Source organism: Panthera pardus, unplaced genomic scaffold (genome assembly GCF_024362965.1).
Source record: "Panthera pardus isolate Hobbes unplaced genomic scaffold, ASM2436296v1 HiC_scaffold_4, whole genome shotgun sequence".
Lineage (NCBI taxonomy): Eukaryota > Metazoa > Chordata > Mammalia > Carnivora > Felidae > Panthera > Panthera pardus.
The window spans coordinates 431,929-551,974 of record NW_026526969.1 but is presented as its reverse complement, the minus strand read 5'-3'; the positions used below and the strand labels follow the sequence as shown (position 1 = coordinate 551,974).

The 120,046-nt window shown below is 42.6% G+C and overlaps 3 protein-coding genes and 2 non-coding genes across 7 annotated transcripts; 3 read left to right on the top strand and 2 right to left on the bottom strand.

Annotated features, from left to right (window-relative positions):
• The first annotated feature begins 8,370 nt into the window (after nt 1-8,370).
• ASL (argininosuccinate lyase) lies at nt 8,371-18,392 on the top strand. 2 transcript variants are annotated; one of them, XM_019421753.2, is made up of 17 exons: nt 8,371-8,466; nt 8,678-8,732; nt 12,333-12,527; nt 12,897-12,980; nt 13,224-13,280; nt 13,424-13,521; nt 14,715-14,792; nt 14,892-14,969; nt 15,413-15,465; nt 15,811-15,873; nt 16,051-16,165; nt 16,339-16,423; nt 16,511-16,570; nt 16,842-16,925; nt 17,767-17,847; nt 17,994-18,100; nt 18,205-18,392. In XM_019421753.2, the coding sequence occupies exons 2-17, from the start codon at nt 8,721-8,723 to the stop codon at nt 18,347-18,349; spliced, it is 1,395 nt and encodes a 464-aa protein (XP_019277298.1). In that variant the 5' UTR covers nt 8,371-8,466; nt 8,678-8,720; the 3' UTR covers nt 18,350-18,392. The 2 variants fall into 2 exon arrangements, with proteins under 2 accessions (XP_019277298.1, XP_019277297.1); XM_019421752.2 differs by lacking the exon at nt 8,371-8,466 and having other exon boundaries at nt 8,476-8,732.
• An 11,676-nt stretch (nt 18,393-30,068) lies between these two features.
• LOC128774775 (U6 spliceosomal RNA) lies at nt 30,069-30,174 on the top strand. The gene has a single exon (XR_008419243.1). It is a non-coding gene; the product is annotated as a U6 spliceosomal RNA (small nuclear RNA).
• Nucleotides 30,175-39,226: 9,052 nt separating this feature from the next.
• GUSB (glucuronidase beta) lies at nt 39,227-52,904 on the top strand. Of its 2 annotated transcripts, XM_019421755.2 has the most exons (12): nt 39,227-39,490; nt 40,816-41,001; nt 41,335-41,516; nt 41,697-41,839; nt 42,292-42,479; nt 42,801-42,953; nt 43,204-43,382; nt 43,461-43,607; nt 45,968-46,052; nt 47,631-47,807; nt 50,876-51,011; nt 52,533-52,904. In XM_019421755.2, the coding sequence occupies exons 1-12, from the start codon at nt 39,281-39,283 to the stop codon at nt 52,700-52,702; spliced, it is 1,956 nt and encodes a 651-aa protein (XP_019277300.1). In that variant the 5' UTR covers nt 39,227-39,280; the 3' UTR covers nt 52,703-52,904. The 2 variants fall into 2 exon arrangements, with proteins under 2 accessions (XP_019277300.1, XP_019277302.1); XM_019421757.2 differs by lacking the exons at nt 39,227-39,490; nt 41,335-41,516; nt 41,697-41,839 and having other exon boundaries at nt 40,935-41,001.
• A 1,965-nt stretch (nt 52,905-54,869) lies between these two features.
• Nucleotides 54,870-117,802, bottom strand: VKORC1L1 (vitamin K epoxide reductase complex subunit 1 like 1). Its single transcript, XM_019421758.2, has 3 exons — nt 117,443-117,802; nt 62,405-62,514; nt 54,870-58,782 (listed from the first exon to the last, which is right to left on the bottom strand). The coding sequence occupies exons 1-3, from the start codon at nt 117,799-117,801 to the stop codon at nt 58,556-58,558; spliced, it is 696 nt and encodes a 231-aa protein (XP_019277303.2). The 5' UTR covers nt 117,802; the 3' UTR covers nt 54,870-58,555.
• TRNAK-CUU (transfer RNA lysine (anticodon CUU)) lies at nt 108,341-108,413 on the bottom strand. Its single transcript has one exon. It is a non-coding gene; the product is annotated as a tRNA-Lys (tRNA).
• Nucleotides 117,803-120,046: the final 2,244 nt, after the last annotated feature.

Below are 120,046 nucleotides of genomic sequence, written 5' to 3'. Positions count from 1 at the left end.
GAATGCCAAGGATTGGCCGGAATCACCAGAAGCTGGGAAGAGGCAAAGAAGTCTTCTTCCCTAGAGCCTTCAGAAGAAGCATGGCCATGCCGGCACCTTCATTCCAAACTCTGGACTTCAGAACTGTGAGAGAATAAACTTCTGTTATTTCAAGCCATGACAGTTTGTGGTACTTTCTTATGGCCATGCTAGGAAATGAATATACCTACATCTAACACCATACTTAGTGGTAGAAGACTGGATGCTTTCCTCTTAAGATCAGGAACAAAATGAAGATGTCCACTCTCATCACTTCTATTCAAAATTGTACTGGAGGGGGGCACCCTGGTGGCTCAGTTGGTTAAGCTTCTGACTTTGGCTCAGGTCATGAACTCATGGTTCCTGAGTTAGAGCCCCACATCCAGCTCTGTGCCGATAGCTCAGAGCCTGGAGCCTGCTTTGGATTCTGTGTCTCCCTCTCTGTCTCTGCCCCTCCCCTGCTTGTGCTCTGTCTCTCTTGTCTCTGTCTCTCTCAAAAGTAAATAAACATTTAAAAAAATTGTACTGGAGGGACTAGTCAGAGCAATTAGGCAAAAAAAAAAAAATGTATTCAGTTTGGAAAGGAAGAAGCAAAACTATTTATTAGCAGATGACATGACATTGTATGTAGAAAATCATAAGGAATCCACTAAAAAACTGCTGGATAAAAATATTCGACAGATTTTGAGATACAAGATCAATATATAGAAATCAATTGTATTTCTATATATTAACAGTGAACAGTTGGGAAATGAAATTAAGAAAAACAATTCCATTTATAATACATCAAAAAGAATAAAATAGTTGGGAATGAATTTATTAAAAGTAGTGCAAAACTTGTGCCCCGAAAATTACAAAATATTACTGAAGGAAATTAAATAAGATCTTATTAAATTAGAAACATCCTGTGTTCATGATTGGAAGACTTAATATTGTTAAAATATCAGTAGTTTCCAAATTGATCTACAGACTCAATACGTCATTATCAAAATCCCTACTGACCTTTTTTTGCAGCAATTGACAAGTTAATTATAATATTCATATGAGGATACAAGGGACCCAGAATGGCCAAAACTATCTTGAAAAGGAAGAAAAAAGTTCGAAAACTCAGTTTCCAATTTCAACACTTGCCACGGTACTACGTTAATCAAGATAGTATGGTACTGGCATAAAGTAGACATACAGGTCAATGGGGTAGAATGGAGTATCCAGAAATAAAGCCTTACATTTAGGTCAATTGATTTTTGACCAGAGCGTCGAGATAATTCAAGGGGAGAAAACAATAGTTTTTTTCAACAAATGGTACAAAAAAACCTGCATATTCACATGCAAAATAATAAAATTGGATGCCTAACTCACACCATACAGAACATTTTAACTGAAAATTAACAAAGTAACTCTTCCTGACTGAGTTAGGTAATATTTTCTAAGATATGACACCAAAAGTGCAAGCAACAAAAGAAAAAAATGGATAAATTGAACTTCATCAAGATTAAAAACATTTCTGTTACAAACAATACGAACAAGAAAGTGAAAAGACAATCTAAAGAATAGGAAGAAAATATTTGCAGATCATATATCATACATCTGATAAGGGACTTGTATCATCAAAATTAAAAACTTTTGCTCCAAGTAAAATGCTGTTAAAACAAAGAAAAAACAAGATAGTGCCTCACCAAAGAAGATAATACTTGGATGGCAAATAACCACATGAAAAGATGCTCAGCATTAGTCATTAGGGAAATGCAAATTAAAGCATTAATGAAACATACTATGCACCCATAAGAGTGACTAACGTTAAAAGACTGACCATTTGAAGTGTTGACAAGGATGTTCAGAACTGAAATTCTCATATACTGCTGGTGGGAAAAGTACACCTGTATGACACTTTTCAAAACTATTTGGTAAGTCCCTAAAAATTAAACATACACCTACCATATGGTCCAGACATCCCACTCATAGGTATTTATCCAAAGGAAATGAAAGCATATGTGCATAGAAAGACTTGCCATGAGTTTTTTAAAAGTTTTATTTATTTATTTTAAAAGAAAGAGAGACCACAAGCTGGGGAAGGGTAGAGAGAGGGAGGGAGGGGATCCCAAGTAGGTTCCTCACTGTCAGCACAGAGCCCGATGCAGAGCTGGAACTCACAAACTTGAGATCATGACCAGAGCTGAAATCAAGAGTCGCGCACTTAACCAACTGATCCACCCAGGCGCCCCTGTACGTGCATGTTTTATTTGTAATAGCTAAAAATTGGAAGCAACTTAAATGTCCACCAACAGACATCGGATAAACAAACTGGGGCATATCCATACAATGGAATAAAAAGAATTGAGCTATTGATACATGTAATAACATGGATAAATCTCAAAATAATTATGCTGAGTGAGAAAAGCCAGACAGAAACAGATTAGATAGATAGATAGATTGGGAGAATGCTAACTAATATGATTGCAAAAAGCAGATCAGTGGTTTCTCAGTTATGGATGGGGGAGAGGCAAGAGGAAGGGATTATAAAGAGGTATAAGCATCCTTTTGGGTATGATGGATACATTCACTACCTTGATTACGGTTAATTTCATGGGTGTAAGTATATGTCAAAACACATCAAATTGTACACTTTAAATATTTTTGTATTATTGTATATCAGTTACATCTCAATAAAGCTAATATATACACTATATGTATGTGTATTATATATAATATATATACATAATACACACACACACACACACACACACACATATATATATACACACATACCTTTGTGTATATCCAGGTCCATTAGGGTTTTAACGGTGGGATTGTGAGCATTTGTTTAAAACACTTTTAAACATTTTAACAAGTTTTGTTTTGTTTTGGGAGAGAGAGAGGGCACAGGTGAGTAAGGGAGAGAGAGAGAGAGAGAGAGAGAGAGAGAGAGAGAGAGAGAGCAGGGCTCACCTAAAGTGGGGCTTGTGTTTTACCTGAAACAGCCCTGGTGGTCACCCAATTCAGGGCTCAAGCTCACCTGATGTGGGACTTGAACTTATGAACCTGCGAGATCATGAGCTGAGACGAAGTCAGATGTTTAATGACTGAGCCACCCAGGTGCCCAACACTTGGAAATTTTCAAAAATTCTCACTTGAACAGCTATTGACATTTTGCAAATCTTATATCTTACCAACTTCACTACTTTTTATTGTTGGAGCATTTTATTTTTATTTTTTTTTAACGTTTTTTATTTATTTTTGGGACAGAGACAGACAGAGCATGAACGGGGGAGGGTCAGAGAGAGAGGAGACATAGAATCGGAAACAGGCTCCAGGCTCCGAGCCATCAGCCCAGAGCCTGACGCGGGGCTCGAACTCACGGATGGCGAGATCGTGACCTGGCTGAAGTCGGACGCTTAACCGACTGCGCCACCCAGGCGCCCCTGTTGGAGCATTTTAAAATAAATCCCAGATAAATCATTTCACCTGACAATTCTTCAGTATGTATCTCTAAAAGATTAGAAGTTTTTTTTTAAGTTTTTTTTTATTTATCTTGAGAGACAGAGAGAGTGCAAGTGGGGAGGGGCAGAGAGAGAGGAAGAATCCCAAGCAGGATCCACACTGTCAGCTCAGAGCCCCGTGTGGAGTTTGAACTCATGACATGTGTCCTGAGGTTATGTTTTTAAAAGTTTTTAGATTTTAGGGGTGGTGGGGTGGCTCAGTCAGTTAAGCATCGGACTCTTGATTTCAGTTCAGGTCATGATCTCACCATTGTGAGATTGAGCCTGACATCGGGCCTGCTTGGGATTCTCTCTCTCCCTCTCTCTGCCCCTCCTCCTGCTCATTCTCTCTCTCTCAAAATAAATAAATAAACATAAAAAAAAACACCACACATAACCTCATGTCATTATCTATTGTAGGTATTTTCTAAAGCGAATGTGAATGGATTTTGTAATATATTCTTATTGAAATTTTTCTTGAGATAATTTTAGATTCATATGCAGTTGTAATAAATGATCAGAAATATCCCTTTATACTCTGCTCAGTTTCCTCTAGTGGTAACATTTTGCAAAACTGTAGTATATCACAACTGGGATATTGACATTAATATAATCCAATGATCTTACTCAGATTTCCCTATTTTACTTGTACTCTTTTTATGTGTGTGCCTATATATGTATTAAGTTCTACACAATTTAATCACCTGTGTATGCTCATGTACCCATCACAAAGTTAAGATACTGAAAGTCCCAACACCATAATGATTCCTCATGTTGTCCTTATATAACCACGTCCCCACTATCCCTGACCCCTGGCAACTGCTACTCTGTCCTCCATTTCTAAAATTTCATCATTTCAATAATGTCGTATCAGTAGAATCATACAACATGTAACCTTTTGGGACTGACTTTTTTCCCCCTAAGAATAATATCCTGGCAATTCAGCAAAGTCATTGCATGTATCAATAGTTCATTTATTTTTATACCTTGAGTTATATTCCATAGTATATATTTATACTGTAATATATTTTTAAGGGTCATTTTTTGCATACAAAAATTATCATCATCATTCTGCTGCTTCCAAAGGGCACCAATGATTTATTTTGCCATTGTTGGGTGGCATGTTCTATAAACGTTAATTAGGTCATGTTACTTGATAATTTTGTTTAGATCACTGATATCTTTCCTGATTTTTCTGATACTCGTTCTGTCAATTATAGAGATAGGGATGTTAACATCTCCCATTATAATTTTGGAGTTATTTATTTATCCTTAATCTTTGCTTCATATAATTTGAAGCTGTGTTTTTAGGAACATACTCATTTAGGATTGTTAATACTTAATGATTAATTGATACTTTTATCATTATATAATGACCCTCTTTATCTCTGGTAATATTTCTTGCCTTAAAGTTTACTTTGTCTGATATGGATAGAGCTATTCCAGATTTATTATGATTAGTGCTTAAATGGTATATCTTTTCCATCCCTTTTATGTCTTTATGTCTACGTCTTTATGTTTTAAGTGATTTTTTTGGTACGTAGCAGACAGTTGGATCTTACTTTTTTAAATGCATTCTGCCTTTTATCTCTGCCTTTAATTGAAGTGTTTAACCCATTTACACTTAATGTAATTATTAATACAGTTGTGTAAGTCTATTATCTTATTTTTTTCTATCTGTATTTGTTTCCTTTATTCTTGACTTCCTTTGGATCAAGAATATTTTAATATTCCATTTTATCTCATCTTTTAGGTTTTTAGATGTATCTTTTTTTGGTGGTTGCTCTAAGGATTACATTATGAATCCTTAACTTACTCCAGTTTGCCCAGAATTGATATTAGTATATCTTTGCATGTATAACATAACCACCTTACAACAGTATAATTCCATTAGTATCCTCTTCCACTTTGCTATAAAACTAACAATACATTGTTATTATTTTTAGTTTAATAGTTATTTGTCTTTATTTTTCTAATATTTTATTTTTAAGTAATCTCTACACCCAATATGGGGATCCAACTCACACCCTGAGATCAAGAGTTGCATGCTCTACCAACTGAGCCAACCAGGCTCCCCTACTCATTTGTCTTTAAGGAAATTAAGAAGAGTGAATAAAGTCTTCAATACATAGTTGCTCTTTCTGGTGTTTGTTTGTTTGTTTGTTTTCTAAGTAGGCTTCATGCTAAGCATGGAGCCCAATGTGGGGCTTTTCTGAGATGAAGACCTGAGCTGAGATCAAGAGTCGGGCACTGAACCCACTGAGCCACCCAGATGCCCCTTCTGGTGCTTTTTATTCCTTCCTGTAGACCCAAGCTTTCATCTTAAGTCATTTCCCTTCAGCATGAAGAACTCCCTTAGCCTTTCTTTTAGTCTGGGTCTTCTGGCAGTGAATTTGTGCGGCTTCATTTATTAAGGCTTGAGAATTTGATCCAATCTCAGTTACCATTTCTGTTGCATTATAGGATTAGGCAACCCTAGCAATTCCCTTGGAATGGACTCACCCGGTTCCCAAACTCTAGCAGCCACACTCTGGAAGTCTGAAGGGAAGCTGAGTCTGCTGGTCATCAAAGAGGCCCCCAAGAATATGGCTCTTGCAACTGATTTCCACCATGACCCAAGGCCCAGTCTTCCTTCTAGTCATGCTCCTACACCAACCTTAGGGTCCCCTAAACGGCCTACTTGGGGCAGGAGTGGCTAGACTATTGTATGGACTGAATGTTGTCTCTTGAAAGTCTGAGATAGTCACTCTTCAGATCCCTTGTCTGACCTCTCTATGGACTACAGGTAGCAGATGAAGGCCTCCTGGTGGTTAGAGAGGACCTGTCCTTCCTATCCATCTTCTCTGAGCTGATTATAGACTGGCCACTGGCAGGCACATTTCTCTGAGCCTCTCTCAGGCTCCCCAAGGTTTTGTTCGGGGATCTCAGCTTTTTCTAAGAGAACTTGGCTGCTCTGCTCTCATGAGTCCTAAGTGCCAAGGACATTTCCTCCATATAAAGGGTCATGCCCACTTTAGTGTCTACTGTCAGGGTTTTAGCTGCAGACTCTTGATTCGTCTCGGTTTTTTTCTTCACAAGCCTTCATGCTACCTCTTTGTCTTCTTCCTCCTTCTCCTGAGTTCCCTTCCCCAACCCTGCAGGGACCTCCACACAGGACAAGCTTGCTATTTGCTGCAAGCAAACCTGGGGTCACAGTCTCTCTTCTGTCATGTGTGGGCAGCCAGACTGTCTCCTTCTAACTGGTTGCCATGGGGCATGTCCACTAATCCCTAACCCTTTGCAGCTTCAGCCTCTCCATCTATAAACAGGACTGTTGTGAAGGAAGATCGATCGTGTAAAGGCTTTAGCACAGTCTGGCACCAGTTGAGCCACTGTGTTAGGTGTTATAGTTACAGTACTACCTGTGTTATGCATTGTGTTTATAGCCCTGCTCCCAGATGTCTTCCCTGACTCCCTTTCCAGCCTCAGTTCATTTGCCAGAGCGTTGGTCCCTGCGTGTTGCCTGATATTCAGGGATGTGAGCTCATGTTTGCAGAGTACTGCTGGCTTTCACACTTGGCCTCCCAGGAAGCTATGTCAGGCCTCAGACCCCAGCAGGTAGATCCCAGGGACTTGCCACAATGCTGTTGCAGTTTAGAGGACCACATGGCTCAGAGCTGGTTTCACGGGCTTCCACATCTCTGTCCACCTGTGGCCTGATGCAGCCCAGTTATGGGACTTCTGTGGGAGAAGACAGGAAATGGCTGGGGGGTCACAGGGATAAAGGGGATGAGGCCTTGCTTTCAAGGAGCTCTCAGTGGGGTAGGGAAGAAGACCCAGAACTCACAACTACAGTGCTCCCAATTTAGGGAAAGACTACTAGATGCACCTATAGGATCCAGTGCAACCACAGAGCTGGATATCTGGGTCATCTGGGAATCTCCCTGACATTGATGACATTGATGATGCTTGGCTAGAATACCAATGAATAAATGGGAAATAGTGAGACAGTGGAGGAAGGGCATTCCAAGCAGAAGAAAGAGCATTTAAGAAGGCTTGAAACAGCCTGATACATTCTAGGAACTGCAAGTGATTCCAATCTGTTGGTTTCTATGATCTACAGGACCAAGACCAAATTGTCTCTCTTGACATTCAGAGCCTTTCGTAATCTTGCCCCAACCTACTTCCCACCGCTCCTGCCCACCCCACTCCTGTCCCTTTGTTATAGCCACTCTGACCGCTTCCTGTTCTCCAAGCAGGCTATTCACATTCTGGCCTCCCAGGCTTTGCCCAGGCTACTCTCCTTGCAGGGAAACTTCTAATCCTCTTCTTTGGGGAGCTAACTCTCCTCTTCCAAGACCCAACTCAGGGGACATCACCAGAAGCCATTGCAGGGCAGAAGTTGGATGCTGTGCCACCAGCGCCTAGAAGCCAGCTTGTTGTTTCTGTTGAATAGTTGATCAGATCAAGGAAATCTTCCCTGAGAACCCCAAGTAGACACCCTTTCCACGCTGCCTTAAATGCTCCCAGAACACCTGTCCAAGCTTTGTCAGGGCTTCTTGAGGCAGGTATTTCTTTTTCTTCAGGGTCTAACTCTACCTGGCCCAACGAGTTGAGGTGCCAGGCACGTGTTTGTTGAATGTATGAATGATCGGGCAGGCCTTTTCACCTTATGTATCCTGTGAGCCTGCTAGGCCTAGCCCACTGTCTCCAACGCCTGGCACAGTTTGTTGCCCTCAGCGCTGTCGCTCGGGCACCACCCTCACTGCCCCTACCCCGCCCTGGGGGCCGCTCTACCCCAAGCGACTCCGGAGAAGGCTCCGCCCACAGCCGGTGTTGGAGGGTGGAGGCAACGCCCACCTCGCCAGGCCGCCTGGGATTGGTGCGGCCGCCGCCAGGAGGCGGGCAAGGGCCGAGCAGGGGCTGACGCTCCTTGGGCCAGAAAAACCCCGCCAGGTGGCTGGCTAGAGGGTGACCGCGCGGCCAGGAGGTGGTGAGTGCCGGGCAGGCGGGACGGGAGGGACGCGCGCGGCGGGCGGAGCGGAGGACGCCGAGGACCGTGGCGCGCGCCCTAGGCACTGCCCACGTCCGCCTCCCCACGGGCTGCGTTGGGTCAAGCGCCGCGCCGGAGCCCAGAGCCCGCCCCGCCGGAGGGACTCCACCCAGGGGTCGGAGGAGGTCGTCAGTCCCGGCTTGTCTTCTAGACCCGGACGACCGAGGCTCCTGAACGACGAGGAACCGCCCAACATGGCATCGGAGGTGAGTGGGACCTCGGGGACCCAGGTCCTCCGAGTCTCCAAACGAGGGGGAGGGGCGCTCTGGGACCCAGCCAGGGCCCGTGACCTGCACACGGGATTTCCCTATGTCGGACGCGCCGCCGGCCACCCTGCCGGTAATTGTCTCCTCTGGCTCCAGGCGGTGGGTTCCTCCTGGAGCACTTGCTAGAGCCTGGGAAAGATCTTTGCGCGGACTTCTATTCTCCCCCTCCCCGCTCCCCAGGGGCCTGTGTGGCATTCACCAACCCACACTGCTAGGGAAGGTGGCCTTGGCCTGACAGCGCTTCCGGCGAGGGGGCAAGAAAGGAGCTGCCCACTGATTCAGCCTCCTCACCTCTTCATTCCTGCTTTCCGGATGTCCTTCTGTCAGTCCCCACCCTGCGCCCCTTCTCCTGTTGTAGCAATTGTCATTACCTGGCAGAGTCCACATGACTCTGGTTTGTGGAAAGAACCAGGGGGTAGGGGACCATGCCCTGTGGCCCCAGTGGCCCCAGTGCCTGGTGGCTTCCTGTCTCATTGGCCTCTCCTCTTTAGAGCCAGAGGACTCCTGGGTTCTCTTCCTGACCACTGAGTGTCAGGAGTCCTAGGTACAAGTTCTTTTCCTTGGGCCTCAGTTGATTTATCTGGCAAATGGGAATAATAATAGATTTCCCCCTCCCTCTGTAAGGTACTGGATCATGAGGTCATTGTTTTGAACCCTTCAGGTGAAAGGGGCTGTTTGCTTGATGCCAATGAAGGAACCTGGAGCCTGGGAAACCAGAGATCTAGGTTCCAGTCCTTTTTGGTCCTCATTAGCTAGCAAGTCACTTCCTCTCTCTAGGCCTCAGTTTGCCCATTTGAATAGACTGGATAAGAATGCCTGCCCTGCTAGTTTCTGGATCAGGGCTTGGACTTTGGAGGCAAACAAATTTGGTTTCTGAAGCAGTCACTTGATCTCCCAGCCCACCTCATAGGAGGGTGTAATAGCATATGTAGAATGCCTAGCACAGGGCCAAGTTTTTGGACTATAGTAGGTGCTCAATAAATGGTGGCTAAAGATACAGTAACAACAGGTTATTTCCCTCGTGCAGTCTTTTTTTTTTTAAACGTTTCATTTTATTTTTTGAGAGACAGAGTGCGAGCAGGGGAGGGGCAGAGAGAGACGGAGACACAAAATCCAAAGCAGGCTCCAGGCTCTGAACTGTCAGCACAGAGCCTGATGCGGGGCTCGAACCCATGAACATGAGATCATGACCTGAGCCGAAGCTCAACTGACTGAGCCACCCAGGGGCCCCTCCCTTGTGCATTCTACATTGGCTGTTGCTCATTCATTCCAACCTCAAGCAGTCCTGCTCCAAAGGTATCACTCTGGCCCTGATGTGTCCTAGCTTAGAGGAGTGCTCTCTCCCCGCACATTAGGCCCTCTCCCCCCCACCCCCCCCGCCACCCCCCCCACCTACCCCCCCACCCCCCCCACTCCCCCCCACCCCATCTTCAGAGCCCAAATGATGGCACCTCATTCTGACCTCCATCTGGGGTCTTTTTTTTTTTTTTTTTTTTTTTTAAATTTTTTTTTTTTTTTCAACGTTTATTTATTTTTGGGACAGAGAGAGACAGAGCATGAACGGGGGAGGGACAGAGAGAGAGGGAGACACAGAATCGGAAACAGGCTCCAGGCTCCGAGCCATCAGCCCAGAGCCTGACGCGGGGCTCGAACTCAACGGACCGTGAGATCGTGACCTGGCTGAAGTCGGACGCTTAACCGACTGCGCCACCCAGGCGCCCCCATCTGGGGTCTTTTTAAGCCTGCCAGTGGGGTGGGAGCTTGGCCCCAATACAGAGTGGGCTGCCTTCAGGAGACCAGAGCATCAGGTGACTTTTGCTGGCCCCAGGCCGTCCCGTGGGTTGGTACTAATTGGTTTGGCTGCAGCCCCACTTGTTAAGTAGTTGTTATTACTAACAACCCAGGCAGGGAGTCCAGAGGCCTGCTGGAAGAGGCAGTGCCAGGTTCCCGGCTGAGGGGGGTGGGCTGGCTCTCAGTCCTGGCTGGTTGGCCCTGGCCTGCTGGCCCCACTAGTCAGGACCAGGGACCCACGTGGTGCTTTGTGGAGATCTAGGCTTGGAGGGTAAGGGATGGATCTGGCTCAAAAGGTTGAGGGGGGTGGAGGCTGCTGCTGCAGGTCAGAGTCCTCTGGCAGCCAAGGCTGCTGGGCAGTGAGGAGGTCAGCTCACAGTCTGGGGCCAGAGCACAGTGGAGGCCCCCATGGTGCACACAAGAACCAGGAGTGGCTCTAAAGCACCGCCTGGCTCTAGCGGCCCTCAGCCCCTCCCTTACTAAGAGAGGTTACTGGGTGCCAGGCACTGTGCTATGTATGAGCTTAGTAAATTTAATCTAATGAAATACTCACAAGTCTATCAGGTAGGTACTACTCTTGACTTTATATTATAGAGCGGTAATCCCAAGGCTTAGAGAGGTTGTATAACATACCCACAATCAGGTGGCTGGAAGAGGTCCTGGACATTGCAGGGGGACAGAGGAGGACATAGGTCCCCAGAAGCCATTATAAACTCCCCCTCCACAGGAAAGTTGGCAGAGAAGTGACATGCCTACCTTCACCCAGGGAACACTCTCCTAATCCTTGGCATTTTGGGAGCTAAAGCAGCTCCCATGTGTTCTGTACCCCTCCCCCATCTGTCATATGCTGTGGCCTATGCCCTCTTTCAAAACAGAGGTGTCTCTGTCCCACCCCTCTGCCCTTGGCTCCCGGAGGGACAGAAGGTCAGCTAGTGACCTTCTAGAAAGCCAATGATAGCAAATGTGTCAGAGGTGCTCTCCAAGGGAGTGGTGGGGGTTGGGATCTTAGGCCCCACCCCAAGCTGTGGTAAAGAGATGCTGGTCGTTTGAGTCTGATGGGGCCCCTCAGGTGCTTCTTGCCTGTCCCTGCCACAAAAGTTCGGGGTATCAGGGCTATCAGAGCAGCTCTGGTGGAATGTGGGGTTTAGAGCCTGCATTCTGCTGCAGATAGCTGGGCCACAGTCCTGGCCCTACCGCCCCCAGCAAGGGCAAGCCGTGTAACTGCTCTGTGCCTTGCTTTTCCCCTTGTTTCCCCAAGGATACACTTGGTACCTGCTTCAGAGAGTTTCCGTCCGCGCATGCCAAGCAATTAAAGTTATGCCTGGAACACAGTGAGAATGCACTACATGTTAGCCAGGATTCTTATCGTTAGCGCTGGAATATCAGCTGGATTCAGACTCTGGACTCCAGAGTGACTTCTCCCCTTGGTCAGTGACAAAAGGTCCCAGAAACTCTGCTGTGGTCTCAGGGCGTCTTGTACCCTGCCATCATTTCCTTAGCGAAGTGTCACATGGTAGGAAAGAACCCTAAGTTCAGTGTCCAGCCACATTCCCACACTGACTCCCTGAGTGACTTCAGGCAAGTTCCCGATCCTCTCTGAGCCTCAGTTTCCTTGTCTGTCCAGTGAGAATAACCCTGCCTGCTGGTTCCCACTGCCATCAGGCTTCATAACTCTCCTGCAGGCCCTTTGTGAGAGGCACTGTCCTCAAGGGTGGGGAGGACACTAACTGCTCCTGCTCTCCTGGCCAGAGTGGGAAGCTATGGGGTGGCCGGTTTGTGGGAGCAGTGGACCCCATCATGGAGAAGTTCAACTCATCCATTGCCTATGACCGGCACCTGTGGGAGGTGGATGTGCAGGGCAGCAAGGCCTACAGCCGGGGCCTGGAAAAGGCGGGGCTCCTCACCAAGGCTGAGATGGACCAGATACTCCATGGACTTGACAAGGTACTCTCTCCACCCTAAGGGCCACCCTAGAGCTCCTCCCTGTGGTCCCAGGCCCCTACCAAGTCTTGAGCACAGGTTACAGTGCTCTCCATGCACGTCATTTCCTGTGATTAAATGTCGAGGTGCCCTTTAAACTGTCTCTCTTCATCCTTTAATGCCGTGGCTCATGGGGGAGGGAGGGCTGGGCCAGAGCTGCTCCCTTGGGGGCGGTGACTGCACCCCCTGTGGAGCACTCACTGTTCCTGTGGAGCACCCCCAGGACTCAGCTCCTATACAGAGACAGTCAGTGATCAGAGTGGGAGTGCAACCAGGGATGGGGCCCTTTGACTGTGGATGCCTGGCCCCTGGGATCATTGCCATCTGCTACAGGTGGCTGAGGAGTGGGCTCAGGGCACCTTCAAACTCAGCCCCAATGATGAAGATATTCACACGGCCAATGAGCGGCGTCTGAAGGTACGACCCCCTCAGGTCCCCCTGGCCTCCCCTCTTCACCTGGCCCTTGGTCACTTGGAGCATAAGCGCCATCATTCTGTTCCTTTCATCACTGGCAGAGTGCAGGCCAGACCCCAGAACAGGCGGCCTGGGCAGAGACGGCAGGGACCAGGAGTAGGGAGGGAGGAACCAGGGCGTGCCTGGGCTGACCCCACTGGGCCACGAGCAGGCAGACCCTGACCCCGTGCCTCCCTCCACCCCCAGGAGCTCATCGGTGAGACTGCAGGGAAGCTGCACACGGGACGAAGTCGGAATGACCAGGTGCTGCTAGCTCTTCTGCCCCGTGCCCCATGCCTTCCCAATCTTGGGGGACCCAGGAGGCAGATTTGGGGCTCGGCAGTGGTCTGGTGTTCCAGCGAAGCAACACATCTGTCTCCCTGAGTGCTGCCTTCTCCTCCCCACAGGTGGTCACAGACCTCAGGCTGTGGATGCGACAGAACTGCTCTAAACTTTCCGCCCTCCTCTGGGAGCTCATCAGAACTATGGTGGACCGGGCAGAGGCGTGAGTCTCCCATGGACACCCAGGTGGCAGAGAGGGGCATGAGGGCAGCCGGGGGCTCCTCTCCCCTAAGACAGGCAGATCTAGGTGGCAGAGGTGAAGAGGGTCGGAGAGCCTGGGGTTCATGGGCATCCTGGAACTCCTAGACTAAGTGAGGCAAGCAGCCAGGAATGGGGGCATTTCTTGCTCTTTGCTACTCCCATGCCAGCCAAGCTCAGCAGGCAGGGCGAGCTCACTCTTTGTGGCTTCATGAGCAGGAGGCTAAGGCACTAGGCAGGTGCCCTGAAGCCTGAGGAAGGGGGCTGGCTGTGCCTGGGGCAGCCACGGTCACTCTTTAGCCTGCCTATGCCCTATGTCCTCATTCCACCCCCCCATCCCCAAAGCTGCTTCCCAATGGCCTCATCCCAAGCTTTGGCTTCTGTGGCCTCATGTCTTTGGCGTTGGCTTTGTTCCTTGCAGACCTGGCTACTTTGCTGCCGAGAAGGCCCTACCTGGTGTCAGAGATAGGGTTAACCCTTCCTCTTTCCCAGCTCCCTGTGACCTCTTTTTCACAGACCTTACCACCTGGGGGAAAACAAGGGCATAGGAACCATCACCCTGGGGGTGCTGGGAGAAATAGGGAGTGACTGCTAATGAATACAAGGTTTCTTCTTTGGGATGATGAAAATGTTCTAAAGTTGATGTGGTTGTACACTAAGGTGTAAAGTTTAAATGGGTGAATTGTATGTGAATTATATCTCAGTAAAGCTGTTTATTAAAAACAAAAATAAGCCAGAACCGTGTGCCCCTGCCTTACCCACTTTAAAGTGCCCCTGGCTCTTCTAGAGTCCTTGGGAGCTTCTTGAGTGCCCACAAACATGACTCCCTGCCACGGGGTACCCACCATGTGTCTCCTCCTTTGCTTTCACCTCTGCTCAGCGCTGAAGACTTAGTCACCTTTGGTCCTAAGCCAAAGTCCTACTCCTGGGAGGCCCCATGGCACTGGCCTAGTCCTTGGATCGCCCCACTTCTGGCTGCTTCTTTTATGATGCGTTTGTCCCCAGGAGATCCCTTGCTTTCTTGTGCAGACAGATCCTTGGTAGGCTTGCCCTGCTTTTCCTTGTAGGGGCCAGGCCTGCAGGGTCCCAGGTGTCACAGGCAGTCCTTGCCTGAACTTCCTGTACCCCTCAGGCCCTGCCCTTATTCTTCCCCCACAGGGAACGTGACGTCCTCTTCCCAGGGTATACACACCTGCAGAGGGCTCAGCCCATTCGCTGGAGCCATTGGATCCTGAGGTGGGTGGGTGGGTGGGGGGGGGGGGGCATCATGGAGGGGCTGTGATGGAAAGGAGGGCCCAGGATGCCCTGACCCTCTTGCCCCCTGCCTTCCTACAGCCATGCCGTGGCACTGACCAGAGACTCTGAGAGGCTGTTGGAGGTACAGAAGCGAGTCAACGTCCTGCCCCTGGGGAGGTGAGTGAGGCCCCAGTGCTCTGAGGGCCTAGTTGGGGGTAGTGGTTGGTATGTCACATGGTCCCTGGGGATCCACAGAAGAGGAGGGACCAGGAAAGACAGGAGAACAGAAAGGCAAGTAACTGGCTTCCCTGTCCAGGGTTCTTCCTCTGTGGAAGGGAGGGAACCCTGCATGGAACCCCCCCCCCCCCCCCCAGCTCTCTCTAAGATGAGGACAACCAGGCTAGTGAGTATGTCAGAGCTTAACCTCCAGAGAGGTTCCAGAGAGCCGTCCAGCTGCCCACAGCCCACCATTTCCCCGCCGTGGGGACAAGTGTTCTGTCACCCGTACTGACTCGGTGGCAGCCCTGACAACCAGGGCTTGGCTCTGGGTGTGCAAGTGTGTATGTGCCAGGGCCTGCCTGCCAGGAGCCCTGGTCACCCGGAATCGCCTATTTTTGCAGTGGGGCCATTGCAGGCAACCCTCTGGGCGTGGACCGTGAGCTGCTCCAAGCAGGTGAGGTGCCTGCCCCTCCTCCCCAGGGAGATCCCCCTCAGCACCTGCCAGGTCCCACACACACTTGGAGAGGGCAGGAGTCTGGTTGAAAACTGCATTTATTACCTATGGACACTGAGGCTAGAGAGGCCAGAGAAGGCCTGTGGCCAGGGTGCATTGTGCTGGGGAGAGTCAGGGCTCTTGCTTCCTTCTTGGGACCCAACCCCCATATCCTGCCCCTCCCTACTCTCCTCCCTGAAAGGGTCTTAAGGAGGGGGTGGCTGGGCAACCTGGTTTGGGGTAGAGGAAGCCCCTTCTTTCCCTCCAGCCCAGCCCTATTGCCTTCCTCATTTCCCTGTCCTCCAGAACTGAACTTTGGGGCCATCACTCTCAACAGCATGGATGCCACCAGTGAGCGAGACTTTGTGGGTGAGTCCTGGGGGCCAGCCCGCTTGTCCCCTGGGGCCAGTCCCCTGCACTGTGCTCTAATTTGTCCTCTAGCCTCCTCCCACCCCAAGTTGGCCCCACCTGGGGATTCTCCAGACTGAGTGAGGAACAAGAGAGGCCTGGTGACCAGAAGGCCTGCTCTCCCTTTCCTCCCACAAGCTGAGTTCCTGTTCTGGGCTTCACTGTGCATGACCCACCTCAGCAGGATGGCTGAGGATCTCATCCTCTATGGCACCAAGGAATTCAGCTTTGTGCAGCTCTCAGATGCTTATAGGTAAGTCCGGGCCCTGCCCTACCCCAGCTCTGCACCTGGCACACGGCTTCCCTCCTCCCCCTGCCACCCCCTGGGCACACCTGGACTGCATGCTGCTGGACATCCCCTGATCCAGCCAGCACACCAGCCAAGAGGCAGGGGAGCCCTTTCAGCCTCAGCATCTCTGTCCCCAGCACCGGAAGCAGCCTGATGCCCCAGAAGAAAAACCCAGACAGCTTGGAGCTGATCCGGAGCAAGGCGGGGCGCGTGTTTGGGCGGGTGAGCAGGGCAGGGAGTGGGGGCAAGGCTCTGGGCTGACCCGGAGGGTCCTGAGGTCCAGCCTCCTGCTTCTCATTCTTCCTTCAGTGTGCTGGGCTCCTGATGACACTCAAGGGACTTCCAAGCACCTACAACAAGGACCTACAGGTGCGAGGCTGGGGCTGTGGATGAGGGGCCCATCCACATGCTGCACATACACCGTATCCCAGTTCTCAGGGCCCTGGCACATCCAGGCAGGGGTTCACAGAATTGCCACCTTCTGTCCTATGTACCCAGCCCTTGACTGCCCTTGAGAGCTCTCTCCTCCCTGCTGGTGTGGGTTGTACGAGGTGCTGAGTGTTCCCAGTGGAAGGCAGTGGGCATGCCTCGGTGGGGGACAAGGCTGCTGGGCTCTCACTTCCTGCCACGTGCCTCCCAGGAGGACAAGGAAGCCGTATTTGAAGTGTCAGACACCATGAGTGCCGTCCTCCAAGTGGCCACTGGCGTCATTTCTACACTGCAGGCAAGCCACCCCCCCCTCTCCCCTCGGCCCCTACACTCTGGGATGGGCATGCCAGGAGGCCATCTTGAGAGGAGATGAGAGTTGATGTGTCCAGGAGATCTGAGGCAGGGGGAGGTGGGTATGTGTTTGTTCCTGCCCTTGGGAACACTGAAGTGACAAAAGATGCTAGCTACAGTAGAATGGAACTGGGTTAGACTCCAGGGGTCCCATCAACTGGCCTGACCAGATTTCTTTTTTCATCACTTACTATGGGAAATTTCAGGATGCGCAGTTGAGAGAACATATAATGAACCCCTATGGACTAACGTGCAGCTTCAACAATAATCAACTCATGGCCTGCTTTTGCTTTGGCTATCTTTACCCACTACCCACCACCTCGTTATTTTTAAGCAAATCCCCATCGTATCATTTCATTCTTAAACAGTTCAGGATGTGTCTCAAAGCCGTGTTTCTCAAACTGTAGTCCCGGGACCAGCAGCCTCAGCAGCACCTGAGAATGTAATAGAAATGCAATCCTAGGTCCCACCCCAGACCTCCTGGGTTCGAGACTCTGGGGGTAGGGCCCAGCGATTTATACATCCCCCTGGTGGTTCTGATGTGTGCTAAAGCTAAGGACTCCAAAAAAGGGCCGGCAACCCTTAGTAGCACACTGAAACATTATCAATAGTGATGACAAAATGGCTCAAGCAGAGAGGGCAGAGTAGGCTGGATCAGAGTGGATCTGCCCAAGGCTGGGGACATCCTGGCTAATGGGGGTGGTGGTAGGCCTTGGGCCTGAGGCTGGCAGCTTCGCCACCCAGGGTCCCCAGGACTCACCACCGCCACCACTGGCGTCCCCCAGATTCACCGTGAGAACATGGCACGGGCTCTTAGTCCTGACATGCTGGCCACTGACCTCGCCTACTATCTGGTCCGCAAAGGGGTAAGTGTGGAGTGGCAGGGGTGGGGGTGGGGCCAGGAGATGGGGGTGTTGCCCAGGCTGGGGCTGGGGGTCGTAGGGGAGGACATGGACAGAACAGGGAGCAGAGGAAGGCCGAGTCAGTGCCGCCCTCGCCCTGGCTCCCCCAGATGCCATTCCGCCAGGCCCACGAGGCCTCTGGGAAAGCTGTGTTCATGGCAGAGACCAAGGGGGTGGCCCTCAACCAGCTGTCGCTGAAGGAGCTACAGACCATCAGGTACAGCCCCCTTCCCTCTGCTGCCTCCCAGGAGGTGGGCCTGGGCCCCTGAGGCCCCCGGTGACCCAGCTGGGCCCTGGCCCATCTCCTCCTCCTTCCCCCAGCCCTCTGTTTTCAGGCGATGTGAGCCATGTGTGGGACTACGGCCACAGTGTGGAACAGTATGCTGCCCTGGGTGGCACGGCGCGTGCCAGTGTCGACTGGCAGATCGGCCAGGTGCGAGCACTGCTGCGGGCCCAGCAGGCCTAGAGCTCTCCCCACCCTGCTCCCAAATAAAGTGGGCCCAAGAGGAGACTGCTGCTCGTGTCCTGCCTAGCCTGTCTCCCTCAGCAGCAGGCTTCCAGGGGTCTGCTGAGCGAGCAGCGGGGGCCATCAAGATAGTGGAGAAAATAGGCAGGGATGACAGAGTCACGGGTGGGGACGGAGGAGAGGGGATTGTCCTCGTTAGAGCCCCTACCCTGCTTGGGCCCCACACCCTTCACCGCAGGACAACACAGTGACCTCCCGTCTAGGGTGTCTTGGGAGGCTTGGCCTCCTTGGAACCTTGGTGGCACCTGATGGGCTTGGTTAACTCAGTCCTTGTTCATTGTCCTTCCTTCCAGTGTCCCCCAGGCTCCCCTGCTCACATTCTCCCCGTGCTCACCCACCCTTTCCTGAACAATCAGGCATGATTACAGGGTGTCCTGTGTTCTCGTGGGGGGAATGATGTATTTGGTGGTAAAATCAGTCATCCAGGTAGCGTGTGATGACACGCACTAGGTGAGCTTCATACACAGGTGAAGGTGTCTCCTTCACCCTAGAGAGTAACGTACAGATAAACTCCCAGCACTGACCATGAGGTGAGGGCCACAGATAGGGGGAGCCTACCCTGTGTTGCAGTCAAAGATTTACATTTGGTCTGCAAAGGGCCGGAGGCCAGGCCTGGCACACAGTAGATGTTCAATAGCAGTGAGTCCCCAGAGCCGGCAGAGACCTCACCCAAATCCTGGTAAGAAATGTCTGAAATTTATGTTTTATTAAGAACAAAGCTAAACTCAAGGAAGAATGAATAAGCCCTCCCACGTGTTTCCAGGAGCAATGGAAACACGGTAAACTAAAGAACCAAAACTCCAGCAGTGGGGACACAACACCAAATTCCAAAAAAGGCCAAAGCCATGGGTCACAGAATGTTCTAGAATAGTGGCTCTGGAAGTGTGGTTTCTCCTCCCCAACTCATCATCTGGGGATTTGTTTAAAAATGCAGACTTTCAGGGGTGCCCGGGTGGCTCAGTCGGTTGAGTGTCTTGACTTCAGCTTAGGTCATGATCTCGTGGTTTGTGAATTCAAGCCCTGCGGTGGGCTCTGTGCTGTCAGCTCAGAGCCTGAATCCTGCTTCAGATTGTGTCTCCCTCCTCTGCCCCTCCCCTCTCTTCTCTCTCAAAAAAGAAAAAAAAAACTAAAAAAAATTTTAAATGCAGACTTTCAGGCCTTAATGAAACCTATTAAATCGGATTCTGTGTGAGGCCCAGCTGTTTTCATAAGGCCTTCAGGTGATTCTGATGTGCGTTCAACTTTGAAAATCACTGGTCTCTAGAATCTTGTTACCCAGAGTTGCTACAGACCAGCACCCCACCTGGGTCCCAGCCTGACCTGATTCAGAGTCTGCATTTTATTTTATTTTATTTATTTTTTAAATGTTAATTTATTTATTTTGAGAGAGAGAGAGAATCCCAAACAGGCTCCACACCGTCAGCACAGAGCCTGATGTGGGGCTCGATGTCACGAAGCCTGAGACGATGACCTGAGATAAAATCAAGAGTCAGCCGCTTAACCGAATGAGCTACCCAGGCGCCCCAGAACCTGCATTTTAACAAACTCACCAGATGCTTGTTGCACATGCTAGAGTCAAAGTGCTGATCCAGAGAATGCCTAAAATCTAGTCTCAGAAATGAAGGGATTTATGTCCATCAAACAGCAAATAGGATTAAAATAGTAATTATAATATATACTGTAATACCCATGATGCAAGGAACACTTCCTGCCATACCACCTCCATCAGTGGGGCACACCCCAATCTAAAGTGGGAGCTTTACATTCAGACACTCCTATTAAAAGTTTCTCCTTAACTGGAATCAGCCTTCCACATGTGAGCCTAGACACATGCGGTCCAACTTGACCAGAAAGAAGGAGTCTCTCCTGTCCCAGGGAGAGCAAGAATTTGTGTAACTTTTCTCCAGACTGTCCATACGTGGTTGAGTTACGCCCTGTGTCCGCCTCTTTCTATTCTGGCACCAACTGGCTATTTACACCAAAGCTCAGTGTGACCTTGTATTGGGTTCCTATTGCTGCTGTAACAGATTACCCCATACGGTGGCATAAAACAACATAAACACTTATCTTACACTTTGTGAGGTCAGAGTCTGAAATGGGTTTTACTGAGACAAAATCAAGGGTCAGCAGGGCTATGCTTTTTTTTTTTTCCAGAGGTTCTAAAGAAGAATCTGTTTTCTTGTAGTTTTCAGTTTCTAAAAACCATCTGTGTTCCTTGGCTTTGCGGCCCTTTCCTTCCACCTTCAAGGCCAGCAGCATAACTGCCATCTCTAACTCTGACCCTCTGCTTCCTTTGTCGCATCTTCTGACTGACCTCTCTGCCTCCCTTTTATAAAGACCCTTGTGATTTTACTGGATCCATCTGGATAAACCAAGATCATTGCTTCATCTCAAGATCCTTAATCACATCTGCAGAGTCCCTTTTACCATGTTAGGTGACATATTTTGGGGATTATGGCATTGGGGAATCATTCAGTCTACTACATTTTGTTGTCTGGCTCTCAAGGATTAATGTCCATCCCACATGCAAAACATTCATTCACTCCATTCTATGTTCCCCCAAAGTCTCAACCCCTTATAGCCTCAACGCAAGTTCTAAATCTTATCAGCTCAGAAGTCTCATATCTCATTACCTAAGTCATCTAAATTAGATACGGTGAGACTCTGGGTCTGATCCATCCTGGGGCAAAATTCCTCTCTATCCATGAATCTGTGAATCTCTTACGATTGTGGTTTGGATTAGAGTTCACACATACAAACTCAAGAAACAAATAATCTAATCCCAGAATATAACGCTTGTTTAAGCACAAGATAATACTTAGAGGCATTTCAATTTGAAAAGGAAGAAAATGGAAGGGAAAAAGGAATCACTAGTTCCAAGCAATTTTGCAATCCAACCCAGAACACTCCATTAGGTTTCACGGCCTGCGAATATACGTTTTCCCTGGTCTCTGAAAGTACAGTGTTCCTATGAAACTTTTCATAAGCCAAAATGCTACAAAGTGATAAAGCAATTACCATTAATTTATATGTAAAACTTTTGATCATTCTCAGGGCCCCCAAAATAACCTCTCCTAGGCTATTCTGATACCTTACCACATATCTTGCTAATGGATGCCCAAAATAAATCAAGGCAAAGCACAGATGCTCATAGACACAGTTCAACGCTATGGTGGCTTGATGCTGAGATGCTGAGTGTAGTTCTTGGGGAAGGAGCTTGGTGATGCCACTCTCACTGCTCTGGGTACGTGCTACCTCTATAATGGCTCACAGCAAAACAAAATGCTAATTTTGCTTTTTTTTTTTTTTTTTGCCTTCTTGAAAGCAAAAATCTTTGGATTTCTTTTGGTTAGTGAAAACAGGTACTAATGTAGGTCTTCCATAAAAGCGAAGTTGGATACAGGGGTACCCGGGTGACTCGGTTAAGCTTCTGACTCTTGATCTCAGCTCAGGTCACGATCTCTCAGTTCTTGAGTTTGAGCCCCGAGTCAGGCTCTGTGCCGACAGCGAGGAGCCTGCGTGGGATTCTCTGTCTCCTGCCCTTCCTTCCCCCACTCGCTCTCTCCCTCAAAAGAAATAAACTTAAAAGTGAAGTGGCATAAGGCAAACTTCTGAAAAGCAGGGGATCCCTGTAATCCTCTCTGCCCTTAAGCTCTGCGCCCTGGGCCTGTACCACCACCTGCAGAATGACCGTTCCTTTTTCTTGAAGGGTAGCACATCTTTACCGTTGAGTAACTTGTAAATATATCACCCTGTTTCCTGTTTGAGTAAAATCAGAAAGCCTTCCTTAATTTCCTTTTCTCTCTTTTCCTTTTAGGCCTTGCTAGCAGCGTTTTTGCTGATGTAACATTCTCAAGAGCTTTGTACATGTCAGGGGAGTTCACTTTATGAGACAAGGGATTTCTCTACAGATCTTTCCTAGATAATCACATCTCTATTCCTGGCTTCTGCTGAGACATCTGAGGGGATCTGGGAATCATGTGCCAGATCTCTTCAAAGAGCACTCTTCACACCAGAGTGCTCTGGTCTTTTGATCTCCAGGCACTAGCAAAATGTTGTTCAGCCACACCGTAGGTTTTCTCCCTAAAGCATGCTTGCCTGACAGTGAATCTTCTAATTTCAGAATCTTTTGCAATCTAGATAGACTGAGAATTTCCCAAATTATCAAGTTCCTTTTTGCTTAACAGTTCTTTTTTTTTTTTTTTTTTTTAAGTTTACTTATTTTGAGAAATTGCCTGTGAGCAGGGGAGGGGCAGAGAGAGAGGGAGAGAAAGAATCCCAAATAGACTTTACACTGTCAGTGCAGAGCCCGATGCAGGCCTTGAACTCACAGACCATGAGATCATGATCTGAGCTGAAGTCGGCTGCTTAACCCACTGAGCCACCCAGGTGCCCCTGCTTAACAGTTCTTACCTCAATTTATCTCTCTTGGATTCTATACTCTTAGCTTCAAGGAATGCTGAGAAAGCAAGTTCCTTGCAAAAGGGAAAGAGATTGTCTTACTGGCTCTTACGCTAAACTTTAATCATCCCTTGTGGATTGGGGCAGGCCCCACATCCCTGAGCCTGTTGTCCTCTGAACAAAATCCAGGTCTACAAGGAAGGAAAGAGGGGAGCAATGGCTGTGGGTTTAGCAGCCACTGACATCCAGAACATATGAGTACTGTTCTTTTGAACCAAGATTGCATTCACATCTACCACAAAGCAGGTAGACTCAAAGTCAAAACTCCAGAGTTATGTTCTACATGAGCACTGTGGAACTATGTCTCCTCCTGTATTCTGTAATTATTTGAAAAAGTACAAACTAAAATTTTCCCTTGTAGAATCCATCCAAAGTTGGCTTGGTTCTCTGACTCCTGCAAGTTTGATCAGGATTTTATCTATTTTTCTCCTCTGAAATTACCAATAAAAATGATGAAGAAAGTAATGCAGATGACTGAAGCCCTATGGCATATAATCTGAGAACTTTTTCCAGCTTACTTTTTTTAAATGTTTATTTGTTTTTGAGAGAGAGAGAGAGAGAGAGAGTTCAAGCAGTAGCAGTAGAGACAGAGGGAGATAGAGAGAATCCCAAGCAGGTTCTATGCTGTCAGCACAAATCCCAACACGGGCCTCTATCCCACAAACTATGAGATCAGTAATGCTGTCATCTGTTCTAGATTTTTCAAATATCTTACTGAAATCCAGATAGCCTTTGTTAGAGCATTCCCTCACCCAGGTCTAAAAGGGATTAAGAACGTTATCAAAAATTCTGATAAAAAACTTTATCAAAAAGGGAGATGAAGTTATTTTTATGGGATTTGTATTTAGGTGAAACTATATTGGGTCCCAGTATCTATCAATTCTTTTTTTTATTTAAAAAATTATTTAATGTTTATTTTTGAGAGAGAGACAGAGCGCAAGTGGGGGAGGGACAGAGAGAGAGGGAGAGACAGAATCTGAAGCAGGCTCCAGGCTCTGGGCTGTCAGCACAAAGCCCAATGCAGGGCTCGAACTCAAGCTGTGAGATCATGACCTGAGCTGTGTGCTTAACCGACTGAGCCATCCAGGTTCCCCATCAATTCTTTTTCTTTAATTTTTTTTTTTTTAACGTTTATTTATTTTTGAGACAGAGAGAGACAGAGCATGAACAGGGGAGGAGCAGAGAGAGAGGGAGACACAGAATCTGAAACAGGCTCCAGGCTCTGAGCTGTCAGCACAGAGCCCGACGCGGGGCTCGAACTCACGGACCATGAGATCATGACCTGAGCCGAAGTCAGACGCTTAACCGACGAGCCACCCAGGCGCCCCATCAATTCTTTTTCTAAATGCACATTCTCCACTCCTTTTACTCATTCATTCCTTTATTTTTTTAAATAATAGCACTATTGAGATATAATTCACATGCCATAAGACACACTTTTAAAGTGTTCGGTTTAATGGCTTTTAGTATGTTGGTAGAGTTGTGCAATAATCACCATAATCAATTTTAGAACATTTCATCACCTCAAAAGGAAGCCCACAAGAAACTTTTGTGCTTCAAAGGAAATGAAAAGACATTCATAAGTGGGAGAAAATATTTGTAAATCATATACCTGACAAGGGTCTAGTATCCAGAATATAAAATGAACTTTTACAATTCAACAATAAGTTGAATTTTATTTTAATTTTATCTATTTGAATTAAAAATGGGCAAAGTATCTGAAGAGATATTTCTCCAAAGGAGATACAAAAATGGCCAATAAGCACACTAAGCAATATTGAACATCATTAATCATTAGGGAAATACAAATCAAAACCAAAATGAAAGATCACTTCATGTGCACTAGAACGTGAGTTACTTTTTGTATTTAGTATTAAGGAAAAGGTCCAACTTCATTCTTTCCCATATGGAAATCTATGTGTCTGAGCACCATTTGTTGAAAAGACAATTCATACCCAATTGAATTATCTTGGTACGCTGGTCAAAAAATAGTTGACCAAGGGTAGCTGGGTGGCTCAGTCAAACATCTGATGGAGGCTATGATCTCACAGTTTGTGGGACTGAACCCCTTGTCGGGCTCTGTGCTGACAGCGTGGAGCCTGCTTGGGATTCTCTCTGCCCTTCCCCCACTCGCGTGCACTCTCCCTCTCTACATCAAAAATAAATAAATAAAAACTTAAAGACAGTTGACCAATACAGGGGATGAATTGTATGATATGTGAATTATACCTCAAAAAAACTGACACCCCTCCAAAATAATCAACTATTATTTCTAACAAGTAAGTATTGTATGGAAACCAATTTGACAATAAATTCATATTAAAAAAAAAAAAAAGTATTTTCTATGTGGACCAGATATTGCACTCAATGCTTTCAGTTTATTTAGAGTTTGTGGAACTCATCTTCTTCCCTTTCTCGAAAATTTTTTGTTTCTTCCAGTCTCACCAGTAGGCTCACCAGCATCCTGCTATCAGCCACCACATCACCCACAGAAATTCTACAAACTCACCTTGTTCTCAGTAACACCAATCTCTTACCAACTCCTGTGGCATCTGAATGTGCAAGATTGGGCCTAAAAGCTTAGCCAAATGTTCAATTTTTCACTTATTTTTGCTCAACTTTCCCTCCCCTCCCCATGGCACCTAGACCAAAGCTTTCACACCTTCTTCAACCTCCTAACCTGATCTGAACATCTCCCCCAAGCCCCTGGAAACCATTAATCTACTTTCTGTCTTTATTGGCTTGTCTACTGAATATTTCATATCCATGGAATCATATCATATGTGGCTTTTTGCACCTGTCTTTTTTCACTTAGCATAATGTTTTCAAGGTTCATCCACATTGTAGCATCTATCAGAATTTCATTCCTTTTGATGGCTGAATAATACTCAATTTTATGATATACAACATTTTGTTTAACCATTAATGATAAACATAAGGGTTGTTTCCACCCTTTGGCCATTATGAATAGTGCCACTAAGAACATTCATGTACAGGGGTATCTGGGTGGCTCAGCCAGTTAAGCATCCAACTTCAGCTCAGGTCATGATCACATGGTTTGTGGGTTCGAGCCCCACATTGGACTCTGTGTTAACAGCTCAGAGCCTGCTTCAGATTCTGTGTCTTCCTCTCTCCCTCCCCCACCCCTGCTTAAGTTCTGTCTGTCTCTCAAAAATAAATAAACATTAAAAAAAAATTTTTTAAAGAACATTCATGCACAAGTTTAACAAAAACCTCTTAATAACTAAATCCCTCAGTCCTTATCCTACTTGACCTCTCTGAGATTCTAGACAGTGTTGACCATTCCTTCAAGAAATCCCCCCTTTTTAAATTAAATACAATATGCCACAGTTCTGAAAGTAATATTAACATATTAAAAGGATTATATACCATGACCAAGAGAGATTTCTCCTAGAAGGCAAGGATGGTTCAACATACAAAAATTAATCAGTGTGATATACCACATTAACTGAATGAAGGAAAGAAACCTCATATGATTATTTCAATAGATTCAGAGAAAGCACTTGAAAAAACTCAACAAACTAGAAATAGAAGGAAACTAACTCAACATAATACAAGCCATATATGAAAAACCTACAGCAAACATCATATGCAGAGGTAAAAGGATGGAAAGCTTTCCCTCTAAGATCAGGAGCAAGAAAAGGATGCCCACTTCTTCAACATAATCCTAGAAGTCCTAACTAGAGTCATCAGGCAGGAAAAAGAAATAAAGAGCTTCCAAATTGGAAAATAAGACATAAAATTATTTCTATTCACAGACAATATTGCCATATATGCAGAATATCCTAAAGATTTCATTAAAAAACTATTAGAACTTGGGGCGCCTGGGTGGCTTAGTTAAGCGTCCGACTTTGGCTCAGGTCATGGTCTCACGGTCCATGAATTCGAGCCCCGTGTTGGGCTCTGTGCTGACAGCTCAGAGCCTGGAGCCTGCTTCAGATTCTGTGTCTCCCTCTCTCTCTGACCCTCCCCCGTTCATGCTGTGTCTCTCTCTGTCTCAAAAATAAATAAACATTTTAAAAAATTTAAAAAAAAACTATTAGAACTAATAAATGCAGGAAATTAGCAAGATACGAGGTAACACACAAATACCAACTGCAGTCCTACACACTAACACTGAACCATCCAAAAAAGAAATTAAGAAAATTTTATTTACAACAGCATCAAAAAGAATAAAATACATATGAATTAACTTAACCAAAGAGGTGAAAGATTTGTACAATTATAACTACAAAACACTGCTGAAAGAAATTGAAGAAGACATAAAAAAATGGAATGACATCCCAAGTTCATGGACACTTAGTGATCTACATGTTTAATACAATTTTTAAGTCAAAATCCAAATCGTGTTTTTAGAAAAATAGAAAAACTCATCCTAAAATGCGTATGGAATCATAAGAGACCCCAAATAACCAAGACAATTGTGGGGGGAAAAAGTTGGGGTGTCATATTTCCTGATTTCAAAACCTACAGCAAAGCTATAGTAGTCAAACCAGTGTGAGGACGCCTGGGTGGCTCAGTCAGTTAAGCATCCAACTTCAGCTCATGATCTCACCATTGTGGGTTCGAGACCCATATTGGGCTCTGTGCTGACAGCTCAAAGCCTGGATCCTGCTTCAGATTCTATGTCTCCCTGTCTCTCTGCTCCTCCCCTGCTCGTACTCTGTCTCTCTCAAAAATAAAAAAACATTAAAAAAATTAAAAAAAAAACCCGGTGTGATACTGGCATAAAGACAGACATATAGAGTAACAGAACAGAGTTCAGAAACAAACTCTCACATATATGGCCCAACGATTTTCAAAAAGGTGCCAAAACCATTCAGTGGGGAAAGATAGTCTTCACTAAATGGTGCTGAGAAAACTGAATATCCATGTGCAAAAGAATGAAATTGGACCCTTACTGAATACCATGTACAGAATGAACTAAAATGGATCTATGACCTAAATATAAGACCCAGAACCCTTGGAAGAAAACACAGGGTAAAAGCTACAGGACATTGGATTTGGCAATGATTTCTTGGATATGATGCCAAAGGGAAAAAAATAGATTGACTTAATAAAAATTTAAGAATTTTGTGCACCAAAAGACACTAGCAACAGAGTAAAAAGCAACCCACAGAATGGGAGAAAATATTTGCAAATCATGTATCTGTTAAGAAAATAATATCCAGAGGCTATAGTTAACTCCAATTCAACCACAAGAAAACAAACAGCCTGATTCAAAAATGGGCAAAGTCCTTGAACAGACATTTATCCAAATAAGGTATACAAATGGCCAATAAGCACATAAAAACATGTTTAGTATCACTAATCAATAGGGAAATGCAAATCAAAACTACAATGAGGTGGGGGGCACTTGGGTGGCTTAGTCTATTAAGCATCCGACTCTGGATTTCAACTCAAGTCATGGTCTTACAGTTTGTGAGATCAAGCCCATGTTGGGCTCTGGGCTGAACTTTCTTGGGATTCTCTCTCTCCCTCTCTTTCTGCCCCTCCCCAACTCGTGTGCATGTGCATGAGCATGTGCTCTTCCTCTCTATCTCTCAAAAATAAATAAATAATCATTAAAAAAACCTTACAATTGGATACCATCTCACACCCAGTAGGATGGCTACTATCAAAACCTATAAAAGAGCTAGTGTTGGGGCGCCTGGGTGGCTCAGTCGGTTAAGCGTCCGACTTCAGCTCAGGTCACGATCTCACAGTCCGTGAGTTCGAGCCCCGCGTCGGGCTCTGGGCCGATGGCTCAGAGCCTGGAGCCTGCTTCCGATTCTGTGTCTCCCTCTCTCTCTGCCCCTCCCCCGTTCATGCTCTGTCTCTCTCTGTCTCAAAAATAAATAAACGTTAAAAAAAAAAAATTTAAAAGAGCTAGTGTTGACAATAATGTGGAAAAGTTGAAGGCACTTCGGTACTGTTGGTGGGAATGTAGAAGGACATTAGTCACTGGATTTAGGGCCCATCCTAATCCAATATGACCTCATCTTAACTAATTATATCTGCAAAGACCCTGTGTCCAAATAGAGCCATTCCTATGGGTTAAATTGTGTCACCCCCAAAAAAATTGAGGAGAAAAATCATTGAAGCAGAAAGTTGATTCTTTGAAAAGATCGACAATATTGATACACTTTCAGCAAGACTATCCTAGTCTGGTCAGGTTGTTAGAACAAAACACCTCAGAGTGGATAGCTTATATAAAACAAGTCTGTTTCTCATAGCTCTGAAGATTGGATGTTCAAGATCAGGGTGCCAGCATGGTCAGATGAGGGCCCTCTTCTGGGTCACAGGTTTTTCATTGTATCCTTGCATGGTAGAAGGGGTGAGGTTGCTTTCTGAAGCCTCTTATATAAGGGCTCTAATCTCATGAAAAAGACTCTGCCCTCATGACCTAATCACCCCCAAAGGCCCCACCTCCTAATACCATCACATTGAGCATTAGGATTTACCATATGAATTTTGAGGGAACACAAATCTTTAGACCATGGCATAGACTTACACAGAAAAACAAGATATAAGTAACTAAGATCGGAAGTGAAAATGGGAACATTATTACTAAGCTTATAGAGATAAAAAGGATTATAAGAGAATACTATAAACAGTTGTGCACCAACAAATTAAATAACCTAGAAGACACGGACAAATTCCTTGAAACATGCAAATGACCTGAAGTAACTCAAGAAGAAAGGGGAAATCTGAACACACCTATAGCAAAAGATTGAATCAGTAACCAAAAAGCTCCCAACAATGAAAAGTCCAGCACCAGATGGCTTCACAGGTGAATTCTACCAAATATTTAAAGAATTAACACCAATCTTTCTCAAATTCTTCCAAAAAATTGAAGAGGAAAAGACAGTTCCTAACTCACCCCATGAGGTCAGCATTACCCCGATGAAGACATCACAAGAAAAGAAGATTACAGATCAATGTCCCTTATGAATATAGATGCAAAGATTCTTGACAAGATATTAGCAAATTGAATCCAACAACACATTAAGAGAATTATTCACCACGACCAAGTAAGCTTTAGCCCAGAAATGCAAGGGTGTGATTCATCGTAAGAAAATCAATCAATGTGATACATCACATTAATAGAATGAAGACAAAAGCATATGATCATCTTAATTGGAGCAGAAAAGGCATTTGACAATATCCAACATTGTTTTATGATAAAAACTCTCAGAAAAATTATGTTTGCTTTGACAAGTAAAATTGGAGTGATATAGGGAAGCTAAACATGGCCCCTGTGCAAGGATGGCATGCAAATTTGTGAAGCGTTCCATATTTTTGTCAACTATACTTTGATTTAAAAAAAAAAAAAACAAAAACTCTCGGGACACCTGGGTGGCTCAGTCGGTTAAGTGTCCAACTTCAGCTCAGGTCATGATCTCATGGTTTGTGGGTTCAAGCCCCACATTGGTCTGTGTGCTGACAGCTCAGAGCCTGGAGCCTGCTTCAGATTGTGTTTTTCTCTCTCTCTCTGCCCTCCCCTGTTTGCACTCTGTCTTTCTCTCTCTCAAAAATAAATAAACATTAAAAAAAAACACCTCTCAGGTGGGGCGCCTGGGTGGCTCAGTCAGTTGAGTGTTCAACTCTTGATTTCATCTCTGGTCATGATCCCAGGTTCTGGGATTGAGCCCGGCATCAGGCTCTGTGCTGAGTGTGGAGCCTGCTTGAGATTCTCTCTCTCTCTCTCTCTCTCTCTCTCTCTCTCTCTGTCTCTCTCTCTCTCTCTCTCTCCCTTTGTCTCTATCTCTTCCCCTTGGCTCCTCCCCTGCTCATGTGTGCACACGTGCACACTCCCTCTCTCTCAAATCAAATTATAAATAAATAAATAAATAACTCAAAAGTAGGAATAAAGGGAAATTTCCTAAACATAATAAAGGGCATGTATTTATTTATACAATTATGATAATCTTTTTTATTGGTATCATAATACATTGGCTTATTAATAATTAGGGCGTTCTGCATATACAATATCTCATTATGGACAAGAAAATTTTAATGTTGATTATTTGCTAGATAAAGGGCATTTATGAAAAACCCACAGTAAACATCATATTCACAGACTGAAAGCCTTTCCCTTAAGATAAGGAACAAGACAAGGATGCCTGCTTTTACTGCTGCTATTCAATATTGTAGCCAGTGAATTAGACAAGAGAAAGAAATAAAAGACCTCCAAACTGGAAAGAGATAAACCTATGTTCATGAATGGCAGGATTCTGTATTTAGAAAATCCCAAAGAATCCACGAGAAATTTGCTAGAGTGATAGTGTGTTACACCAACCCTAGAAAACTAATACAGTCACATTCTGAAGTTCTGGGTGAATATGAATTTGAAGTGGGGAGAGGCACATTCAACCCACTACACTGGGCTTTCAGATTCCTTTACTGACATTTATTCTTCTATTCCTTTTTTTTTTTTAAGTTTGTTTGTTTATTTATTTAAAGAGAGTGAGCGGGGGAGGGGCAGAGAGAGAGAGAGAGAGAGAGAGAGAGAGAGAGAATACCAAGCAGGCTCCTCACTGTCAGTGCAGAGCCCAATGTGGGGCTCCATCAAAACAATGAATGAGATTATGATCTGAGCCAAGACCAGAAATCTGATGCTTAATTGACTGAGCCACCCAGGTGCCCCTATTCTTCCATTTCTAATCTGAAGATCACTTTCCCAGACAGCTGAGGTGGAAATAAGACAAGCTGCAGGCAGCCAGTCACTACGTTCTAAACACAACTTCAAAGCCTCTTATGGTCACGTTAGCCTGTTTTTGTGTTTCCACCTCTTGTCTTCTTGTTGTAAACCAGGTCTCCACACGGCACTGGACCTGTTTGCCTTGTTTTCTGTTTCCCATCTGCTCCAGTTCAGCCAGAACGACTCCCCCTCCCCCACTCATTTGACATTACCCAGTAGAATTTGGATTTTGAGGTTTCCAGAGCCACCCTCCTCCTTAGAGCATCTACTGAACTCCGTGAGTTCAGCCGCATACTTCTGGATCATGTCTTAGAGCTGTATGCTTCCTGCCCAATATTTGAGACTAGGGATTGTCATTTTTGCTAAGGAAAGGGACTGTTGTGGGAGCAGGGACCTGGTTGATCTTCCCTAAAGGTGAAATCAGAAGGAGTGGATCAGTTTGACAAGCTCCCTCCTCAGGGTCAGGACCCAAGCAGAACTTTCATTCGCTGCCTTAGCTGATGCCTGTCCTGTGGCTGACCTTGAAGAATGCCCCCTGCACCCTGAAGTACCCAATGGCTCCCCGAGCCAGGCTTGAGAGCTGGCCTGGGCTGTTGGCAACTGCTTCATCTTCAGTCCTTGCTCTGATAAATCCTCCCTCCTCCAGACAACGGGACATTCATTTCTTTTCTCTACTCTTACCCCTTTGAAAGTCCATCTCTGGGATGTCCTCAAGCATCCTTCCTATCGGCAGAGCAGCTCTGCAGTCTGGAAATGGGAGAGGAGGCAGCCCTGACCCATCTCCCAGACGTTTGCTCCTCAAAGGTGAACTCAGACCCCACAGCAGGCAGAGCCTGGAGATCAAGGACCTGGATAGCGAGAACTTCAATACAAGTTCAAAACCTCCTGACTCCCTGGGTTGTTATTTTTTCCTCCTCTTCCTTTTGTTTCCCCTGGAGTGAACTCTTAAAGAAAAAAAAAACAAAAAACAAAAAACGCCTCTGGGCATTTTTTTTAGGGAAGGGAGGAGAAAATGTGATTCCATATTTTCTGTAATGTTCTGCTAATCTTGAAAAAAATGTATAAAGTGACAGACCTAAAAACACTGATTTCGTATTCTCAATTCACAAAGCAGGATTATAATATAGACACATTTATTTTCAAACATTAAGAGGCAAAGCCCAGGGGTGCCTGGGTGGCTCAGTTGGTTAAGCATCTGACTTTGGCTCAGGTCATGATCTCACAGTTCATGAGTTCAAGCCCCACACTGGGCTCTCTGTTGTCTGGGTATACCTGCTTCAGATCCTCTGTCTTTCTCTCTCTGCCCCTCACCCACTGTCTCTCTCTAAAAAATAAATAAGCATTTTTTTAAAAAGATGCAAAAGACCACATATTATATAATTCAACTTACATAAAACATCTGGAATAGACAAATCTATACAAAATCTAGACAAAAAATAGATTAGCAGTTGCTTAGGACTGGATGGGAGGGATAGAAGGATAGAAAGCAAAGAGCAGAGTTTCCTTTTGAGGTGATGAAAATGTTCCAAACTTGATTGCAATGATGGTCACACACATCTGTGAATATACCAAAAATTATTGCATTGTATACTGTAAATGAATGAATTATGTGGTGTTTGAATTCTATTTCAATAAAGCTGTTAAAAAAAATAAACATCAGGGGGTGCATGGGTGGTTCAGTTAAGCATCCGACTCCTGATTTCAGCTCAGGTCATGATCTCACGGTTCATGAGATCAAGCTCCACGCTGGGCTCTGTGCTGATAGCTCTCTTTGCTGAATCCACTGCAAGAATGGGGACCATTTATCACTAGCCAGACTGTCCACATTCCAGAAATGTTATCACTCTGAAAGACCAGGTATTGTGAAAGCCCAGAGGAATCCTGTGGAGGGACCTCATCACTTTAGAAATCAGCCTCCTTGGAAAGAAAAGCAGGAGATTCTGGGTTGACAAAGAGAAACTGGTGACAGTTCACACAGTCTGTAGTCAAATATAGCACATGATCAAGGGTGTTCCACTGGGTTTCCATTAGGAGGAGGTCTGTGTGTGCTCACTTCCCCCATTTATATCTGTGTTCAGGAGGTTGGGTCTCTTGTCGAAATCTGATTTTTCGTGAATGAAAAAAATCAATCTGCTGGGTAAGTGAGGCCCAGTGTTACTTGTTCAGCATCTTAAGCCCAGAAAGTTACTGGCATTGAACTTGTACCAAACTCAGCTTCTTTGATTCAGCAAGCTACAGCAGTTAATCAATCACAGGCTATCAGAAAAATTTTAGATGTTATCTGTCTCTTAGAAAGGAAATGATTGGTGGGCTGATGAAAAGATCTGAGGTCGTTCAGCTACAGAAACAAGAAGTTGCCAAATGAGTCCCAGGACCTATTTGAGATAATGTTTAAATGCAATAAAATTTATCTATTGGGAGCAAAATAGGAAGTCTCAGACTTGTGCTCTGATCAGCTGAGTATCCTGTGACTTGCTTATTAAATTCAAAGCTGTGACCATACAATCTTTGCAGGGACATTTTGTGTTGCTGCACTCGACCACGAAGGGAAAGCATTAGTATTTTCCGTCTTAGACATCAGAAAGTCCTTTGGATGTAGGGTAATTTGGGAAAAGGAGTGAATGTGCCATCAACAATGGTAAATGTAGTTTTGGGTGTATTACCTTGAGTAAGTCATTTTACCTCTCTGAGCCTTAATTTCCTCATCTGTGATAGAGACAGAATAGTCATTTTATAGTCTTCCAGAGCCATAAGGATCCCTTAGCAGAATGCCTGCTCACAGGATTTCTATTGTTATTGTCATCAAGTGATAGGAATCCAGTGGGCACCCACACACACCTCACCTTTGCCCCAGTGACGCTCTGTAGGCTCTCACTTGGGGGTCAGGGACCATGTGATGGTAGTCATGGGACAAGGAAGAGAGTCAGCTGCCAGAAAGTCACAGTCTGGCTAAAGCCAGACAGCAAGGACTCTAGTACTGTCCCCTGAGTACAAATGTGCTGACAGCTGCCATCCCAGGAAGAAGGAAAAGGGAGAGGAAATGAAAGACTTGGCATCTGAACCACGCTTAGAAAGATGACCCGGAGATCAGCCCAGACAGTGCTACAGCCTCCAAGACAAGCCTGGGAAAGTATTTCTGGGCCCAAGAGGCGGGTACATAAGCAGAAGTGTGCTGAGGGATGGGAGAAATGCCCAGAAAAGTAGCTTAAGACAGACCTACAGTCAAATAGCAAAATGACTCCATGTTTCAGATACAAAATACCGGTGAATAAAGCACAAAAAGAAACAGACCCGGAAAGATCTAGTCAAGATTAAAGTAAGCGAGGCCTCTTTGTGAACCAGACACAAGCAGAAGTGGTGAATAGGGAGCCACAGGGACCTGCCCTGGGTCAAGGGCAGAGCTGGTGGCCGAGCACTTCCCTTCTGTGGGGCAGCAGGAAATGAAAGCACCCATGTGTACCAGCCCCATGGAGGGCCCTCAGGATGCCCAGTAAAGGGGAAGATGAGCAGACCCACCAGGCCGCCAGGCCACATCTCTATTCCTAGAACGCAGCTGGGCAGTCTTGCATGTGAGCGCAGGATCAAGAACCACCTGAGGAATGGACGGCGTGGAGTTGGTTGTGAAAGTGCAAAATGGAAACAGCCTAATTGCTGCATAGGAAAAGGGCAGGGGCACCTGGGTGGCTCAGTGGGTTAAATGTCTGACTCTTGGTTTCTGCTCAGGTCATGATCTTGAGGTTCGTGGGACCGAACCCCTGGATGGACTCTGCACTGACAATGCAGGGTCCTGCTTAGGAGCCTGCTCTCCTCACTCTGCCCCTCCCCAGCTCATGGTCTCTGTCTCTCTCAAAATAAACAAACCTTGAAAAAAAAAAAAAAAAAAAGGAAAAGGGCAAAATCAGTGGTGGTGTATTCACACAGTGGAATCTTCTCCAGCAATTAAAATGGGTGAACTAGAGCTATGTGTATCAGTGTGGACAGTTTGGGCCAAAGCACATGATGTGGCTATGCGTGGTCCTGGGGGTGGGAAAGTAAACCCATCCCCCCAGGGAAGGATGCTGCTGTCAATGAATGGTTATTCAGTCTACCACAGGTATTCAGAGAAAGAGAGGAGCAAGGTCACTTCAGACTACGACCAGTGTCAGGGATAAATCAGGGAGATGTGAGAAGGCGACTGGAGAGGGTGCTAATTTATATTAGGTGTGTCAGAGAAGAACCTGCCCCTTATTTCTCTTGTTTAAAATTATCTTCTGGGGGTGACTAACTGGCTCAGTCATTTAAATGTCTGACTTTTGATTTTGGCTCAGGTCGTGATCTCACGGTTCATCGGTTCAAGCCCCTAGTCAGGCTTTGCACTGGCAGTGCAGAGCCTGCTTGGGATTCTCTCTCTCCCTCCCTCTTTCTCTGCCCCCTCTTCTCTCTCCACCCCCAAAATAAATAAATAAACATTAACTTCAGATTTCCAAACTGTTCACTGGCGGTTGAGGGGCTACATCATCTGGTGACCAATTCAGACAAGTTCTCTGACAAATATTTGGAGGAAAGCCTCAGAAATAAGAGCAGGAACTAGAAACCAGTGCCCAAGAGAGCTGAAACTCAGTAACTTGCCTACATTTGTTAGTTAGGCTAACGTTCTCTTTCTGGCAGATGAGTCCTTAGAGTAGAAAGAGTTTGTGCACCTGTATTTGGAAACATCAAAGAGGGAGCTGGTCTCATTCCCAGATCAGGTTTAGGGGCTGGGGAGAAGAAGATTTCGAGGGTGAGGTGGGTGGGGGCAGCAAGTGAGGAAGACAAATGGGAAGGCCAGGTAGAGATGCTCCAAAAGAACAGCTATGGAGTGGCAGGTGACCCCAGGGAGAGGCAGAGCATTGGTGGAAGAATGGCTTCCAGAAAGAATGAGATGAGGACTGCTAGATCCAGAAAAATGGGATGGGCAGAAGAGATGGCTCTTCAGTGTGGTAAAGGAGCAAGTTTATAGTGAATGGGGATGGTGAAGGTAAGAGGAGATTGTGTTCTGGATGGAACCTCAGAGGCAGTGGGGTTTCAGAAATAAAGAGTCTAGAGTGTGGTCCAGTATATGAGCAACGATGGGAAAAGAAAGGACTAAAGTCAAGTAGATCACAGAACTGAGCCCCAGGATGGGGAGGCTACTCACAGGGACAAGAAGTAGGACGGAGAAGGGGCTGAGCCACGGGCCGAACTGCACAGTGAGTTTGTGTGAGCAGGGAGAGTCTTGGAGACCAAAGGGGTGTGAGGATAAAGCTGTCTGAATGGGGTATTAAAGAGTGAGAGGGGTGCCTGGGTGGCTCAGTCGGTTAAGTGTCCAACTTCAGCTTAGGTCATGATCTCAAGGTTCATGGGTTTGAGTCCCACATTGCGCTCTCTGCTGACAGCTCAGAGCCTGGAGCCTGCTTCAGATTTTCTCTCTCTCTCTCTCTCTCTGCCCCTCCCCTGCTCACACTCTGTCTTGCTCTCTCTTTCAAAAATAAATTTAAAAAACCCCACAAAGACAAAAAACAAACAAAAAGAGAATGAAGGCAGAGGGAAGGGCATGAGCGAAGGCACAGAGTCATGCAGCAACATGGTGTGTGCAGGAATCGAGGGCCAGGAACGGGTGTGATGGTTGACAAACCAAGCTTTGGGGTTTGGATTTATCCTCAAAGAGATAGGGACCTGCTCATTTCTCCTACTCCTATACTCATAATTTTGGGATGTCTCTAGATACATCTTTGGATCTGCTCTCTACCTGCCTTCACTTCTTTGGTGACCACATAAATCCTCAAAGCTGACAACTTCCAAGTTTACATCTCCAGGCTCATATATTTATACAAGACCAAAAACTTAGGGGTGGAGGTGGGGTAGGAGAGGAAATTGGGCCAATGGGCTTTACCCACCAGGGTCTGTTTTTCAGGTTCACCTTTCATTAGTTCTCTGTCCTCTTCCCCATTAGACGGTAGAAAATCAATTTGTATTAAAGCTGAAGGGTAAATGAAAAATCAATTTATTAATTTTAGGAGACAATAGACCTTTAATTATTTATTTTTTGCCTGTTTTTTCAAAAATATATTTTTGAAAATTTGTTTTTTTAATTTTAAATGTTTATCTATTGATTTGTTTTATAATTGATTTATTTATTTTGAGAGAGAGAGAGAGAGAGAGCTGGGGAGGGACAGAGAATGAGAGAGAATCCTAAGCAGGCTCCGCACTGTCAGCGCAGAGCCTGATGTGGGGCTTGAACCCACTAACTATGAGATCATGACCTGAGCCCAGATGAGGAGTCAACCAATTAACTGACTGAGCCACCCAGGTAGCCCTATTTATTGATGTTTGAGAGAGAGCGAGCACAAACAAGGGAGGGGCAGAGACAGAGAGATACAGAATCTGAAGCAGGCTCCAGGCTCTGAGTGGACAACACAGAGCTGGATGTGGGGCTGGAATGTATGAACCACAAGATCATGACCTGAGCCAAAGTCCCACACTTAACCCACTGAGCCCCCCAGGTGCCCCTATTTATTTATTTTGAGAAAGAGAACATGGAGGAGGGGCAGAGAGAGAGAGGGAGAGAGAGAATCGCAAGCAGTCTCCGCACTGGCACTGACATCGCTGAGTCTGATGCAGGGCTCAAATTCACCAAATTAGATTATGACCTAAGCTGAAGTCTGATGCTTAATTGAGCCACCCGGGCGCCTCTGCCTGTTTGATTTTAAAAAAGCATTTATTGGTTTGATTAAAAGAATAATGTTATGTTCATTGCAGGAAATTTCAAAAAAATCAAAAAAGTATGAGAAACAAAATGGAAATTATCTATAACACCAGTAATGCTTCACATCTATCTGTATTTCTGCGGATACAATATTTTGATCATACTGTATGTACTTTTGCATCCTACTTTTCTTGTTTTTATATTGTGAGAAAAAAAAAAAAACCTTTAAATCTTGTCAGCTCCTAAAATATATTTTATTTTTACTACTCTGGGGACACTGTTGGCAGTATGAAGGCCCATTATTAGGTTGCTTTGTTAAGTATAAAATCAGCAAAAAGTAAAAAAAATAGTATTTTGAAGAATCAGGTAACTGTACAAACAATTTTATCTAGACCAGGTTACTGGGGCCATAAGCCCCCTCTCCTTGCATCTTTATGATCCCACAACACCAACTGGGAGCCCTGAGCCCCTGGTTAGAGGTTTGGGGCTCAGGTGACGGTAGGTGGAGGCCCACGGTCAAGGCTACGGCCGCGGGGTGCACGCCACCAGGCACCGCAGAGACTTCGCCTGGGCTCACGGGCTGTCCGGCTGTTTCCCTGGGTCCCGCTCTGGCCGCAGCCCCGGACCGACCGCCCCGGGCGGGGGAGCAGTCGGACCGGGGAGGACAAGGCGGCGGGGCGGGCGCAGAGCCGGGGACCTCTGCCTTTCAGGACGGGGGCCGGAGGCTCGGGGTCCCGCTCCCCTGAGGGCCTAACCTCGGGCTCCCCGCCGGCCCACCCCCATCCCCGCCGCGGCCCTGTGGCCAGCCGACAGTGGCGTCCCTGCGGCCCCAGAGCTCCTCCGGACCGGGAACTCGCCCTCAACCAAAATGGCGTGGGAGGACTCAGGTGGGGCACGTGACTTCGCGCGCCGCCCCGTCCGCCTCCAGCGCCGCCCCGTCCGCCTCCAGCGCCGCTCCGAGCCCGGCGGTAAGCGGCTGGCTGTGAGCTGCCACGGGCGAAGCATGCTCCGGGGGCCGGCGGCGGTCTGGGCGGCGCTCGGCCCGCTGCTTTGGGCCTGCGGGCTGGCGCTGCGGGGCGGGATGCTCTACCCCCGGGAGAGCCCGTCGCGGGAGCTCAAGGAGCTGAACGGCCTCTGGAGCTTCCGCGCCGACTTCTCCGAGAACCGGCGCCAGGGCTTCGAGCAGCAGTGGTACCGGACGCCGCTGCGCGAGGTGCGGGCCCAGCGGGGTAGGTGGGCAGGGAGCCTTCCTCTGAGGTCTCGGAGCTGTCGGCCAGGAGGAGGTTAAAGCTGGACGGCTTTGGAGGCGTGGGATCAGACGACGGGGAGAGGGACTGCGAGGGAGGAAACGGGTGGAGGGCCGGCCCGGACGTCCGGGGGGCGGCGGGGCAGGCCTCTGCTCCAGCCCGGTTCGGTAAGACTGGCTGAGCCGGACAGGCTCGCGGCGCTGGCACCGAGCTCGGGGGCGGGAGGACAGGAGGTGTAGGCGTCTTGGCACCAGCCCTGCCCCGGCGCGAAGGACTTGGCACCCACCTGGCCAAGGACTCCTCCCGGCTCTCCCCTCTGACTTGGGTGGTGTCGGCGGGAAGTGGTGCTGGGCCTGTGTGCCCACTGGCCCTCTCTTCTCCCCTAGATCCTCTTTTCTCAGTCTTTGCCATCCGTTCCCCAGGGGAGGAAGAACTGGGTGCCGGGCTTGTGCCCCACTCACAGTTTCCTCAGCAGAGCAGCCCCTGCCCCCACCAGCTTCCTCCCCGGGGGCAGTCGGTTGTCTTCCTCTTAGGGTCTGGTCTGAACAGATCCTCTTGCCTCTGCCTGGGTTATGGGCTGGGCTCGCCCCTGTCCACAGACTGCCCTGAGAAGGAGCTGGCTGCCCCCTAGCCCCAGACACAAACCATGCTAGCAGGAGGATCTCTTACCAAGTTATGGATCCATTCAGCCAACGTTTTTTGAGTCCCTTACCTGCAGGGCTGTGCCAGACCCTGGGATACAGCTGTGAGGGACAGAGGAAATCCCACAGACAGGATGTCAGGAAGGTCTTCCCCAGGCTGCTTCCAGGCTCACTGAGCTGTCCTGCTGGTGCCTAGAGGACATCTACTGGAGATGTTCAGGGGATGCCCTGTCAGGCTCAGGCTCACCCAGTTCTGCCAGGTTGTCAGAAGGCAGTATCCCATGGGCCCCCAAAGGCCTTCCCTGACCATCCCTGCCACCCTCCACACTCTCTTCATAGAGCCGATCACCTTGCTCAGCATTGTAGGTATTCACTGTACACCGTTGATCGAGTGACTGAGTGACCGCTGTCTGCTTCGTGGAGCTGTGCGAATTAAATGAGCCCCATAAACGGCATCAGTCAGTTGCTGGCAAAGAATAAGAATGGTGGGGTGGCCTGGAATCCCGGGGCCCAGGAGAAGTCATCTTGCCCAGCCTTCTTCCTGCAGGCCGGGTGGCTGGGGGACGTGGCCCCTGGGGAAGGGGGTTGCCTGGGTCCTGGTCTTCGATTCCTAGGTGGTCTGGACCTGATCCCAGCCCTTCTTTCCTCAGTCGGGCCCCACCCTGGACATGCCGGTTCCCTCCAGCTTCAATGACGTGGGCCAGGATAGGCAGCTGCGCAGCTTTGTCGGCTGGGTGTGGTACGAGCGGGAGGCGACCCTGCCCCAGCGATGGACTCAGGACCTGGGCACCAGAGTGGTGCTGAGGATTGGCAGCGCCCACTACTATGCCATTGTGGTGAGTACAACAAGCATCGGGCAGGGCGAGTGGTCAGGTGCAGTTGCTGAGCAGCCTGGGGCTGCCTTGAGGTGTGTGGTTCCCAGGGGTCACCTGACAGCCTGCCTCCTGGGGTGGACTGGGGGGGGGTACACCCATGTCCCACACTGGGGTTGGTGCCCTGGGTCGGGGGAAGGTTGCCTGATGTGTTTAGCTAGAGCTTCATTCCTCCATTCCTGAGGCGGGGGTGGCTGGCGGGGCCCTGAGCCCCCACATACGACACTTGTGTGTGAGGGAGTGCCTGCGATGGCCGCCCTGACTTGCTGTTCCCTCCCCGTATCTCTCTGTCTGCAGTGGGTGAATGGGGTCCACGTGGCAGAGCATGAGGGGGGCCATCTCCCCTTCGAGGCTGACATCAGCAAGCTGGTACAGAGTGGGCCCCTGGCCTCTTGCCGCATTACCGTTGCCATCAACAACACGCTCACCCCCCACACTCTGCCGCCAGGGACCATCCTCCACCAGACGGATACCTCCAAGTGAGCGGCACCCTGCTCCCCCCTCCACCCCACTCCCCACCCTGCCGACTGGTCTTCCCACTAGGGGCAGGGTGGCCCTAGCAGAGGTGAGGCCCTGGCTCTGGGAGGCCAGGGAGACATGTGAGCTGAGGTCAGAGGATCAGAGCAAGGTCCAAGTTGGCCATTGTTCTCCCATCCTAGGTACCCCAAGGGTTACTTTGTCCAGAACATAAACTTTGACTTCTTCAACTACGCGGGGCTGCATCGGCCCGTGCTCCTCTACACCACACCTGCCACCTACATCGATGACATCACCGTCAGCACCAGCGTGGACCAAGACACTGGTAAGGGCTCCCTGCAGGAACTTCCCTCATTCAGGCCCCAAGTGGCTCTGCTCCCTGTTTGGAAAGATGCTCCAGGAGAAAGCCTCTGCCGGCATCTCTTCCCCCTCGGGCTTCCCATCTGCCCAAAAAGAGCTGAAATCCAGCCTGTCTGAACTGGCACGGGCAGCAGAAATCATTCATCTGGTCTGACCTCATTTTGTGAGGGAACGAAGCCCAAGGAGAAGTGGGGCTTGTGTAAAATCATAGCTCAGGGTGAATCGCTTAGGATTCATGAGAATCTGTGTCCCTTTCCACTGTGCTGCCCTCGCCTCATCTCCCCTCACTGCAGGTTGGGCTCCAGAAATAAACAGTTGTTGGCTGAGGACTCCTCAGAGTGGTGGCTGCAGGAGGCTCTCTGTGTGACCCAGATCGTGTCCCTCCCTTTTTGGTCTGATCTTCCTTGTCTCTTGCAGGGCTGGTGGATTACCAGATTTTTGTTGAAGGCGGTGAACACTTTCAACTGGAAGTGCGTCTTCTGGACGAGGAAGGCAAAGCCGTGGCCCGGGGGACAGGGGGTCGGGGCCAGCTGCAGGTGCCCAATGCCCACCTCTGGTGGCCATACCTGATGCATGAGCACCCTGCCTACCTGTACTCATTGGAGGTAACGAGGTCTTTTGCCCCCACCCAGCAGCCTTGGCTTCCAAGGGGGTGCGGGACAGGTAGTCGGGTACACGTGGTCCTCTGAGCTTCCGGTCTGATTTTCTCACCGCTTGGTAGGGAGGCCCAGTTTTGAAGAGCAGGCACCAGGGGCAGGGTGAATGTTCCTCCTTGTTAATGGCAGAAGCTGGGAATTTCTGCATCTCTCTGCGTGCAGTCCCAGACGTTGGCCGTTGTGGTTCACGAGGGGCCTTCCCGCTGGAGGGTGGGCTGTGTGGGGCTCAGGCCAGCACGGATGCCTCACACCGGTGCTCGGCTTTCACAGGTGAGGTTGACCGCGCAGACGGCAGCTGGGTCTGTGTCTGACTTCTACACTCTCCCCGTGGGGATTCGCACGGTGGCTGTCACAGAGCACCAGTTCCTCATCAATGGGAAACCTTTCTATTTCCACGGGGTCAACAAGCACGAGGATGCAGATGTGAGTCGTGGCTTCTGGGTTCCTGTGACAGTTGTTGCTCACCACTGTCTTCCGCGTGACCCCTGAAGCAATTGAGGGTGACTCAGAGCAGTGAAGCAAACTGCTTGAAACAGTTGCCAGATGGGGCCTGATGGGGCCTGTCCTTGTGCCAGATTGAGGGCTAATGGGGTGACCCTTCCGGGGCCTGGCTCCAGACGGAAGTGCGTCTGGGACAGGGGAGGGAGGATCACTCGACTGTGCTCTCCCCTAGATCCGAGGGAAGGGCTTTGACTGGCCACTGCTGGTGAAGGACTTCAATTTGCTTCGCTGGCTCGGGGCCAACGCCTTCCGCACCAGCCACTACCCCTACGCGGAGGAGGTGATGCAGCTCTGTGACCGCTATGGGATCGTGGTCATCGACGAGAGTCCCGGTGTGGGCATCGTGCTGGTGTGAGTGCCCGCCGCCCTCCCTGCTCAGCCTGCCGGGGGCGCAGGAGCTGACGGCTCCTTTTCCTCCCTCTGCCACAGCGAGAGCTACAGCAACGTGTCTCTGCAGCACCACCTGGAGGTGATGGAGGAGCTGGTGCGCAGGGACAAGAATCACCCGGCTGTTGTGATGTGGTCTGTGGCCAATGAGCCCGCTTCCTTCCTGAAACCTGCCGGTTACTACTTCAAGTGAGTGCTCCCTCTGCCCTGGGTGGGGTCAGGGGTGAGACCTCAGCCCTTTGGTCTGGGTCAGCCTTGGGTGGCAGCGCTGAGGTTGGCCCTGGGGCAGGCATGTGCCATGAGAGGCAGCGCCCACTCCCAGCCCAGGTGGGGGTGCCTCCGTACATGGTCACTGCAGGGCACCAAGTACACACCCACCACTTGTGATTTCAACCCACTGAGCCCCAGTGTCCCTTTTTCACATCTGAAATGAGATCTAGGGTTAACTTTTCTTTTTTAGGTTTATTTATTTTAAGAGAGCGCGTGCAAGTGGGGGAGGGACGGAGAGAGGGAGAGAGAGAGAATCCCAAGCAAGCTCTGCACTGTCACCACGGAGCCTGACAGGGGGCTTGAACTCACAAACCGTGAGATCATGACCTGAGCTGACACCAAGAGTCACATGCTTAACCGACTGAGCCACCCTGGGCACCCCTGGAGTTAACTTCTGCACAGAGTGACTTAGACACATAACTTCAGGTTATGAAAAGAACAGTGGCCTGGCACAACTATGATATAGAGGACGGTCGTTTATATAATTACACGTGAGTGCATGAGCCAACTCCCCAGAAGAGCCAGTGAAGGGGTCAGACGCTTGCACTTAGATGTGGAACCGCCTGAGAACGCAGCTACAGATGCTGACAGTGGGGGCATCGTTTTGGTGACGGATGCCACCGGCGGTGTTTCCTTCACTGCTGTGCATTTACGAAGTGGTGACTCACTCTAGGTAAAGTTCCAAGCCAAACCAAATATAGTCTTCTCTCAATTTTTATGTTATCTCCATTCCTGGGAAATTTAGTGCATGTTACACCTGCAAAAACCACTTGGTGATGCTTTGGGTTCATCTCTGTAAAGTGGCTTTATGAAACTGGATTATGTAGGCACATAATTATACACAGGTTTTTCAATGACATGCACGTTCTGACTGTTTTAAGTTACATTATTAGACAGGATCAGCCCATCTAAAAGTTCACGGTCCCATTCACTAAATGCCAGTAGGCTCTCCCGACCCTGGCATTGCAGTGGACAGAAACCACACCTACGGGTGGCTTCCAGCAGTGGGAGGGTTTACTACCTCAGGGTGGGGGTGGTCCTCGGTTCCTTGTCTTTCTTACGATCATGCAGTTGTAACTTGGCCCACAGAGGGGAATCACTTCGCTTGGCTATAGAGGCAGCAGAGGCCATTCAGTGTCGTGGAGTGCTGTGAGCTGAGCCGTAGGTACAAGATGTGGGGCTCTGAGCAGCAGGCCCACTGGGCAAAGCTCTGAACGTGCAGCCTGGTGCCTTGAGGCACAGGCCTGTGTGAGCCAGGGCTGGGAGACAGAAGTTTGTTGTGGGGCAGAAAGCGCAGGTGTCCGAGAATGGGTGTCTGCAAGCTTTTCTGGGAGGTGGGGAGAAGGTGATGCATGATCGTTGGTGCAGTAGGGAGGTGGCCAGGGAATGGCTGGAGCTGCCTGGGCATCAGGAGCTCAGCGAGGCTTCAAAGCTTCCTGGAGGCACACAGGTTGTTTCAGAGTGTGGCTCTGGGACTCGAGGTGAAGGGTGCCGTTCTGGCTTGAGGAACCGCAGCCTTCGTATGAGGAGAGCAGGGTGGGAAGAGTGTCATGGAGAAGGAAGCCAGCTGTGGGGACGGGGAGCAGAGGAGCAAGCTTGACCAGTGAACGGAGTGACCTGTGCTGAGGTGGCCTGTGACGGGTCCCCAGGCTGAGCCCCGACCGCAGGCTGGGCCCTCTGTTGGGAGCCTCTTTCCGCAGCTCCTCCTTGGTGAATGAGACGAAATGCTGTTTCTTCTGAGTATGGGGGTGACTCTCCAGTGTCAGTTAAGTGCCCTGCTATTGTCTCCCAGAGCCCTGTACCGCCCACTTGTAATGGCAGCATAGCGTTTCCCCGTGCAAATGTCTGGTCCCACTGCTCCTGTTCCAGTCTCCAGTGAGTGCCCAGTGCACACACAGCCCGCCTCCTCGCACACATCCTCTACTCGTTAAATTAACGTCCACGTTGGTCCACGCCCCACCCGTTCCCTGTTTTCAAGAGGTTTTTCCGAGATTCTGGCAGCACCCAGCCCAGCCCAGCCCAAGGACCCCAGCTGTGAGGGTGGACTTCCCTCTGTGGGGGTGGGATTTGGGGAGCGAGAAGGAAAGAGGCCAAGGAACATGATCTAAGGCTAGAAGACCGTGTTTGCCTACCGAAAGGAGTCTTCAAGGTCGGGAGGGAGGAAGGGTTTTGTCTTTAGTTTTTGGCTGTGAGACAGGGTGGAGAGAGAGAGAGAAAGATGGCTGTATGAGGGCCCTTCCCAGACTGATGAGCCTGTGTCTTCTGCCCTCTGTGGACAGGACGCTGATTGCTCACACCAAAGCCTTGGATCCCTCCCGGCCCGTGACCTTTGTGACCAACTCCAACTATGAAGCAGACCTGGGGGTGAGCCTGGGGGTCTCCGTGCCACTTCTCTTCCCTGCCTGTCCTCTCGCCTTGCTCTGATGCTTGCTAACACAGGCTGCTGGGAGGAGCCCTGAGCAGCCGGTCCAGACGCGTCCCTGGATGGTCTTCAGGTTAAAGATAACTAGCTGCTTGTTTGCCCAGCAGTATGGCTTCTCAGTCCAAGGAGGCTGGGCACAGGGAGGTTTCGTGTGTTCTCAGGTCAGAGTCAGGGTTTGATGCTCCGCGGTTTAGTATGCTTTTAAAGTGGCACAGGTGTAAGGGAGCTTAAAGTTGTCACTGTCCAGTGTTTTTCAAACCCAGCTGGTTGTCAGAACCACTCAGAGAAGCTCTTTGAAAGTACAGATGCCTAGATGCTGATCTAATAAGTCCAGGCTGGCAATCTCGACTGGACTGGAATCGAAGGGTCAGACAGGCTCACTTGGCTGGCTGGACCACACGCATCCCTCCCCACCCCCTGGCGCAGCAGCCCCCCGGAAACTATGTGCAGGGTTACACTGAGGCTGTAGATAGAACATGGCAGCAAGAGAATGTGTCTTCACCAGAGAACTGAAGGCCAGTCCTTAAGAGGAAAGCACTACAGAAAGAGAAAACATCTGCAGAAGGAATGGAGGAGAGAACGCAATGTACAAAATGAACTGGCAACACTCCTTTTAACATGAGCGACCAAAGGCTCGTAGCCCTGGTGTTTCCCTTGCCATCTTTTGAGAACAGCCCCTTCAAAGAAGCATAAAGACTGTGGCCAAACACCAGCATGGCACGGGCAGGCACGGATGTCCTCAGAGCCCAAGTGGCATATCCTCGTTCTCGTCTTCTGTGTGGATGGGGCAGCCAGTGCCTGGGCCACAGAGGGTTGCCGGGCTCACCTAGTGGGATGTGTGGTCCGTGTGCAAGTGTCCACCCGTGGCCACTTCCCCAGCTCCCTCTTTCTGCCCGCTGCTTTCAGCCACAGTTTGGAAAGAGGCTCGGTCGCTTGGGAAGGTCGGACCACATCAGTCCCAGTACAGGCTTTCGAGACTGGCTTGTGTTCTGGTGATAGGAGAGGCCGGACAGTTGGCTGGCCTAGCCCTCGCCACTCAGTCCTGAGCACCGCACTTGTAGACATGAGGGGTCCCGCCCATCATTGCCGCTGCCCTCCTAGGAGGGAAGTTTTCGGCCGCTCTGTGGCCCCAGCACCAGCTCACGAATGACATGGTTCGCCAAGACCTTTGTGGGGAAAAAAAACCGCCTCTGTCCTTCAGTTGGGAACATTTCCCAGGTAAGGGAAACCCAGTGACAGGAGCGCCACCGCCCCGGGCTGGCGCCGCGGCCGGCTCACGGGGCGTCTGCTCTACCGCTCAGTCTCTCCAGAGCCCAGCTACAGCCAGGTCAAGAGCGTCAGCCCAGGATTATAGACTTGCCTTATTCAGGTCACTTCTAGGTCTGCTACACGTGGGAGCACCTAGATCATTTTCTGCAGCCCCCTGTTGCCTCCTGTGCCGGAAGAGCCCCCTGAGTTTGTGAGCCCTAATGCTCTTACAGTCTTTTGGTTCGTGAACAAGTTTAATGCTCTCACCCTAGGCGCCGTATGTGGACGTCATCTGTGTGAATAGTTACTACTCTTGGTATCATGACTATGGTCACATGGAGGTGATTCAGCTGCAGCTGACAACCCAGTTTGAGAACTGGTACAGGACCTATCAGAAACCAATAATCCAGAGCGAGTACGGAGCAGACACCATTGCAGGGTTTCACCAGGTAAGTGGTGTAGAACATCGTTTATTTTTTCACTCTCGGACATTTCCCCAAGCTGGAAGTGTGCTCCTCTCCCACCCCTCACGTGTCCTGATGATCTCCATGCAGTGCTGGCTCACACCAGCCTGTCCTCCACACTCGCGGCTGCCGGACTCGGGCCTCCGCCTCGCTTGCTTGGTCCTCCTTACTGGCCTTGTTTCCAAAGAGGCTCCCCTGGCTGCCCGAGTGGTCTCCTGAGCGAATCCGAGTCTTGGGAGCCTTGTCATTGGCTTCCCCCACGCTAAAGCCCCAGCCCTGGCCGGGGCAGTCAACGTCCTTTGCTCTTTGCCCTCTCCCAGGTCGTCCTCCCCTGCTTTCATTCCTGGGCTGTTTCCACCGTGCTTGTTGGCTCCTGCTCTGGTGTGGGCTGTTCCTTCTGCCTGGAATGCCCACGTAGCACCACATTCACCGACTACGGGATTCTTACTCTGTTCGCATCTCAGCTCAGACGTCCCCTCTTTGGTGAGGTTTACCCGCCTGCCCTAGGCAGAGGAAACTGCTCCTTCTGACTGGTCTTTGTCAGCGTTTCTCACTGGGTGCCATCATTATCTCTTTGGCCGCCTCCCTGACCAGACTGGGCTCCAAGAGAGAGACTGAATCCTGTGTATCAGTGCTTCCCAAGCCCTCAGCAGTGCCCGGCCCTCAGTGGGTGCTAAATAATAATTGTTAAGGAAATGAATGAAATCTTGGAGCCAGGTTTTGGTTTTTTTTTTTTCTGTTTATTTTTTATTTTTGAGAGAGAGAGAGAGAGAGACAAAGGATCTGAAGTAGGCTCTGCACTGACAGCAGAGAGCCTGATGCGGGACTTGAACTCACGAACTATGAGATCATGACCTGAGCTGAAGTCAGACGCTCGGCCGACTGAGCCACCCAGGTGTCCCGGAGGAAGATTTAATCACTAGCTTCTCCCTCTCTCTCTCTCTCTCTCTCTCTCTCTCTCTCTCTCTTTTTTATTCATTTCCTTCCCAAAGATATGATGCTTTATCTTGGGGATTTTTTTCGTGTGGGTTCTTGAAGCACAGCCAGCCTCTCATCCCTACCCAGCTTCCTTACACTCTACTGTCACAAGTACCACATTCCTTGTTGACACATTTAAAAAAAATTTTTTTTGTAATGTTTATTTATTTTTTAAGCAATTTCCCTTTGTGTCTTTTTTTTTTTTAATTTTTTTTTTAACGTTTTATTTATTTTTGAGACAGAGAGAGACAGAGCATGAATGGGGAAGGGGCAGAGAGAGAGGGAGACACAGAATCTGAAGCAGGCTCCAGGCTCTAAGCCATCAGCCCAGAGCCCGACGCGGGGCCTGAACTCACAGACCGTGAGATCGTGACCTGAGCTGAAGTCGGATGCTTAACTGACTGAGCCACCCAGGCGCCCCCGTAATGTTTATTTTTGAGAGAGAGACAGAGACAGAGTGTGGGTCGGGGAGGGACAGAGAGAGAGAGAGAGAGAGAGAGAGAGGAAGACACAGACTCTGAAGCAGGCTCCAGGCTCTGAGCTGTTAGCACAGAGCCCAACACAGGGCTCGAACCCATAAACCGTGAGATCATGACCTGAGCTGAAGTTGGACGCTTAACTGAGCCACCCAGGTGCCTGACACACCTTTCTTAATATGCTTATCCTTGGTATGTTGAACAGCTACCTCTATGTGCTATATTATTCTGTTCATACCCTTAAATTCATCTTGCTTACACAGAATGCCACTTTACAAACTGGTAAAGTAAGGGAAGATAGCTTATGAAGATAACGTATATGTACATCAGTTCTCCGTTTTTGAAAAGGTAACCAACTCTGAATGTTTAAGAAACTCAGTCTAGATCTAGTGCTGATAGGACCCTTTGCAGTGATGGAATGTTTCTGCATTGTCCAAGAGGGTAGCCACCAGCCACATGTGACTCTTGAGGACTTGAAATATGACTAGTTATGACTGAGTTGACTTAGTTTAATTCGGTTTTAAGAATTAGACAATGCGGTTGTCTAATGGGTTGTTTCCATTAAAACAAAGTAAGAACATATACATATACAACTTTGGAACTGGAACAAAACCTGGCTCAGTTGTACTGTTACATTACCAGTGTGTCCTCGATAGCATTTCTGTCCTTTTCTTTGGAAAAGAAAGCCAAGGCCTATAGGGCTTTGTTCTCTTGTAAAGTGACTGAAAAGCTCTATCCTTGAACGTTTAAGATTTGAGTGCCCCTCAAATTGCCATGGGATGAAAACAGACCGTCCCAAGAACCTCTAAAAGGTCATTATATCTTAGTACACAGCACACAGGCGCTCTTCACCAGGTACTGAACGAGTCCACAGATGTGGCCTCTGCCTTTGTTCGTCAGGACCCTTCTCACCTGTCAGGTCCTTGACGTCTCCTCAAGGGAGCTTTGCGTGGCCCTTCTCAGCCCCACCGCTAACCACCCCCTGGCTCTGGCTCTGCACTCTGCCAGTCACCCCCGTTTACCCTCATTACGCTAACACCTTGAGTCTTTCTTGTCAGAGTATAAAGCCTGCAGGGGCAGGGACACTCGCCTTTCTTGCTTGTCACTTCATCACCAGAGCCTCCATCCATACTAAGTGATTATTTGTCGAATGGATGGATGTGCTAAGTAGCAGCTGCTCACCCAGACCAGATACAGAGGAATGTGAGTCGAGTTCAAGTGAGTCACACTATTTCTCAAATCGTCAGCTGGCAGCTACTTAAAATGTGAGTTTTAAATTTATTATCTGAAGAGTCATTTTTACTTCCAGTGTAGCTCAGCTTTCAGGCTGCACCGGTGAATAGAGATGGAAGATAAAATATCAAACTCTGCTTAGAAATAAAGCAGTTCCTAATTAAGGTTCCTTAAACAATCCCTTCTCTTTACTCTGGGCTACGCCACAGCCTGGCTGTGTCTCCACCCGCGCCCGAGTCCTGCAGTCACTGCAGCCCACCGTGGAGACGGGTATTTTGGTCACGTCACACGGATCTTTATTTTTACCTACCATTTACAATTCTGCCAGTCCTGCCTCTTAACTTCACTCTTTGCCTTGAATTCCAGGACCCACCTCTGATGTTCAGCGAGGAATACCAGAAAGGTCTGCTGGAGCAGTATCATTTGGTTCTGGATCAAAAACGCAAAGAATACGTGGTCGGAGAGCTCATCTGGAACTTTGCCGATTTTATGACTAACCAGTGTAAGTGGCGGTTGGGTTTGTGGAGTGTACTGTTCCTCATGTTTTCAGGTTGGCCTTTTAGTTCAGGACATTTGTTTGTAAGAGCAGTGGAAACAAGAGGGGGAAAGCTCTAGTCAGTGTAAGCTACGTGAGGATTTCCTAGTTTAGCAAGCAGCAATCACTTGCCTGCTTCCCAGATCATTTCATGGTAAAAAAGCAAACGGAGGAGGTATTATCTTGAGGCAAAAACGACCAACTTGCCTCTGTCTGTTTCACAACAGTGTGGAAAAAGTGGACCTAGCGTTGGATTCACGTGGGATACACTTATTATTCCAGAGTACGGTACAAAGCCCGGGAAACTTAGTATATTTTGGTGTGTTTTACATCGTTCGCTTGTAGAAGGCAGGTTTACCAAATGCAAGTGTCAGAGTGTTTGGAATGTGGGAGGGCCTGAAAGTCTTCGGAGAGAATACCGTCTGCATTCTTTCTCAGGCGGGGAGATGTGAGGGCCACTTCAGTGCCATTCATCGTGGATCCCATTTCTTTCTATACCTGTAGATGTTACTGGTTTCTTGATATCCCATAAACTTAGCATAGCGATTTGGGGAGGTAAGGAAGGATTTGGTAGTAGTGGGATTTATAACCTATTATTCACAGGGAAGGACAAGTCTTTGGAAGGCGAGAGTTTAATGAAAAATTAGAATGGAAAGAGGAAGGTAGAGTAAAAGGAACAAGAACTCAAGCCTCTCTCTGGCAAGTGAGATCGACGGCTCCTGAAGTCTGGTTTCGTGAATGGATGCGCTGGCTCTGTGTAGTAAGAAATTAGCTGTGTGACTGTGGACAGATGATCTGACCCTGTCACAAGCCTGTAAGTGGGGATGAGCCCCCTGCGGGTCGACGTAGGAATTCATGTGATAAAGTGCTTGGCGCAGTGCCTGGCATTTGCTTCTCGTGGAAAGACCTTCCCGTTCAACGGAAGCTGTGGTTTCACCTGAGGTGGAGAGAAGGTGTGCTGGGAGCCTGTGGCCCGCTTCGCCTCCTTCCCAGCTTCAGCTGCTGCAGAGCAGCCGACCAGCCACGGGCAGTTGGAACCCCGCCGGAAGTCTGCCTGAGAGAGCTTTGAAATCTGGTAGATCCCACCGAGGCACCCTTGCCTGGTCAGGACCCCGGCTCCCACTAGGAGAGCCGTCTCTTTAGAAAAGCCCAGGCCTTTCTCAGGGTAACTCCGGCTCAGTCCCCACTCTCATTACCGGGCAGCTGGGTGCTCATGTTTCAAACCTTATTTTGCAGATAAAAGAAAAATAATTTTAGATTTTCCTCTAAGAGACAACAACAACAACAACAAAAATATACCAGGGAGCTAAGCTGTTTGGGGGAGCAGCAGGTTAAATCTTTAGCCTTACGTTAAGTGGCCACATCAGACCAGGCAATCCTAAGTTTTATAGAAAAGGACATTTCTGTTTCATGCCCAGCTTGTCTCTAGGTTGGTTCCTGTTTGGCCCATCAGAAGTCATCTGAAATACCTTTTTGCCTTGTTTTTAGCACCGCAGAGAGTAATGGGGAATAAAAAGGGGATCTTCACGCGCCAGAGACAACCAAAAGGGGCAGCGTTCCTTCTGCGAGAGAGATACTGGAAACTTGCCAATGAAACCAGGTATCCCTGGTCAGCTGTGAAGTCACAGTGTTTGGAAAACAGCCCATTTACTCTTTAAAGCAAGAGCTACCTCTGCTGACAAGAGCAGATAGCAGCCCCTCCTCCGCAAGTAAGGGGCGACTTCCACAGCAGTCCTGGACTGTGCATGGCCGACTGGGAAGTTTCTGGCCCGGATTTTGTACTAATTTCCCAGAAGGGAATGTCAGAGGTGCAGATAAAAGCTTTCGTAGTGTGGGAATAAAGAGTTGTCTTAAAAGTGACCATCCATAAATGCGATGATCTGTATTGCTGGAAAGCATCTGAAATTCTCATGTGTTAGGCTGTTTTCACAAACGTAACTGTGTACAGACTCTTGCGAAACTTGCTTCCACACTCACACCACGGCCGGAGTTGCTGGGTGCAGACGGCACTTCCGTAGGACTAGCCTGGCAGCCCTCAGGCCCCAGGGCCTGTGCAGCCAACCAGGCGCGTGAGGAAGAGACGACTGCTTCTTCAGCTTCACAGATGAGCTCACGTCCCAGTGAATTTACAGAAAGCGATGTTACTGGAATAATCAACAAAGTCTGTGTACCAATTTCCACCAAGTTAAGCTGACAAATAAGCATAAGAAAGGTAAGAGATGAAGAATGTCTGGATCAGAAGGGAGCTCAGAGCTTACCAGTTCTTCCAGGACATTATTCCAACCCCAGCCATAGTCTAGTCTTGACAGAAATGGACAGAGGAGCATAAAGGCCCATTAGTCCCTTCATATCCGACTCCACTGAATGTGACGAGACCCTCTTAAAGAGGTCAGGCCTACAGACAAGTAGTCTAGGGCTTTGTCCTTTTGGATGATGCCACCTGTCTTGCTCCTAGAGGATGGTCTTATTCCTTATGGAATCACTCCTCCTCCTCTTCCAGAGGCTCCGTTAAGGCAAGTAAGGTACATTATTCCAAGATGGCAGTATCGGTCCTGGTTTAAAGCTCAATGCTGTGGGGGCGCCTGGGTGGCTCAGTCAGTCAAGTGTCTGACTTTGGCTCAGGTCATGATCTCATGATTTGGGAGTTTGAACTCCACATTGGGCTCTCTGCCGTCAGCACGGGGCCTGCTTCAGTTCCTCTGTTCCCCACCTCTCTTTGTCCCTCTCCTGCTCTCTCCCTCTCTGAAATATAAATAAACATTTAAAAAAAGGGGCATCTGGGTGGCTCATGTCCAGTTGAGTGTCCGACTTCAGCTCAGGTCATGATCTCACAGTTCGTGGGTTTGAGCCCCGCATTGGGCTCTGTGACGTCAGCATGGTCTCCCTCTCTCTCTGACCCTCCCCTGGTCATGCTCTGTCTCTCTCAAAAATAAATAAACGTTAAAAAATAAATAAAGCTCAATGGTTTGGAAAAAGGCTCCCTTTGGTGTCCAGTCAAATGGAGGACCATGAACCAAAGCAGTTCTTAATACAGAACTTGATTCACTTCACTTGTGGTTGATTCACATGTCTCAACACATACCCATTTGTATCCTTTCTTTCCAAACTCCAGGAAAGACAGTGAAGATAACTGAACCTTCTTTTAGTGGCCCTCTTTAGACCACTTTTAAGAAATGCAGGTGTTGTTGGTTCAGATATGAAGTTAGGGGTTCTGGGGGTTACATGCTTGTTTTGTTACCACTGAACTTAAGTTCCTTGAAGGAAATCAAGTTTTGCGTTCCATTTAATGTCAAGGAATAACACAGAACTCTTCACTTAACATTAAAAAAAAATTAAACACTTAAATGGTTTACAAGTTAGTGGTAAGGTCCATTTCCTAAATCCTGAGGTTCTAGAGAACGCGTTTGTTGTATTCAATAAAATATGGCTGAACTATATTTTAAATGGATTCATCTTCCTTGCAGATGTTACCTTTTTAGGGGACTGAGTGGAGCATTCAGGGGGAGCTGAAGTAAAGCCGTGGGCAAGATCTGATCAGCACGTGCATGTGCTTATAGAACTCTAAGCACTAATTCCTTTCTCATGAATTCTTGACAGCCGTATATATCGTGAGCCCACACGCATTCCAGTACTGGAATCTCTTAAGATTTCTGCCTGTGTCTTCTATAAATTACATCTAATTTAAGGGAAAAAGAATCAACTCAGGACACCTGTAGAAATGAAGTTACAGTATCAGCTTCAAGAATAGTTTGTAGGAAGACTGGATTCATTGCAGCTTTTTGTTTGAAATGTAATACTGCAGTGTAAGAAGGATGGCCGTACAGCTTCCACAGGTAACGTCTACATTTATTTTATACCAAAAAAGTTATGTGCAACAAATAAACATTCTTACATATTTACATTTGTTTTTACCAGTTAGCAAAACTGTGTCCTAAATCTCTGGTAAAGAATATTTCTATCTATATTAAAGGGGAAGTCTGCCCAGTGAACTCCACTTTAAATGAATGTTTACTCCAGAGCTGAAAGCACTAGTAATAAATATTTTCGATGGAACATACTATACAGGTCATACACCTAATACTTAGGCCATGCTTAATACAGTTTTATAACAAAACATTTCACCTTTTCTGGGCTAATTATTTGTAAAAAACAAACAAACAAAAAAACCAAGTAGCCTGGATTCCCACCCCTGCCCCTTTTGTTTGATTGAAGGGTAGTTCTCACAGATTAGGAATCATTAGTGCTGCCTAAAATGTCTGAATAGAAATGTTCCACCAATGCTTATATCTCGGGGGAAAACCCATGAGGACAAAGGTTGCAGGTTAGGTATTCCTTCCCAATAGGTTGCCAATAATGATAGTGAATTTCTTGTTGGCATTTGTCCAATAGAGATTTTCAAGACAAGGTCTGTCAGCATTCACTCACGTTAAGCAGTGGTTCTAATCTCAGTTACAAAGCAATTGCTGAAGATTACTTTGCACTTTTGCTGATAATCTTAAAGATATAAATGAAATACAAACAAATAAAAGCCAACAATTTAGGTTTAATTAGGTTTAATTTCACTGTAGTCTTGGTCCTATGTCCTACTTAGTAGGGTCCAAAGATCTCTTGTACCAAATGGCAGATCTCTGTATGAAACAGTCAATGCTTTCAACATCTTTAAAAGTAATAGATTTAAAGAGAGGTGACATACATAAAGGAAAAGTAATTCCTGGCACACAGCTAGTTAAACCTGAGTTATTTCACCAGTTTACCTTCCTGGAAAGCACCTAGCTGAAATGCAAAACTGAATGAAATCCTCCAAATCACCTAGATTGCCTAGAATTTATCATTTAACCACAGCTCCTCTCATTTCTTCAAATGATATGACTACACAGTAAATAAGAGGCTTCATTTGTTACATACAACTTATTCCCAAAACCAAGAAGCATGGAATAACTGCGAAAAACAGAAATCCAATTCTCCCTCCCCCCCGCAGTTTGTTCTTCAATGTCGGTGGCTGGTAATGTCGCAGTGTTTTAAATAGTCTCAAAAAGTCGTAACGATCCTCAAATTTTATAGCATGGTGTTTTCTCCTTCTTGGAGTGGAAGAGAGGATGTAGAGGGGAGCCTAAATTCTTCCAGGGCAAAAATATCCCAGCACCCACTGGGGTCCTGTTACTTACTGACATACTGGCATTACCCTGCTGTTACTTCAGGCGGCACACCTTCATCACTCAGTGAGAAAACAAAGAGATTAATTCTACTGGGCTCATAGGAATGTGGCAAAAAATTTTTGTACAACTGAAACAGTGGTGTTTCCCCCAAGGCTTAGGAAAGCAAAGGAAAATCTTGAAGGGTCTGGCTGAACGTTTTTACATTTTATCACATGAGAGTTGACATTTGCAAGAACACAACATCAAGACAAGCTTTAACTATACTCTGCTGATTGATACCAAATATGATGAAAATCCATTTGAAATTGGGACATGAGGAACTTATTTAGCACAACCAGTGTTATATATACCACAGAAGTCTTCACTGTTAACCTTTTCCATTCTAGCCTAGAAGAAAGAAGCAGCAAACTGCCTGGCAGACCGGGAAGCACTGCGATAAGGTGACCTCATTGTACAAGTTCTCCAACATTACGACTTGTTTCTCCACAAACACCAGACATCCGATCAATGCTTTCTAGAGTTCTTTAACTAGAAACAAGAACAATACACACATAATAAAACAGGCATTGAAATATTCACATTCATGGGAAAACAGCCTTGAAATCTGAATTCAACTTTCACAAAACCTGTTAAAACCCGTTGGAAGTTCATTACAATTCAGATTTTATACCTGCCTTGGGCCAGAAAAATACAATGCATCAATTAGGACAGTTAGTTGGAAACTGCTGAACAGTTGCTGACTCTACACAGTACGGTTTACAGAGCAGAGCCTGTCCCCTCCCTTCAAAAAGAAGGCTTATTAAAGAAAAGTCACTGGTCTATTTTTAACATAATGATTAATCTAACTGGAAGCAAAAACATTGCTACTACTTCTCAATCTAAGGAACAAAATGATTGTACAGAACCTTTTTATAGACTGATGCAGGCTTTCTACTTCATGGTAAGAGGAAGGAAGGACACTTCTGCCCAAGTTCAACACACAAAATATTTGGTTTGAGATTTAAGACAGAAGGCACTTTTAACATTCTGATATAAGGTGTTAACCATAGAAACATACTGTCACACTTTCATTTGGGTTTATTCAAATCACTCTTAAAACCTATGCATTGCGTAGTTACTAGAAGGAGTAGTGACACCATTAGTGTATTTTACCTTCAGATATTTCTACCCGTACTACTCCCGGTTATGCAAACTGAGCAGCGTGTCAGCCCTAAAATTTACAAATCTAGTATGGACTCTAAAACAATTAGAAACTAGACATCCAATTAGTGCAGAATTAAACAGGAAATACTACAGAGCTACCCAAGAGCAATCCTACTCTGGAGCAACTGGGCTTATACTGGTTATTTCAAGGTCCTAATACTGTTTGGTCGACTGGCACCGATGTTAAGGAAGAATATCTGCATGAAAATTCAACTGCTGTAAGAGACTTTTCCTAAAAATGCCATGTTAATATTTCCAGCTTTTCTCCAAAGAAATCTACCCATTTCCCCATTTTTAGTGTCCTGAAGGCCTTGGATGTGAAGGTCTGGTCACATGACTCATTTTGGTAAGGTTATAATCAATCCAGTTTTATGACTAGACACAGGCTTGACTTGAATGTCCAAATTTAGTTTCTTCCTTTCTGAGGAAGGAGATGAAAGGGAACCAACTACCCTATTATTTTTGCTGTCAGTGCTGGACCCACAGCTGTCAGTACTTTTCACAAGATGCTCTGTATGGACTTACTATTTTCACTATTTCTTCGGTCAACGTTGAGCTGACAATTCTTCATCGCTACACTTCAACTAAACTGTACAGTAAGTTCTGCAGGGATGGATCCAATATTTCTACCTTTATTTACAAATATCACATAAATGGATTCTAGTTGAATCTACATGTTTAAATCCATCGGCTAAAAACATATTACATATTGTAAACATGGCAATATTTAATACAGTATCTATTCTAAAATATTTTCATGTCATGATCACATTTGTTATACCTGAAATTGAATTTATACACATTAGAGAATTACTAGCAATGGTTGCTCACTTTACAATCAAGGGCAGGGGGCTAGGGCTACATTTTATTATTTCAGAAACATTTTCAAAGTAAAGTTAAAGCTTGTCTTTGATTGGCTCGGCATATCCTTTTTTTTTTTTTGTATCCATATTTAAAATGAAGATTGACACAAAATAGCTAGGGCCCCTTCTAATTTATAGGTTTTATAAAATCAGTTTAAGATTCTCAGGGAAAGTGTCTGTTGTGAAGAATTAAAAAACAAAAAACAAACAAACAAACAAAAAAAACGCTGCAAAATAAACTTAATGGAAAAGGGAACTTCAGGCCGTCAGTCCGGAGCTGGTCAGGCTGTCAGTCTTGCTTAGGCTGCAGCTGCCGTTTCCAGGCCTCATTCAAATAAACTAGTCGTTTGTAGTTGATGATAAGAAGAATGAAGTTCAGCACATATGTGATGACACAGATGATGCAAAACTCCTTCAGCACAAAGTACAGAATGTAGGCCAGGTACAATGACCCCACCACAGACACGATGGAGGACGTCATGAGGATTAAAGCTGCGACTGCACTTGCTGTCATGCCTGCAAGAGAAAGAGACGTGTGGCTCCATCAGTCCTTGACAATGGCGAGAAAGTTTCTGAGTTAAAAGCTAGCACTCCATGATTTGCTGCAGCGTTGCAATACTGATTTTACTGCAAAATGCTATGGAATTTGAGAACGAAAGTTACTCATCTATTTTATTAAGATTATGCAGGGTGACTTTTGCACACAGAATACCAGTTTTATAGCTGCAGTGTTTTTGATTTGTCAGTATTCTAGGTGAAGTATCACTTCTATCATAAACTAGCTTTAGTTAAGTCATGCAAAGAAAATATGCAGTCTTGTAATCACATTATGCAATGAGCCAGTCTGTAAAATTGACAGTCTCACCCCCTCCTAATGGATAAAGGAATGTGAGGACCACAACCTTCTCTCCCAAGCAGGACACGCTTCCCCTGGCCTTTGCACTGGAGGCTCCCCATGTGTGGGAAGTAAAATTTGCTTTCCATGTGTAGATCAAATTTATCAAAAATCCGAAATGGGAGAGGATTATACCAATATGCTGCTGAAGAAGGGAAAAAAAAATTGTAGTAAACATTTCAGAAAGGGCTCACCCTGGAAGATAACGGAAACCACGTTTGGCCAGTCGGCCACATGTGGGTCAAAGCAGATCAAGAAAAAAGGCGGTTATGTGCACTAAACCAGGGCTCTCTCGGTGCTGACATCCTCACGTGTATTGTTTTGTAATTTCCCACAGCTAACAGAAATGAGAACGTGTGTGCTTATTCTCAAGGACAGAGGAGTTAGAGCATTTTACACTACCCTCCTACCCAACAACTAACGGACAAGGGAAACACAAAGAGGAAAAAATAATTGGTGGTAGGAGGTTTGAAGAAGTTAATTAAGGAGCTGAAATCCCCACCTCCTGTTGAATGAGAAGCTGCCTGGAGGCTATAGTCTCACCATAAAGGCCTGACTTGCCCACAGGACTGGTCAGTACTAAAGTATGACCTCTCATAAGACTCTTCAAGACTAAGATACTATTGGATTACTTACAGTGAGGGACTGGCCAACCTGGCCACCTGCTTTTGTAAATAAAGACTGACTGGAACCCAGTCACACGCACTCATTTAGGTAACATCTGTGGTAGAGCTGAGTAGCTGCGACAGCCAGCAAAGCCTAGATGGTTTTCTGTCTGGCCCTTTACTTAAACAGTTTGCTAACGTCATCGATGCTAAATGTCTAAAACTTCAAAAATTAATGCTGCCACATTAATTTTAAAAAGAAAGTGAGTTTCAGAATGATATGAACTGTTATTTACTTCCTCCATCACTCTTTTCCTTGAGATAATAATCGTTTTTACCTCCTAATACTGATGTGTGGATTAAAAGAGCTGATAGGTGGGGCGCCTGGCTGGTAGAGAGTGCAACTCTTGATCTCAGGGTTGTGAGTTCAAGCCCCACGTTGAGCTTAGAGCTTAGTTAAAAAAAAAAAAAAGATAAATAAAGGAGCTAATAGGTACAAAGCACTTCGAATGCTCCATAAATACTGGCTGTTGGTTAAGTACCATTGTACCAAACCTGTCCTAACATAACGTAATGTAGGCTGGTGGCTTGGGACACAATTCCCAGTGGAATTTACAATGTGCTGTAACTCTAAGTAAATGACAGTACTATCAAACAATGGAATATTTTGCAGCTGTAAGGAAGGATGAAGACACTTAGTGGACTGCTATGGATATCAATGTATTAGTCAAGCAAAAAAGAAAGCAGAGTATATAGAACGGTGTGTATAGCATCTGCCTTTTATATTTTAAAAGCAGGAAAATTAAGATGATATATTTGTATTTTCTTGGATATGCCTTGCGAAACTCTACAGCAACAACAAGCAGATACCAGTTGGGCATGAAAGGCAGTAGGAAGTGGGCAGAGGGGGATGAGGGGTGAGGTAGGCGTTTCGCTGGACAGCATTTTAATTTTTTTTTTTTTACTTTTGAACTCATGAATGTATTACCTATGGAAAAATTAAAAATGCTGTCTCTCAAACACCTTAGAAGGGAGTGAAGATGATGTGCTCTGGAAAACTGTTAAATGAGCTCACATATGCCTTCAATGTGCCTCCAGACATTAAAAATGCATGTGAATGCACAAAATTGTGAACAGAAAAGATACATAGGATACATATGATTTAAAAATATATATATAAGGAAATTCACAAATCAAATATTATAAATAGAAATTTGTTCCATCTCTATCTCCAAAAATTAACATAGTCAAAAGCATGTTTTGGGCTATTTTAATTTTGGCTTATATGTTTGGATTTATAGATTCTTCTTTAGAAATCCAAACAGAAAAAATAAATGGAATAAAAAATAAAAATCTCACTCCTGGCCTCCAACCACCAGACCCTTTCCTATGCATTCACATGCATATATATAACATAAACTTGTATCTATTATACTATAATTTACTTTTTTCACTAACCTATGTCTTGATCCTTCCAGAATATACATGTAGACCTACTTTTTCCTTAAATGGCTACATAGTATTTTCTAGTATGGAGGTAACCTAATTTATTCAGCCATTACGTTTGAACGCTTCCAATTTTTTTGCTATCTTAAACTGTACTGCTGTGCATATCCTTGTGTATATTTTTGTATTTCTATAGGATATAGAACAGGGCAAACTTGATAAGGAATATTTAGAAAACTGAGATTCACAATTTGCCTCATAACAAATCAACTTCAGCTAGACAGAAGAGCAGAAAAGAGCTGGCAGATAATAGGGCAGAATATTAACAATTGAAGCCCAAAGATAAAAATGGATAGATTTAACTCTAAAAACATAAAAAATTTTCGTATGATCAAAATTCACCAAACTAACATAAAAAAGGAAAAAGAATGAGTAAAATGTTTCTAACAAATAGGGAAATGGACTATTATCAGGATCCCATCAACAAAAGTGACAATGTAAGGAAATTAAAATGTAATAGTGGCTGTACTTTGTAACTACTGAATTAGAAATTTAAACATTAAAAAAAAAATCTATGTGTTTTGACTCATCCATCTCATGTTTGGAAATTTATTTTGCAGAACTAATTCAAGGAGGGAGGTGTGTGTGAAGGGGTCTTTAAACGATGTTGATCACCACAGGGTTAATGAGCACAAAAAAATTGAAACCTTGTTATCAACAACAACAAAAAACTGAAAAGGAGAAACAACATAAGGATTCACATAAAATTAAGTAAAAAGAACAGAAAGCAATGGGAATAGTGGAGGTGTAAAGGTGATGAAATTATGCACATGGTTCACTGTTAATGTTTTCTCAGTGCGTAATAGTTTTAAGTAACCACACAGTATATAAAGTAATAAGAAAAAAAGTTTCCAGGGAAGACTGGAGTAATAAGTTCTCTGATTGGGACTGGTTTTTCTGGACACTATGGGATGTTGCCATCCTTGATTAAACACCAACAGATACCAAGTTCAGCATCAGCATCATCAAAATCTTAGGGAGCCAAATTTTCACAACAGAAAAATGTACTGCAAACTAGTGGTTCTATCATTAACATGCTTTTATTTAATGTAAAGACATTTCAGGGAAAAGACACAAAGTACTAAATGGAATACAACAAAACAAACTTATTTTTGTATTGCTGTATACTTACCAAGTAATAATTGTAGTATATAAAATATAAGTCCAAAGACACTGTTTGGCTGGTTTAATACACCATCCTTTCCAAAAATGGAACCCAAAAGACCAAATCCTCGACCCCATCTGTAAAATAAGGAAAACCAATAACCCTATTTTGAGTCCTCCTATTTTTAAAAATATAAAATTACTTGAGAATGCCATGCCAATACACCCATCTGAATCTCTAAGTTGCCTATTTCTATATATTCTCTTATGCAAAAGGTAGGATAAAGTACTCTTTTTAAATGTTTACTTATCTTGAGAGAGAGCGCACACACGCACGAGCAGGGAAGGACAGAGAGAGAGGGAATCCCAAGCAGGCTCCGCGCTGTCAGCACAGAGCCCAACGAGGGGCTCAAACTCACAAACTGCAAGATCATGACCTGAGCCAAAGTTGGACGCTTAACTGACTGAGCCACCTAGGCACCCTCAAAGGACTCTTTCTCTGATGACATTAGTATCTGCAGAGGAAGGGCTCTCTCAATTTAAGCCAGAGCCTCCTAGCAGCAGCACCACTCACATTTTGGGCTAAAGAATTCTTTACAGTTGGGGGCGGTTCAGTGCATGACAGGGAGTTCAGCAGTATCCCTGGGCGCTGCCCACTAGATGCTAGTAGTACAACCCGCCAGTTGCGACAACCAAAAATGTCTTAAGCCATTGCCAAATGTTCCTGGAAGGGGACAAAACCACCCCCGTTGAAAGCCACTGACTTAAGCTGCCCTATTTCTTCATTCAAAGTCTGTAGACTGCAGTGTTGCTTCCTGACAAATTTCACCAGGATATGCAATAGGAAATGTATCTTGGGAACACATCTTTAAATGTAGAACAAGAGCAGAAACTATAGGCCCTTCCTAGAATCATACATATACCTCAAGAGTAAAAAATTGACACACTATTTGTTCCATTGTTTTTATTTGCAGTTTAACCTCAAGTTTTGCATTTCACTTCACATTTTCAGAATATTTTCCTATTTTTTAAAAAGATTACTTCTGATCTAATAAAATTTGATTCAAATATCAAACTAACATTTACTTCGGATGAAAACTTTTGAAGATAACTTTAACTACGAGCATGCTTTTTAAAATACCAGAAAGAAAACACTAATGGTTTTAAGTCCATAGCAAAGCACTCAATAAAACCTAAACTTTGGTTTGGAAAACAAACTACCTGAAGACAAGGATAAATAAGTGATTCTTTATTTGTCACACTATTTTAAAAATTTTTTAATGTTTATTTTTGAGAGAAAGAGAGAAAGAGCGTGAGTGGGGAAGGGCAGAAAGAGAGGGAGACACAGAATCTGAAGCAGCCTCCAGGCATTGAGCTGTCAGCACATGACATGAACTCATGAACCGCAAAATCATGATCTGAGCCGAAGTCGGACGCTTAACCGACTGAGCCACCCAGGAGCCCCCATCACCCTACTTTAAAAATATATATATTTTTTACAAGCAAGCGAGAGCCCTGAAGATTTTTACTGTACAGAGTTACACACTTTGAGGAACACAAAATAATCTCCACGTTTCTGTATTCTTTCACACATCAAATACTCATTGCGCATGTTCTAGGTGCAGATAATGGGTCAGGCATTGGAATCCAGGAGAGAACCAGTCAGAAGAGGTGGTGCCCTTGTGGAACTCTTATTCCATTTAGGGAGGAGAAGTAGTGAACAGGTGAACAAATGACAAAGTTATCTTCAGAAACGGATGAAACCATTAACAGATATGTGGGAAAAGTGAGGCGGGAGATTATTCGAGACCAGAGCTTCTGAAAATTTAAAAGTGCATATGATCACTTTGGGGTCTCATTAACATGCAGGTTTTCCTTTAGCAGGTCTGTGTTAGGGCCTAGGACTCTGTGTTTCCAAACAAAACAAAACAACTCCCAGCTCAAGCTTCTAGTCTGGGGACCACACTCAGTACCACTCAGCTCTAGACGGAGAAGGGGTCGAGGGAGCTATTCTAGCTAGATGGTCAGAGATGGCCTTTTCCAGGAACTAAAATCCTGAATGAATTAAATCCTGAATGATGAAAAGCAGCCAATCTCAAGAGGAACAGCAAGTACAAAGGCCTTGAGGCAGGAATGAGCGATGAGTGTCCTAAGGCCATCAAGGCTGACACAGGATGAGGGAAGAATGGCAAGAGAATGAGGCACCCAGTCATTTACATCATTTATGGCCTTGTTTATAGGCCATGATGAAGAGTTTGAATTTTATTCTAATTGCAATGGGAGGGCATTCAGTGGCTTTAAATAGGAGAGTAATATAAGCTTATTTATGATCGCTCTTGACTATTGTGGAAAAAACAAACTGCAGGAGAGCAAGAGCAGACGGAAGAAACCATATGCAATCAACTTCTTAGCCCCACTCATCTGAAGTAGGAATTCAAATGTAAATCACCACCTTTGGCAATGGAAATAATTGGGCACACTGCCAAAATTATAACCGGCAAACAGAATTTTTACATATTCCAAACACTAATCTCTAATTATTCACATAGGATCATGTCAATCTTTTTCCTGAAAACAATGCAGAAATCCATAGAATGAATATATTGGCTTATCACAGTAATACGTATATAAGGTTTAAAAATCAAATAACACTGAAAGTCTTACAAAATAGACACCCCATACTCCAGCCCTCTCCACACACAGTTCTGACCCCCAGAGGCAACCATTTTGATATCTTTTAACCTTTTTTCCCTATATAATTCCACATTTCTAAATAATATGCTTACATGGCTATTTCTTGACTTCTGGATTCTAAATATCTTCTGATTTTCTAATATGGTAGACTAGAATGTTGCTTTAAAGAAACATTTTATTGTGGAAAGCGTTAAATGTACAGACGCAAAGTTAACAGAACAATCCATGTAATCTCATCACCCAGCTTCAAAATTAAACCTCTTTTGTTTCATTTCCACCTCTACCCACACACCACTCATGATGATTTTTAGTTATTTTTTAAATTTTAATGCACAAATCTTAACTTTTCTGTAATTTAAAAAAAATTTTTTTTAACGTTTATTTATTTTTGAGACAGAGAGAGACAGAGCATGAACAGGGGAGGGTCAGAGAGAGGGAGACACAGAATCCGAAACAGGCTCCAGGCTCTGAGCTGTCAGCACAGAGCCCGACGCGGGGCTTGAACTCACAGACCACGAAATCATGACCTGAGCCGAAGTTGGCCGCTTAACCGACTGAGCCACGCAGGCGCCCCAACTTTTCTGTAATTTTGATGAATGGAACACCTGACTACTCCTGGATACATCTGAGTAGTCCTGGTATACTAATTCTGGTATACTCACTAATAGTGTGAAAGGTGAATTTAAGTATCTTTCCTAAACAAACAAACGAACAAACAAAACCCAAACATTCCAACACCAGAGAGTCTTCCCATCTCCCCAATTAAGTTCTGTTAGTTCCTTCCTGTCGATCCACACTCCTCTTTACCACAAGCAGTAAGTACCTGGCTATCTAGGTAGGAATCCAACCTCAAAACCAAAATTAGATCTCTGGTCTTCCTGATCACAGTGCTACGGCGTTTCCTTACGTCACATTAAGTTATAAAGTACAATTACCATTCTAGCATTTTCAACCAAACAGAACGATCACTTAATTACTTGATGAATATAATAAAGTTTAATAAACTTTGATGAACGATGGAATAAGTGTTAGCAAGTCAACTCACAAAGTAGACTGACATTATGTAAGATTATTTTCCTTGGAAAGGTCAATGAGAACAGATTTTCATAAATGACCCTTAAAACTGCTAAGGGTGGTTGTAATTTAAAAACTTCTTGGTGAATTTTTTTCAAGTTGGGACATTTGAAAATACTGAGTTTTCCCCCACTTCTAAAAGCTATATGGAACTATATGAGATACATTTTATGTGCTAACTTTATTCCTGGCTTTATCTTAGTTTCTAACCATTTTCTCCTTGTCCCATCTATAATCACAATTCTATTATTTTACTTATCCCAGACCTGCCCCAAGTAATTTATGGAAGAAGTTGGGACATTAACCAATTGAGAAAAAAAAAATGTTCTCATTTTTTTAAAATGATGATTTTTTTGGTCATTAAAAAAAATTATTTTAATATTTATTTATTTATTTATTTAAAAAAAATTTTTTTAACGTTTATTTTTGAGACAGAGAGAGACAGAGCATGAACAGGGGAGGGGCAGAGAGAGAGGGAGACACAGAATCTGAAACAGGCTCCAGGCTCTGAGCAGTCAGCACAGAGCCCGACGCGGGGCTCGAACTCACGAACTGTGAGATCATGACCTAAGCCGAAGTCAGACGCTTAACTGACCAAGACACCCAGGCGCCCCAATGTTTATTTATTTTTGAGAGAGAGAGAGAGAGACCAGAGCACAAGCAGGGGAGGGGCAGAGACAGAGGAAGACAGAAGAATCCGAAGCAGGCTCTAGGTTCTGAGTGGTCAGCACAGAGCCTGACGTGGGGCTCGAACTCACAGACTGCGAGATCATGACCTGAGCTGAAGTTGAATGCTTATCCGACTGAGCCACCCAGGCACCCGTTGTTGGTCATTTTTTATTAAGTTTTTAATTTTAATTCCAGTGTAGTTAACATACAGTGTTATAGTAGTTTCAAGTGTACGATATAGTGATACAACACTTCCAAACATCACCCAGTGCTCATCACAACTGTACTCTTTAATCCCTATCACCTATTTTGCCCAATCCCCCCCACCCCCTGCCTTCCCTCTGACAATCAGTTTGTTCCCTATAGTTAAGAGTCTGTTTCTTGGTTTGTCTTTTTCCCTTTGCTCATTTTTTTTGTTTCTTAAATTCTACATGCGTGAAATCATATAGTATTTGTCTTTCTCTGGTCTATTTTGCTTAGCATTATACTCTCTAGCCCCATTCATGTTGTTGCAAATGGCAAGATTTCATTCCTTTTTTATGGCTGAGTAATATTCCATTTTACACACACACACACACACACACACACACACACACACCCCACATCTTCCTTATCCACTCATCTGTCGATAGACACTTGGGCTGCTTCCATATCTTGGCTATTGTAAGTAATGCTGCTATAAACATAGGGGTACGTGTATCCCTTTGAATTATTATTTTTGTATTCTTTGGGTAAATACCCAGTAGGGCAGTTGCTGGATCTTAGGGCAGTTCTATTTTTAACTTTTTGAGGAACCTCCATACTGTTTTCCACAGTGGCTGCACCAGTTTGCATTCCTACCAACTGTGCAAGAGGGTTCCTTTTTCCCCACATCCTGGCCAAAAGCTGGTTCTTGTGTTTTTTATTTTAGCCATTCTGACAGTGATATCTCACTGTAGTTTTGATTTGCACTTCCCTGATGAGTGATGTTAAGCATCTTTTCATGTGTCTTGTTGGCCATATGTACTCCTTCTTTGGAGAAATGTCTGTTCATGTCTTCTGCTCATTTTTTAAATTGGATTATTTATTTCTTGGGTGTTGAGTTGTATAAATCCTTTATTTATTTTGGATACTAACCTTTTATTGATGTCATTTGCAGACATTTTCTCCCATTCATTAGGTTGCCTTTTAGTTTTGTTGGCTGTTTCCTTTGCTGCGCAGAAGATTTTTTTTTTTTTTAGAAGATTTTTATTTTGATGAAGTTTATTTTTGCTTTTATTTACCTTGCCTCAGAAGACCTATCTAGAAAAATGTTGCCACAGCTGATGTCAGGGACATCACTGCCTGTGCTCTCTTCTACAATTTTATAGTTTCAGGTCTCACATGTAGCTCTTTGATCCATTTTGAGTTGACTTTTGTGTATGGTGTAAGAAAGTGGTCCAGTTTCATTCTTTTGCATGTAGCTATCCAGTTTTCCCAACACCATTTGTTGAAGAACCTGTCTTTTCCCCATTGTATATTTTTTCCTCCTTTGTCAAAAACTGACCATGTAATTTGTGGGTTTATTTCTGGGTCTTCTGTTCTATGGATCTATGTGTCTATCTTAATCCAGTACCATACTGTTTTGATCACTACAGCTTTGTAATGTACCTTAAAGTCTTGAATTGTGATACCTTCAGTTTTGTTTTTCTTTTTCAAGGTTCCTTTGGCTATTTGGGGTCTTTATTTTAAATTATTTTTTTAATGTTTATTTATTTTGGGGGACAGAGAGAGGAGACAGAGGATCTGAAGTGGGCTCAGTGCTGACAGCAGAGAGCCCAATGTGGGGCTCAAACTCATGAACAGCAAGATCATGACCTGAGCGGAACTCAAGTGCTTAACCAACTGAGCCACCTGGGTGCCCTGGGGTCTTCTATGGTCCCATACAAATTTTAGGATTACATTCACAAGTTTTAAACTTCTGATGACTTTTATTTATTTGCTTATTTATATATTGGAAATCATTTGCTTTTTTCTTTGGTATTTAAATTTTGTAATGTGTGATGATTTTGGTTTTACCATTATATTTTAACAATACAATTTAATAATAGCAATTGAAAAATTCTCTTTATACAACAAATACATAGATATTTGAGTTCTAAGTATGTGTACTAAATTTAATCACCAAATTTCCACATGGAGAGACCTCCATTTCAGCAATACTTCCTGCCTCTTGACCCATTCCCTCACTTATCTCTTGCTAGGCTGGTAGCAAAAACTTGTTTGATTGATCAGTTTACAAGAAGGAACTGGGCATCTGTAGATCAGACCCTTCTGGATTCCTTCTTTGGGATCTATCTGAACAAAGCTGCATCTAAGACTAAACTTTTTTTTTTTTTTTAATGTTTATTTATTTTTGAGAGAGAGAGAGAACAGGAGCAGGGGAGGGGCAGAGAGAGAGGGAGACACAGAATCTGAAGCAGGCTCCAGGCTCTGAGCTGTCAGCACAGAGCCTGATGTGGGACTTGAACCCATGGACTGCGAGATCATGACCCAAGCCGAAGTTGGATGTTTAACCAACTGAGCCACCCAGGCGCTCCTATTTTTTTTAATTGTGGTAAAACACACACACACACACACACACACACACACACACACACACACACACACACATTAAATTGACCACCTTAACCATCTTTAAGTGCACAGTTCAGCAATGTTAAATATGCTTGCATTGTTGTGAAACATCTCCAGAACCTTTTTATCTTGCAAAACTGAAGGAACTCTGCTTTTCTCTCTCCTCCCAGTCCCTGGCAACCACCTTTTCATTTTGTTTCTATGAATTTGACTACCTTACTTTAGATACCTCATATAAGTGAAATCCCACAGTACCTGGCTTTATGTGACTGCTTATTTAGTACAGTTCCTTCAAGGTTCATACATGTAGCATGTGACACGATTTCTTTGCTTTTTAAATAAAAGGCTGACTAATATGCCATTTTCTGTGTATACCATACTTTGTTTATCCATTCGTCCATTCAGGGACACTGGGTTGTTTCCACCTCTTGCCATATAAAGCTTGTTTGCTATTTTTTTTTTTCTGGTACCCCAAACAATTACAACTGCTCTGGTAATTTTTCACCCATTCCTCTGACAGAAACAAGCCCCCTTGATAGTAAAGTTTCAGGTAAAGCCCAATGTCCAAGCAAATCAAAGATGAGGCCCTTCAACAAGAGCTAGGACATCCTCTCCTACCATTTTGTTGTGAGAGTTAACAGCATGGTTCATGGGAGGAAGATGGCCCTGGGTGAAGATTAAAAAAAAAAAAAAAAAAAAAGATATTTCTCTCATTCTAAAATCATGGGTTATGATACATCATCAATTTAGTAACAATTTTTCAGAGGAAAAGGTACCATATAAATATCTACATTCATCCAGATGTTAAAGCTAAATAACAATGGAACACAAAAATCAGAGAAACAAAGAAGTTAATGTCTGGGTTTAGAAAATCTTTGTCAAAGTTTCTTTTGAGGAAATGACCAGCTTGTACCAGGAAAGGGCCTCATTCCCAAGCCACTGTGGACACGAGGTGTGGAACAAAACTTAAAATTTTTTCAGGATGAAAGGTCTGTTTTTTCACATTATCTCAAGAACCCAAAAGGGTCAAAAACCACTAAAAAGGAAAAATGGACCCTGGAAAATGCACAACAGCGGGATAATCCTTGTATTGGCCTAGCATAATATCTGGTAATACCGTATGTGAAAAAAATACTTGTGATTACTACTATAAAAATTTCTGAGGAACTTGATGGAAGACTTGGGTTCTCATTTGGTAAGATTTTTTAAATTTGTTTTCATGATATTAGTTCTCTGATCTTGGAGTCACCCTTCTCAGAGGCAAGCACTTTCAACTCATTTTAGTGGTTTCTTTGGTATTTACCCAGAAATTTCTTTGTATACACATTCAAATGATCTTTTCAGATAATCTATTCAATGATGCAGCAAGCCACAGAGAAATACAGTCCATACCACGGTCTGGCCTTTGGCTTTCATGACATTGCTTAGTGTGTGGTTCTCCACAATCTTTGTTTTACTGTTGTCTCCGTAATTCAGCCGCTGTGGCGCTTCCTTATATTCTCAGCCAGCAAGCTTCCTTCACATTTCTTCCCTCCACCCCCAAGGTGAAGTCTTACAGTGACCATATTATTTATTTATGTAAAATTTAACAACTCTTTGAACTCTGTCAGTATTTTAATTAGGATTATTGTTGTTTTCTCTTCATCATCTGGTTACATTTACACAGGTTTTGAATGGTCCACCCCATCCCTTGTTTTCCCATAAGCCCTGGGAAATGTACTTTTTAAATGTACTTTTGATCAAAGTATCATTTACATATAGAAAACTACCCACAAGTGTATTAAACTTAATTTCCAGGAGTCTCCACTCCCATTTTCTTTTATTTGATGTTAAGTCACTTTTAAGCAATAAATTCCTAGTCCTGGTATTTTTAAGGTTCAATTCCATAGGAAATGCATTTTTTTCAGTAACATATTATATCAGAAATTCTATTAAAACTATAATTACATTTCTTTTTGTGCACAAATTGCTTTTCCTGGAGTTAATAATTCATTCTTATTTTTTCTTTTTCTATGCCACCATCATTAATTTTCCAAAATCCTTCTGAGCAATATTATCCCTTTTTTTTGACACCCTAACATGTTTTTTATTTTTTAAGTTTTTAAAAACTTATTTGGAAATATTTTCAAACTTATAAGAAGTCACAAAAATAAAAATAGAACAAAGAACACCCATATATTCTTTAGAAAGACTCACCTACTGTTATTTTACCCCATTTGCTTTTTTATTCCATCTCCCTCTCCTTCTCTCTACACATACACACACATACTGACTGTCATCCTAACTTCCAATCTCTTCCCTACCTCAAACCTTTCTTAGATCTCCCTTTTGCCCTTGGTTAATCACTTGTTTTGGTGAAACAATCTTTTAGTAGCTTCCCTGAGAAAATATTACACTGGAGGTAACATTTCTGAGATGTGGAGTCTTAAAATATCTTTCTTCTACCATCAGAGTGGATTGGTAATTTTGGGGGTATATAATTATAAATTAAAAATAATTTTCCCTCAGGAGTTTTAAAGCCATTGTCCTTGAAAAACCTGCTGCCGTTCTGACCCTTGAATATGTCGTTTTTCTTCCTTTATGAGACTTTTAAGAAACTTCTTTTTAATCCTACTGATCTAAAAAAACTTTTTAAAGTTTATTTATTTTTGATAGAGAGAGACAGAGCACGAATGGGGGAGGAGCAGAGAGAGAAGGAGACACAGAATCCTAAGCAGGCTCCAGGCTCTGAGCTGTCAGCACAGAGCCTGCCTGATGTGGGGCTCGAACTCACCAACTGTGAGATCATGACCTGAGCCGAAGTCGGACGCTTAGCCAACTGAGCCATCCAGGTGCCCCTAATCCTGATGTTCTAAAATTTCACAGGGGCACCTGGGTGGCTCAGTCAGTTGAGCATCCGACTTCAGCTCAGGTCATGATCTCACAGTTGGTGAGCTCAAGCCCCATATCGGGCTCTGTGCTGACAGCTCAGAGCCTGCAGCCTGCTTCGGATTCTGTGTCTTCTCCTGTCTCTGCCCCTTCCCATGCTCATACTCTGTCTCTCTCTCTCTCAATAATAAATATACATTAAAATTTTTTTTTTAATTTCACAAAGGATGTGCCTTGATATAGGTCTTAAGTTGTTCATTTTGAAGGGTCCTTGGTAGGCCCTTTGAATGTACAAATTCATGTTTTTCAATGCCAGAAATTTTGCACATATTACCACTTAGCCAAATGTGGACTTCTTAAACTGAACCTCTAGGGGTTTTTTTTTTTACCCCTTTCTTTTATTTTCCATCTCTTTTTCCTTTTACTCCATTTTCTTGCAGATTAACATGATGTAACTCTTCCAAGTCTTCTATTAAATTCACTTATTAAACTTACTGCTACCATATGTTCAATTTCTAAGTGTTCTCTCCTATCCTATGATTATTCATTTACATAAATAGAATCTTCTTTGTTTAAAGATACCACTTATTTCTTAGATCTAATGAGATAAAACCATCGATTTTTATTTTAGGTTTACTTCTTGGCAGCTTCATTTAGTTTCTTCTGAGTTCCTTGGTGTCATCTCTCATGTTGGAGACTTTTCTCAAATGTATGAGGATCCTTAACTGTCAATTCACTTGTAAGACCAAGGCATTAAAAATATGAATGTCAATTCTAGCCCTGGACAGAATACAATATGGCTATTCCAGCCTCTCTCTCTCTTCCCTACTGATTACAACTAAAAAATGAACAGAATACAGAGAGCAACTACCCGCGGATCCTAAAAAGGAAAAATAGCCAGTGGATAGAGAAGAAAGGTCAAAACTTGAATAAAAACCAGAACGGTGGAATTTTCTGAGGGTTTTTCCTCCTTTACCTTCTTCTTTTGAACCGAGGGTGGTATAAGTTGTGGAATTGTCCATGGGAAGAGATAATAAAAAAGGCCCACTTTCCGGCCAAAGGATGAGTAAAAGGGACCCATGTGAGTTGGAGAATGTGGGAGCTACCAAGTTTGTTTTCACATTTAATTTTTCCCTCCTGGTCTTGCCTAAAGGGAAGCAAGAGAACTGTACCTCAGGCATGGTTTGAGATACCTTGAATTCTGAGAGAAAAGCCTCTCTCTGTCTGGAAAAAATAAGAAAAGGGGCCCCTGTGGTCTTAAGTATGTGGGAGGAATCCTGTAATTTTTCTCTTTTCTCTCATGGCTTTACCCCAAGGGTGAAGTCAGTCACGTGGAACCGTAGAACAGTAAGAAGGGCTAAAGCTCTCTGTGAGAAACCTGTCTTTTTAGCAGGAGGAATTGTGAAAGGGGCCACTGGGAGTCAGAGATTAGGAAGAGAATCCCAGCAAAGAGCAAGCCAAATAAGGGACCCTTAATTCTGAATAGGAATTAACAGAAGTCCCAGAATCATCCTTGAGATGCAGCATGGAACAGATCCAAAGAAGCACAGCAAAGTCTTTGAGAACTAAACTACTGTATAAACCACCACTCAAGGTGCAGACGAACTAGCTACTGAGTGTGGCATGTGAAGGGAAACTCAACCAGGAGAACACGGAAAGCTTCGTCTATAGTGGGAGAGACAGAACCTGTAGTCTTAATCTGATTGAGTTATTGCCAAAACAAACATCAGCATCTCAGAAGATCTTTAACAGGACCCAAAGTCTAACAAAATAATATTCAAAATACACTTAAAATAACATGCCAAAATGACATAACGTACAAAGAATTAAAAAAAAGTGACTAACTCTCAAGGAGAAAAAATAATTAATAGATGTCAAGCCTAAAATAACACAGGTATTACCAGTATAAGATTTAAAACACTTACATCTATATTCCACAAGGTGAAAGTAACCAGAAATGACTGGAAAGGTAAAAGTTCTCAGCAGAGAAGGAATCACTAGAAAAGGTCTAACAGTCATGTCATGGAAATCTAGAAGAGACTGAGGTGCACACACACACAAAGAAATACTGGTAAAAACTCCACAAATTTAGCCAAATATAAACATTTACAGACTTGAAAAACTGGGTAAACATGAAAAAGTTGATAAATTCAAGAACATCACACCCAGACACATCATAAACTGCTAAAAACCAAAGATTGAGGGGAAAAAACTGAAAGCATCCAGAGAAAAATAATACATTACCTTAAAGGAACAATAATTCAGGAGACACTGAAGACATCTTTTTTTAATTAAGATTTTATTTTTAAGTAATCTCTACACCCAACGTGGGGCTCAAACTGACAACCCTGAGATCAAGGGTCACAAGTGCTACCCACTGAGGCAGCCAGAAGCCCATGACACCAAAGCATCTTTAAAGTACTGAAACAAAAAGAACCATCAACCAAAAATTCTATATCCAGCAAGAGCATCTTTCAGGGATCGAGGATAATTGAAGACATTTCAGAAGCAGGAAACTAAAAGAATTTATTAACCACACACTTGTACTAAGAAAAATGCTAAAAGCAGTTCTTTACATTGAGGGACAAGGATACGAGAGGGAAACACGGGAACTTCAGAAATGAAGGAGGGGAGAACAGAAATGGTATACATTTGGGTAAACATAATAGATTATTAGTCTCCTTATGAGTTCTTTAAAATATGTAAGACTACTGAAAACAAATGTTATAACATTGTTGGGGCGGGGGGGTTCAATATATGTAGATGAAACACACTTGACAACTATAACAAATGGGACAATAAAGGTCCCTTTATAGATGTAAAATTTCCATATTCTCCTTGGTTATTAAATACTAAATCTAAACAGAATATGAAAGATTATGTATATCATAATCTCTACAACTACCACTAAAAAATAATTCAACTAAAAAATAATTCAGAGATATAAACAAAAAGCCTATTGTGAAGTTAAAATGAAATATAAAAACATCCAGATATCCAAAAAAAGATAAGAAATCGGGAATGGATGAGCAAAACAAGAGAGGGTACAAAGAGGGGGAAAAAAAAAAGGTAGACCTAAATCTAAACATATCAAATATTAAATTAAAACTAAACAGTCTGGGGGTGCCTGGGTGGCTCAGTCGGTTAAGCGTCCGACTTCAGCTCAGGTCACGATCTCACGGTCCGTGAGTTCGAGCCCCGCGTCAGGCTCTGGGCTGATGGCTCAAAGCCTGGAGCCTGCTTCTGATTCTGTGTCTCCCTCTCTCTGCCCCTCCCCAGTTCATGCTCTGTCTCTCTCTGTCCCAAAAATAAATAAACGTTAAAAAAAAAATTTTTTTTAAAAACTAAACAGTCTGAACACATCAATTATGTTGTACACCTGAAACTAATATAATGTTATATATGTCAATTATACCTCAATAAAAAAAAAATCATCCCCCCACCAAATCAAAAGACAGGCATTGTCAAAGTGAATTCAAGAACGAAAAAGGACTGAGTATATGCTGCCGATAAGAAAATCACTTAAATATAACACAGGTTAAAACTAAAAAGATAAAAAAGATATGTCATACAAACAGGAATCTAGAAAAATCTAGAAAGCTAGATTAAAAAGGTTAAAAATGGTAAAGTTTGTGTTATGTATATTTTACCATGAAGGGGGGAAAAAAACCTAGAGTGGCTATATTAACATAAAAAAAGTAGTCTTCAGAACAAGGGAACTTATCAGGGTATAAAAAGAGACAGTATATAATGTTAACAGTGTCAATTTAACCAAGATGACAAAACAATCCTAAATGTGTAAGCATCTAATAAGAGAACTCCAAAATACAGCAGTGATAGAACTGTAATAATAAATAAATAAATTCATAATTGTACTTAGAGCCTTCAACAAATCTCTCAGTAAGTGATTGAACAAACAGAAAATCAGAAAGGATATAGAAGACCTGAATAGAAAATCAACCAACCTGATTTGACTTTTATAGAACATTCCACCCAACAATAGAATACATGTTCTTTTCAAATACACATAGAACATTCACCAAGGTAAACCATACTGTAAACAAAACATAAACGAACATTGTAAACGAACTTGAATAAATTTAAAATAACTGAATCCATAGAAAGTATATCCTCTGACCATAGTGGGAATTAAACTAGAAATCAGTACAGAAATATACCTGAAAAATGTCACCAATTATTTGGAAATTAACACACTTCTAAAAACAAAAATCCACAGATCAAAAAGTCTTAAGGAAATTAGAAAATATTTTGAACCCAATGAAAACATACATATCAAAAGCACTGGTATGCAGCTAAAGTAGTGCTTAGAGAGAAATTTGTAGGATTAAAAGAAGGAAGGAAAAAAAACTAGGGCAAAAATCAATGAAATTAAAGACAGAAAAACAGGAAGACTGGGGCGCCTGCGTGGCTCAGTCAGTTGAGCGTCTGACTCAGGTCATGATCTCACGGTCTGTGAGTTCGAGCCCTGCGTCGGGCTCTGTGCTGACAGCTCAGAGCCTGGAGCCTGTTTCAGATTCTGTGTCTCCCTCTCTCTCTACCCACTCCCCAGCTCATGCTCTCTCTCTTTCTCTGTCAAAAATAAGTAAACATTAAAAAAAAAAAAATTAAAAAAAAACAGGAAGACTAAATGAAATCAAAAGCTGATTCTCTGATAGGAAAAAAACTAAAAAACAAACAAAAAACTGATAAACCACTAGCTACAGTTCATAAAAGGAAAAAGAGAGAGACAAGGAAAGAGAGAGATATATACACAGACACAAAATATCAGATATGAAAGAGAGGATATCATTACAGACAGGTATAGACATTAAAAGGATAAGGGAATACTACTCTATGCCCATAAATTTGACAATTTACAAATAGAGCAATACTTTGAAATTCACAAATCCTAACACTCAAGAAAAAACAGAATCTGAATGGTTCTACTAATAGTTTAAAATCTTTCCTCGAAACAAAAACTCCAGGTCTAAATGGTTTCACTGGCAAATTCTAGATAATATAGAAGGAATAATACCAAATTCGATACAATCTCTTCCAGAAAACAGAAGAGAATGGGACACTTCTCAACTTCATTAATTAGAGGCAAGCATTACCTTGACATCAAAACCAGACAAAAACATTACAAGAAATATTAAAAGAAACAAAACTGCCATAGACCTGAATCACTCATGAAAACAGACACAAAAATCCTCAACAAAATATTATAAATCAAATCCAGCAATACACAGAAGGGATAATGGGAGCACCTGGCTGGCTCAGTTGGTAGAGCATGCAACTCTTGACCTCAGGGTTGTGAGTTCAAGCCCCACGTTGGATGTGGAGCCTATTAAAAAAAATAATAATAATGAATCATGGAATCTACCCCCAAAACCAAGAGCACACTGTATACACTGTATGTTACCCAACTTGACAATAAATTATATATAAAAAAAAATAAAACTAAATAAAAAGAAGGGATAATGTATCATGACCAAATGGGATTAATTCTGAAAATGCAAGGCTGGTTCAACATTGAAAAACCTATCAATGTGCTTCATCATATTAACAGACTAAAGAAGAAAAATCACATGAGGATTTCAATAGATGCAGATAATGCATTTGCTAAACTACAACATCCATTCATGATTTAAAAAAATGTTCAGCAACTGAGAAGGGATTTTCTTTGACCTGATAAAGGTTATTTATATATATTAAAAAAAAAATCCCTACAGCTAACATCACATTCAACAGGGATAGACTAAATTCTTTCTAAGATCAGGAACAAAAGCAAAGTCTGCTCTCACCACTCCTTTTCAACATTGTGCAGAAGTCCTAGTCAGTACAATTATGGAAGAAAATAAAAGTCACACAGATTAGAAAGTTAGAAATAAAATTCTACCTGCAGGCCACATGACTGTCTACATGGAATCCTAAGCGAGAGGATAAATATACAAAAAGATGATAGACCAAATACAAAAATAGAACTCTGACCTACAAACTCTGCAGCAACTAGTTGAGGAAGCCAAACCACAACTTCTAGGGCTATTGACTGGTTCCAAACATCCAGGACTTGATCAATAATTGTCAGCTTCTCTAATTTTTGCCTCCACTTCCAATTTAGGACCAACCAGAGAAAACCAAATACGCTCCCTTAACCAATCACACAGGATGCCCCACTGCTAGTCAGGCAAGCTTCCAGCTTCCCCATACCAACAACTTCCAACAAGGACAACCTGAAGCTTTCTTTTTCATTAAAAAGCTTTTATATTTTCCTTTTAGATTCCCTTTTGAGTCTGTACCAAATGGAAGTAATGGTGGCTGACACCTTACTTGTTCTCATTTGGGTGATCTTCATGGATAGTATGTTAATTCTCCTCAGACTGATCTATAGAATCAATGCAATTCTAATCAAAATGCCAGTGAGATTTTTTTCTGTAGATAGTGACAAAAATTTATACAGAGAGGTAAAGGAACTAGAAGAGCCAAAGCATTTTTGAAAAAAAGTGTAGGGGCGCCTGGGTGGCTCAGTTGGTTGAGTGCCCAACTTCGGCTCAGGGCATGATGTCACGATTTGTGGGTTCGAGCCCCACATCGGGCTCTGTGCTGACAGTGCAGAGCCCGGAGTATGCTTCAGATTCTGTCTCCCTCTCTCTCTGCCCCTCCCCCACTCGTGCTGACCTTCTCTCTCTCTCTCTCTCTCTCTCTCTCTCTCTCTTAAAAATAAACATTTTAAAAAATTGTTTAAGAAAAAAATATAGCTGGAGAATACATATTAATTTCAAGATATTCTAAAGCTATAGTAATCAAGACAGTACTGGCAAACAGGTAGATACAGATCAGCAGAGCAGAATACAGAGCTCAGAAACAGACACAATTGATGTTTTTGTTTTTTTCACAATTGAGGTTTTTACCTAAGTACAAAAAAACTTAATGAAGAAAAAAATCTTCAACAAATGGTGCTGGGATTATTAAACATGGATATGCGAAGGAAGGAAGGAAGGAAGGAAGGAAGGAAGGAAGGAAAAGAATGAAAAGAAAAGAAAAGAAAAGAAAAGAAAAGAAAAGAAAAGAAAAGAAAAGAAGGGAAAGGAAAGGAAAGAAAAGGAAAGAAAAGAGAGGAAGAAAGAACTTTAACCCATTATCTCATACCTCAAGCATAATTCACAACAGAGAAAATTACCAAAGTGGACTTCGAAACTTAAAACAGTTGGTCCTGAAGATAGTGTCAAGAAAATGAAAAAATAAACTAGAGACTGGGAGAAGATACTTGAAAATTACATATCAGGTAAAGAACTTTTATCCAGAATATATAAAGATCACTAAAATCTCAACCATGAGAAAACAAACAACTCAATCAAAAAAGAAAAAGCAAAAGATTTAAATAAAAACATCACCAGATATACAGATGGCACACAAACATATGGAAAGATGTTCAGCATCTGCAGTCATTAAAGAAATGCAAATTAAAAATCTAATGACACACTACTACATACATACCTACCAGAATGGCAAATAAACAAAATATAACAAAACTAAGCATACACATCTAAGTGCCGATGAGGATGTGAAGCAACTGGAACTCATACATTTGTTGACGGTCATGTAAAATGGTACAGCTGTTTTGGAAAAGAAATGATTCGTTTCTTATGAAGTTAAACATACATGTGTCTGTGACCCAGCAATCCTGCCTGTTCATCCATGAGAAATGAACCCTTATGCTCACTCAAAAATTTGTTTGCAAATGTTTATGGTAACTTTATTTATAATTGCCAAAAATTGGAAACAACGCAATTGTCCTTCAACAGATAAATGGTTGAACAAACCAATCACTCAATATCACTCAATAATAAAATGAAAGGATATATGCAACATATATCCATGTTGTATATGCAACAACCTGGATGAAACTGCAAATACATTATAATAAGTTAACAAAATGAGACTCAAAGACTGGATACTGTAAAATTCACTTAAATGATATTCTGGAAAAGGTAAAACTATAAAGACAGAGAATAGATAAATGTCTGCCAGGGATTAGGGATGGACAAGTGTGGACCTCAACAGGGAACTGTTCTGATGCGATGGGACTGGTGGGCACCTGGCTGTGTGCATCTGTTTAAACTCAACAAAGTGTAAGCAAAATAGGGAATTTCACTGTATGTAAGTTTAAATTAATTCAGTTCAAAACGCAGAATGGAATTTCTATTATTGGATGTGGTTTTGTCAACATTATATGTTATCATAAGTAGATAATTAGGCAAAGAGCTATCAATTGTATCAGTAAGGGTCCCTGAATGTCAGTATCTGTACATATTTTACCTAGAAAATAAATTTCTGTACAAAATAAAAATTCCACCAGTCTCCTACCGCTAGAGGTAGGGATGCGCTTACAACTGTGTCTACTTTCCTACTCTTTCTGTCCTCATAGTTTTATACAATTTCTTTTATTCCTTTATTCTCATTTCCTTGGGGGTTCCTGAGGGTTCAGAGATAAACACATGCATAAAAGCCATTATGTTTACCTGGAAATTACTCATATTTTATCAAATACATATGTGCCAAGCAGGTGGTATCTGAAGCAGTAGGTAGGAGTTGTGAAGTTGGACGGAGAACACATGAATCAGAGTATCTACCCCCAAGAAGCTTAGTCTTTAAAGAATGGGGAAAAGTCATATTCAGAAACACAGAAATACTGTAAAGTACCTATGTATCTAAGTGAAGAGAGCTTAATTCTGCTTAAGAGGGTTAATAGGTAATTGGTACACAGCAGAGATTGATTGGGGTGGGTGGGTGTCCGAACCGAAAGATAAGACCAGTTAGGAGACTGCTGTGTCCATGAAATGTGAAGGTCTGAACTAGGACAAAGAGCACAAAAGATGAACTCAAAAGAAATTCAGGAAGAAAAATGGACAGATTTGACAACAGAATTGTGAGGGAGTAATGACTAGATAGACGGTGAGGCCACTCATGAGACAACACAGGAGGAAGAACAGTGGATGACTGAGTTAGGTTTTTGTTTTTGTTTTTTAATGTTTATTTATTTATGTTGAGAGAGAGAAAGAGGAGAGAGACAGAGAGAGAAAGAGAGAGAGAGAATCCCAAGCAGGCTCCTCACCGTCAGTGCAGAGCCCAACACAGGGCTCAAACTCATGAACCGTGAGATAATAACCTGAGCCAATATCAAGAGCTGGTCGCTTAACTGACTGAGGCACCCAGGCGCCCCTGAGTTATTTTTAACATGTTGAGTTTACACATATCTCTGAGCCACACAGATAGTTGTGTTTAATAAGAGGCCCAAAATAAAAATCTAAATATTTATAAATGGGTTTAAAATTTGGATTTAGCAGTGTGGTTCTAAAAACAATAGCCATGAAAAAGATAGCTCAGGGAGAGTAGTTTTTTAAATGTTTATTTATTTTTTTAATATTAAAAAAATTTTAATGTTTATTTATTTTTGAGAGAGAGAGAGGGAGACAGAGTGTGATTAGGGGAGGGACAGAGAGAGGGAGACACAGAATCCAAGCAGGCTCCAGGCTCTGACCTGTCAGCACAGAGCCTGACGCCCGGCTTGAACTCACAAACCTCAAGATCACTACTTTAGCCAAGTAAGACACTCAACCGAGCTACCCAGGCGCCCCAAATGTTTATTTATTTTTGAGAGAGAGACAGTGCGAGGGAGCGAGAGCGAGCACAAGCAGAGGAGGGGGCAGACACAGAATCTGAAGCAGGCTCCAGGCTGAGCTGTCAGCGCAGACCCCAACACAGGGCTTGAACCCATGAACTATGAGATCGTGACCTGAGCCAAAGTCAGATGCTTAACCAACCGAGCCACCCAGGTACCCTGGGAGAGTATTTAGAAAAAGATTATATAAAGAAGGAGTCCATGAGGGTGACTGAAAACTGGCTAGCGCAATAGGAGAACCAGGAGAGAGTATAAGAGGAGTGAATGAAAGAGAATTTAAGGAAGAAAACAGTCTTCAATATCAAATCCCAAGGAAAAGATTAGTAAGATACAAAGTGAAAAGTACCTTCTAGATTTGGCAATTAAGCTAGTGATTAACCATGATTAAAAGAATGGGCAGGTCTTAGGGGTGCCTGGAGGGCTGACTCTTGATTTTGGCTCGGGTCAGGATCTCATGATCATGAGATCAAGCCCCACATCTGGCTCTGTGCTGGGTGTGGAACCTGCCTAAGATTCTTTCTCTCTCTCTCTCCCCCTCTGAACTCTCCCCACCCCCCAAAAAAGAATGGGCAGGTCTTTTTTTTTTTTAATACTTATTTTTGAGAGAGAGAGAGAGTGAGCAAGTACGGGGGGGGGGGCAAGGGGGGGTAGGGAGGGGAGGGCAGAGAGAGAGGGAGACACAGAATCTGAAGCAGGCTCCAGGCTCTGAGCTGTCAGCACAGAGCTCGATCCATGCAGGGTTCAAACTCACGAACCCGAGATCATACCTGAGCCGAATTTGGATGCTTAACTGACTGAGCCACCCAGGTGCAACATCACTTTAATGTTGGTATGCCCAATTCCAATCTGGGGCAGGGGGCTTCTTATCCCCCACAAAACCAAGCAATTCTTGAACACAAGCAAGCAAGCTGTCTGAGAATTCAACTCAATTCCATCAAGATGTGGAGATTCCAGATTCCATAGATTAAGGGCTAAATCCTTCAAGACCGCCTCCAACCTCAACTTCAGAGGCCAGCTGCCAGCCCCAGCAGCTCTCTGAACCCAGTCCTTCTTGATTTTTAATGGAGGCTTCATTACATAGACTAGCCCAAAAAAACTCCAAAACCAAAAACCAGAATTGATTAATCTAAGAGGAGAAAGAAATTGGTGGGAGAAAAAGAAATCGTGAGATATTATTTTTAAATCCAAATATACCAGTAATCAAATTAACCATGTGAAAGGTCTATTAACATATCTGCTAAAAACACTATTATCAAAACTTGTGGGATTTAGCTAACAGTACGTATAGAGAGAATTTTTAACCATAAATGCATGCATTAGTGATCTAAATATGAATCTCAACCAATTAGAAAAATAAAAGCAAATTAAACCTCCCCAAAGTAAAAGAAACTAATATAAACAGTCAGTGAAATAGAAATAAGTATAATGGCACAAATCAAAGATTAATAAAAGGAATCAATGCCTAGAAAGACCCATCTTTAATTAAAAAAAGAGAAAAAGAATTTCAAGAATGAGAAAAAGCACACCATTTACAGAAGCTACTTAATGTTCATTTTTCAGATCCCAGCTTTTGACCCTTGACGGGGGGAAAAGCCTCCCCACCCCTCCTGTCAGCTTCGTAGGGTTTTTACTCTCATACAACCAAGCTCCTTCCTTGAGAGCTTTTCTTGGATTCTGCACATACATTTATGTGTCTCCCATGAGTCTATGCTCCATGAGAGGGATCCCTCACTGTGGCTACCCACAGTCTAGCACAGTGTACAGTCATTTACTTAACAAAAACTGAGTGCCCACCATGTGCCTCGTACTATTTTAGGGGCTCCGAATACAACAAACAAAACAGACAAAATTCTATGCCTTACATTCTCATGGAAGGAGTGGCAAGCAAACAAGTAAAATATACATGTCAGATGGGGAGAAACAGAAACAAGGCAGGGAAAGGGGAGTGTGGGGCTGAAAAAATTATGTTTAAAATTTAAAGTCAGTGAGGTGAGAAAGCAAACTATGCCCACCTGGCAAGTTTGAAGAACAGTCAAGAAAGCATGGATGGAACAAACTGAAGGGGAGAGCAACAGGAGACCAGGAAAGACAAGGAAGAAGAAAGCAATAGGAGACAAAGTCAAAAAACATCAGGGCAAGGGTAGCAGCAGATCATACAGGATGTTTAGGCCATTATTATGACTTTAGCTTTTACTCTCAATGAAATTTGTGGGTGTGGCCACTGTTTCTATTAATTTTTTTTTTTAGTGTTTATTTATTTTTGAGAGAGAGAAAGAGAGAGAGAGTGTGAGTAGGGGAGGGGCAGCGAGAGAGAGACACAGAATCCGAAACAGGCTCCAGGCTCTGAGCTGTGATCACAGATCCCGGTACGGGACTTGAATTCATGAGCCGAAGTCAGACACTTAACGGACTGAGCCACCCAGACGCCCCGCCACTGTTTATAATTTAAAAGGATCACTCTGGCTGCAGTGTTGAAAACAGTCTGAGGGACAAAGGTGGAAATCAGGAGTCCAGTTATGAGGCTACTACAATAATCCCCCAAAAAGACCATGGTGAGAAATGGTTAGACCTCGCATAAATTTTGAAGGTACAGAGAGCCACACAAGACTTGCTCATAAATTGCATGTGCAGTGTGAGATAAGGAAAATGGTCTAAGATGATACCAAGGGTTCAGCTTGAGCGGTTGAAAACAGAAGTTGGTATCTTCTGAGCTGGTAAAGAGAAGGCTTTGGAGAGACAGAGAATTGAGGGAGAATTCAGTTTTGGACACATTAAGTTTAAACTGCCCTTTATGTATCCAAGTGATGAGATGTCAGATAGGCAATTAGAGGAGTCTGCAGTTTAAACTAGAGATAAAAATTTGAGAGCCGTCAGCACATGGGTGGTATTTAAAGTCATGACACTGAATGACATCACCAAGTACCCTTTGACAAATGACTCAATTCATCAATCAATGACTAATAAACAAATGACGTGGCCCTCTGAGCTGTCAAGGATCAAACAGTTTTGTTGAACTTTGGAGACTTGAACTTCAGTTGGAGTGAAACCACAACTATGCTGCTTGTTGTGTTTTTTTTTTTTTAAAGAAGAATCTTCTCAAATATCACCTCCAAGGGGAAAAAATGTATAGCCAATTATAACATACGTTATAACGTATAGTAATATAGTAGTTTATAATTAACAGTAAGAAGCAGGACAAAACTTCCTGGGGTTATAGTTATGTTCCACATCCGCATTTCTTAAAAGTGGCACTACTGACAGCTGTGACCAGAGTCTACCCACTAGATGTCAGTACTTCCCTACCCTTCCCATGCCCAGTTGGAATAGCTAAAAATATCTCCACATGGTCAAATGTCCCCTGGGAGGCAACATCGCCACTCATTGAGTACCACTGCCCTATATCTTAACAGAATTTTGGCTTACAAAGGTGTATGTATTTATGTCAAAACTCAGAGAACATATACGATCAGTGTGTTGCACTGTGTGTATTTTAGCTCAAAAGAAAACAAACTACAAACACACACTGAACTCTAGTTAATGATATACATGCTAAAGTATTTAGGGTTTTTTCAGTGATGGTTGGATAGAGAGATGGATATTTGTATAGTCATGTATAATGTATAATGCAGGCATAGTAAAATGTTAGTGGTAGAATCTAATTGGTAAATATACAGGCACTGTAAAAAACTCTTTAAACTTTTCTGTATGTTTGAAATTTTTCGTAAGATGTTGTGTTATTGTCATTGATCCATTACATAAATCAGGTACCCAGTGGAGCCAGTTCAGAAGCATGGGGATACTTGCGCATTGGAAAGGATCAGCTGTAAGCACTTGTGACTTGGAAAGTCACAAGTTATACCACATAGTATGTTGTCTCTGATGGCTCCTTGAAGAAGAAACAATGCTCTACAGCTCCGCTATCACTAATAACTTATATCAGCAAGTTCACACTTCATAAGTATATAAGAACACTTTAAATAATCTGAAATTTCAGTTAAAACTATAAATGCCGGGGTGCCTGAGTGGCTCAGTTGGTTAAGCGTCAGACTCTTGATTTTGGCTTAGGTCACGATCTGCACTAAGTGCGGAGCTTGCTTGGGATTCTCTCTCTTCTCTCTGCTCTCCTGCTCGTGTTCTCTCTCAAAATAAATAAATAAACATTAAAAAAACCCACAAAACCCTGTAAATGCCTGCACACTGTTTCGTGAATGCATTGTAAAATACTTGAAAATTAAAATGTAATAATGACTAAGTATGTTATATTTCTTGTTTCTAATAAGGCATTTTTACTGTAGTATTATCTTATTATGTAATTATACCCCAATACTGTGTAATGTGCTCTGTTGTGTCATATAGTAAGTATCAAATCCTTTTAACAGATACAGTGAAACCGGTTATTTCCTATAGACTTAAATACTAGTGCATATAAAGCCTACAGCTTTACTGCGGGCAATACAATCATCTAGTCCACTGACTTTCAAAGCATGGATCACAAACCAGTGGTGGTCTATGAACTCTCTTATGGATTCATGTTGAGATCAATTCAGAAACTGAAAGTAAGCACTTAGAAACTTTTACAGAAGTGTAACATTACCATGACATCAAAGTGCATTAGTGGATTGTCTTGTTGAACAGAATACAGACAGATCCAAGTGTGGACAAACTCATGTGGTGAGTTGTATATGGCATTACATGTGCTAGTCAAGCATAGAATCAAGTTACATGTGAGATTTTAAGGTAATCTTGCCAGCTACCTGAAGGTGTATAAGATTCTGAGAAAATGCACAGGCTTATTCATTTTCATAACTAGTTAATTTTATGAACATTTTCATCTTAATCAAGCCGGCTTTTTATTTTATTATTTAACATAATTAGCTAAATTAGAGAAGTGAAATTTAGATTACTGTAACCTAATTTACTGAACAAGCTTCAGTGGATTTTTCAGCATCTTTTTAGTGGAAAAGACACATCTTTTCTGAATGCACCAGTGGCAGTAAACGAAATGAGAATGAAGGAAGTGGTTCTGAATAGATGAAAACTAGCAGAGGCCTACTTTCAATCAGGAGTATGATCCCTTGTAGAATGAGTTCAGTTTTGTAGCCATAATTGATGGTGAAGTGCTAACATCACAGTATGTTAACTGCAGAGATATACTGGTTAATGGAACAACAAAACCATCTAAATTTAAGGAGTGTTTATATATAAAATGTGCACAAAAATGAGTTCAAAACCAAAAGAATTACTTGAAAGAAAGAGCACTGAATTTAAAAGGCTAACAGAAGCAGATATTCAGTATTTCATCCATAAATGTTTGTTTTACAGGCTTCCTATCCTAGCACTTTGGACTGTTAGAACTAAAATGGTAAATACGATTGTTAAGAAACAAGAGAATAACTAAATCAAAAATATTTGCTTGGAAAAATTGGGTAAATCTGTATTTTTCAAAGCTAGCATAACTTACCACATTTAGAAACTAATGATCTGGAAGAACCAATTTACAAAACAATACTTGCAAAGTATTTTTCATTGTACCTGGACAAGTGCACAGATATTGCTAATATGTTGTTTAAATATGAAGGAAGAACTCTTGCTCTCAGTGGAATAGCCAGCAAACACAATCAGAGCTTCGAACTGGATAAAACTATGAACAATTACATTGCCAACAAAAGTGATCTGGAGTTTTGCAGAGAACAATGTTCTGATGGCACAACTGATATGACAAGAAAACATTCTGGAGTAATTTTCCAGATGAAGAAGCATCAGAAAGTAAATCAACACACTGGTTCTTCTGTTGACAAAATCTTGTTACACAAAAAGTCAGTTTAACTCAACAGCGGGTTTAGTGTCCTAATAAAAATCATGAAAATGTAAAGCATCAAAGATTATTTTATTATGTAATAATAAAGATGTATCTTATAAATGATTACTGATGGATTAATGTTAAAACAATGTTAATGTTAAAACACTGGCTACTGGGGGGAAGTTGAAATTACAAACTCAGTGTTTTCTGTGAGATAAAAAACAAGTTTCATTCCACTTTTCAAAGATGGCACTAGATAACCACGTTGTATAATATCTTTAGTACTTTTAATGATCTTAAGCCTTCCTTACAAGGAAGAAATGCAACATGCTTTTCAATGGCAGTTGAGATAAAGCAAAAAACAAAAGTTTCCTTGGAAGAAGTTTTTATAGATTATCACCATATGATTTATAAATGTAACAGAACATTTTGAAGTTTAACTTTCCATCCAAATGAGATCCACAGATAGGAAATGTAATAGAACCGAACGTATTTCTTTCATTTAAAGATAATTTAACCACTGACAGCATAAACTGCTGGAATTCACTACTGTTGAAAGATAAAGCATCACTTGTTTTTGGTTAAATTCTAAATGAATATTCTGAGCTTGATGAAACTGTTTTTAAGATCACTTCTTCTAATCCCACCAACATAATTAACATGTTCTCTCCTTTATTTTTTAATAGAATACACATTTTATTTTTTATTTTTATTTAAATTTAACATTTTATTTTATTTTTGAGAGAGAGAGACAGAACATGAGTGAGAGAGGGGCACAGAGAGAGAGGGAGACATAGAATCTGAGACAGGCTCCAGGCTCCAAGCTGTTAGCACACAGCCCGATGCAGGGCCTGAACACACGAACCGCAAGATCACAACCTGAACCAAAATTGGACACTCAACTGACTGAGCCACCCAGGCACCCCTTATTTTTATTCTTGAGAGAGACACAGAGAGAGAGAGGCAGAGGGAGAGACAGTGAGAATCTTACGCAGGCTCCACACTTACCGTGAAGCCTGATGTGGGGCTTGATCCCACAACCCTGGGATCATGACCTGAGCTGAAATGAAGAGTCAGATGCTCAACCGACTGAGCCGCCCAGGCACCCCACAAATCCCTACTTTAGAGTACTATTAAATAAAAGCATAGCAACAGTTTAACCCTATGTCATCATCTGAAAGTACTGCCAACTTCAATCCAACCTAGATAACAAGCAAGACATAAGCTCATTTGTCACATTTAAACTTTAAGTACTGATAAGACAATGCTTGTTCAAGGTATATGTTAGGTGTCTAAAATACCCAACTGCTGGGGTGTCTGGGTGGCTCAGTCAGTTAAGTGTCTGACTCTTGATTTCAGCTCAGGTCAAGATCTCACAGTCATGAGATCAAGCCCCACAGTGGGCTTTGTGCTGACAGCGCAAAGTCTTCTTGGGATTCTCTCTCCCTCTACTTCTGCCCCTCCCCTGCTCGTGCTCTCTTTTTCTCAAAATAAGTAAATAAACTTTCAGATAAATAAAATACCCAACTGCTATTTATCATAACTTTATTTTTATTATTTTTTTTAGGTAATCTCTATGCCCAACATGGGGCTCAAACTCACAACAGTTGCATGCTCCACTGACTGAGTCAACCAGGCACACTTCTATTTCATAACTTCAGATACAATTACCAAATAACATAAAGTTAAGAGTGTAATAGAGAAATTTACCATAGTAATTGACTATACATGCACAGTTTTTATAATTCTTCACATTATTTTACTGATTATACTATTAAAATGCAATTTTGTCAGTTGCATAAACTACTTGACCTTTTATTTAGCATGTGTTGTTTGCATTTATTTTTTGATAAATGTTTTTTGTAAACTATCAGTCCATAATAGATGGGAAATTTTAAAAACTCATCTTCTACCAGTTTGAAAAACACTGGGCTAGCCTAAGTAGCTACTTGTATCTTGAGTTTCCGTCAAGAGTAAATCCACATAAATCCTGAATGAATCTCTATTAACTGAAATTTTACCAACACTTGAAGTAAACTTAAATTATTAAATATTTGGAAACTTGAAAGTTTCCAAATACAGAAAAATGTCTTAACCGGTTGTTGGTATTCATATGCAGAGTAGTTGTGGCTTCCCTTTATCAGAGGAGTTCACAGGTCTGACACATTGCTTTCTTTTTTATGGTAAATAAAGAGAACCTGGACTATAGCATATTTTCATATTTAATCCAGCATTTCAGCCACTGAAACTACTGTCTCCAATGGAAAAAAGAAACTGATGAGGATTCTCTTAAAAGCAAAACCTCCCCAGCTGAGATTAACAAACTGAACAAAATTGTCTTTGTAAATATCAACATGTTCTGATTGTAACCTTAGACTCCCTGAAGTGTAAGTAAATTTGAACTTGAAAAATAATTAAACACCTGGTTCAGAGATCTGTAGATCATTAGGCTAGCTAATATCAATGAAAATATTAGACCTTCCCCCCCATGATTTAAAAATAACAGTGGTATTCACAGTGGCATATATTGCCAGTAATTAAAACTGGACACTGGGAGATGTACTGTGGGTTATTCAGGAATATGAAAGCAAATCTAAGCCACTCTTTTTTTTTTTTTAACGTTTTACTTATTTGGAGAGAGAGAAAATACAAGCAGGGGAGGGTCAGAGAAAGAGGGAGAGAGAGAGAATCCCAAGCAAGCTCTGCACTGCCAGTACAAAGCCCGATGCGGAGCTCAAACTCACGAACTGTGAGATCATGACCTGAGGCAAAATCAAGAGTTGGACACTTAACCAACTGAGCCACCTACGTACCCCTAAGCCACTCTTTGAAGACATAAGTCAGTGCTGGGAAGAGGATACCTGAGGCCATCAGAATTATTGCTACCATAAATAGTTTTCAAGTATGAAGGGAAAAAATTTTAAACCTCCATTTTAACTTAAGGTTTTAATGATTAATTTCACATTAATGTGAAAAGAAATAGAATTCTAGCAGCTACATGCACAAAACTGAGGTTCAGTCCCATTCCCTTCAAATCACCTATCTTGAGTCAATACATTAAGATTTGTTTTCCATCCCTATACGAGGATTCTTACAACTAGAAAAAAAAATGTAAGCACTGCTTTGTAACTTTTTTATTCATCACAGGTTAAATGGTATCACTCCAAAATGCAATCTCAAATCTCTTTCATTCTGCAAAAGTCTCTGCTGACCTCTCAGGAGAAAATGTAAACCGCAAATTATGGATCTCCTTCACTTTCTGGTACACCACTACCACTACTGTTTTACTTATTTTGTTTATATCGTCTGTGTCTGGCATTAAATTGGACTTCAGGAGAAAAGGAACTCTCATTCATCTTTGGGTTCCCAGGTCAAAATTCTAAAGTATAAATAATTAAAGAAAGGAATAACCAATTCTCTCAAGTTCCCAATTGCCGTCCTCTAAAGAATAGGTATTTTGTATTCAAACTTTCATTACTTTTTCTTTGACCAGTTCTCTACCTTCTGGGGTCTCAAAAAGTAGTTGAAGAAGTAGAGGCTGTCTAGGGGCGCCTGCCTGGGTGGTTCAGTTGGTTAACCGTCCGACTTGTGATTTCAGCTGAGGTCATGGTGTCACAGTTTGAGAGTTCAAGCCCCCCATTAGGCTCTGCACTGACAGTGTGGAGGCTGCTTGGGATTCTCTCTTTCTCCTTCTCTCTCTGCCCCTCCCCTGCTCTTGCTCTCTCTCTCAAAAAAAGTAGATGCTGTCCAGAATCCTCCCACATAACAATCTTTGCAAATAAAAACTCCTGAGCCCTAACTTTGTACTACTAAAAGCCTGTGATTCCACATTTTAATTGTGTCAAAGTGAAGTAAGGGAACAAATAACAATACTAATACTAATACTCCATTTTCTTTTCTTTCCCAGCCCTAATGTATTTTAAAATGTACTACACAGTGAAGTTTAAATACCTTAGAGCTGAAAAACAGATATAAAATCTGAGTCTCAAATAGTTGATATAAATTGAGAGGAAAGTAGTAAAATGCATAGAGCTTAATATTTTTAAAGAATCTCAGAAAATTCTGCATATGGGGAAAGGATTAATAGAGACGAAAAGATTTTCAAAGATGAATAACATGACTTGCCAAACTTAAAACAGCAACAGAAGTAGTGAGTAGCAGATAAACTACTACCAAACAAAAAGTGACATAAAACAATAAATGGATAAATTATCCCACAATAATAGAACAACAAAAAGGACAAAACAGACTAGTAAGATGAAAGAAAAAAATCTTAGAAATATTACACAGATCAACCTTACCAATAATAGTTGTAGAAAGAAAAAAAAAACAGTATTTATTCTTTTAACAAATTTATTGAGCATACAGGAAACTATTGCCAGGCACCAAGGAGGCAATAGTGAACAAGAGTGATATGGAAAAGTTCATATTCTAGAACAAATAAAGCTGAAGTAATAACCAAAGAAATGAAAACTAAACTATTAAAGTAGGAAGAAGGAAGGAGGGAGAGAGGGAAGGAAAAAGGGAAAAAAAGTGAGAGAACGAAGGAGAGAAGGTAGTTGAAGGAAAAATAAATGTACACATTTTGTGTTCTAGCTAAATTTAATGCAGAGATTGGCAGAATTTTCAAACTTCAAAGATAAAGAAGTATCCCATAAGCATCAAGTTACAGTTTAGAAAACAATCTGATTGGCAATGTTTAATACTAGGCATGTAACAAGGAAAAGGTTAAATTGGCACTCCTATACACTATAGGGGGAGTGTAAATAGGCACAATTTTCTAAAGATTAATTTAACAATCCCACTTCTAGGAATCTAGCTTAAGAAAATCATCAATGATGTAAAGATTTACATAAATGTGTACAAGGGTGTTCAACACAGTATTATTTAAAATGGCAAATTGAAAAACAACCTAAATGGCAAATTATCTAGGATGAAGCAAATTACATTTTGGATATTCAGTGAAATACTATACAGACATTAAAACCTCTTTTCAAATATTTTATTATATGTCAAAATGCTTGTGATTCAAACTTAAATGGAAATGAAGAGCATGGCCTCAATTTTTTTTCTTAAAAAAAAAAAGAAAACCCAGCACATACTTATGTATAGACATTTTGATGAATATGCATGTGTACACATACATATTTATAAACAAAAATCAACTGGGAGTGCACTAAAATATTAATAGAGGTAATTTTTATCTCTTTTACTTTGCAAAGCTTTTCAAGACCATTTACATTTAATGTAATGACAGGTTGATATGACTATGTTTAAGTCTAGCATCTTGCTGTTCCCTGTTTGTCCAAACTGTATTTTGTTCTCTTTCCCCTCATTACCTGCCTTCTTTTGGATTAACGGAGAATTTTTTTAGGATTCCATCTCCACAATTACTTGATTAGCTATAATTCTATTTAATTTTCCTAGTGGTTACTCTAGGTTTTACATTGTATCTTTATATTACCTTTAACTTAGGCTGCTTTCCCATAGCAGATAAAGAGCAACTCATGTATTATTTAAGAACTTTGTAATCATATTATTTCCATTTTCCTCCCATCTTTTTGCTGTTGTCATACATTTTACTTCTATATGTTACAAAATCCACAATACATTATTACTTTTGCTTTAAAAACCAAGTATCTTTTTTCCCTCAAAATATTTATTTTGAGAGAGAGCACAAGCAGAGGAGGGACAGAGAGAGAATCCCAAGCAGGCTCCGCACCACCAGCGCACAGCCCATGCAGGGCTCAAACCCACAAACCATGAGCCAAAATCGAGTCGGACACTTAACCGACTAAACCACCCAGGTGCCCCCCAAGTATCTTTTTAAAGCTACTAATTCCAGAACATTTCCAGCACTCCGAACGTAAACACCATACCTGTTAGTCACTCAATTCAATTATCATTTAAAGGAATTAATAATAAATATCTTTATATTTACCCCACATTTACCACTTCCGGTACTTTTCAATCCTTTGTAAAGATCCATATTTCTATCTTAAATAATTTATCTTTTGCCTGAATAACTTCCTTTAACATTTCTTGTTGTACAGGTCTGCTGGCAACAAATACTCTCAGCATGAGTTTGTTCAAAAGTCTTTATTTCACTACTATTTCTGAAAAGTATTTTCCAAGATAAGGAATACTAGGCTAACAGTTCTGTTTGTTTGTTTTTAAGCACTTTAATGATGTCTCTCCACCGTCTTTTGATTTGCTAAATTTCTGATAAGAAATCTGCTGACATTCTTGTTACCCTACATAATGTGTCTTTTTTCTCTGCCTGCTTTTGAGATTTTGCCCTATCACTGGTGGTCAGCAATTTGATTATGATGTATCTTGATGTGGTTTCCTTTATACATATTCTCCTTGAGATTTGTTGTGCTTCTTGAATCTGTGGGTTTGCAATTTTCATCAAATTTGGAAATTTTCTGGTCATTATTAAAAATGTCTTTTGTTCTCCTCCCTCCCTCTTTTCTGGGCTCCAATACACATATGTTAGACTGTTCTTGTTCCTGACTACTGTTCCTGTTCTAGACATTGATGATCTGATAATTTTTCCTCACATTTTTTCTCTGTCGCATTTTGAACAGTTTCTACTGTTACATCTTCACGTTCACTGATCTGCTGGTGCCTCATGTGCTGCTAATCCCTTGAGTATATTTTTCACTCCATTTCCATCTCTGGAAGTTATATTGAGGTCTTTTTAATATCTCTCCATTATGTTAACCATTTCCTCTACCTACCTGAACATATAAAGCATATTTAAAAGAGCTGTTTTAGGGGTGCCTGGGTGGCACAGTCGGTTAAGCCTCTGACTTTGGCTCAGGTCATAATCTTGCAGTTGGTGGGTTCGAGCCACACATCAGGCTCTGTGCTGACAGCTCAGAGCCTAGAACCTGCTTCAGATTCTCTGTCTCCCACTCTCTCTGCCCCTCCCCTGCTCACACTCTCTCTCAAAAAATAAACATTAAAAAAAAAATAGAGCTATTAAAAGAGCTGCTTTAATGAACTTTTTTATTCCATCATCTCTGGGTTTATTTCCATTTTTTTATTTTTCTGATTATTTTCTAATTATAGGTCCTATTTTTCTGGTTCTTTGCTTGCCTGGTAATTTTTTAATTGGACAGCAGGGACACTGTGAATTTTATGTTTGGGGTACTAGATTCTGCTATATTCCCTTAAAAAGTGCTTGTTTTTGTTCCAGAACACAATTAAGTTTCTTGGAATCATCTGGATCCTCCAAGGCTTGCTTTTATGCTTTGGTAGGGCAGGTCCAGAGCAGCCTTTATTTAGGGCTAATTTAGCCCTATAACCAAGGCAATATCTTTTTGATGCCCTACATATACTTTGGCTAGTGAGAACATACACTATTCCCAACCTTGTGTGAGTCTCAGCCTACTATTTTTCAGTGGAGTTCTTTTTTTGGCTTCAGGTAGTTTCTTCTTATGCATGTGAAGATCAGTACTCAACTAGACTCAAGGGTACACACCTGCATATCTCTGGGGTTCTCTGGGCAACTTCTCCTCTCTTACATTGTGCCCCACAAATGAGAGCTGCCTTTGCCCCATCCAACTCCCATCTCTGTCTTCTCAACTCAAGGAAACCACTGGGCTCTATTTGGGTTCCCCTCTCAGCTCTGCAGCCTGAAAAACACCTCCCAACAAGAAACTGGGGCAACCACGGAGCTCGGTAAATTCGTTTCTCTTCTTTCAGTGATCACAGCCATGTTGCCTCTTATCCAATGTCTCTAAATTGTTATTTCATATGCTGACTTTCCAGTTGTTTAAAATAGCAAGGTAAATTCAGTCCCTGACATTCCATCGTTGCTGGACAGAATCAATTTTGTAATCAACTAGTGATTTCACAATTTCTTATCTAAAGTATTCATCCAGAACTCTCTTTTTTAGTACCTAACAATGCTAACTACTCCTTTTTTTCTTGGAATTTGTTCCACTCTTAGTTTGACACTAAACTCTTAATTCTCCTGCTTCTCTATGATTTCTTATTCTTGAATCCCCAAATATAGGCAAATTTCCAAAGTTCTGTCCTTGCCACATTATCTTTTTCCATCTGTGCAGGATTCTCACCATGTGTGATTTCAACAAGGCCTACAATTTCATTTATGACCTTTCTTTTGCTGCTGACTTTTAACACGAGAGAAGCATCACATGTAACTGGCTCTGGACTTTTTCATTCATGAACAGAATACAAAGAAAAAAAGCAGAACACAAAATGTAAAATCTCAACTCCATTTTAAAATGTGAGAGTTCATACATATACTCTCATAACACGTAACCAAAACAAATAAACAAACACACCCAGAAGTTAATTCAGTTAAAATGTTAAGGATGATAATCTATTCTATGGATAATTTTTTCTTCTATATACTTTTCTGCCTTTTCTACACAGGCACACATAAACACACACACATTGGCATACACTAAATTTATAACGAAAACTTATTTTCTAAATCTCCACTTCCAGCTCACAGCTTCAGCATCTCAAACCAATACATATTCCAAGACTAGTCACATATCTTCCACCTAGAGCCTGCCTGTCCTTCTCTGTTCTATTTAATAGTACAAAGTCCTCTCATAAACTTCAGTCATTTCAACTTGTTCCTCTGTCCCCACACTCAGTCAACAATCCTGACAGAAATGATTCTCAATTCATGGGAAACAATATTACTGCAGAAAGCTCTAGAATAATGATCTTAAGCAGCACTGAATAGCTAGAGAATGAGATCCCCCCCCCCCCCTTTTTTTTTCTAGGTCAGAGATACAGGAGAAATCTGCAGAGGAAGCAATCCCCTTGGCATAGAACCAGGTTGTGCCAGGGGTAAAGAGGTAGACTTTGAGGAAAGGGCCAAAGTTGGACAATAAGCCCAGGGGAAAAACTACCGTACTGAGCAGACTGAGAGTCAAGAGGCTGGGGACTTAATGACCCTCTATTCTGGTTGATACATATACATGAAAACAAGGAGAAATATGTAGTAAAATAAAACTTTAAATGGCACTATGGTATAAATCTGTTTTGCTGACAAAACTGGCATTAAATGATGGTTGATGTGAATAATACACACTACCAACTTTTTACATATAATTAACCAGCTCTGAATGATAAAGTCTTACCTTTTTATTCTAATGCTCCTTTAAAAATAGGTAATAGGGGAGCCTGGCGCTTCAGTCGGCTGAGCATTGGACACACATCAGGTCACAATCTTACGGTTCACAAGTTTGAACCCTGCATCAGCCTTTCTGCTATCAATGTGGAGCCCTCTTCAGATCCTCTGCCCACCCCACCTCCCTCTCTCTCAAAAATAAACATTAAAAAAATAATAAAAATCGGTAATAAGTGAACAAGGTACAGAATTCAAAGATCACAAAATACGATGTCTGAGCCTTGAGGACAGTATGTTAAGTGAAATAAGCCAGTCACAAAAATACATACAAATATTTTATGACTCCACTTTTATGGGGTATCTAGAGTAGTCAAATCCATAGAAACACAACGTAGAATGGGTGATTGCCAGAGGTAAAGGGGAGGAGGAAACGAGGAGCTGTTTAATGGGTTTGAAAAGTTCTGGGGGCACCTGGGTGGCTCAGTTGGTTAAGCATCAGCCTTTTGGTTTTGGCTCAGGTCATGATCTCATGGTTTGTGAGTTTGAGCCCCACTTCGGGCTCTGCTGACAGTGTGGAGCCTGCTTGGGATTCTCTCTTTCTCAAAATAAATTAAAAAAAATTGTTTTAAGTCCTGGATACTGGTTATACAATGATGTGAATAAAATTAAATGAAGAGTACCGAATTGTACACCTGAAATGCTTAATACAGTACATTTTATATTATGTGCACTTTGCCATTATGAAAATTTTTAAAATTTAAAAGTATACGAGTATTCAGGGAAAGTATCTCCCATTTTGTTCCCCAGCCACCAACTTCTCCCCAGAGAGCCAGCATTAATATATTTTTCTATACTTCCAGAAATATTCTATTTATATACTTTTTATGTAAATGACTTAAAAAATATACCCACACAAAATACAGTTGGTCCTTAAACAACACAGGTTTGAACTTTTCAGATTTAGTCATAAAATTTTTTTTGATGAATACAGTATAGTACTGTAAATGTATTTTCTCTTCCTCTTAATAAACATTTTTTCTCTAGCTTATATATTTGTATAATATACAAAATATGTGTTAATTCACTGTTTATGTTATGTTCACAGCAAGCCTTCCAATTAACAGTAGGCTACTAGCAGCTAAGTTTTGGGGGAGTCAAAAGTTACACACTGGAAATGCAAATCAAAACTACAATGACTTCATACTAGTCAGAATGGCTAGTATTAAAAACACAAGAAATAACAAGTGCTGGCAAGGATGCGGAGAAAAGGGAACCCTCACCCAGTTGGTGGGAACGTAAGTTGGTGCAGCTGCTATGGAAAACAGTAGTTTTCCTCAAAAAATTATAAATTCTGTATGATCCACTAATTCTCTGCCAGGTATTTACCCAAATGAAAACACTAGTTTCAAGATACATGCACTCTTATTTACTGCAGTATTATTTATAATAGCTAAGAGCTGAAGGCAATTTAAGTGCCCATGGATGGATGGATGGATGGATGGATGGATGGATAAAAAAGATGTGGTATATATGCACACTGAAGTATGACTCAGCCATAAAACAGAACGAAATCTTGCTATTAGTGACAACATGGATGGACCTAGAGGGTATCATGCTAAGTGAAATCAGAGACAAATACCACAAGATTTCATTTATATGTGGAAAAATCTAAACAACAAATGAACAAACAAAAACAGAAAAATTCTCACAGAGAACATACCTGTGGTTGCCAGAGGGAAGGGGGGGTTGAGGGGACAGGCGAAACAGGTGAAGGAAATTAAGAGGTACAAACTTTCAGTAATAAAAAAAAGTCACAAACAGGGATGAAAAGTGTAGCAAAAGGAATGCAGTCTATAATATTACAACAATGTTGTATGGTGACAGAGTGTAACTGCATGTATAGAATTGTGGATTATTTTGAATACCTGAAATGTAACACTGCATGCCAACTATACTTCAATTTTAAAAAATGCAAATTGTACTACACAGGTGGTCAGTGCCCCTAACCCCCATGTTTTTCAAGGGTCAACTGTATTAGCATACTACATATATCATTCATGCACCTTGCTTGGTCTTTTAAAAACATCTTAAGAGATGTTTCTAAATTAGTTCACAAAGAACTCCCTTTCACTTTTTAAGAGCTGCTATTCATTCACTCTATTACATTACCATTAATTATTTCACCAGTTCCCCACTGACTGGTAACCAGATTTTGTCCCAACTTTTGTTATGATAAGCATGGCAATGAATGTCTTCATACTACTTAACTGCCACATACAAGAGTGTATATGTATGTATTCGTGTTTACAAGCACAGAAAAGAACTGCTAAAAAAAAAAGGGGGGGTATGTGCATTATGACTGTGTATATACATGCTATTATCTACTTAGAATTTGTTATTGAATTATAGCATACATTCAGAAAAGTACACAAAAGCTTGATGAATTTTCCCAATGTAAGCACAACTGTGTAACCAGGACCCACACTAAGATATAGAACACTACACGCCTCCAAAAGCTTGTCTTGTGTTCCTTTTCAGTGAGGTAACACTACTCTGACTTCTAACAACATAGCTTTAATTTTGTGTTTTGGAACTTGTATTTTTATCTGGCTCTTTCACTCGCCATTATGGTTGTAAGAACCATCTATTTTTGTGTGTAAATTGTAACTCATTCATTCTTGTTCTCTGTAATATTCTACTGTATAAACACATCATAATTTATTTATCCTTACTACTCTTGAAGTACATACATTTTTAATTTTAATGGATATTATCAAACTGCTCTTCAGAGTTTAGAATCCTACCATTACTATATGGAACTTGATACTTCTCTACATCTTAGCCAAGTTAATCAAAATTTTTGATCTTTGCCAATCTAATACATTAAAAACGTTTTCAATATAGTTTCAATTTGCTCTTATTATGGCTGAAATTTCCTGTTTAAGAACTATTTGTGTTTATTTTCAACTGTCTTTTTTTAAGTTTGTTTGTTTGTTTTGAGAGAGAGAGAGAGAGAGAGAGAGAGAGAGAGAAGAGAAGGAGAGAATTCCAAGCAGGTTCCACACTGTCAGCGCAGAGCCCAATGCAGGGCTCGAACTCAAGAACCATGAGATCATGATCTGAGCCGAAATCAAGAGTTGAATGCTTAACTGACTGAGCCACCCAGGTGCCCCTATTTTCAACTGTCTTTGAATGTACTGTGCCCACTCGTCTGTTGAGATGTTGGTCCTTCCTGTATTTATTTAAAAGGATTCCTGTCTTTTCCTTTTCTTTAAAGGAAATTAGCTCCTTGAAAATGATGCACGGCAAATATTTTTTCCCAGTTTATCTTTGGCATTCCAACTTCATTTATGCTAGTTTTTGCCATGCATAGGTTTTGTCTGTCTTTATGCAAATTAATCAACTTTTTCTCTTTATGGTTCTGAGATTTTATAAAACTTAGAGCAACTGGAACTCTCATATGTTGCTGGTGGGAATGTAACCTGGTATACTCACTGTGGAAAACAGTTTGGCAATATACACTAAAATTAAACATATATGTAGCCTATGACCCACCACTTCCACTCAATTCCAAGAACAAATGAGTACTTAACACCCAACAAACACATACAAGAGTGTTCTAAGCAGTTTTATTCATTTTAGCAAAAAAAAAAAAAAAAAAGTAAACAACCAAAATTTTTATCAATGATAGTGTGGCATATTAACACAATACTACACAATAAAAAAGAACTGCTACATGCAACATAAATAAATCTCATAAATACAGTGTTAAGCGAAAGAAATGAGACACAAAAGAAGACTTAATATATTGATTTATTTGAAGATCAAAAACAGGCAAAACTAATTGATGGCTAGAGGCCCAAAAAGCGATTACCACCAAGGGGGTTGGTACTGACTAGGAGGCAAATATAAGGGAAACTTTGGGGGTGCTAGAGAGTCTATTTCCTGATCTAGATGACAGATCCTGTTACACGTGTACAGATACATAAAAAATATTGGCCCTTTAAAATATGTGTACTTTCCTTTTTTTTTTTATTTTTTAAATTTACATCCAAATTAGTATATAGTGCAACAATGATTTCAGGAGTAGATTCCTTAGTGCCCCTTCCCCATTTAGCCCATCCCCCCTCCCACAACCCCTCCAGTAACCCTCAGTTTGTTCTCCATATTTATGAGTCTCTTCTGTTTTGTCCCCCTCCCTGTTTTTATATTATTTTTGTTTCCCTTCCCTTATGTTCATCTGTTTTGTCTCTTAAAGTCCTCATACGAGTGAAGTCATACGATTTTTGTCTTTCTCTGACTAATTTCACTTAGCATAATACCCTCCAGTTCCATCCACGTAGTTGCAAATGGCAAGATTGCATTCTTTTTGGTTGCTGAGTAATACTCCATTGTGTGTGTGTGTGTGTGTGTGTGTGTGTGTGTATGTATGTATATATATGTATGTGTGTGTGTATATATATATATATATACACACACACATACATATATATACCACATCTTCTTTACCCATTCATCCATCCATGGACATTTGGGCTCTTTCCATACTTTGGCTGTTGTTGATAGTGCTGCTATAAACATGGGAGTGCATGTGTCCCTTCGAAACAGCACACCTGTATCCCTTGGATAAATGCCTAGTGTGCAATTGCTGGGTCGTAGGGTAGTTCTATTTTTAGTTTTTTGAGGAACCCCCATATTGTTTTCGAGAGTGGCTGCACCAGCTTGCATTCCCAAAATATGTGTACTTTCCTATCTGTGAATTGTATCTCAATAAAAGCTTTTCTTTTTTTTAAGTGAGATGGCAAGCTAGCTTTCTTTTTTCTCAAATGGCTAACACAATACTACTTACTTATCGAAGAATTCACTGTTTTCACCTTCATTACCTGTGACATTTCTATAAATGAGGTCACAGCACTACTCTCAGCTCTGTTCTGGGGATAACCTACCTGCTCCGGAATGCTTAATCACTTCAGCTTGAACCCTGACTTTCACAGTACTAATTCTCCTTCGTGAATTATTGATTTTCATATTTTATAAAAAATTCCATTTGTGTTCTTTCATATAAACTTTAGAATCATGTTTTTAAAAGCCTGTGGAAATATTAACTGGGATTACACTGAATTTACAAATTATGTTTGATCAACTCCAAAATACCTTCAATGTAAGATGTACAATTTTATGTAGCCCTAAAAAAAAGGACATTGCTACCCTGACATAATGCTGCCTTGTGACTGAGGATTTTTCTTTTAGGCTTATTAAAATAGCTCTTTTAGCATATGCATATGAATTGTGCTTATAATGAAAGGAATATAAGTAAAATAAACTGGTTAAGATGTTCATAAATAAAACTTCTTCACCACTACCACATGGCCAGAAGTGACTAGAAGGTATCCTCAATTTTAAGGCATATCTCAATTAAAAAAAATTTTTAATGTTTGTTTATTTTTAAGAGAGAGAGACAGAGACAGAGCACGAGTGGGGCGGGGGCAGAGAGAGAGAGGGAGACAGAATCCAAAGCAGGCTCCAGGCTCTGAGCTGTCAGCACAGAGCCCTACACAGGGCTTGAACTCGCAAGCCACGAGACCATGACCTGAGCCGAAGTTGGACGCTTAATCAACCCAGGTTAAGCCCAGGCACCCCAAGGCATATCTCAATTTTAGAAATGACAAGACGCAAAAGTGTATTTAGCAATATGCAATATGACAGTCTACAGGGATAATGATATCTTTCCAATGTGACAGTTATCCTAAGAAAAAGTTATGTTTCAGCATTTATTCAATTATTTTATGTCCTTCAGTGAAGTTTCACATTTTTCAGAGATACCCTTTGTCTTCTTGTTAAATGTTTTGGTTTTTTTTTAATGTATTTTGATATAGACTTTTTTCACTTTAAAAATTCTGTTAGCAAGATGTGCAAAACTGCTGTTTAGAAATCTACAAAACATTACTGAGAAAAAAATTAAAGAAGACCAAAACACACTGACAGACAATGTTCATGAACTGGAAGATGCAACTGTGTAAATATTTCCATTATCCCTAAACTTATTCAATGCCAATTCCAATCAAAATCCTAACAAGTATTCTTGTAGAATCTTACAACCCGATTCTAAAATGTATATACAAATGCAAGGAGCCAAAAATAACCAAGATTTATTATTTACTATTTATCAAGATTTATAAAGCTACACAGTAACTCTCAAACCTGAGATTCTAAAGAGCTTCAGTTCATGTGCTTTTATCTATTATATTTATCACATTTGAAATTAAAATAGAAAACTGAAATATTTGTTCACTTAAAAATAACAAGAGGGGTGCCTGGGTGGCTCTCTCGGTTAAGCTTCCGACTTCGGCTCAGGTCATGATCTCGCAGTTTCTCGCAGTTCGAGCCCCATGTTGGGCTCTGTGCTGACAGCTCGGAGCCTGCAGCCTGCTTCGGATTCTGTGTCTCCCTCTCTCTCTGCCCCTCCCCTGGTTGTGCTCTCTCTCTGTCTCTCAATAATAAATAAATGTTAAGAAAAAAAAAATGTTTTAATTAAAAAAAAATAACAAGAAATCCATTACATATTAACAGAAATAAATTCTTTATGAAAAATCACTATTTTCCAAAACAAAAACTTAGTGAAGAGTCACATCTGGCTTAAAAGGAGACAGTTTTTGTCTAGAGACAATTAAAAAAAATTCCACATAGATTGTTGACCTAAATGTGAAAGACAAAATGTAAGAGAAAATATCTTTATAGAGAATATCTTCAATACCAAGATACAAAAAGCTGATTATAAAGGAGAAGGTTAACTATGTTAAAACTAATAATTTCTGTTAATCAAAACATACTTTTAAGAAAATGAAAAGGCAAAGCAAGCCACAGAGTGGAAGAGAATATACACAACACAGATTATCTGAAAAAATATACATGAACATACATAGACATATATAGACACATGTATATACATACACACATATATACATATAAATATGTATATACATATGTATCTTAAAATGAATAAGACAAAGAACAAACACCAGGTAAAAAAATGGGCAAAAGACTTTAATGAGCCTTTCAAAGAGAAGATATCTAAATGGCCAACAAAAAAACAGAGGAAAGGCTGCTCAACCCCTTTAGTAATTAGGGAAATGCAAATTAAAACCAAATAGGAACGTTAAATAGAACAACCACTTTGGGAAACTGTTCTATAGTTTCTAACAAAATTATATACCTACCCTATGACCCAAAAATACACTGAGTGTGTGTGTGTGTGTGTGTGTGTGTGTGTGTGTGTGTGTGTGTGTGTAAAATCATACAATGGCGCTAAGCAATAAAAAAATAACTGATAAAACCAACAACTTGGATGAACTGCTATTATGCTGGGCAAAAGAAGCCAGACACAAGAGAGTGCATACTGTTAGGAGTCCTTTTACATGAAGTTCAAGAATAGGAAAAGCAAATTTACAGTGACAGAAGTCAAAACAGTATTGTCAGGGGGCGCCTGGGTAGCTCAGTGGGTCCAGCGACCGACTTCGGCTCAGGTCATGATCTCACGTTTGTGAGTTCGAGCCCCGTGTCAGGCTCTGTGCTGACAGCTCAGAGCCTGGAGCCTGCTTCTGATTCTGTGTCCCCCTTTCTCTCTGCCCCTCCCCCACTCATGCTCTGTCTCTCTCTGTCTCAGAAATAAACATAAAAAAATTAAAAAAAAAACAGTATTGTCAGAATAACAGCTTCTGACTGAAAAGTTGCATAAGAGTACTTTCTGAGGCGATAGGAATGTTCTTCTGAGTAGTGGCACATGCATATACAAAAAAATTTTCAAGTTGTACATTTAGGATTTTTGCATTTTACTGAAATACACCTCAATAACCCACAAAAATCCATTACATATATACCAGAATGGCTAATAAAATTTAATAGACTGACAATTCCAACACCCGACAAACAGGTAGAACAACAGGAAATCTCATACATTGTTGGTAGGAATCTAAATTATTGCAATCACTTTGGAAAACAGTCTGGCATTACCAACTAAAATTGAAGACACACAAAAATGTTCATAGCAGCATTATTCATAATTGCTGCAAAGTGAAAACAACTTAAATGTCCATCCAAAAAAAGAGTGAATAAGTTAATTGTGATGTATCTGTATAACAGAATAGTCAGCAATGATACCTAAACTCTAGCTCCGTAAAACATGGATGAATTTCACAAAATACTGTTGAGTGAAAGCAGCCAGAATAAAGAATACAAACTAAATGGTTCCATTTAAATGGAACCGTTTACAAAGTTCAAAAAGCAGGAAAAACTAAACCAAGTTTAGATGCAACCTCAGGTAGAAAAGTAAGAAAGTGAGTATCATAAAAGTCAGGACAGAAGTTAGTTACTCTTGAGAAGGAGGAAGAGTATATTTGATAAGGAGGGGGTTAAGGGAGGGCTTTCTGAAGACAATAGTCTATTTGATTACCTGGATGTTGGTTACAAGGGTTATGCTTTGTCATTACTACGTCAAAAAAGATGCACAGCTCAAGGTCTCTTCCATATGTATGTTACAAATCAGAACAAAAAAGGTTAAAAAAAAAAAATCAATGGGACCTGGTGATTGATTGGATTTGGTGGGGGAGGGGAGGGTAGAGAAACAACCAAGGACAACTCCCAGGTTTCTGACTTGCACAACTGCTGGGGCAGTGATGCCTTTCACTGGGATCAGAAAAAGCATTTTCAGGGTAAGAATATTAATTAAATCTTGGACACATTAACTTATAGCACTTTGGAGACATCTAACTAGAGATGTCCAGCAGGCAATTAGATATGCAGACCTAGAGTTCAAAAGAGAGATATAAATTTTGAGGCTATAGACATAAATTTCCAGGCTAGAGATATAAATTTTAGGTTCATCTGTGAGTGATGCCATGAACACAGACATGACTGTTTAGAGAAAGAAGACTAACAAGAGGGTAGGGCTGATTCCTGGTAAACCAACATAATGGGTAATTGCAGGAGGATAAGCCAGTAAAGAAAGCTGAGAAGGAACCAAGTGGTAGGAGGAAAATCAAGAACATGTCATGAACCATTAAGCAAGGGAAGAGAACGTCTCATGAGTAATAAGTCACCCACTGCAGGTTGATGCATACTTAAGAGAGAATATGGCTTATGTGCAATACTCAGCAAGCCAGTTTTTATTCCACCTCTTTCTGGTTGATTTGAGACAACAACCCAAGAGAAAAACCAATGCTTCTGAGAATGGCTGAAAGTTTCTATGTTATCTTTAGAAGTGAGCAATCAAGGCCCTTCTCACTGTTCTTTCTCCCTGATTCTCAGGAAGGAAGAGTACAGATTTGAGAGCACTGATAGGGTCTGTGTGATACTGGGTAGAATCGCCGTTAAAAGTTCAGCACACGAGTACAGGCTCACTTTTCTGCTTCTTCTACATGACTAGAGTAGTATGAGAAGCCCTCAAGAGGGTTTCTCTTCTCTAAGTGAGAGCCAGGGCCAAACCTACTACTTGGGCAGAAAAGGCCTGAGGCGTGTGGCCAAGGCCAGATCAGCAGTCAGCCAAAGCAAATATGCGCTTTGGTTACACAGCCCTGGGCACTGATAGGAATGAGTTAGAGCAGGCTTTGCTCACATCACAAAGGAAAAATCTAGCCATGTTTGAGAATTGGGGAGATGAAAGGGGTCCATATCACAGCCTGTTTTAGTGTGAAACAATTTAAGACTAACTGGATTAAAAAAAAAAATTTCCACATGAACCCAGCTGGGCTCATTACATTCTTTTGTCTTGGGAGTTTGGTACCCAAGTCCTAGTTAAGAATAAATGCAAAGTATTTTAGTTTTTCATTTGTAAGTACAAATATTTAACATAAATTTCTTCCTTGGGGAGCCTATAGACTTGAAAATAGTGGTTGCAGACTAGAGAAAATTGTTCCTGGGATCCATGACCAGGAATACCATCATAAAATTTCTCAATTTACAGCACCACATAAATCACATACAAAACAAGACCACAATGGGCATCTAGGTTAAAATGATAACAGATTAGTAACTCCAGAAATAGATACAATATGTTACTTGATGGGAAGTTTTGAGTAAAGGTTGACTCCCAAATTCATCTAAAAATTAAGTACAATTCTAATCAAAATCTCATTGGGATGTTTTTTAGAACTCATCAAAATAAATTCTAAAATTCACCTGAGATGGCATAGCCAAAACATTTTTTAAAATGAGCATATTTGCCCTATCAGATATCAAATTACTATTTAAAACCACAGGGCAGATGGGGACTATAGTAATGGAAATGTGTGGAAACACAGACAGCATGTCACTAGAACAGAGCTGAGAATCCAGAAAGAGGCCCTATAGAATACAAGGAAATTCTTGTGGTACTTCAAATATGGTCAAGTCAATAAATTGGGAGTTAGGCAAAAGTCTATCAATTTAGAAAAAAGTTAGATCCCTACCTCACACCACACACAAAAGTATATTCCATTCAAACTAAAGGAGCTAAATATGAAAAAAAATTCAAACAAAATATATGAAAGTTAAAAAAAAACCAACCACCTTGGGATGCTACAGATTTTGCGGAACAAGATTAATGAAAGAAAAAAAAAACATGTTTTAAAACAATAGCTACATTTTATGAGCATTTACTTTTGTGCCAGGTGCTATACTGTTTACAGAAACTGGTGCATTGGTACACTTCATATTCACAATAATCCTGAGTTAAACACTACTGTCACCCTCATTTTATGAAGAGGAAACTGAGACAAAAGAGAGATCAAGTTATGCAGCCAAGATTTCAATCCAGGTACTCTTGCTCTATAGAAGTCTGTGATAGTAATTTTTAACACAATGCACAAGCAGAAATAAATCAAACTTCTAAAACACAGTGTAGTTGAGTATACTCCACCTTAATTCATATTTTGTCATGGATCTTCCACTATTTTACTTCTCAAATACAATGATTATTTATTTTTTTTTGAGAGAGAGAGCATGCACAAGCAGAGGAGGGACACATACACAGAGAGAGAGTGAGAAAGAGAGAGAGAGAGGGAGACAGAGAGAGATGTACAGAATCTGATGCAGGCTCCAGGCTCTGAGCTGTCAGTGCAAAGCCCAATGCAGGGGCTCGAACTCTGAAGTTTGAGATCATGACCTGAGCCAAAGTCGGACGCTTAACCGACTGAGCCACCCAGATGCTCCTCAACGACTATTTTTAAAATGGTCAATAATCACACAACAGTGACAATAGCATCCTTGAAATTCCCCTAAGTTATAGATGCTCATAATGAAAGCAACTTTATAGCTTATAATCTAATGGTTTTAAAAATTCTTAGTAAAAGAATTTTTTCCAAATGAAATTTTATGTGGATCTATAATGAGAAACAGATTAAAGTAGTATTTCATTCTATCACTGTATTTTATTTAAGTATTTACAGCTTTTTAAGTGTTTTATTTTATTTATTTTAAATAGGCTCCACGCCCAACGTGGGGCTTGAACCCACAACCCTGAGATCAAGAGTCTGATGCTCTACTGACTGAGCCAGCCAGGCACCCCTTATCAGTGTATTTTAAAAGCTCAAGTTTATAACATTTACAATGAAGGTGTTCTAATTAACACAAACTAAATTATGGATGATTGGGGCAGTCAGACTTGTTATGTTTTGATTGCACAGTATCAAGAAAAGCCCGATCCAAAGAGATTAGCAGTTGCAAATGATAAAGACTTTTTTTGTCATTTTTTTAATAGTACATTAATGCTATCTAAGGATTTTATTATACCTGTCCAGAAGTCTAAGTAGAAGAATATTCCTAAGTTAAATCTCTAATAATAAATCTTAAAATATGTAATAATGATGACATGACATATTATGCATAAAGCAGTCACATGTAATAGTGTAAGGCAATAAGAGTTCCGTAATAGTGAATTTGCTGATACAATTTTACATGAGCAAACAAGCACCGGCCTGAATTTTTAAAATTACCAATATATAGCTGTAATTCTTCTAATCAATAGTATTTTTTAGAATTCAAGTATATACACAAAGAAAGCAAGAAACTCTATTATAAGGATTGTTATCCTGAATGGTGGTATTATGGATAATTTTAATTTCTTTTTTTAAGAGAGAGAGAGTGCACGAGCAGGGGAGAGGCAGAGAGAGAGGGAGGGAGAGAGAGAAAATCCCAAGCAGGCTCTGTACCCGCAGCATGGAGCCCAACACAGGGCTGATCCCCCAAACCGTGAGATCATGACCTGAGCCAAAATCAAGAGTAAGACACTTAACCGACTGAGCCACCCAACTGCCCTAGGATAATTTTAATTTTGTCCTTTTGCTTATTTTCCCTCAAATATTCTAAACATGTTACTTTCCCCCTCTTCTTTTTTACTTTTTATCTCAAAATAACTATAAATCACAGGGATTTGCAAAAAATGCACAGAATGGTCCCCAGGTCACTTTTCCAAACTTTATATCTTGGTTAATATCTTGCATAACTATAGTACAATATCACAATGAGGAAACTAATCTATTTTTTTTTTTTTTTTTGAAAGAGAGAAAGAGGAAAGAGCAGGGAACAGGCAGAAAGGGAAGGATCAGAGGATCCAAAGTGGGCTCCATGCTGACAGCAGAGAGCCCAACACAGAACCCGTACCCACAAACCTCAAGATCATGACCTGAGCCAAAGTTGGACATTCAACCTACTGACCCACCCAGGTACCCCCAGGAAACTAATCTGGGTACAATCTAGAGTTTACTGAGATTTCATTACCTGCATGTTTGTGTATGTGTGTGTTTCTATGCAATTTTATCACATTTGTAGCTTCGTGTAACCACAACTGAAATACAGAACTGTTCCTTCCCCACAAGGCTCCCCTCAAGCTACCTGCCTTAACCAAGCCATCCCTTCCCCCATTCTGAACTCCCTGGCAATTACTAATCTGTTCTCCATTGCTATAATTTTGTTATTTCAATAATGCTATATAAATGCAATCATACAGTATGCAACTATTTAAGATTGGTACTTTTTCTCACCTAGCATAACTATCCTGTGAGATAACCTGGCAGTGGTTATCACAGTGGTCTCTACTGTGTTAAAAAATTTAGCATGTTATGCAATTGAGTATATATAAATGTTTATAATGTTTTAAAGTTTAACATGTTGAAATGTGAATCAAATGCTTATGAAATCCCTGTTGTACCACCACACAACTAGGAGTTTGGGGAATGAATTTTGAAAACGGATAATCTAATACCAATCTAGTGCAACTGAATACAAATACTATATAGAAGAGAAACCCAAGGCTCAGTGCTTTTAAGTTTTGTCCAAGTTTGCAAGAACACATGGTTTATAAGAATGCCTGGTTTTGCATTTTTCGGGACAAGCTCTAGATTCCAGTCCTTTCCCAACCCAGGTGGGTCTATGTTACATCCAAATATGGCCACTTGCTAGTCCCCCCAAAGGGCCACCGTTTTCTGCCTTTCCCAATACTGTTCCCTAAAGTCTTCCAAATTGTCAAGGAAATGAATCCCTGTTAAATTCCTACTTCTGTATGGTGATTTAGCCAGCACCACACCCCAGGCCCAATTCTCCTGACTCCATGTACAGTAGGTCCATGACTCAACATCTCTCTCAGAAAGGACTACCCCACCCTAGTACGAATTCAAACTAACTTTCTCCCCTCCCCGCCTCTGGTGCCTAGATGCCCTTTATCTTCCTTTCCTTGGCAATTATGTTAAGTCTTCCTGATAGCTCACCGCACTGCATACCTGTTCACTAAGTGTGACAAACTCCTTATCTTCACAAGTTGAGGATTAGAAGGCAACCACTCCAGAAACAACTTCTTATATACCATACCTCCATAGTAATGTCCTTACTTTTCTAAAAAAATTGCTCTAAAAAAGTAAAAGCTACAATACAAACACTAGGCATTTTGGCATACAGATGTTAAAAAAAAATGGCACCAAGGTTGGCATAGTTTTAAAAATTTGGCTGATATGGGCATCACTCTGTCAATATTAGATCACTCAATCTAATATTGAGACAGACTGCCTGGGTTAGAATCAGGCCTCTGCCATCGTATTACCTAAATCAAGTTTCATTTGTATTTTGTGTGCCTCAGTTTTCTCATCTGTAAAACAGTGATAAAAGCACCTCATAGGCCTGTTATGAGAACTAAATAATACAAGTAAAGCATTTAGAACACTGCTTAGCACACAGTAAGTATTATCTTAAGTTTTCACAGTTATCTCTAATGCATGGCAGTCTGGTCACCCTTTGTGGATATGCCTCCTTTCCTCTTGTACTCTAAGTCTGTACTGCTTCTGAAATTTCCATACCAAGAAACAATAGTAACATAAGAACCTATATTTTATTTATTAGGTTCATATCAGTCAAAACAAACTACTAGAACAAATTTTCTTTTACATATCAGCAATTATTAACAACATAACAAATGTGAATATAAGCACTTAAAATATGTGATGGAAAGAATGCTAACAAAAAGTAAGGTACACATCAGGATATATAATATGATAATTTATGTTTAAAAATGGGGGTGGCACCTGGGTGGCTCAGTTGGTTAAGCGTCCGACTTTGGCTCAGGTCATGATCTCACAGAGCATGAGCTTGAGCCTCACATCAGGCTCTGTGCTGACACCTCAGAGCCTGGAGCCTTCTTCGGATTCTGTCTCCCTCTCTCTCTGCATCCCCACCCCACTTGTGCTCTCTCTCTTTAAAATAAATATTTAAAATAAATAAATAAAATAAAAATGGGAAGAATAATACGGTCATATTTATGCTTGTATGTGCACAAAAAGCTCTGGAAAGTTTCACAGTTGCTGATGGAGGACAACTGCATGTTTGGGTGACAGGGTTATGAAGGAGATTATTCACCATATATGCTTAGTATCTTTGAATTTGAAGCAGCAAATGCATAATCTATACAAGAATTTAACTCAAAAAAAATGTAGGCGGGGTCTCTAAACAAGTACTCTGGAAGCCAGGCTTCTAGTCCCAATCTGCTGTAACTGTGTTACCCTGGGCAAATTGTTTAACCTCTGAGTCTAGGTGGACAAAGCGAGGAGCACCAAAAACTTCAAGGTTCTATTCTAAAAATGTAAGATCTCAGGGCGCCTGGCTGAGCATGTGAGTCTTGATCTCAGGCTCATGAGTTCAAACCCCACGTTGAGCAGTAGAGCCTACTTTAAAAAAAAAAAAAAAAAAAAAAGGAAGATTTCAACAAAGGGGTAGTAAGTAGATGGCACTACTACTTTTTTTTTCTGTCATGAGAGGAGTACTAAACCAACATTTTGCAAAAGAAGGCAACTTTTTGAGGAGTTGATGGCTTTCAAATACTATTTTACAGTTGATGGCTTTCAAATACTATTTTGCAGCTTTTAAAAATGTAGAATTGCCAAGTCTATTAATCTTTAAAGATAACTTGTATTACTCTTAACAAAAAAAAACCTTTCTTAGAAGGGGGTCTAATGTAACTTGCAGAAAATACCTATAAAGAATATTCTGCATATCATATTGTTTCTCTTGCCATGCTTCTGAAATTGTTTTAAATGGACTTTAAGTCTTTATACTATGGCATGGAGGGAACAATAAAGTATAATAATTTACATTTAAAAAATACACAAATGACTGGGGCACCTGGGTGGCTCAGTCAGTTGAGCGTCCGACTTCAGCTCAGGTCATGATCTCACGGCTCGTGAGTTCGAGCCCCGCTTCGGGCTGTGTGCTGAGCCTACTTCATATTCTGGGTCTCCCTCTCTCTCTCTGCCCTCTCCCGCTCATGCTGTCTCTGTCTCTCAAAAATAAACATTAAAAAAAAATTTTTTTAAATACACAAATGACTATACCTTAAACAAACAACTTACATTACTTAAAGGCATTTATTATCAGATACTGCAAAAAAAGTAACATCTCCAATCAATGGCAACAGCCATAATTGAGTATATAATTTATTCCAGGTACTATCCAGGTATTCATTCCTCCTATCATTGTTAATCCCACCATCCTCTGGCAAAGCAGGTTTTAACAGCCCCATTTACCATATGTAGCAATGGAGGCTCCCTGAAGGTAAGTGACCAGCTTGAGGTCACAGTCTAACAAGCAGCAGAACTAGGAGCCCACCAAGAATCTTTGGATCTGAGCTCTGCACAAAACAGGGGCTACTGAATGTTGGCTGGAAGGCTGGTGCAGGTTTGCAACAGACTTTTTACTGATTTGTATAAAAATGAGGAAAAATAATAAGAAAGGAAACTTTTTAATAAAGCTAAATGATTCAATCTTATTTCATTTTACTTTACAGAGAGATGGTATGGGAGGGGGCAGAGGGAGAGAGAGAATCTGAAGCAGGCTCAGCAGGGCCTGATGCAGGGTTTGATCCCATGACCCTGGGATCATGACCTGAGTTGAAAGCAAGAGTGGATACTCAACCAACAGAGCCACCCAGGTGCCCCTAAATGATTCAATTTAGAGGTCTTTTATTCTGAAATTCTGTCCTCTCAAATTATTTGAGTTAAAATATCCTTTTTTATTTATTTATTTTTTTATATATTTTTTTTAACGTTTATTTATTTTTGAGACAGAGAGAGACAGAGCATGAACAGGGGAGGGGCAGAGAGAGAGCGAGACACAGAATCGGAAGCAGGCTCCAGGCTCTGAGCCATCAGCCTAGAGCCTGACGCGGGGCTCGAACTCACGGACCGCGAGATCGTGACCTGAGCTGAAGTCGGACGCTCAACCGACTGAGCCACCCAGGCGCCCCAAAAATATCCTTTTTTATTTATTTTTTTTTATTTAAAAAAAAATTTTTTTAACGTTTATTTATTTTTGAGACAGAGAGAGACAGAGCATGAATGGGGGAGGGTCAGAGAGAGGGAGACACAGAATCCGAAACAGGCTCCAGGCTCCGAGCGGTCAGCACAGAGCCTGATGCAGGGCTCATGACCTGAGCCGAAGTCGGACGCCTAACCGACTGAGCCACCCAGGCGCCCCAAAAATATCCTTTTTTAAAATAAAATGATAGTGAATGTAGCTAGTGATATGTTACTGTTTTTATTGGCTACACCTGACAAAACAAAACAAAACAAAACAAACAAAACAAAACAAAACAAAACAAAACAAAAATTGGTAACTCCACTGCACCCAATTTGGGGTGGTGGTGGATAATTTCTTCTTTAAAAACAATTTTTTTAAGTTTATTATTTATTTTGTGAGAGAGAGAGACAGCGTGGGGGGGGGGGGGGCGGCGGTGGGAGGGGCGGTTGGGTAGCAGAGAAAGGCAGAGAGAAAGATTCCCAAGCAGGTTCCTTGCTGCCAGTGCAGAGCCCTACGTGGGGCTTGAATCCACGAAACCTTGAGATCATGACCAGAGCCAAAACCAAGAGTCGGATGCCCGACAAACTGGGCCACCAGGTGCCTTCTTCTCTTTTTTTTTGCTTAATTTTTATTTGAGAAAGAGAGCACACTCAGGGATGAGGGAAGAGGGAGAGTGGGAGGGAGGGCTGAAGGAGGGGGAGGGGGAGTAGGAGAGGGGGAGGGAGGGAGAGGGAGAGAGACAGAGAGAGAATGAATTTTAAGCATAGGCTTAAGGCTGTGCTCCATGCTCAGCACAGAGCCCAACGCAGGGCTGGATCCCATGACCCTGGGATCATGACCCAAGATGAAAACAAGAGTCAGATGCTCAACCAACTGAACTATCCAGGTGCCCCAATAATTTCCTTTGAAATCCAAAGTCTGGAAACTATTCCCTTAAGACAATGATGCCTTCCTAAATACTAGAGGACTTTACAAACACAGATACATCCCCACCTAAAATTCTCTCTTTAATCTCTATTCTGTTTGGATTAAGACACTGAAGGACTGAAAAATGAGAATAAAGTGGGATTTAGCAATCCAAAGTCACATGAGTTAACACGGGGGGGGGGGGGGGGCTTACTTTAGGATTCATCAGGTAACTTTCCTCATCTTTTATCTGCAATTCTACTCATTCTAACATGGGCTCAGACTTCCTTTTCCTAAAATAGTCACATTTTTAATGCCTCTACTAAGTGGCAATCAACAATTAAGTCAAAGAAAAAGAATTACTTGAGGTCTCCAATAATCTGATTTTATTTAAAGCCTCTCTGAAAAAATAAAAAATTTTAACAATGTTTATTCTAACTATATACAAAAAAAAAATTGGTCTATAAATCAGACTCAAGCCACTTTAATTTCCAAATTTCTGTACCTCCATTAAATACACACACACACACACACACACACACACACACACGGTATACACATATACATATATATATATATATATATATATATATATATATATATATATACATATACACATAGTTTTGTAAGCAGTTTATAAACAGGCTGATCAAACTGGATAAATTTCTTGAAAATAATTTTATTGTGTATAAGGCAAATAAGTTATTTACTCCTTTTGTTAGCCACGTTTTATTTCTTACCTATCCTCCTTTAGCAAGCATCAAACTTACTTTATGTAACTAAAAGTTAGTTGCAATAACAACGTATTAAATTCACATTTAAAACTATGGTTTTTAAGATCCAGTTATTTTTAGTCTTACTTTTATATTACTTTATGGTGCTTTATTAAAATTTAAAAAAGAGCACAAAAACATGGACCTTAAATGACATATAACTGAAAATACCTAGAGTCTGCACTTATTACATGGTTCAAAACATGCCTTCTCAAAGGAAAATCAATTTTAAGAACTTAACCACACAGTTTGGGTAACATAAAGCAGTCTTTCCATGCCCACATGTTAAAAGGCCCAGTTAAATTTATTATAGACTACAGTGTTTGCAAAATCTAAAACTGGTAATAATTCTGCCTAAACTCCATACTCACCTAATATCAAAAGTTATTTTTATTTCTTCTTTTTAAAAATTACTTAAAATATACTGCTGGATAGTCTTTTCACTATATATTTATTCAACTAACTCTGGGTGTAAGCTACTTTTAAGTGTAAAAGTCCTTTCCAATGGAAGTGAAAATAACATAAAAATGTTTGCATAAAATACACTCAGTGGCTCTCAAAGAGACTCTGAGTCTATTAAGTCTATTAACTTGGTTCAAAATACCCAATCAAAAATGTTAGCTTTTGTCACATTGATATATTTTAACTGTTAACTAATATCTACATTTTAAACGCACTGTGTTTAATGTAGCAATAATGATGACTATTTTCTCACTAACGCAACAGGATTTTAAGGGCAAATGAGATAGAGCTGTCTAACTGGAAAAGACTGGCTGCCTGCAGTTTGTAAATAGTAACAAGACAAACTCCCATGCTTGCTTCTTCATGTAATCACCAATATGTAGGTCAAAATACACTAGTGAGCTATACATTACCATCTACCTAGCAATTACGGATCAACAGGAGGGGAAGAAACTGTTCAAATATGACTACTGTTAAGAAATGCAAATACTAAGCATCGTATGTCTTTATAAAAATTGTAACCTATCAATTCTGAAATCATTTTCACTTTTGCTACTTTTAATGAACCCCCCTCACTAATTTAAAAAAAAAAAAAAAGCCGCCACTTTAAGATGTAAATTCCTCTTTTTTTCCAAAGTAACTTGCCTTGGAAAATCTAACGCAGAAAATAAAATATAACAGATAAATCACTACAACATTTTAAAAAACCTAAAGTTATCAGTAAACAAAACCAAAAACAATCCCTCCACTTAGGCAAGGCGTGTATTTTTAATCTTCTATGGGTATCCCATTATACTAATCAGCAACGTTTAAAAGTCACCAAATGCTCCAAACACTACCACTACACATGACATACTCCCTTTTACTCAAATGAAGCTTAAACTAGACCCAAACTCAGGCCAATTCCCCCTCTCAGGCACACTGAAATATACGAGGGGAAATCCAAGAAATCAGATATGTTAAGTGCCGGTATCTTCTTCCAGAGTAGGGTCAAATTCGTGTTTGCCTGCAAATGTCACCGTCTCAAGAAGTCTGCAAATTCTCATTAGCGCTATAGAGTACAAAGAGGCCTGACCACAGAAACACCTGTCCTAGCACTGAGAAGACAGTGGGAAATGCAACCCAAGCCCACGCCGGCCGCACAGCCTCCGGCTGCAGCGAGCCGGGACGAGGGGTGGACACTGACCTCACCGCTCCCACGGCAGGGTCCCACACGCTCGACCCGCCTTCCCCGGCGAGAACCAGGAAATCTGTCAAGCCGGCCGGGACCCACCCTCCGCGAACCCCTCTCGCTCCTTCCCAGCCCGGCCCCAGCCGGCCCAACTGCTCCCGGTCCGCTCCGGCCTCCCGGCTGCACTCTGCCACCTCATCCCTCCTCGCCGGTCTCGCGGCCCCGCCGCCTCCACCCCGGGAGCCTGAACTCGGGCCGTCCCCCGGGCCGGAGCCCCCGGCCGCCGCCCCCGGCCGCGGCCAGGCTCGCAGCGCCGTCGGTCCCTCCGCGGCCCGGTCCCCGCCGCCCCCCAGGCCCGAGCTCCCGCCGCGCGCTCCCCACCCCCAGCCTCCGCCCTCACCCCGCTCGGCCGCTCCCGGCCCGCTCCCCCCAACCGGGCTACCTGGAGGCAAGGGCGGCGGAGCACTTCACCCAGGGCCCTAGGTCGCAGAGGGCCCGGTGCTCGGGGTCCCGCTCCTTCTCCCGCTCCACGTGGTAGGCGTAGATGGAGAGCAGGATCCCGGCGGCGCACACTGCATACCGGGCCACCCGCTCCCACCGCGGCACCGACACTCTCAGCAGGACGGGCGCCGCCATCTTCCCCCCTCCGCCGCCGCCGCCGCCGCCTCCTTCGCCGCCGCCGCCGCCTCCCTCCGCCTCCACCTCAGCCGCCGCCGCCCGTCGGGGCCCGACCCAGCCGCCGCCGCTACCGCCACCGCCTCCGCTGCCGCCGCCACCACCGCCGCCGCCGCCGCGCCCCATTGGCTCGACCGCCTCCTCTGGGCCCCGCCCCCACAGGCGCGCGGCCCAACCGCCCCGAAAGGAGAGAGCCCGGCGGGGCGGGGAAGGCGCGCGCGGGCGCGGCGGGAGGGGGCGGAGCGCGCAACCGTCGGGAGGCCGGGCCGGCAGGAGGAGACAGAGGCGGCGCGGCGCGCGCGGCGGGCGGGGCAGAGTGGAGGGGCGTGGCCAGAGGAAAGAGGGGCGGGGCTCCGGGAGGGGAGGGGAGGGGTCGTGAGGGGAGGGGAGGGGTCATGAGGGCGGTGAGGTGCCTGAGGGCTTTAGGGGGCTGGGTGCAGCGAATAATAAATTTCACGTGTGACTGAGTAAGCCCTTGGCCCCTCCCCCTGGGGGGTGGCGATCATTGCCATCCCTTTTTCCTTTTTTGTCATCATTTGATATTTTTGGACCCAATCCACATTAACCCGGGCCAATGCCTGGAGTTCCAGAACCATGCTTCCATTACCTGATATTCCCCACAACCTCCAAGCACCTCCGTGTTCAACAGGTGCAAACTTAAATATTTTTTAAATTATTTATGAAAAAAACAACAAAGTTATGAATGCCTTGCTTCTCTGTAAGTTGAACTTGAGATGGGTTAACATAATTAATGTAATATAGAAAAATATAAAAACGAACTAAAAAAACAGGAAAAAGAAAAAGACAAATCAGAATAAAAAGAAAGACCAGGAGTAAGAACACAGGTAAGCAGGCCATAGAGTCTTGCATAATTATTAAGATTGAACCATAAATTTGGCTCTGAGCTTCCTGGTGATCACAACTAAAAGGAGAACATGTGTGTGTGATTCTCACGGTCTCTAAGAAGAAAGAAACACACCATTCTTGGGGATGGCCAGCTTTTCCCTGGTTTCAGTTCTCAGAGATTTCGGGAGCTTTACATAGTGATTTTGAGTAACAAGCAATGTCCTTGTTGGTAACAGATTACCCCAACGTTAGCAGCTTAAAACAAAAATCCCTTATTTTCTCACAATTTCTGTGGGGCGGGGATGCGGGTACCACTTTGCTAGGTCCTCTGGCTCAAGGTCTCTCACATTCAACTCGTGAGTCAGGGCTGCAGGCATCTCAAAGTTGGAGAATCCTCTTTCGGGCTCACTCAAATGCCATTCACAGGCCTCTGGTTCTTTATTAGTTCCTGGCTACATGTACCCCTCCATAAAAAGCTGCTATCTTCCCCTAAGACAAGGGATAAGAGAGGGAGATGGAAGTCACAGTCTTTGTTGTAATATAATCTCAGAAGAGACAGCCCATCACTTTTACTTACTCTATTACTTAGAAGCTAGTCCACAACCCAAGTGTCCATCAGGGATGAATGGGTAAAGAAAATGTGGTATTATATATACCATGAAATATTATCCGGCCATAAAAAAGAAGGAAATTCTATCATTTGAGACAACACTGATGAATCTTGCGGACATTGTGGTAAATGAAATAAGTCAGACAGAGAAAGACAAATATAATATGATCTCCCATGTATGTAGAATCTTAAAAGGCCAAACTCAGAAACAGATAGATTGGTGATTGGCAGGGGCTAGAGGTTAGGGGAAATGGGGAGATGTTGATCAAAGGGTACAAACTTCCAATTATAAGATGAATAAGTTCTGGGGATCGAAGGTGCCACATGGTGAATGTGGCTAATAATACTGTATTATATACCTGAAAGTTGCTAAGAGAGTAAATCTTAAATGTTCTCACCACATAATACTCACAAATTATGTGAGGTGATGGATGCATTAACTAACCTCATTGCGGTGGACATCTCACAATCAATTTGATCACAAAATGATCAAATCATGTACACTTTAAACTTACACAATGTTATATTTCAACTATATCATAATAAAGCTGGGAGGTTAAAAAAAAAAAAAAAAAAAGCTAGTCCCTAGGTTCAGTCTGCAATGAAAGGGAGGGGATTACACAAAAACATGGAAACCAGGAGAGGGAATCACTGGGAGTTTATCTTACAGGCTGTCTACCACAGTCCTCAAAAAATCACTACTCTCTCTAGTGGTTTCCATAAATCTGAGTGGACTCATTCTGCTGCAACCTCTCTCCTTCTGTATCCCTTTCCTGACTTGATGAGATCTGTTGATTATCTGGCTTCTTTCACTCATCATGATGTCTATGAGGTTTATTATTAATAATTGCGCATAGCTATTATTATTTTTCATTGTTGTGTTATAGTCCATTATATGAATAACCACAGTTTTAT

Bases quoted from the DNA above. Each gene is read 5' to 3' on its own strand.
- ASL (XM_019421753.2), top strand. The intron at 13,522-14,714 runs GTGAGTCTCCCA...CTTCCCCCACAG, and splicing joins ATGGTGGACCGGGCAGAGGC to GGAACGTGACGTCCTCTTCC. The intron at 15,466-15,810 runs GTGAGGTGCCTG...CCTGTCCTCCAG, and splicing joins CCGTGAGCTGCTCCAAGCAG to AACTGAACTTTGGGGCCATC.
- GUSB (XM_019421755.2), top strand. From the start codon at position 39,281: ATGCTCCGGGGGCCGGCGGCGGTCTGGGCGGCGCTCGGCCCGCTGCTT. The intron at 41,517-41,696 runs GTGAGCGGCACC...CTCCCATCCTAG, and splicing joins CACCAGACGGATACCTCCAA to GTACCCCAAGGGTTACTTTG. The intron at 43,608-45,967 runs GTGAGTGCTCCC...CTCTGTGGACAG, and splicing joins CCTGCCGGTTACTACTTCAA to GACGCTGATTGCTCACACCA.
- VKORC1L1 (XM_019421758.2), bottom strand. From the start codon at position 117,801: ATGGGGCGCGGCGGCGGCGGCGGTGGTGGCGGCGGCAGCGGAGGCGGT. The intron at 62,515-117,442 runs GTAGCCCGGTTG...CTTATTTTACAG, and splicing joins TCCGCCGCCCTTGCCTCCAG to ATGGGGTCGAGGATTTGGTC. The intron at 58,783-62,404 runs GTAAGTATACAG...TTTCTCTTGCAG, and splicing joins TATACTACAATTATTACTTG to GCATGACAGCAAGTGCAGTC.